The 144179-nt window shown below is 48.6% G+C and overlaps 1 protein-coding gene across 3 annotated transcripts; it reads right to left on the bottom strand.

Annotated features, from left to right (window-relative positions):
* Positions 1-62458: 62458 nt before the first annotated feature.
* Positions 62459-141816, bottom strand: TUBGCP3 (tubulin gamma complex component 3). Of its 3 annotated transcripts, none has more exons than XM_073212345.1 (22): positions 141605-141815; positions 134006-134113; positions 130701-130768; positions 123043-123120; positions 121973-122191; positions 121232-121400; positions 118867-119009; positions 118054-118179; positions 117072-117140; positions 116571-116703; positions 114815-114981; positions 92821-92931; positions 92399-92507; positions 88651-88840; positions 84821-84956; positions 84171-84239; positions 80429-80564; positions 73134-73222; positions 72869-73000; positions 68382-68522; positions 65649-65765; positions 62459-63530 (listed from the first exon to the last, which is right to left on the bottom strand). In XM_073212345.1, exons 1-22 carry the CDS (start codon positions 141678-141680, stop codon positions 63372-63374), a joined length of 2745 nt encoding a protein of 914 aa, XP_073068446.1. In that variant the 5' UTR covers positions 141681-141815; the 3' UTR covers positions 62459-63371. The 3 variants fall into 3 exon arrangements, with proteins under 3 accessions (XP_073068446.1, XP_073068447.1, XP_073068448.1); XM_073212346.1 differs by having other exon boundaries at positions 118891-119009; positions 141605-141814; XM_073212347.1 differs by lacking the exons at positions 62459-63530; positions 65649-65765; positions 80429-80564 and having other exon boundaries at positions 141605-141816.
* Positions 141817-144179: the final 2363 nt, after the last annotated feature.

Genomic DNA, 144179 nt, shown 5'->3' with positions numbered 1-144179 from the left:
CCACGTGACGGAGGAAGGCAGGATCCAGGGAGTGTCTGCGGCGCGTCACAGACGTGCCCCCTCCAGCAGGTGGGGGAGCGCTTTCAGCAGGGCTCCAAAGGGCTGCTGTGACCCCAGCCACGGCCTCCTCTGTGCAGCCCTTCAACGCGGCGATGAGAAGCACGCGCATGCTCTTGGACGCTCTAGCCTGGCAGCCTGAGGGGGGTGCAGTCGGGCAGCATCCCTGCAGGAACCGTGTGGCACACAGACCCCCAGGAGGCCCTCAGAGGTGGCCTGGCGATCTGCATGCACCTGTAGGGGTGGGTGATTTCCTGCACAGCAAACGAAGGGGCCTCTGGCTCTGGACAAGATGAAGTGGAGGCACATCTCCCTGTTCCTCCACTCGGTACAGCTACAGACCGTGTGCATCACACACGCAACACAGAGAGTCTGGGGCAGGTGGAGAGAAGAGACACGGGTTGTAGCCATCAAGACCTGGGGAATACTGTGGCATTTTCTCTGCCTTACAGACCCCGACAAAGGCCAGGAGAGGCCAGAAACCCAGAAACCCCAACAGGCACGGTAAAAAAATTCCCCAAGAAAATCTAGTTCTCTCTAGCCGAGGGATCGGGAAAGGGGCCGCTAGCAAGACAGGCAACTCTGAGAAGAGGACTACTTCCTCCACCCGGGCACTGCAGGGAGCCCTGTGCCTCTACCAGCATCAGTGAGGGCCAGGCGGGGAGCCTGGGCCCCCAGCCCCACCCTGCAGCAGTGAAGCTCCCCTGCCCCACCCCTGATGCCAACGGAGACCTCGTGAGTCACCCCAGGAGACGGCCTCCTTTTACTGGACCTCCACCCCAGTTAACAGCCCCCTGCTTCCCCTCCTCTGATGGCACAGGAGTTCCGCTGAAACAGAAGAGCCAGTGAGAACCAGTCTCGTAGCACACGGAGCACCCGAGGTGTCCAGGGCAAGAGGAAAATCACCCACCGCACCAAGGATCAGGAGAAGCGCACAGACGCCGACACTGGCGCGGCTCGGATGCTGGGCTGACAGGACTCCGGCACAGCCGTCCCGAAAGACGCTTCAGCGGGCGATCGTAGACATGCTTGAAAGAGACATAAAGACAGAAAGTATCAGCAAAGAAACAGAAGGCACAAAGAAGCAGATGGAAATTTTAGAACTAAAAAATACAATTACCGATCAAACACCCACGGGATGGGCTCAACAGCAGAAGGTAGAGGGCAGAGGAAAGAATCGGTGAACATGAACACAGAGCGGCAGGAGTCACCGAATCTGAGCGACAGAAAGTAGACCAAAAACAGAACGAACAGAGGCCCAACGGGACTCCAACAAAAATCTAATATTTGCACCTTTGGAGCCCCAGAAGAAAAGGAGGAGGACAAGGCTGAGTAGTACTTGAAGACACCATGGCTGAAATCTGGCAAATAGATGAACAAAACTTCAGAGTCAAGAGGCTAAGCAAAGCACGACTAGGATAAATACAAGTCCCCAGGATGTTCAAACTTCATAAAACTACACCCAAGGAAAAGGTCTGGAGGGCCGCCAGAGAGAAACGATGCATTTATGGGAGGAGAAAGAGCAAATGACAGCAAATTTCTCATCAAAAATTCTAGAGACCAGAAGGAAATGTCACAACACTTCTCAAGTGCTGAACGAAAAGAGCCATCAACCTAGAATTCCGCATCCAGGGAAAATTTCCTCAGGAATTAAGGGAAAATTGAGGCATCCTCAGATGAAGGAAATGAAGGAAACGCACCGCGATCAGCCCTGCCTGAAAGTGCGGGACGCAGGGCGTTCCCTGCGCAGACGAGAGGCGATCAGAGCTGGAGGGGCTCGTTAGCAAAAAAGGGGGAACAATGCAAAGAGCGAAAATAAGGGTAAATAGAGCAGCTTCCTCTTTCCTGAGCTTCCTGGATTCTGTCCGATGGTTGAGGCAAAAACTGCAACATTGTGGTGCCCAGTGTAGGTGGAGGAAATACTCAAAACAATGACTTTGTAAACAGGGGAGAATAAAGAGACTTAGTAAGTTTCTACACCGGTAAAATGTCAATGTCAAAACAAAATGATTTTTTAAAACAATTCAAGAATCGCAGGAAATGTCAACAGAGAAAACCACTGAGAATAAGGGCAGGAGCAGCAGGGTGGCCAGCCCGGAGGGGTCGGGGCAAGGCAGCCTGCAGACGGCTTGCAGAGGTGCATCAAGGAAAGCGCCGGCTTGTCCATTTTGGAGACTGAGACAGATGGAGCGATTTCAGCAGCCAGGACGCGGCCACGGGAGGACTCAAAGGCCAGCCCGCTACGTGCCCCCAGTTAGGCAGGTCTCTGCCACCCCTCTCGGCTGCCTTCGATTTGCTTCCTTGTCCCGAACGCTGAGGAAAGTCTGATAAGGTAAAGACGCTAATGCAATCAGTTACCATTTGCAAAGACCACAAGAGTAGCTATACCGATAAAGTACGACTGTTTTTAAGACTCAAGTCCACAGCCTCTTCCTCATGAGGCTCGGTGCAGACTGACCGCACCTAAGCATTCACACGCTTCCTCAGTCCCGGCGGGCGTGGAGCCGACTTCCATGCAGGGCACCCCCTGTTACTGGTGGTGGCTGGCTGTGCCCCTGAGAGCACAGGGCTTGTGGGACCTGGTGCAGCAGAGCAGCTCATAACCGGGAAGAGGTGGCCTGGGGCCCCTCCCACACAGATCCACCCAGGGACCCAATCACCCCACCTTAGGAGACCCAGGCCTCATGTGCTTGTACACAGCCTACTTGGAAGGGACAGACCCGGCCACTGCCTCCGGATGCTGACACCCTCCCACAGGCCCTTCTGCAGGGAACGCCTGGACGATGGCGTGTGCCTCAGTGGGAACATGGACAGGACAGAAAGGAAAGCAGGCCTCAAGGCTGCCCAAGCTGGCCTGTGCGCCAGGTGACCTGGGGCCAACCTCAGCTCTACGAGGCCACTCCGGCTCCTCCAGGGACAGAGCCCGCAATGGCCAGAACGGAGGCAACCCCACCACACCAGGGCTGGCCAGCCCCCTCTGAGGCCCCCAAGGAGGCCTCAGGGGCCGTGGACAGGATGTGCACGGCAGGACACATGACCCGGGCAGAGCACACCCAGGGGAGGCAGAGCTATGCGCTGTACGCCCATCCTTTTACACAAAGGGTCTACGATCTTGCCTATCACGAGCTCTCTGAACACAAGACAGCACCAACACACGGCAACGTGCTGGGCACGCCTGGAACACACCTGTCTTCCAGGCATGTGAGTCAACATGAGATCAATAGTGTGGCGCAACTATGCAAAAATGCACATGGGAACGGACCGCAAGGAGGGGTGCGAGGTGCGTCCATGTTGGGCTCTGGCCATGGGGACACGGCAATTTGTTTTCTCTCTCAATATTGATGGTATATTCCAAATGAGTATATGTCACTTGAGAATCTTGTGTTGCTTTTGCAATAGAAAAATATAATACATATTATTTTGAAAAGAATGGCTGCTTTTCTTTATCTGACCCAGAAGAGCTGATGAGCTCATATTTCGTTCCAGAGGTGCTCAAGGAGTTCTTGTTCACACCCAATGGAAAGGTTAGTGTCACTGGGGCCATTTGTGGAAGAAATCATGCTTTTGGTTCCAAGGAGAGCAGCCCAGGCATACAGATATTCTCACCTGGAGACTTACTCCCTGAGAGGTAAGTGCAATTAAAAATGTGTCTTTCTTTGTCAGAACCAAGGTGCTTGGACACGGTGCCTGAGAAGGAGCCTCCACGTGGCCTGAACGCAGGGCCTAGGGGTCAGTTGCTGGAGGGGCTTGTGCCTCGCTCCAGCCCTGCTGCCTACGGCCCCATCTCCCTCCCCCTGCCCTGGTCCTTACCTAAGCTCCAGAGGAGGCTCTGGCCCTCTGGGCTGTCCTGGGGACTCCCAGGCTGTCTGCCATGAGTGCAGGGGACCCCATGGTGACTCCTGAGAGGGGCTCCCACTCCCACCAGGGTCCCCCTGTCCTGCTCATGCACAAAACCTCCCAGGGTACCTAGGGAGAAAAATCAGTCACTAAATATGAAGTCTTCATCCCAAAGCCTCTGGCTGGCTACCCTCCTCTGAGATGCTGCCCTTCCAGTGGGTACCTCATCCAGTGCACCCAGGCGCCTTGCTTTCCCTGGAATGCCACCCCCCTTCTGGACTTCAGATTTCAAAATGGCACCACAGCCCTTCTGGTCACCAGCCCAGAATCCCTGGGGCCATGCCCACCCACCAGCACCCTCCCCTGAGCTGGTCAGCGTTTCAAGCTGCAGAGAGTTGGTTTCTAAGGCAGCTTTCCTTTCCTGAAACCACTTCCCTCTGATCCTGTGGCTTCCTCCCTGGCCCTCTCTCCTCGCTGGTCCACGCTGGCCCACAGGACTTGGAGCCACGGCCCTGACACTGGACGCAGGGACACAGTGCCTCATCGGTGACAGCCTGCCAACAAGCTGACTCCGAACTCTTTGGTGTCTGGGGCTGTTGAGCTCACCAGACACATGTCTATCCCAGCTGCTGGGCACTGAACATTCCCAGGAAGCTGGTCAGGCCCGGGCTCTGCTCCTCAGCCACCCAAGGTGCCCGAAGCTGGAGGACCAGACCTCAGGCCCACTTGCCTGAAGAGGGCTGTCCTCGGCCCCGCATCAGCCTCACGGGAGGAGGAAAAACGGGGAGAGAGTGGGGTCCACGTGCATCCTGTGCGCCCCGGAGAGCAGCTGCCAAGGTCGACGCTTAGCGAGGCCCTGAGACCCCCGGTGGATGGCCATCCCAAGGCTGCCCAAGCTGGCCTGTGCCCCAGGTGACCTCGGGGCCGACCTTAGCTCTACAGAGAGGCCCACGGCGGACGGCCATCCCAGCCTGAGGCCGGCTTCCTCTGCCAGGGCAAGCTCAAACCGTGGGCCAGTCACACATCCCTGCAGCTGTTTCTTTCCTGGTTTGTAAAGGTCTTTGCAGGACTTCTGCGGGAATCAGACATAAGACGGGAATGGACTGATAGGGTCTTGCTCTTCAACCATGTCAGCGAACGGTGACTGTCGGTGATACACCAGCTAGCTGAAGGGTCCACCACACAAGGGTCCTCTGCCGTTATCGACCCATGTGTGCACACGTGCGTGCATGGGGGGGGATACAAGTGAATAAATAAATGACCCATGATGGGTAATCATATGTGTCAACATGGCTGGGCTCAGGACACCCAGATTGTTGGTAGCACACAATTTCTGGGCGTGTCTGGGTGTTTCTGGGAGAAGCTACCATGTGAGCCTATGGACCAAATAGAGAGGACCCCTCCCCAACGCAGGAGACCATCTCCCCATCCTCCCAGGGCCTGAACGGGACGAGGCAGAGGAAGGGAGAATTCACGCTCTGCCTGAGCCGGGACATGTCTTCTGCCCCGTGACGTCGGTGCTCCCGGCTCCGGACCTGTGGTCACAGACTGGATCTCACACCGTTGGCTCCCTGCATTGAGTGCAGGGGCATGTGGCAAGCCTGTTCCAATGTCAGGTCACACGTGTTGCTGTCAGGCCTTTGGGTTTGGGCTAGAAACACACCACCAGCTCTGCTGGGCCTCCAGCCTGCAGAGGGCAGGTCATGGCCCTTCACCTCCATGACCCCGCCAGCTGGGTCCCCCCGACGGATCCCTTCCTTCGCATCTCCGTGCACCCTGTCGGTTCTCCCCTGGAGAACACTGGCCAGTGCAATCTCCATGCATGTGCTGAGACTCTGTCTATCATCTGTCTGTCTATCTATGTGCCTAACTGTCCAGATTCTCTTAGTCACTGAATTTGTACACAGGTGAGTGGAAGTAAGCTTTCCAAAGGATTCTTCCTCCCACATGATAGGGCATAGTTTTCCCCCTGCTAAATATGCATTTTCATTTTACATTTTACTACAAGTTTCTCTTGTTCAGGATTCAGGAAGAATGGCATGTCCACCCCAGAAAGCCACCTGCAAAATCCCTTTCGGATCCTCAGACTCCCAAACTTGAGTCAGGAAACAAGCTCGTGCACCCTCTTCTTACTTGCTTCTAGGGAGAGGATCCCCGAGTCGGGGTCTCGTTGAGGACCAGAGAGCTCCTCAGGAAGGACTCTGTCAGTTGCAGCCCCAGGCAAGGGAACAGACGAGGTGAAGGTGCCTCCTCAGCACATGTGAGGGAGGCACAGCTCACACCACTGCATGTATTTAGTTCTGACAGTGATTCGGCTCCCCAGGAACAAGCTGCTAATCTGAAGAGGGATTGGCCTGTGCTGACACCCACTATGGGCCAGAGAAGATTCCAGGGTATGTCACCAAAACAAGCTCCGGCAGGCGATCTGCTCACATTACAGGCTCCTGAAAGGTAACGAATCCATCTGTTACAGCATCACCGATGCATCTCTTGACAGGCTCTACACGGTGCCCTTGCCTGGTTAGGCACATAAGGAGCCAGGGCTGAAGCAGCTTCTTCCCACCGATGGGATCTTGGTGCCACTCTCTCGCCGGGACCTGCATTGAGTGCAGGGGCATGTGGCAAGCCTGTTCCAATGCCAGGTCACACATGTTGCCAGCAGGCACTGCAGCCTGGACTTGGGAGCTTTCCCCCATGAGCCCATCTTCTGGGGCTCCTGCACAAAAGGTGAGCTACTTGCAGAATCACATTTTGCATTAAATCGAGTGGCCCTCTCTCCAGCGGTTCTAGAACTTGCTAGAAGTGTTTGTTCCTGTCTGTTGGATTGCCCCAGCACTCCCAGGCTTGAGCTGACATGCTGAACACCTGGCATTTGGATAACGCAGGCTCACAAGCCACAGCCCTCCTGGGATCCTGTCGCCCGGGGTGTGCATCAGGAGGTGTGGAGGCACGGCAGGTGCTGGAACGCACCTCACAGACGCATAGGTGCAATGCCGTTCCGCACTCAACCATACAGCACGCGCCGAACAGCCATGATCATCCATATTCTCATATAGGATGGTGGAGTCTGCTCACCAAGAGGTCCGCAAGGTGACCAGACATTTTGGCAGAAGAACATGCAGCCAGGGAGGGGCATCCGCCTGGAATGCACTGAGCCTGGGTCCAATGTCCCCAGAGAGCCCTTGTGCACAGCAAGCCAGCAAGGCCAGCCCCACACACAGAAATATGGAAGTCTTGTTGTATCAGGAGGGCTTACCTTTAGGCCTCTCATCCAAGCACTTTGAAATGGGTTCAGGCAGACTGCCTGGTGGGTGGTGTCCCTCACCAGGCAGAAACGCCTCAGGGTGCCAGCTCATCCAGGCTGTGGCACGTGTGTGGCACCGCGGGTGACACATGGCCTCCCTGGGTCAGTCTGGGGGCTCCCACATGCCAGCAGCGCAGGCGCAGGGCAGACCTGGGCTCTGTGCTGGACACTCCCAGCCCTGGCAGGGCCGCCCTCCCCACACTAATCAAAGTCTGCAGAGAAACCACTCTGAACAGGGGCGGGGAGCTAGAGGCGATGCCCTGTGACTGACAGCAGTAAACAACACCGCCGGCACCGCATCCATGCGGCCTGGGATCAGAGGAGCATCGTTAGCGGGGGAGATGAATGGAACTTGAGATGACCTTGGCAAATTAGGCCTGTGTTAGCATGAAGCTTTGTCAGTAAGCAGGCTATAAATCACAGACACACTGTAACTCCATAAACTCTTCTAATGAATTGAATGACAGAGGTAATTTAATGCGGAACATGCCAGCTTAACCCTTTTAAGAAATTAGCCCCAGGTCTTTCCGATGCAACAAGCCAAATGCCTTTTCCAAGTTCGCGTTCAATATCTCCTGAGGAACATATGCAGCAAGAAAGAATAACTTCTTAAATGTTTCTGCTCATTAAAAGCAAACGTTCACAACCCTATGGGCAATTACATTATTTCATAGTTAATTCTTTTTTGAGTTTTTTTCCTGCGCATAATCTTCACTGTAGTCCTTTTTTCCCCTAAAACGATCACACTAAGTATGTGGAACGTAAGCCCCAGCATGCAGTGCATTTCGGGGTGATTATAGAACACATCGGGGAGTATTCGCGCCCGAGGCTGACGACGCAGACTTAACCAGAAAGGGAGGCAGTAATTCCATACAAATGCACTACCTGTGGTGTCTTGTTGCAATAATGAAGTGGAAGTTATAAATAAAAATAAGGTGCCAAGACCAGCCCCATGCATTTTCCAGCCATTACCGACGGAGATATGACACGGGTGACAGCTAAGCTGGGACTGTGAAGCTGTTTCAGAATTTGCTGTATATGTTAGCAAAAGTTGCATGTGGAAATAACTGACAAATCAATGCTGATCAAAGGACACTTTAAATTCAAATGGGAAAATTAAAGGTAATGTGTCATTATTTAAAATGTGTTGACATATAAAAAGCATTCTTCAGTTCTTATTCAAATAGAAGAAATACAAAACAGCGCAGTGGATATAATTATTGCACCTCAGGTCCTGCTCTGGTTCTTCATGTTACAAAACTAGGAATTTTTAAAATAAATTACCCCTACATAGGTGTATTTTTCTCTTACGGAATGCAATCATCTTTTCGTATAAGTGTTACAGGGAACTGTGTTCTCTTCTCCTGTCGTGGTGTGGGTGTCTCCGTAGCCATCTTTCTCTGCAAGCAGCCAGGGAGAGATTCCAACCAGACTTGCCACGCCTGCAGATTTTCACAATATGATTTTCTCTGACTCTAGAAGTTTCTATTGAACTAAACCATAGTATTTTTGCTGGCAGGGAAAACGAGTAACAATGATAATCATATTTAACATATTCCACTTATACCTTCAGTCTGATGATTTCCAGAAGCTTGAAGAAAAATGTCAGAATATCGTGTTTCAGTAACTTACAAAATGTGATCATTTCATCAAAGAATCTGAATAATTTACTTAAAAACTGTAATTTAGGAAAACAACCTATACACCTGTCATTTTTCATTGGGGCAGAAAACAGAAAATGCTAACACTTCAAGCCATGAATTCGACTTTTCTGGCAAAAAAGCACCTCCTCTGCGGCCTCGGTCCCCTGCCGACTGGCTCTGAGCGGAAGGAAGCACAGGACTGGCCCGTGTGCGAATGCAGGGAATGTGGGCCCTGCTCCTGGGCTGCTGGTCTCTTGGCACCCATCTCCTCTGCAGCTACAAGTGCCCAAAGGCAGCGGGGGCCTTGGGTGGCTTTCCAGGGCCCTGCTGGCACAGACGAGTGCAGCCATTGTGCCCAGGCATCGGGTGTCATCTCAGCCCACAGGCTCACCTGGTTCGGTCTGGGCTGCTGAGTGCTCCACAATCACAAATCCATACAAACACCCTGTTTCATCGCCTCTCTCAAAAGACCAGTCCTGACCACACAGCCTGAAGCTCCGTCTCCACGACTCCCTTGCGTGGCCGCACAGCGCCGTCTGCTCAGCCCGTCGGCAGCCGTTCCCTGCCTGTCCCCACCGACGGGCACCGAAACGAGAAGAGGAGCTCACCCCACCCCAGAATTCCAAGACATCTGGGGGCTAAGGAAATGTGACCAAAGTACGTCACCCCTGCTGCTCAGCTGGCCACTGGGCTGCAGGGCCGCTGCGCACTCGGCACTGTCGTCCCAGGACAGGCAGAGGGCTCGGAACACCGAAGGGCCACCTTCTCCAAGCCAGGGTGGCTCCGGGGCAGAGAGGCCTGCAGTATCACCCCACCCTCATGAAACTGACTGGCAACGGTGCCCGCTCACCTCTGTGGGCTCTACCAGAAGGTCAGACGCTGCCAGGTGGCCCTGAGGGCCTCAAGTCTGGAAAGCTTGGTGGCTCCGATTCCCAGGCTGCAGCGGCCAAGATGCTAACCAGGTGTGTGGGCTTGTGGGGGGCACCTCAAGCAGGCACCCTGAGATTCTGACAGCATCTGAGGGCGGCACCCTCGGCCCATGCGCATTTGTCTCCTGGCATTTATACGATGATGCCCACATCACGCGTTTGGTGTCATTAATGAGTAGAATATTCACTAAAGTTGAACAGAGTGGAATGTTCGCTTCTGGCTGCAGAGATCAAGAAAGTCTCCACAGAAGAGTACCCCTACCAGCCGGTCCTGTGGGCCAAGCGGAATGTGGGCGCTTTCTCACTGACACTTGCCCTAGTTTTGGTTTTGTCTTTCAAACGTCCTGAATTCAGGACAACACAAAACGAGCCCTCTGAGGCCCAAAGCCAGGACTGGGAAGGTGTGTTTATTCCAGCGGGTGAACCGTCTGTGCCGCCCTTGGTGCCTCCTGCCTCCTGGCCTCAGGAATCCCAGCACCCGCCCCTGGCGGTGCTTGCTGCCGGTGAGCCCCCACCCCTGGTCGTGGAGGAGGCCTGGGGCCCCCTTGTCTTGGGGGCTGGTGGGGTTGCCGTGCACTCAGCAAGGTCCCGTGGGGCTCCGGAGAGGGAGCCAGGCTCTCCCAGCAGGCTGCCCGCCTGTGCTTCCCACTGCCCCACATGCAAACTCCCCGCCTCTGGGCCGCAGCCCTGGCCCACGGGATGGGCACACTCAGCCACCCCCTGATGCTCACAGCCTAGAGGAGGGGCAACAGCTAGGCTCCCGCTCCGCAGCCGAGGGTCCGGGCAGCACCCATCTCCTCTGACAGCAAGGAGCTCAGAAGACTGCTTCCAGCACTTAGATTCTACAGTTAGAAACTGCCACCATCTCCAGCTGTCCCCCCAGCCCCATCCACCACACATGGGAGGTGGTACCTGCTACCCAGCTCGCTGGCAGTGGGCATTTCAGATCTGGGTGCGGAGGACCAGCGGCTGTGGGTGGCTGTGGGCGGCTGTGGGCGGCTGCACGTGGTTGCAGAGGTTTGCATGACTGTGTGGGTTGTGGGTCCCACCGTTCTTCTGGTGCAAACTGGGGTCCTCTGGCCCACCTCGGGCGGACGAGCCTCCATAGACACTGCCTCGCATCGGCCATGATGTTCATGCTGCGCCTCCATCCCAAACCGGGCACCCAGCCCCCCAGTGCTGCACTGCACGCCGCCCCGGCCTCCAAGGCATCTTCTCCACTTCACCTGAGCTGGGATGGCAGGAGGGGCCGGGCGCTCTCTGTCCCACCTCCCCCTCACTCTCCGCAGGCTTAGCTGGGGCTCCCTCCCTGCGTGGTGGTCTCAGTACAAGCATCTCCGAGTGACCAGGCGAGTGTGGCATGAATCTCGCGACCTTGCCGCAGACGTCGGGGGGCGTCGCGGTGGCCACAGTCTTTTGGCGGAAGAAGTCACAGGCCAGCCTGGATCCAGGTGCACTTGGGGAGGGAACGCTTGCTGCCAGCACTGTTGAGATGCCCCACCATCACTGTGAGGCAGCGGCACTGGGCACAAGGCAAGTTTGTGTCTCTTGGTAAAATTAAAACTTTAGCCGAGTCTGGACAGGAAGCTTGAGTTCGCTGAGCTGTGTTACATTTGCCTCTACTGAGGAGTCCCATGTCAGCAAAAGCAGTGACCAGTGAAGGCTCCGCTCAGAGGGAACATGTCCGCTGGTCGCAGAGGTGCTGTGCCCTCCTCTTTAACTCGAGCAAAGTCCGGGAGCTTCTGCCAACGGGCTCTTGCTAGAGATGGTTTCCTGTTGGATAATGCTGCCAACAGCCTAAGGAACACGAGATTGTAACGACAGGCCCAGAGCACTCGCCAGGGGCCAGCCCACGCGCGGTGCCCTCCGGCACCCTCCCTGTAGCCCCCACACCCTGGAGGCAGGTGCGCTGTGAGGCTGAGCCACGGCAGAGGGGCCAGGGCCAGAGCTCAGGTTCCACCCTCGGGCTGTGGCCTCCTGTCAGAGGCCTGGCCTGCACTGCACCAGCCTCCGAACCTCGGGGAGCAGCGGGAGGAGCCCCACAGGCCGCGCACTCGAGCAGCTGGCCTCTGTGTCCCTGACAGCACCACCTTCCCGCGCAGGAGGTGCTTTGAGTCACTCAGTCTCAAGGTGTCACTGCTCCAAGATTAGTCTTGGGACTATTTCCCAAAAGTACCGGGAAAGGAGTGCTGGTGAAGCTCTGGCTGCACAGGGACGCCGGGCCGAGGCCCCCAGGACGCGGGCGGAGCTTGGCCCTGCTGTCGCGCTCACTGTCATTCACACAGCGGGGGCGAAGCGGTTTGCGCCCACCAAATCCAAATCTGCTTCCTCTGTAAACACAAAATATTTGGGGTGTGGTTTTAGTGTAAACTGAATTTTCCAGTAATGCCACTGTTTTGTAAATCAAGGGAAGATGGCACTTTATTCACTCGGATGTGTATCAGCTGTTCCCCAGTTCAGACAGGACAACCCCGCGCGAGAAGGTGCTGGGGCGTCCGAGTGCCTGCCCAGGGCTCCTCGCCGTGTGTGCTCGTGAGCAGACGTACTTGCCAGCCCTTCTTCAAATCCCGAAGTGTCAACGGCAGAAAGGCTGAGTATCCCTGTGCTTCTCTTAGATTCAAACGGTGCATTTGAAGGAGGCACCCGTATGTAGCTACTACAGCAGAGGTTTACATTTTGAAACATATGCTGTTATAGATTGATTTCATTTTAGCACAGTTTATTTGGATTAAATTCATCCATTAAAGCAAAGCACGATACTGTTTTCCAGGTGTGTAGTCACTTTACGACGACTTTCATTCCAGGTAAAGAGAAATTACAACATGTTTGTTATAAAAAGTGGACGTTGGTTTTTGATAGGGTTGGAAATCGCAGCTCCAGAAAGCACCATCTGGCTTCGCAACACATTCGAATTACCAGCTAGCAGGCGCCACACATGCTTTCTAAGACAAATAGATAAATGACCCCTCTGAGAAAGCAGGAAGGCCATCCGCGGTTTGCCAACGCCGCAATGACACGCTGCTGGCCTGATAAAACCATCAAACTTCTGCATTCTGGCCCGACCACACAGGCAGGAAACAGCGAGAACCTGACTTTCAATACGAGATGCAGCATTTTCAGAACAAGTCGCCTCTGGAAGCCGCAAAGTGATCCAACCCCGTGGCTCTTGACCGTGCACCCGTGTGACCGCCAGCCACCGTGGAGGACGGCTCTGTACAGACGACCTGCTTTGTGAAAGGCAGCATCCATCTTGTTGCTTAACCCCCAAAACATTCCTTGTTTCCAGCCGAAGGATCACAAGAGTCATTTCAGGAGTTTTGTTCGTGCACCTCGAGGCCGCTTCACCAGGAAGCCCCCCACCTGAACTCTGCCGGACACTCACGGGGAGAGCGTGGGCCTCGCCCGGCCATCAGAGCCTCACGGGGCCATGTGGTGCCGCACAGGAGGGCATGTGAGAGCGCCGTCCACAGACAGGTCAGAGGGCAGGACGACAGAGAGGAGAGGGGGACGCGCAGCAGGCGGCAGGGGAAGAGACATTTCCAGTTAGAGCAGAGTGGGGTGGGTGTCGGGGTGGGTGGGCATTCACAGAACGCAGTCATTTGAGATGCCCTCTAGAGGTGGCCACTCCCATGCCAGCGGGAAGGGGCATAGGCTCAGCTGGGGGAACTGAGGCACAGAGCCACCCAGGACCTGAACCCTGCTCCTAACCATGGCAGCCCTCCCTCTCTGGCAGACGTGACACCCCGAGTGGCTGAGGAGAGGAGCAGGGTGCTGAGGGTCCAGGGCAGGAGGAGAGGCCAGGAGCCGTAGGAGAGTCACGCCCAGGCGCTGGGCCGCACGGTCAGGTTCGAGGCACTCTCAGAAGCTGCAGGAGCTTTTACTCTAAAGCACCTGATCAGGTGTGTCGCCCCAGGTGAGTCCGGTGCTGGGCGGTGTCATGGGACAGGTGCAGGTGGGAAGGCGGGGCAAGGGACATCCAGACCCTCATCACCGGCCCACAGCCTGCTGCTGCGAGCTGCAGGACCTGCGTCTCTCTCCACCTGCCGCCCACCACCGCCCCTTCCTGCACCTGGCTGCCCCCCTGCCGTCTCCTCCTCCCTGCGGCCCCCTCACCCAGGAAGGGGAGCCTGCAGGAGAGGCGGGTCCTCCGAGAGGGGAGCACCTGCCTCGTGGCTCAGGCACACAAGGAGCGGCCCCGGAGCCCCGTGGTGCCTCGGAGCGGGTGGGGTCCGCAGCCCGCGGCCCTGGGCACACGCACCCCGTGGGTCCTCCTGGGGTCCCTGCGTCCCCACATGAAATTTGCAGAGAAACATGCCTGAAAACACAGGACAAAATGTGGATGAGGTTTCACTGCCTTCAAAGTGAAATAAAACTGGAAAGCTTTCAAGTTAATAAACACCTTGTAAGATAAGTTCAGGCTTTCATTGATGTAGATATCTAAGGCAAGGTTTTCCTTCCTTTGGGGGCCAGCTACCCTCCAAGTACCTAAATGGGCCGTTTGCAAAGAAAGCCCCTGGCGTGGTGGGGGCGCGGGCCTCCCATCCCCCAGCGTCCTGTCTCCTGAGGAGGTAATAGGGCTTGTGCGGCGTCGCCACATCTGCAATCGCCTGGATTCCGCAGCTGTGGAAATGATGTCTTTTTTTTTAAGATCAAAATTAATTTTTAAAGTTGCACTCAATCATTTAAATGTAAATTTGAAGACCCACAAGCAGAACAATTGGTTGTCAGACTTGCGGCAGGAGGCCAGTGCGTGCAGTGGGCGCCCGAACCCCACCCTGTGGTGCATCCCTCCTCCCAGGTTGTGTGTGTGCTGCCCGGAGAGATTTAGGGGCTCATTTTCCTTCTCATGCCCCAAACATCACGTTCCGTACACCTCAGTCATGGCATCGGCCTGTGACCTGCTATGCTTTTGGCATAAATTTAATCTCAGAATAAAATCAGCCCTTGATGGCTCATCCCACGGAAGTCACACAGTGAAGTCACACGGCGTTCCCTCTCCTCTTTCTTGATCGTTTCTTCGCTGCAAAGCCGCGACTGAATGACCACGTCAGCCATCTCCGAGATTCAGAATTAAATGCACCTAGAGTCAATTGATAGAAAGGAAATCAAAACTGAAAGGCAGACTTATTTCTGCAGATCTCTGTGCAAAGCGACTTCGCACTGAACCCCTGAGCCACCCGGAGGCCACAGAACGTGAGAGCTGCAGGTGCACTGATGCGATGGGGCACCTTTTATGGGCAGACATTAGGGACGAGATGCATTGAAATGGAAGTATAAGTCCAGCCCGTTCACCTCCAAGAGCTACTAGACAACAAAGTCAGGAAGTCCTGAATTCTAAGTGTTCCACTTCAACTGAAAGAGATGCTGCCCTCCCAGGGGCCCCAACTGCCCGTCCTTGTTTGACTCAGATCACCATAGAAGGTCACGTTCCCGTGGATTTAAGTGCATCGCCCCCTCCATCAAACGTGGGGAGACGCAGGACGCCCCACCACACACTTAGAACTGAGCAGGGGCATCCTCAGCCCTTCCTCCCTCCCAGACAGCCACTCCACGAGCTGCGGGTCTTCCTGCAGCCCAGCGCATCAGGTAGGGGCCATTCAGCCACCCCACCTCTGTCCTACACCTTCAAGACTCGCCAACCCTTTTATTGCATTTGGGAAATCATTTTTGAATTAATGTGCTCTGGGGTATCAATGGGTGGTAAATTATGAACACGTTATCCCCTCCAAAAGTATTTAATTTTTAAGTGGTACCCCCAATAACACAACATATCAATCAAAGGAAAAAGTCTCTAATGGTAAAAACTTAGCCATCTGAGCCAATGAGACGACAATCTGTGCTGCTGAGGTTTCAGGGAGCTGCGTACTGTGTCGACATCTATGGTTGGTTCTGTGAACTGCAGACTCCCCGCTGAACTTCCAGTGGCCGCCTGCTGGTGCCCATCAAGGAGAGCAGAGCTGCTGTACGGACAGGAGTAAGTCGAAACATAACCATTTCACTGCCAGTCTTTCTTCTAGCTCCACGTGGGCTTCTGTTTATACTGTTACAGGGACGGCGAGGCAGAGGCTGTGGCGAGTGGGTGCTGGGATGTGGGATTTCAGCGTGGAGGGCAAAGTGGGACCAGCAATTATTTCAAGGCTGCGGCGTCATCTCGACAAAGTCAGCAAGTGAGAAATATGTTTGTCATTATTCATTTGCAAAATGTAACAGCTGTCGGCGTGGACTTTCTTCACCATCGGTCTCATCTATAGAACATGAGGATGACAGAAAGAAGTCTTTGCCCTTTTCTAAAAGTGACAAATTCTACCTTTTCTGACACCTCGGAGTTCTTGGATGCACTTGCCTAAATGAAGAACACAAGAGAACTTCTAGTGGAAAACACGGAAGAGTGGAGACAAGGCAAATGGGAAACTGGTGTTAAAAAGAAAAGAAAAATATGTGTGCGTGTGTGTATATACAATGTACATATGTACCCACACATACATAGTATTTATATATAACAAATAAACACGTGATGGGGTCTGCAAGTTGTGAAACAACCCCTGCTTCTGTTCTGGAAGCGATGCTCTTCCTGCGCACAAAGAGCGGCGACTTTGATATTTCTCCAGGAATGATGCCCCGTTAAAAATACATCCCATGTTAAGGTGAGGTTCTTCCCAAATAAATACAAAGTAAAATTTTACTGCCAGTTCACATGTTCAACCAAAAATTCCTTGAATGATTTGTGATCTAAGCAGGTGTCCATGTTCAGTGTCTTCATATCTGTATACGTTTTCCGGTACATTTGTTCTGATTTTTAAAGAACCTTGACTAATTCACTTGAGCACCAAGCTAATCCTACACCAGAGGGCTAAGTATAAAACAAGTGACACTCTCAAACAGGCGGCAAAAAACGAGCAGACCGGGGGTCATTAAGTGCTCGTTAGCTGCACATTGTCACATTAACTATGGGGTGTAGCGCCAATTTTCTCTTCCTTGTCATGAGCCACCACCATCCCCTTTGCAGAGCAGGCCTCTGGGTGACACGGCATACAAAGCACATGGGTTCAGCTCTGCTTATGTTTAGGCCTCTCTGAGCTGTATTTCTATGGCCACAGTTTCAGAAGTTCACCAAGAGGAAACTGTTCTTAATCACGGTGAGTAATTCAAATGGTCAACTGTCAGAGAAGAAATCTTTCCATGCATTTCCATATCCACAGCTCTTAGAGCCACGGTGTGAACGGAGAGGTTTTATTTCAAGTCATGATTTCAGAATCTTATAGATGGTCATGCAACCCAGACATTTAGGATTCTCAGTTTTAATTCTTTGTCCCAATAACTGTAGGACTGACAACTGTGAATTCACGAAGGTACCCCCAAAGAAAGCCAGAGGTACTGACTGAAATGTTGTTGGCTTTCGGTAGCGGCTGGGAGGCCCGGCAGCTGGTTTAGGCTCGGGCGCCAGCGGGTGCTGCTGGTAAGCAAGCGCCTCACTGTGCCTTCGCCCTGTTTCCCTGTTCCTCCCTCCAGCTAATAATGTGCTTTTTAAAAAAACAAAAACCTGCATTTAAGCTCGGCTAACGGAGTTTTACTCCACAGCAGTATGTGTTTCGGGGAGTAGCTCTAAATGACATTTCCCAGCACAGTTTTACTTGTAATGAGATTCCACCCCACACAAGAGTACATTTTGAATATTACTTTGAATTTTGTCAAACGTATTTCTTAAAGCAATACTGGATTCCTTATTTGAATTCAAGAGACTGCTATGAAACAGGACCTGAAAATATGGAATCCTCTCAGCAAACACATGTGCCGGATTTTCTGGAATAGTCTTTGATGTCTTGAGGAGCTCATAGCCTGGCATTGAAGCCAGACAGACAAAGCCGAGAGACCAGATTTTACTGTGTGCAGACATTTACAAGCAATCTGGTTTCCTGTAACAACAACTACCCTCCAAGAAAGCATACCCACGGGGAGACAGGGACGAGCCACGTGTGCACGCAGAGGTGCTCTAAGGCGTCTCCTCCCTCGGCAAACATTCCCTGCTGCTTGGCCAGAAGGGGTGGCATTTCCTCAGCACTGCACTTCTCTCTCCCACCCTCACAATCCCCAGGAGAGGGGCCCGTGGAACTGCGGAGCTGCTACAGCCCATGAGGTCAAGGGTGCTGTCCCCAAGGATTGTGCTCTGCACAGTGGTGGCCTCAGGCTGGTCTGTCCCTTGCCCCATGGACCCTTCCCGAGTAAGAACACCCATGCACACAGCCCCGTGGTGGCCTCCATCCTGGACACGGCACATGTCCCTTGCTGCCTTTCAAAGCATCAGCACAAGGCCCTACAGTTTATCTGTAAAGCACTAGACCTTGGTGATTCTGACACAGTTGATCGTTCCCAGCAACTCTATTTAAAGCTTTCTGAAGACAAAAGTAAGAAGACAATTACCCAGATTGCAGAGACCAGAGAAAGAGGAGCCAGAGAGACGACAACAATGTGCCATGAACAGCTCAGCAAATAACAGGGCCACGTCCCTGCTAATAGAGCGTTTAACACCTGAATACACTCGCACGCCTGATTAAACACTGACAACATACACCCATACAGGAAGATTATAAGTTGTAATATGTCTTTGCAAGCAGCAGCATATTAACCACTGTTTGTATACGTCTCCAATTACGTTCCTTTAATTCTTCCATTCAGAAAACAGTTTACATTATAATAGCCAGCATCACTTCTGTTTTTGAAACAATTGATTATATGTATATTGCCAAATTATGGGTCTACAGGATACTTTCATAAGTGAGAACAACTGTCAACGTGCCTTGAAAATGATGTTTAACTGGGGATTCTGGTGGTGCAGAGATGCACTGCCGACGAGACACAGCCGGACCTGGCTCACTATTCAAAGGCCTCCCAGTAGGTCAGAACGTCCCATTTTTCCCTCTCAAGTTTTCTGGGAGCAGATATTTGTTCCAGGAACTTGCACCTGGCCTCGGGGTTCCACGCCGCAGCCCTTCCGGGCTGTCACATGGCACCAAAGGTCCATAAATTGCCGACTCCGTGGGTTTATTCTGTGGCCAGAAGGGCCTTGACACATCTTCCCTTCCAGACCCCCATATCGTGCCAGCCCGCCTGCCCAGCACGCAGCTGGCAGAGGTCCGGAGGCACAATGCCCTTGGGGCGAGAGCAAGGTGGACAGTGAGACCCAAAGGACAGAAGACTGCTGTCTGCAGGATAGTGGTCCACCGGACATGGCCATAGCCTCAAGCCTGGATCATCCATGTGGGCCTGTATTAGGTTGTCCAGAGAAAGAGCCAACAGGTGGTGTGTGCGCGTGCGTGTGTGCGCGCGCGTGTGTGTGCGTGCGTGCGTGTGTCTGTGTGTGTGTGTGTGTGTGTGTGTGTGTGTGTGTGCGCGCACAGAGATTTATTTTAAGGTGCTGGCTCACATGATGATGGGACTGACCAGTCCAGAATCTGCAGGGCAGGCTACAGCCTGGGGAGCCCAGGGGAGCTCCAGTCTGAAGCCATCTGCGGCAGAAGCGCCTCTTGCCTGGGAGGCCCAGTCTTCTGTTCTGCTCAGAACTTCAGCTGGCTGCGTATAGCCCACCCATGCTACGGACAGCAACCTGCTTTACTCAATGCACACCGATTTAAACATAGATCTCATCAAAAACACCCTCAACAGAAACACCCAGAATAGCATGTGACACTTGAATAGCAGGGGTCCAGACCCCTGGTCTGTGTGGCACCAGACCACTGACTAACTCAGCGGGACATGGCACCTACCATGCCGTCTACAAAGGGAGCCGTGCCTTCTATGTCGAGTGGACACAGCAGATGTTTACAGTCTCCTCTGTGGCCACCCCTTGAGGTGTGCTGGCTTCCACGACATCATCTGTGAGAAAACCTAAAACGTCTGCAGCTGTCTCCACATCAGCAATAAAGAAGGAAAGGCGGACAGGTCCTTGGTGGGCCTCACAGGCCCTCGGGTCCTCACTTGGCTCCCAGGGCCACTTCCCGGGACCCCAGCCCGGGGGACCCAGCAGCCCCACTCAGGGCCCCAGGTGTGCAAGTCGGTCCTGGGATGGGACCCGGCCCAGGCGAGTTGCCAACGCACCTCCTTTGGTGCTGCCGGAGGAAATCCTGGAGCCTCTAAGGGAATGGACGCAGGTACCAGGGGACACACAGCCGCATACTGCCTCAAGGCGACAGTGCACAGTGGGGGGAGGTCAGGGCTGGGCTGGAAGGCGGCGTGGGGGGTGGGGTGGGGCCGGGCACTGGTGTCCAGCGTGGCTACGCAGTGAACCCCCCGCCTCCTCCCCTGCTCAGGGTTCCCTGGCTTCTGCCACCAGCACTTAGAGTCCTGATTGATCCCCTGCCTCTCAGGCCGCAGGGTCTGCAGTGCGGAGACACCACAACAGGCGACGGGGGCTGGGGGACCCCGGATCCCACACACTCAGGGAGACTGGCTCCTGTCCACCGTGAGGTCACAGACCCAGCCCTTCCACCGTGTCCTGGAGACCAGGGGAAGAAGTGGGGCCTTCAGGAGAAGGTACTCCTTCAGCTGGAGGGAACATGGCAGCAGGCCTGGCGGTGACCCTCCCTGTCCTGCTGCTGTCCTGCTGGCGAGAAGCTGACCTCCAGCCACTCGGCGGAACCCCAGGTACCGTACCCAGGGCCCGCGTGGCGGGTGGGCACATCACCTCCCTGCCCCCGAGCCAGGTGGGCCCTCCGCACCCCGCCTCCCCGAATCACGCTGTTTCCCGGGGGAACGAGTGAAAGACACGGACAGCGGCGCATCCCGGCCACCCAGACCTCACTCCCGCGGCCCCACGAAGGCCAAGGGCAGGGTTGGCTCCAGCAGCCCCGAGCGGGCCCCACGTGCCTTCGGCTCAGCCCTCGGGCTCTGGCCGCCCCGTGTGGGGATCGTGACAGTGGTGGGGTGGACTTCCCGGCGTGCGACCCGCTGGCAGGAGGTGAGGGCGGCAGAGAGGGGATGAGGCCTCCGGGGCGCCTTTCTGCCGGGAAGCCACATGCTCAGGCCACGTGCTGCCCGCCCCTGACCCTCCTCGGGGGTCACCAGCGCCAGAGGAAGGGGCCGCGATAGAGACCCCCGGCCCCGGCTCCCGAGGTTGGACGAGCAGGCCTGGAAGTGTACCCCAGGGGTTCATGCAGCTCCTTGAGAGCAGGACATGCGGGTGCTGGCCCCGAGGCCCCGGCTCCTAGGGTTCCCTGGGGGACGGTCCTGCCTGGCCTGGTCCAGGTGGGAAGGCGGGCGCCACCTGGGCCCGTCACGGTAAAGCCAACATTGCTTCCTTTTCCCCAGGAAACTTAGATGTGACGTGCTTGGCGGGGGTAGCGTCCCCGGGGTGCTGGGGTGGCGACGGCCTGGAGCAGGCGGGGGACGTGCGGTCACCCGGCTGCCTCCCGTCCCCCCAGCCGGCTCATCCCTGCTCGCGATCCAGCACCCCACACGCCTGGGCACGGCTCCCTTGGCCCGACTGCTTGCCGCGCCCCATGCAGCCCTGAGCGTGCCTCCCCCCACCAGCTCGGGTGCCCCGGCCCAGGCAGCCAAACCTCGTGACCGGCAGGGTCTTCCCCAGCAGGAAAGACCAGCCGAGGGCCAGTTTCTAACTTATTTTCTCAAAGTGAACATTGCGTGTTCTGTTTCTGGGGTCCACTGCCTTGGGGTCACTGTTGCCGTTGGCCCCGTGGACTGGCCTGACTCCCAGGGCACGGGAGCAGCAGCCGGGGCCTCATGATGGAGGGGGTCCAGCCCTGCTGCCCCCAGAGTCACCAGAGCACAGCCGCAGGACTCAGCTGGCGGCCTCTCCTGGGGGCCAGGACGCGCACTGTGCAAACGCGGAGACAGCGCCCATGGCTGGTCCCCGGGCGCCTGGACACCGACAGGCCGTCCGCGCAGGCGACCGCGGGCAGGCCGGGTGCAGGGCACGCACGGGACACGCACTTGGGAGCCAGCGGGCGTACAGAACATCGGTGCTTCCCGCACAGTTACCGGCTGACTGGCACGGTACTCCCATCGTGATTACGGGACAGACACGAAGCGAGGAGAATATTTTTAACAAAGTGCTTGCGCGGCACAGCTGCACCCATTCTTAATGACTCATTAATGTCTCATCCAAAGAGAAGCGCGCTTCGGCTTCATTTACGGAAGGTCAGCATCCTGGGATGCGACTGTCTTCACACGGACCTCAGCGTAGTTTCCCTGCATTGTTCTCCGCCGCGCGCACGCGGGCCCATTGCTATGCAGATTGTCCATCATTAAAGCTGTTTGAGAATCAGTGCATCGCTGGTGCGGTGCTGGGCCCCCAGGGCTGCAGGCGCTGGAGGCTCTGCTCTGGGAGGGGAAGGCGGCCCTGCCTGGGGGCCTCGCAGGCCACCTGGGGGCTGCAGGAGAGGCGGCCCCCAACCTCGCTGCAAGGCCGGGGCCTGGCCCCCCAGTGCTGAGGAAAAAGAGCTGGACGGCCCCTGGGGCGGGTGCTGCCCCAGGAATCCAGTGCTCAGGCCGCCCCCACCCCCCGCCTGGCCCGTTCGGGCAGGAAGGTGGGAGGGGGTGAGGCTGAAGCCCAGGGACCCCACGGGGCCTGCCATCCAGGCCCGCCAGCCCACCCGTGAGACTCCACATCTTCCCTGTGGACAGGGCCACCAGAGTCCCCCTGCCAATGGGGACAAGAAAGCGGGTGCCCGCCTCTGGGCCCTCCAGGTGGAGAGCCGTGGGGGGCCAGCGCTGCACACGTGCCCTTCCATGTCCCCCCACCACAGGCCCACTGTCAGCACGTTCAGAAAGGAGGTGTCACCGTGCTCTTTGCAAAAGGACACGTGTCCCTGTCCCTGTGCTGTGCTCAGAACACTGGGGGGGTCATCCGTGGAGCCAGGCCGTTTCCCAAGGGGCAGCGCCCACTGAGCACACCCCGCCAGTGTGGCACTCCGCCCTCCCAGCCCCCGGTCACCACCACAGGATGAGAGCCCAGGCCCAGGGACGCTGTGTGGGGCTCTGTCCCCTGGGGCAGACTGCTGGGGCCCCCGACTGAATCCATTTAGAGGGAAGGCGGTGCAGATTCATCAACATTGTTCCCTACGGGAGTTTTATTTCCTTCCAGGTCCAGCTACTCAAATGCCACTCAATGCAAAAAATCAACAGGAAATACGTGGAGAACATGGTGAGGACCAATGTCACATCCAAGATCTGGTCTGGGTGTGGAGCGGGTGGGTGACTGTCTGAAGGTGTTTCCCAAAAACCCGGTGCAAGTTGCACAGGGTGGTGGGAAGTGGTTTGGGTTGAGACCAGCACCATATTCCTATGGCCCAGGGATTTAGTGCCTACACCTAAGAGTCAATCTCCCAAGAAATTAAGAAAGATGGAGGATTTTAAGCATTACGCTCAGGGACTCGGAGGCTTCTTCTCCAAGTGAGTTCATGGAGCAACACCCACAGCACCAGGGCTGGTGGGAGGTGCCTGGCCTCCAGCCCAGAGGTCATGCAGAGAAACACGGTGCAAGCCATAGAAGTCATTTTAAATCTTCTAGTAGCCGTATGTTTTAAAAAAGAAATAGATGAAACTAATTCGATAACACTCTATTTAATGTTATTATTTCAACATGTAACCGATATAAAATTATTGAGATATTTTCATCTTTTTATTGCACTGAGTCTTCAAAATACAGTGTGTACTTGGCGTTCAGAGGACAGCCCGATGGGCTGGCCACGTTCCACCAGTGTCCACATGGCCACAGCTGCGCACCCACAAGTGGGCCAGCACTCCTTTTACATTTGGGGAGACTGAGGCCAAGAGACGTCCTCTGAGCAGAGAGCTAGGGCTCGAAGCTCGTGTCAGGACATCTCCACCCACTGCTGCCTGTTCATGGGGTCCGGGGTGGGGGCTGTGCGCTGGGGTGGGTCTCTGCGGGAGCCCCGGGGGAGTGCGGACCTGCTGCCCTGGGGGCTGAGACACTGGGTGGGAGATTTCTACTGGTGGTGCAGGTACCTGCACGTGGAGGGTGTGCCTTTCCAGGAGCGCCTCTGCCCAGAGGTTGGGCTTTGCTTCATTTCAAGTCTGGTGTAGGAGACGCCCCAGAAAATCCTTTCTGACTGCTGGATAGGGGGTGGGTGGGTAGGTAGAGGGTGGGTGGGCAGGGAGGCAGGTAGATGGATAGGTGGAAGAAAAGGTAGGTGGATGAGAGGATGGATAGATGTGCAGATAGGTGGGTATGTAGGTAGGTGGGTAGGTGGGTGGATGGGTGGGGTGGGCAAGTAGATGGGTGGGTGGGTGGGTGGGCAGGTAGGTTACATGGATGAAGCTCCTGCTCCCTCTGGGGCTGCCACCACCCCCTCACCTAAGCAATTCCTGTCTCAGAATCGAAAGACATGGTTCCAGTGTCCCAGAGGCCTTTGTCCCCCTGGACCAGCCCCTGTGGGGGCCCTGAGGGCTGAACCACTGCGCATGGTCACACGGGGAGAGGCCTGCCCCTCATACGTGATTTGCTCGGGACAGAGACCAGACACCCAGGCTGGGCCATCCTTCGCCCCCAACACCCAGACAGTTTCTGATACTCAGTAGGTGCTCAGTATATGCTTGATCACATGAATATCCACTCTTTTCTATGACCCAACATCTAACTAGACACCATGATTTCTAGGGACTTAAAGCTGGCTCTTCTGCACAATAGCTGCCCAGAGAAGCTCAGTCCCGGCGAGGTGGAGAGTGTGCCCGGCAGCCGCACCAGACAGCGCCCGGTGACCAGCTGTGCGAACAGACCTGGGGCGCCAGCAGCTCAGCCACGCAGGGCTGTGCTCCCCTGTCACTGGCAGCTCCATGAATCAGGCCATGCCCCTGAGGTCACCCCTTGAGCCTGTGGCCTGCAGTCAGAGAGGGTGTCCACAGCTCCGGACATCACAGACATTTCCAGGGCAGGATGAAGTGAGGTTGCAGGTCCAGACACCGATTTCTCTTGGATCAAGAGAAGGAAAACTCTCCCCAGCGCCGAGTGGACTGCTCACGCCCCTGGCTGCAGGGCCCAAGTGCCCACTGGGGCACACACGAGCCTGCCAAGCCCAGGTTCTGTGGGGGAAGGAGGGCCCAGGGCTGTGCAGTTGGAATGTCACAGAGCCGTGGGAGAGCATGTGCCCATGTGTGTTGGTGAAATCTTTGTTTCCAGTGACAGTTCAGGTGTCACGTACCAAATCCCACACGCTGGCACAAGGGTAACTGGCTGTCTCCTTTGCCTGGGGCTGCGTGGCTCCTAGACTTGGGACTTGGACACCAAACCAGGGAAGTCCAGGCAAGCCAGAGTGGCTTGGTCACCCTGCCGAGCGCTGGGCGGCACAGACCCAGCACCTGGACCCGCTGATCAGGGTGCCCACCGGGTTGCGGGGATGAGGGTGCGGTTCATTCATTGAGCCTCCACCATGGCCCTGGACTGTATTGATTGCTTTCCACATACACAGCTTTATTGGGACCACCGAAAAAGTCCAATGAGATAAACACAGACGCCATTGTACAGATGGCAGACTTGTCTGAGGTCACATTCCAGGAGAGCGGAGCCAGAATGTGGGTGCAGACTCCCCACGCCCCGAGAGTCCAGGACTCTGCCCAGAGCTTCCTAGGAGGGGCAGAGGGTGTGAAGGAAAAAAACAATGCCGCTCTGCAGGACTCAGGGACCAGCCGGGGGGTCTCAGAGGGGCCCTGGGATGGCGGGAAGGAGGAACTGTGCCCCCCCAGCCCCCCTCCAGGCCAGGTTTCCAGCCCGTCTCTGCAGGGACAATGCTGGCTGACCAGGTGTCTGGATGGTCTTGGGCTGTCAAAGATAACTTAGGGAGGCAGTGGTCTCCCCGCCCGGACGAGGGGCCTCAGGAAGCGGGTCCCACACCCGCGGGGCTGCCTGAGGCCTGTCCCCGGTTGCTGTGCCCACAGACGGCCTTTGGTCCGCGTAGAGCTAAGGGCCTCTATCCCTGCCGCTTCGCGGGCTCTCACCTGTGCTGTGCTCTTCCCAAGACAAAATTCTAGTTCATGAGATTCTGGATCCAGACGAGTCAGCAGAGGCTGAGACACAAGCGACAGCAGGAGCATCGGCAACAAAGCTTCTCAAGGAAAAAAGCAAGTATACTTCTTCTGAAGCCTGTGATGTCACGTACTCCTAGGGGTCTATGGGGGCGAATGCACAGTCCCGGCATGTTGCCCCCTTTAAGGCCAGGTGCTGCTGGGGCAAAAGCTGTTGCAGAATCGGTTGTCCCAAACCCTGTCTGTGACCTTCCCGAGACTGAAGAGGTCAAACCCAGGCGGGCAGAGATGACGTCCCTTTATTTTGGGGTGGCCTCTGGGGGATACATGCAAGTAAGGGCTTGTCCTCAGGATGCATGTGGGGTAAAGCCAGCACAGGAACTCGGGGCACATGAAAACAGGAACTTCCAGCTCCTTACTTGGGCCTCGGAGAGCAGGGCAGGGACCAAGACCCCCCTGGACAGGGGGTTAAACTAAGGTCTGGAAAAGGACCGCCCAAGGCCACATGGCCGGCAGTGAGCAAAACACACAGGCTGCTCTCGGGGTCGCTCCAGACGCACAGAGATCAATGCGACTGCGCGCTGAGAACCGGGACTGAATATTTCGCTGGCAGTGTGAGGTGGGGGGTCCCAGGTACCAGCAATACAGCAGTGCGTGAAAATGCACCCCCAGCAGAGCAGTTCAGCGTTGCCTCGGAATCTCGCCTCCGGATGTAAATTCTGATTCCTCCCCTTGGCGCCCCAGCACCTCCCGGGGACCAGACTGCTGGGTTCAGGGCGGCCACACGATGCCTGACTCTGTTTACATACTAGCTTCCAACATGTTTCCAGTAGAACTTGAAGACTATTAGCATTCCCGCCTGGTGTTTTAAAATCACTTAAGGTCAAAATGATCGTAAGAGTGTACATTAATGTTTTCTCCAAATTTTTCATTGTTCTTCCTCAAAGAAGCCCGAGTTAGAATGAATTATCAAACCGACACCAGTAAGAAGCACCATGGACGGGAACTCCATTCTGAGAATAAAGACCGACTTCCCTTTAATGGTAAATGCAACCTGGTAATCCCCCTGCCTGAGCTCAGGACGTAGCGGGAGGAAAGGTGGCCAGAGAGAAGCAGATGGAAGCAGCTCCTTTACGGAGGATAAGATGCATGGCTGGAGGCGTGGCTGTGTCACCGAGTTGGGCGGGTTTCCTGTCTCTCTTGGGGCCGAGGGACTGGCACCCCCCTGTCCCCGACACGGAGTCTGACCCTGGAAACCCAGGCCCTAGGGGAACAATGCTACCGGGGCGGCAGGCAGACAGGAGAGGAGGGCCTGCCTCACTGCCATGCCTCCCAAGCCTCCAGGGAAGCCGCTGCTCCCCCAGGGTGGGTGGGGAGAGCCCGGAGGGTCCCCAGGTGCCCCAGGAGTGGGGGAAAGTGCTGACAAGACCGCCAGTGGGCTGAGGCTCTGAGGTGGGGCCTGGCATCCCGTGGGGAAGCAGGTCTTGGCCTTACCCTGAAGCTTGCACCCGTGTGAGGGGTTCACGGGATGCCCACGTAACACCTCGGGTGGGCCCCGGCGGCAGAGCTAGGTCACAGCACGGGAGAGGAGCTACTCCCATACATGTTCCGGGCCCCACCCAGCATCTTGCCAACAGGGTCCTCCAGCCCCACTGTGTCCACTTGGCACCATGAGCTGGAAACGACCCGGCGTCGTGCACAAGCTCCTCCCGTGCTTTGCGGTTGGCACTCCATGGAGCCTGGGAACCGGTGCTCCCCGCTAGCCCCGCACAGCCGTGCACTGGCCCCAACCTCCCTCAGCTATAGGCCATGCATCAGCGAACAGCCTCTGCCCCCATATTTCCTTGCTGGAGATGTACCTCCAGGGTAAGTTCTTAGAAGCTGGGTGGCTGGGTCAGAACAGGAGGGCACAGATGATGCCTGACTCTAGCTACATAACCTCCCAAAACAGTTTCAAAGAAAACCTGAAACAATATCAGCATTTCAACTTAAACTTTTCAGACAAGGTATGGGCCAAAACGTTCCTAAGTGTGTAATCAGGAGATGCCCCATTTTTCCCAAGTTCCTTATCCAAGAACCCAGTATTGGTGAGAATTCCCAGGTCGGTGGTCCTGAGGGCTGTCACGAGTCCCAACTCTCTTCTGGTGGCCAGGACAAAAGTTTCGGTGGTGGTAAGTGTGACTTGGAAGTTACCTCCGCCTGGACGTGGTGGGGAGGCCGTGGGAGCGCCTGCGCGTGGCTATCCTCACGGCCGTGCCGACACTGCCGTCGTGCGATTCGATGGCCACCAGTCTGATGGAGCGGGAGGGGGGCAGGAGGGACTTCTGTGCTGTCAGCCCGCAATGCTCTGAGTGTGAGAACATCTCCTGTTTAAGGGCCATTCTTACATCACTTCCACGGATGTTCTATTCAGGTCATTTTCTTGTTTTCTACTAGATTTTTGGTCTCGTCCTCAACCACTAAGAGTTCTTTATATTTGAAGAATACTACACCTTTGTCTTGAGATACACGTGGCAAATATTTTTTTGAGTTTGTCAGTTGTCTTTTGACTATGCTTATGATTTTTCCATACAAAAAAGTTCTATTTTCAAAAAAAAAAAAAGCAGTTCCTGTTTGGTGATCTCCAATAAATTCTTCACAATGGTATAAAGAGCATATCAAAGTGTGGGCAAAGGGTTTGTTTGTGTTTATACAGAGGATCAAAGCCTAATTTGGCTACCCAGAAAACAAATTAAGATACGATATGAAGAAGAACTTCCAACATCAACATCCTCTGGAAGAGTCATTCCAGAAGATGATGATCAAAAAACTTGAACAAAGATCCTGGCACTGCTGCAGTTGTAGCTGCATTCATCCCACCGGTTCCTGGACTTGCCATTGGAATGAAGAAGGAGATATCTAAGCTGGCCTGTGCATACAGTAAAACAACAAATTTGACTGGATCTATACTGTTGGAACTCAACCAAGAATTAGGAGAAGTGCAAGTTGCAGTGCTCCAAAATCTTGTGACTATAGACTATCTACTGTTAAAAGAACATATGGGATGTGAACAGTTCCCAGGAATGTGTTGTTTTAATTTGTCTGATTTTTCTCAAAATATTCAAATTCAGTTAGACAATATCCATCATATCATTGATAAGTTTTCACAAATGCCTAGGGTGCCTAACTGGTTTTCTTGGTTTCACTGGATATGGCTGGTAATTGTAGGTCTGCTTTGGTTATGTAGCTGTATTCCTATTATGTTAATGTGTGCACGCAATTTAATTAGTAATTTAAAACCTATACACGCGTATGTTACACTACAAGAAGATATGTCAAAGAAATAATCAAACTTCCCATGTTTTCTTCCATCTGCTACTTCTATAGCTTCTTTTCTTCCTTCATGATCACAACCCCTAAGTAAAATTCATGCCTCATATCGAAATTACCGAGTATCGTAACTCTTGCAAGTGGTAAAGATACCTCAAGACAAATGCTGGGCATAGAAGCCACAGGCCATAAATCTGCAAAGAAGTAAAAAGCTAACCTTTTCAAACAATATTGCTTCTCTCTCACTTACCAACTTTACATTTCCCTGTATGGCCCCGGAAGATGACTGGTTAGCCAGAGACGGGTAAGATCCCTCAAGGGAGGAACAACCTAAGACAGGCACAGTCGCAGGGGGGCCATCAGGTGAGAAATTGGGGATCAACAGAGGTGAGGCTTAGAATCTCACCCCCCTTTTTTAAGAGAAATCTTCTGCATCCGTGGATGTTTTGTTGCCCTTGTCTAGCTTGGATTAATATTTAGACTAGAGGCACACACCTGATCATCTACATTTGCCCTCTTACAGCACTAAACTATATTTTCTACCTTTATCTTGCATCTACCTACCACTTCAGCATTTTATTTAAAATAATAATAATAATGATTATAATAAGGGAGAAAGGTGGGATTCACATATAAATCAAGTATAAAAATCAAATGAGGGGTGGGGCCAGGATGGCAGCATGAGTAGAGCAGTGGAAATCTCCTCCCCAAAACACATAGATCTATGAAAATATAACAAAGAAAACTCTTCCTAAAATAGAGACCAGAGGACACAGGACAACATCCAGACCACATCCACACCTGCAAGAACCCAGCGCCTTGCGAAGGGGGTAAGATACAAGCCCTGGCCCGGTGGGACCTGAGCGCCCCTCCCCCAGGCTCCCGGCAGGTGGAAAGAAACTGGAGCGGTTTTTTTTTTGGCGAGTGCTTTTTGGAAGCCTTAAAGGGACAGGGACCCCGGTGCTAGGGAGGCAGGGCAGCAGGACCGGTGAGCGGGTGCCTGGGACCAGCGCCTGAGGACAAAGAATAACACGCGTTTTTCCCGTTTTTTTTTTTTTTTTTGGCGAGTGCTTTTTGTAAGCCTTAAAGGGACGGGGACCCGGATGGCAGGGAGGCAGGGTGGTGGGACCATTGGGTGGGTGCCTGAGACCGGCGCCTGAAGACAGAGAAAATCACGCATTTTTCCCCTTTTTTTTTGTCTTTTTGGTGAGTGCTTTTTAGAAGCCTTAAAGGGACAGGGACCCCAATACCAGCGAAACAGGGCAGCAAGACTGGTGAGCGGGTGCCTGAGACTGGCGCCTGGGGACAAAGAAAATTGCGCATTTTTCCCAATACTACGGAGGCAGGGCAGCGGGACCAGTGGGCAGGGGCCTGGGGCCTGCGCCTGAGGACAAAGAATATTGCGCATTTCTCCCTTTTTTTTTCTTCTGGGCGAGTGCTTTTTGGAGGCCTTAGGGGGACAGGGACCCCAGTGCTAGGGAGGCAGGGCAGCAGGGCCGGTGAGCGGGTGCCTGGGACCGGTGCCTGGGGAAAGAGAGGATCACGCATTTTTTCCTTTTTTTTTGGCGAGTGCTTTTTGGAGGCCTTGGAGGGATGGGGACCCCAGTGCTAGGGAGGCAGGGAGGCAGGACCGGTGGGTGGGTGCCTGGGACCGGCGCCTGAGGACAAACAATATTGCGCGTTTTTCCCTTTTTTTTTTTTTTTTGGCAGGTGCTTTTTGGAAGCCTTGAAGGGACAGGGACCCCAGTGCTAGGGAGGCAGGGCAGCAGAACCGGTGAGCGGGTGCCTGGGACCGGCACCTGAGGACAAAGAAAATCACGCGTTTTTTCCTTTTTCCTCATTCGCTGTTGCTGTTGTTGTTTTGGTTTGGAGAGTGCTTTTTGGAAGTCTTAAAGGGGCAGGACAGGACACTTGGACCAGAGGCAGGGAATCTGGGGATCTCTGGGCACTCTAACCCCCTGGGCAACAGGGAGCACAGAGGCCCCTTATGGAGATAAATAGCCTCCCGGCCGCTCCCCATCCAAAGGGGCTCCACCATTTTAGAGGAGCAGCCCCAGCCAGGCCACACCCACAGCAACAGTGAAGATAAACTCCATAGCACACGGGCAGGTAGCAGAAGCCCTGTCTGCGCACAGCTGCCCAGCACAAGCCACTAGAGGTCGCTGTTCTCCCAGGAGAGGAAGGCCACAAACCAACAAGAAGGAAAGCTCTCCCAGCTGTCACTCGTACCAGCTCTGCAAACTATCTCTATCACCATGAAAAGGCAAAACTACAGGCAGACAAAGATCACAGAGACAACACCTGAGAAGGAGACAGACCTAACCAGTCCTCCTGAAAAAGAATTCAAAATAAAAATCATGAACATGCTGACAGAGATGCAGAGAAAAATGCAAGAGCAATGGGATGAGATGCAGAGAAAAATGCAAGAGCAGTGGGATGAAGTCCGGAGGGAGATCACAGATGTCAGGAAGGAGATCACAGAAGTGAAACAATCCCTGGAAGGATTTATAAGCAGAATGGATAAGATGCAAGAGGCCATTGAAGGAATAGAAGCCAGAGAACAGGAACGTATAGAAGCTGACAGAGAGAGAGATAAAAGGATCTCCAGGAATGAAACAACACTAAGAGAACTATGTGACCAAACCAAAAGGGATAATATTCGTATTATAGGGGTACCAGAAGAAGAAGAAAGAGGAAAAGGGATAGAAAGTCTCTTTGAAGAAATAATTGCTGAAAACTTCCCCAAACTGGGGGAGGAAATAATCGAACAGACGACGAAACTACACAGAACCCCCAACAGAAAGGATCCAAGGAGGACAACACCAAGACACATAATAATTAAAATGGCAAGGATCAAGGACAAGGAAAGAGTTTTAAAAGCAGCTAGAGAGAAAAAGGTCACCTATAAAGGAAAACCCATCAGGCTAACATCAGACTTCTCGACAGAAACCCTACAGGCCAGAAGAGAATGGCATGATATATTTAATGCAATGAAACAGCAGGGCCTTGAACCAAGGATACTGTATCCAGCACGACTATCATTTAAATATGATGGCGGGATTAAACAATTCCCAGACAAGCAAAAGCTGAGGGAATTTGCTTCCCACAAACCACCTCTACAGGGCATCCTACAGGGACTGCTCTAGATGGGAGCACCCCTAAAAAGAGCACAGAACAAAACACACAACATATGAAGAATGGAGGAGGAGGAATAAGAAGGGAGAGAAGAAAAGAATCTCCAGACAGTGTATATAACAGCTCAATAAGTGAGCTAAGTTAGGCAGTAAGATACTAAAGAAGCTAACCTTGAACCTTTGGTAACCACGAATCTAAAGCCTGCAATGGCAATAAGTACATATCTCTCAATAGTCACCCTAAATGTAAATGGACTTAATGCACCAATCAAAAGACACAGAGTAATAGAATGGATAAAAAAGCAAGACCCATCTATATGCTGCTTACAAGAAACTCACCTTAAACCCAAAGACATGCACAGACTAAAAGTCAAGGGATGGAAAAACATATTTCAGGCAAACAACAGAGAGAAGAAAGCAGGGGTTGCAGTACTAATATCAGACAAAATAGGCTTCAAAACAAAGAAAGTAACAAGAGATAAAGAAGGACACTACATAATGATAAAGGGCTCAGTCCAACAAGAGGATACAACCATTATAAATATATATGCACCCAACACAGGAGCACCAGCATATGTGAAACAAATACTAACAGAACTAAAGGGGGAAATAGACTGCAATGCATTCATTTTAGGAGACTTCAAAACACCACTCACCCCAAAGGGCAGAAAATAAGTAAGGACACACAGGCACTGAACAACACACTAGAACAGACGGACCTAATAGACATCTATAGAACTCTACACCCAAAAGCAACAGGATATACATTCTTCTCAAGTGCACATGGAACATTCTCCAGAATAGACCACATACTAGCCCACAAAAAGAGCCTCAGTAAATTTCAAAATATTGGAATTCTACCAACCAATTTTTCAGACCACAAAGGTATAAAACTAGAAATTAATTCTACAAAGAAAACAAAAGGGCTTACAAACACATGGAGGCTTAACAACATGCTACTAAATAATCAATGGATCAATGAACAAATCAAAATAGAGATCAAGGAATATATAGAAACAAATGACAACAACAACACTAAGCCCCAACTTCTGTGGGATGCAGTGAAAGCAGTCTTAAGAGGAAAGTATATAGCAATCCAGGCACACTTGAAGAAGGAAGAACAATCCCAAATGAATAGTCTAACACCACAATTATCGAAACTGGAAAAAGAAGAACAAATGAGGCCTAAAGTCAGCAGAAGGAGGGACATAATAAAGATCAGAGAAGAAACAAACAAAATTGAGAACTATAAAACAATAGCAAAAATCAACGAAACCAATAGCTGGTTCTTTGAGAAAATAAACAAAATAGATAAGCCTCTAGCTAAACTTATTAAGAGAAAAAGAGAATCAACACAAATCAACATAATCAGAAATGAGAATGGAAAAATCATGACAGACTCCACAGAAATACAAAGAATTATTAAAGACTACTATGAAAACCTATATGCCAACAAGCTGGAAAACCTAGAAGAAATGGACAACTTCCTAGAAAAATACAACCTCCCAAGACAGACCAAGGAAGAAACACAAAAGTTAAACAAACCAATTACGAGCAAAGAAATTGAAACGGTAATCAAAAAACTACCCAAGAACAAAACCCCGGGGCCGGACGGATTTACCTCGGAATTTTATCAGACACACAGAGAAGACATAATACCCATTCTCCTTAAAGTGTTCCAAAAAATAGAAGAAGAGGGAATACTCCCAAACTCATTCTATGAAGCCAACATCACCCTAATACCAAAACCAGGCAAAGACCTCACCAAAAAAGAAAATTACAGACCAATATCCCTGATGAATGTAGATGCAAAAATACTCAATAAAATATTAGCAAACAGAATTCAACAGTGTATCAAAAGGATCATACACCATGACCAAGTGGGATTCATCCCAGGGATGCAAGGATGGTACAACATTCAAAAATCCATCAACATCATCCACCACATCAACAAAAAGAAAGACAAAAACCACATGATCATCTCCATAGATGCTGAAAAAGCATTTGACAAAATTCAACATCCATTCATGATAAAAACTCTCAGCAAAATGGGAATAGAGGGCAAGTACCTCAACATAATAAAGGCCATATATGATAAACCCACAGCCAGCATTATACTGAACAGCGAGAAGCTGAAAGCATTTCCTCTGAGATCGGGAACCAGACAGGGATGCCCACTCTCCGCGCTGTTATTTAACATAGTACTGGAGGTCCTAGCCACGGCAATCAGACAAAACAAAGAAATACAAGGAATCCAGATTGGTAAAGAAGAAGTTAAACTGTCACTATTTGCAGTTGATATGATACTGTACATAAAAAACCCTAAAGACTCCACTCCAAAACTACTGGAACTGATATCGGAATACAGCAAAGTTGCAGGATACAAAATCAACACACAGAAATCTGTAGCTTTCCTATACACTAACAATGAACCAATAGGAAGAGAAATCAGGAAAACAATTCCACTCACCATTGCATCAAAAAGAATAAAATACCTAGGAATAAACCTAACCAAAGAAGTGAAAGACTTATACTCTGAAAACTACAAGTCACTCTTAAGAGAAATTAAAGGGGACACTAATAAATGGAAACTCATCCCATGCTCATGGCTGGGAAGAATTAATATCGTCAAAATGGCCATCCTACCCAAAGCAATATACAGATTTGATGCAATCCCTCTCAAATTACCAGCAACATTCTTCAATGAATTGGAACAAATGATTCAAAAATTCATATGGAAACACCAAAGACCCCGAATAGCCAAAGCAATCCTGAAAAAGAAGAATAAAGTAGGGGGGATCTCACTCCCCAACTTCAAGCTCTACTACAAAGCCATAGTAATCAAGACAATTTGGTACTGGCACAAGAACAGAGCCACAGACCAGTGGAACAGATTAGAGACCCCAGAAATTAACCCAAACATATATGGTCAATTAATATTTGATAAAGGAGCCATGGACATACAATGGCAAAATGACAGTCTCTTCAACAGATGGTGCTGGCAAAACTGGACAGCTACATGTAGGAGAATGAAACTGGACCATTGTCTAACCCCATATACAAAGGTAAACTCAAAATGGATCAAAGACCTGAATGTAAGTCATGAAACCATTAAACTCTTGGAAAAAAACATAGGCAAAAACCTCTTAGACATAAACATGAGTGACCTCTTCTTGAACATATCTCCCCGGGCAAGGAAAACAACAGCAAAAATGAGCAAGTGGGACTACATTAAGCTGAAAAGCTTCTGTACAGCAAAAGACACCATCAATAGAACAAAAAGGAACCCTACAGTATGCGAGAATATATTTGAAAATGACAGATCCGATAAAGGCTTGACGTCCAGAATATATAAAGAGCTCACACGCCTCAACAAACAAAAAACAAATAACCCAATTAAAAAATGGGCAGAGGAACTGAACAGACAGTTCTCCAAAAAAGAAATACAGATGGCCAAGAGACACATGAAAAGATGCTCCACATCGCTAATTATCAGAGAAATACAAATTAAAACTACAATGAGGTATCACCTCACATCAGTAAGGATGGCTGCCATCCAAAAGACAAACAACAACAAATGTTGGCGAGGCTGTGGAGAAAGGGGAACCCTCCTACACTGCTGGTGGGAATGTAAATTAGTTCAACCATTGTGGAAAGCAGTATGGAGGTGCATCAAAATGCTCAAAACAGACCTACCATTTGACCCAGGAATTCCACTCCTAGGAATTTACCCTAAGAACGCAGCAATCAAGTTTGAGAAAGACAGATGCACCCCTATGTTTATCGCAGCACTATTTACAATAGCCAAGAATTGGAAGCAACCTAAATGTCCATCGGTAGATGAATGGATAAAGAAGAGGTGGTACATATACACGATGGAATACTACTCAGCCATAAGAAGAAAACAAATCCTACCATTTGCAGCAACATGGATGGAGCTGGAGGGTATTATGCTCAGTGAAATAAGCCAAGTGGAGAAAGAGAAATACCAAATGATTTCACTCATCTGAGGAGTATAAGAACAAAGGAAAAACTGAAGGAACAAAACAGCAGCGGAATGACAGAACCCAAAAATGGACTAACAGGTACCAAAGGGAAAGGGACTGGGGAGGATGGGTGGGCAGGGAGGGATAAGGGGGGTAAGAAGAAGGGGGGTATTAAGATTAGCATGTATGGGGGGGAGGGAGAAAGGGGAGGGTGGGCTGCACAACACAGAGAGGACAAGTAGTGACTCTACAACATTTTGCTGAGCTGATGGACAGTGATGGTAATGTGGTTTTTAGGGGAGACCTGATATAGGGGAGAGCATAGTAAACATAGTATTCTTCATGTAAGTGTAGATTAAAGATAAAAAAAAAAAAAGAAAGAAAGAAAGAAAGAAAAGGGGGATTACTCCTTGATAGGATAAAACTATTGGTCAATCAAAGATCAACGCATGCTTTAAATATCCTTAATGTTGATCACTTAAAGGGTGTCAGATGATCAGCTATGGAGGTACTCTTTTCTGATAATATTCCTTTCTCTTAATAATAAAAAAAAAAAAGCAATTCCTGTGTGCTGACCTCCAATGAGTTCTGCACAGTGGTATAGAGGGCATGTCAAAGTGTGGGCAAAGGGTCTGTTTGTTTCTATGCAGAAGATCAAGGCCTAGCTTGGATACCCAGAAATGAACTAAGATACGATATGAGGAGGAGCTTCCGGCATCAGCACTCTCTGGGGGACTTGTGCCGGGGGATGATCATCAAAAAGCCTCCACAGGGATCCGGGCGATGCTGCAGTTGTGGCTGCATCCAGCCCACCGTCTCCTGGACTTGCCATTGGAATGAGGAGGGAGATGTCTAGGCTGGCATGTGCATACAGTGAGACAACGAATTTGACCGGATCTGCACTGTTGGAACTCAACCAGGAGTTGGGAGGGGTGCAAGTTGTAGCACTCCAAAATCTCATGACTATAGACTATCTACGGTTAAAAGAACATATGGGATGTGAACAGATCCCAGAAATGGGCTGCTTTAATTTGTCTGATTTCTCTCAGACTGTTCAAGTACAGTTGGACAATATCCATCATATCATAGACAAATTTTCACAAATGCCTAGGGTGCCTAAATGGTTTTCTTGGCTTCACTGGAGATGGATGGTAATTATAGATTTGCTTTGTTTATGTCACCATATTCCTATTATGTTAATATGTGTGCGCAAGTTAGTTAGTAGTTTAAAACCTATACATACTTAAGGTACTCTACAAGAAGATATGTCAAAGAAATAATCAATCCTCCCAAGTTTCCTTCATATGCTACATCTATAGCTTTTCTTCTTCCTTCCTAATTACAACCCTTAAAATAGAATTCGTGCCTCATATCGAATTTACCGAGCATCATAATTCCTCCAGGTGGTAAAGATACCTCGAGACAAGTGCTGGGCATAGAAGCCACAGGGCATAAATCTGCAAAGAAGTAAAAAGCTAACCTTTTCAAACAATATGGCTTCTCTCTCACTTACCACCTTTACATTTCCCTGTATGGCCCCGGAAGATGACTGGTTAGCCAGAGACGGGTAAGATTCCTCAAGGGAGGAGCAACCTAAGACAGGCACAGTCGCAGGGGGGCCATCAGGTGAGAAATTGAGGATCAACAGAGGTGAAGCTTAGAACCTCACCGCCCCTGTGTTGAGAGAAATCTTCTGCATCCGTGGATGTTTTATTGCCCTTGTCTAGCTTGGATTAACACTTAGTCTACAGGCACACACCTGATCATCTACATTTGCCCTCTTACAGCACTAAACTATGTTTTCTACCTTTATCTTGCATCTACCTACCACTTCAGCATATTAAAAATAACAATAATAATAATAATAAAGGGAGAAATGTGGGATCCACATATAAATCAAGTATAAAAATCAAACGAATATTCATATTTGACCTGATTGTTTATAGTTCGTAATGTGTGATCAAAACCGAAAGTTTCTGTGATGACTGCCCTTGTACTGTTCACCATGTAAGAACTTATTCACTATGTAAGAATTCGTTCACCATGTAAGAACTTGTTCGTTATGCTTCAGAAGATTGGAGACTGACGAGAATTAGGCTTGAGATGGATTAATGATTGTGCATTGAGCATTGACCCCCCTCTACAGAATTTTATTGTTGTTAACAACCATTTGATCAATAAATATGAGAGATGCCCTCTCAAAAAATAAAAATCAAATGAATAATCATAATTGACCTGATTGTGTATAGTTCATGATGCGTGATCAAAACCGAAAGTTTCTGTGAGGACTGCCCTTGCACTGTCCACTATGTAAGAACTTGTTCACCATGTAAAAACTTGTTCGTTGTGCTTCAGAAGATTGGAGACCGTTGAGAATTAGGCTTGGGGTTGATTAATGATTGTGCATTGAGTCCCCTATACAGAATTTTATTGTTGTTAACAACCATATGATCAATAAATATGAGAGATGCCCTCTCAAAAAAAAAGTTTGATTTTCATGTAGTTAGAATTATCCACCTTTAGTTGCCGTTAGCTTTTGAGACATTGTGACAAAGTCTTTCCCTGCCCTGTGGCCAAAAGAGATTGTCCCACTCCCTCTAGTAATGACATAGTGTTAACCCTACATCCCTTGTCTATTTGGAGTTATATCATTGGTTGTGGTGCGAGGTGTGTCTCTAATGTTATCTTTTAACGCACCACCCACTCATCCCAGCACCATGTATTAAAAAGTCCACCTTCACCCCATGCTCTGCAAGGCCATACTTTCTATATACTTAGTGCCCTACGCCCACCGTGTGTCTGCCTCTTAATGTGCCAGCCCCATGAGTCACTTAAAGTGTATGGCTTCTTGACTATTTTTGTACTTTTTTGCCAACATGTCTAATTTCTGTTTATAATGTGCATTTTTATTGGGATTGCATTACAGCTCTAAAATAATGTATGAGGTTGAGTCATTCTACCAAGAAGAGATGTTTTCCATGTGTTCAACTCTACCTTCCTGTCTTTCAGGAGAATCTTACGATTTTTCCTTGTTGCGGTTTTCATGATACATTTGTGCCCAAGTGTTCGGGCTGCTTTGCTGCCCGATGAGACAGATGAGATGGTCCCTACTACTGTGTGCTTCATGGGTTTTTTATGTACACGAATGCTTACTGGTTTCCATAGGCTAATTTTTATTCCACTACCTTATTGCATTCCTTTATTACTTGAATTTGTTTGATCATTGATTCTATAGGGTTTTCCAGATATACTTCATTCTCACCTACAAATAGAATTTTCTTCTTTACTAATGCATCTCACTGATTTATCTAATTGCATTGGCTAATATATCTAGATAATGTTTAACAGTAATACAGGTAATGGGCATCATTGCCTCATTCACGATCTTAGCAGAAATGCCCAGTGTTCACCCAATAATCAAGACTCAGGCTTTAGGACAAAGATATCCATACTTCAACATGTAGAGAATCCATCAGTTCCTTTATATTTTGTTAACATTTCTTCATCTTTGGAGATCATCATATATTTTTTTTGGATCTATTCATTTGGTGAATAATGTATAAATAGATTTCCTAATATTGAACCAACCTTTCATTCCTGGAATAAATCTCACTTGGTCATGTTGGTTATTTTCTAAAATGGCACTGAAATCTGTAGTCAATATTTTAGTCAGCATTTTTTACCCCAAAACGCAGGTGACATGGTGTACTTTTTTTGTACCATCTTTATCAGGTCAAAGCATCAATGTTATACTTGCTTTATAATAAATAATTAGAAACTTCTTTCCTTTTGATTCTCTTAGGAAATGTACAGAGCATTGGAACCATCTGCTTTCTCAGGTCCATTAGACATGCCTGTGGAATCACCTCAGTTCGGAGTTTTCTCTGGGGTGGTGCCTAAGGAACTCTGTCATTTCTTCTAGGGGGAGTGAGTCACTTAGGCAGGCTTTCTTAATCAGATACGGCCAGTTTAAGTGGTCTCTATTTCCCTAGAGAATTACCCATTTCTTATGTGTTCTCAAATGTATTTATATAGAGTTCATCTCATGATTTTAACAATATCATGTGATTTCATCACTATTTCCCCCTTGTCATTTCTTATTTTATAAATTTGTGCTTTTTTTAATCAGGTAAACTAGTAGTTTGTCTAGTATATTAATTTTTTCCAAAATCCAGTGTTTTGATGTATTAATTAACTCCACTGCATTTGTATTCCATACCCCACATCACTAATATTTCCTTATGCTTTCTTATGGCCCACATTTCTTGCCCATTTCCTAGTCTAGAACTGAGTAATTCTTTTATTTCACTTTTTAAATTTTATCGACATGTTTGGTGCTACGCTCCTTCAGATGCACCCTATAGATTCTCATGTGCAGGGGTCCAATTCTCAAATTTTCCAGAAATTTTGTAAAGTTAGTTACCTTCCTTTTTACCTGAAAGTCGTCTAATAAAATCCTTTCACAGGCAGAGAAAGACAAATACTGTATGATTTCACTTATTTGTAGAATATAAAAACAAAGCAAAACAGAAGGAACAAAACAGCATTAGACTCAGAGACACTGAGAAGTGACTAGTGGTTACCAAGCGGGGAAGTGGGCGGGGGCGATGGGGAGTGGGGCTGTTGACCCACTGTGATGTACATTTGATAATAAAAAAAATACTAATAATAAAGAAAAAAATGCTTTCAAAGTTCCAGGTGGTAGGGCTTCCTCTTTATTAATAATTTCTAGTTTTATTGTACTTGAGCAGAAACTATTGTTTTTAGTAATTCTACTCTGTGAAATTGATGTATGTTTTTGTGACTTAAGTGTAATCAATCTTTGTGAGTCCTCCATGAGCACCAGAGAGGAAGGGGCGGCTCTGCCGCCACGGTGTGAAGGGGTGGTGCATGTTCATGGCATCTGCTGGTTGAACATGCTGTTCATCTCCCCTCCTATTTTTTATCCCCTTCATCTTTTATTGAGAATGGTGTACAAAATTCCCCCATTACAAAAGTGTCTCTGTAGATGTATCCTTGCATTCCTGGAATTGTAGCTTTATAATTGTGACTCGAGTTATTGGGCGCATAGATTTTTCATGAGTACTACATATTCACTGTGAATTCCAGCATTTCAGTATTATAAAATGCTCACTTCAGTATTGAAAGAGCCCTTCTCTGTCATGTTTAATACTTTGGGGCTTGAATTTTACTTTCACTAATATAAGAATCATTCCTATCTGCTTTCTTATTGTTTCAAATTTCTTGATATATCTTCATCCGTTTCTTTACTTTTAATCATTACACACAGCATATGCTTCGCTCTCACTCTAAGGAGAACTGCAAAAAATATATACATAGTGGATGACTTACATTATTGATGTGACTGACATTTGCTGGAAAACCCTGAGAGTTTCAGGTTAACAGAGTTTGTTAAAAAAAAAAAAAAACTTCAAAAAGGGTTTAACGCAGGAGGAGTGGAGAAGCGCATGTGAGACGCCTCAGTGAACACATACCTGGTAACCGCGCGCGAGTCCAGACGAGGGCTCCCTGAACGAAGCAGCAATAGCGAAGCCACGTCTGCACGGCACACCACGAGCTCTGGCCTCCCCCTGACTTCAAACGGGCATTTCTGCGTGCTGGCAAGTGGTCGTCCGCAGGGTGGACCCCCCCACCGACCACCCAGTTCTGATTTGTGTTCAGTGTTCCCTCAACACCAAGACGCGCCGCCTCCTCACCAGGCACGGCCCCCGCCCTCCCCTGTGCAGCCCGGCGCTGTGGGTCTTGCAGCTCAGCCAGGGTAATGGAATCAGAGCAGGAAGGCTGCACAGACCCACCAGAACAAGCCAGCTTCCGAGAAGCGGTGCACACGGAGCCGGGGATGGCTAGTGACATGTGCGACAGGCTTAGCACTTTCAAACCAAAGGGACCTGCGGCATGAGGGCCAAAGCCTCCCCCACGGGTAGGAAGCAGGGGCCCGAGCCGCACGCAGACCTGTCCATTTTCAGGAAAAGCTAAATGCAAGTGTTACGGCAGCTCCCAATTTAACTTGGTTCCTAAAAATTAAGGGAAAGACCTAAGGCAGAGCTGGCAGGGCATTGGTTTCGGGATGGAATGCAACGTTCATGCTTCGTCTCAGCCCTGACCACACTGGCTGGCAAGAGCCCCTTTGCGTGGCCTCCCGAGGGGCCTTGTGTCCTCCATGCCGCCCAGCACTTTGCACAAGGCAGGTGTCTGCTGCCTCTGAAGGACCGAATGAGGAGCTTCCTGGGCGAGGGGACAAGAGACTCCGAGCCCAGCAGAGCAGAGGGCTGGCAAAGATGGGGGCTGCGTGCCGGGGGACGGCCGTGGGGACAGGAGGAGGGGTGGCCCCTGCCGTTCCAGCTGCACTCGGCCCAGCCACCGCCAGGGCGCCCAGCCTCGCCCGGTGCTCCCGCCTCTACCAGGAAGGAGGGGGCGCCAGAAAGCCCCTTGAAGAAAACGCAAGGAAATCCCCAGGTTCACTGAAGGATTTACATAGTTACAGAGGTGGGCCGGTGCCTTGGCCGTCGTCTCGACTAAGAAACGGAGCGAGACTTAGAGCCTAAGACGCTCTTTGACTTGAAAAGCTGTTTCTCCAACTAGGGAGCTTACTCCTCCTTCAGGAGGAACCAGAGAAGCTGTGGTCTGCAAACGTTTTCTAATCACGCCTCTTGGACTGAGGGTGGTCCATCCACTTTGCCCATGACCTCCGCGCACACGGGGGAAAGGCACGAAGCCAAACTGGATGCCCGTGGCCTTCACGGGGCTGCCGGTCCCTCAGGACAGGCACCAGGAAGCCCTAGTTTATGAAGTGCCCCTCGGGCCGGGAAGTCAGCGTCTGGCACAGTCACTGCTGACTGTTCGCTAAGTGCGTGATGCGTAAGGATGCCTCGCTGTCGATGGTGCATCGACATGAAGACGAATCAATCTTGAAGCTGGTGAAAACTGCTCCTATGGGACAGCAACTCAGTAGCCGGTGAGGAAGTCACCACCCCGGGGACCTGTGCACAGAACTGCCACATCTGAGTGGCCGTTGGCCCCACGGTAATCCTGTGTGAGGCCCATTTCACAGACAGGGGACTGAGGCAAGAGGCTGGAGGATGGGCCCTGGGGGTTCGCCCAGGACCTCGAGACCCCACTGCGGCTCACGCCCCCTCAGGGATGCCCAGAGAGCCCTGGGCCTCGGTCTCCCGAGGCCACTCCGGCAGGCACGACCAGCTCTGATGACTAGTTCCTGCTCTCTCCAACTCCGACGGCAGATCCCGCCCACGCTGTCAATGTGCAGGAAACGTGGCTCCGAAGAACAGTGAGGAGTTGTACTGTTCAAGCAAAATGACTTCTAAGAAGCCAGCAGCCAGCGCTTCTGCCTCCCTGTGGGACACCGGGGGGACTGAGCGCCCTGGGGCCCGCGGAGCTCGGCTTCCCGGACGAGCTGGCTGGCTGTGAGCGGCTCTATCGAGAACTTTGTGTCGACAGAGATTAAAGTGCCCCTCCCGTGCCCCACGAGGCCTCCACCCTGGCGCCCTCGCCCCACAGGAGGCTGCCTCGGTGTCCAGCTTGACTCACGGCGAAGTGGGCTTCTGTTTTTCGTTATCCAAGGCCCCCAAAGTCTGCCATGACTTGTCTAAACCAGGCTAGAAGTCAGCTCCGTGTTCTCTGTAGGCAGACGGTCACCTCAGGAGCAAGCCACCCTCTTCGTTTGGCCAGCTGTGCTTTGGGGCTTTGGGCACCTCAGAACTGGAAGGGGTGAGTGGGCTCTGCACCTGCCCGGGACCCGCGGACTCGGCTGAACCATCAGAAATCTCTGTGCACATCAGAAGTGGCCCGGGCCCCACGATTTCACTGGCCAGCCCATGGAGGCCCTGGGCCCTGCTGCCCAGGCTGGCTGTGTGCCTCCTGTGTGATTTCCACGACGTCTGAAAGTCCCCGCAGCCCGCAACACCGCTGCTGACATCCTGTGTCTGACCTTCGGCCTAACTTTGGGCTCCCTCACAATCTAAGTGTCCCAGGCACGTACATAGTTGTATGCTGCAGCCATTAACTTCCTATTCTCATTAGCTTAAAAAACAGATTTATTCCCTCCCCATGTCCCCTGTGCACCTGCCAGGTGCTGAGTGAACCAGGGTGCGCTCTTCCCAAGAACCCACAGGCCAGTGGAGACGCAGATCGGCCAAACGACCTGTCACTCACGTGTTCAACAGATATAAACGTGCGACATCAATGCTGCCTCCAGACTGCTGCAGGCGGTCGTACTGCAGTGCAGTTTGGGGAAAACGAAGTCGGGTGGGTCCCTTGATTCACCTTGCGGGGGGCTGTGGGGATGCCACTCCTGGTGCACCTGCTGCAGGCGATCTCGGGCTGGCATTGCTGCGCACAGCTCCTCCTGGGCCAGGCGAGCCCACTCTGCTGCCCTCCATGGCAACGGGGCCTGCGCAGAACTGGACAGAGGCCTGGGGCCTCTCCCTTCCCAGCTGCCCCCTTTTCCAGGAATGACGATTCATGAGGCCACTGTCACGCCCAGGTGACCGGGCCCTGAAGGCCCCCACACCACCCATCAGAACTGCCCCTACCTGGGCCGAGTCTCCCACAGGGGAGGCCCCCAGCCCCTCCTACCTGCAGAAGCTGGTCCACACATACCCCCACGGCTTCTGCCCTGGGCCCCACGCGTCTCCTCGGAACTTCCCGGAACAGCTCCGAGCCCCTTCTCCAGCCAGGTCTCCTCCCCTCTCCCGGCCTTCGAGGGGACTCCACAGTCACACTGACGGTCCTCACCAACAGCCCCGCCATCTACGTGCCGCCCGTCTGTCCACACACCCTAAGACTGCATTGCTTTGGGGACACACCGCTCTGTCTCCAGGGCGCTGCCCAGCTCGCCACATGCAGGGTGCCCCGACCAGCCACATCCCAGCCAGGACCCCTCACTGGCTCCTTCCAGCCCACTCAGCACGTCCCACTGCTGCCCACAGGCAGGGGCACAGCAGCCAGGCTCCCCCGGTCCCCGCTGCTCAGGACCCCCCAGGAGGGTGCAAAGGGCAGGCTCCTGGGAACAGGCAGAACACCAAGAATTTCTCAAGGAAATCTTTCTCCAAACAGAAAACTTCTCTCAGTCAGTGGAAGAGGCGGCGCAAAGCTCAGAAGAGGAGCAGCGGGGGTCAGCGTGGCCGCCAGCTCCGAGGCAGCCCCCCGAGGCAGGAAATCCAGACTGCGTGAGGACGTGTGCCCACCCCCCGCGGGAATAAAGAGCACATGCACACGCCCACTGTGAGCCATTCCTAGAAGGGGAGCTGCTTTACGGAATCCTGAGAGTTCATTCACTTAAACGCTAAGCTAGAAGGTATGGGTTTCTTTTCTTTTGTCTTTTTTAAAGGAAACAAGAAAAAAACTTCTGGAATGAGGGCAGACAGGGTCTGACAGGATGAGGTTTGAGGAAACATGACCTCAGAGCCCCTGGGACTCTGTCCTTGAAGAGCCCGAGCCTGGGAAAGCCTGAAGGCCTGCCCTCCGCCTCCCACCTCCAGAAGCACCCAGCCAGGCACATGCACACCTGTGCAGAGCACACACACATGCACACACAGACCTGTGCAGAACACACACACACACAGCTGTGCAAAACACACACACGCACACCTGTGCAGAACACACACACATGCACACACAGACCTGTGCAAAACACACACCTGTGCAGAACACACATGCACAGACATGTGCAACACACACATGCACACCTGTGCAAAACACACACACCTGTGCAGAACACGACGTGCACACACACACACCTGTGTTCCACAGTAAAGATCTAACCTCCTGCAAGCAGACACGCGTGTGATTACAGCCTTAGTACACATTATGGGTTGGAAAAAGTGTTTAAAAATACTTATGTACTCTGTGTGATTTCAGTCTGTGGAATTTATTGAGGCCTGCTTTGTGGCCACACATAGCAAGTTTTGGTGACAGTCCTGCTGGAACTTGGGAGGAGGGCGTCTTTTGCAGTTGTTGAGCGCAGTGTCTCACCAAGTCCACGTATGGTTTAAATGTTCTCCCGCTTGATTGATCTTTGTCTGGCCTGTCAGTCTCCAAGGCAGCCGCAGGAGAGTGAGGGGTTTGTTCTTTGGCAGTTCTGTCAGTTTTGCCTTATAAATTTCAAAGCTAAGTTGTTAAGTTCATAAAGACTAAATTGTTACACCTTTCCGGTGGACTGAAGCCTTTATTACTGTGAAATACTCCTCTCTACCAGTAGTATTTATTCTTGCCTTAAGAATACTTGGTCTGATCTGAATGTAACACACTAACTTTCTTCTGGTTAATGTTTGCATGTTATCATTTTCCATTTTGTAACTTTTGACTTTTCTGTGCATTATAATTACTGTAATATCTTTTTTATGCACTATACAGAAAGACATATTGTTTAAATTCAGCCTATCATTTGTTAATTAGATAACTTAATCCATTTACATTAAATGTAGTGATATAGCTGGGTTTATATCTACTTATTATTTGTTCTTTGTCTCACATGCAAAAATTTTCTCCTTCATCACCTTATTTGAATCAATCAAGTATTTTTTTCATTCCTTTTCTCTCATATGTTGTCAATTATACATTCTTTCAATAATACTTTAATGGCTTTGCACTTCCTGGGAAATACAAAGATAGAATACTTAACCCCATTTACTATGTTTGTATTGTTTTCATCACAAATTTTAATTTCACATACATTTTAAACACCACAAAACATTACAGTCATAGTTTCGCGCAGCTGATAGTCACTTAGAGTGACCCATGTGTTTACCCTTTCCTTTTATCTTCATTCCCATTGGGCGCCTTGATTCTCCAAGGGGAAGTCTTATTTCTTATGACTAAAGAGCTCCCTCTAGCATTTTAGTGTATGTCTAGAAGATATATATTATCATGTTTTTATTTGTCTGAAATATTTTTACCTTCACTTTTGAGGAATATTTTTATTACCTACAGAATCCTCGGTTAGCAGTTGCTCAGTTTTATAAATGAGTTGTCATTGTCTTCTGACTTCCATCGTTTCCATCAGTAAGTCTGCTGTCAGTGTTGTTCCGTTGACACTTAAGTGCCCTTTATTCCTCTGGGACTTTTAAGGATTTTTCTTTGCCTTTTGATCTCAGCAGGTTTACAGTGATGGACCTGGGTGTATTTTCATTGCATTTATTATGCTGGGGCTAGTAATGACCTTTGAACCTGTGCCTTTTGTGAGTTCTGGGAAGTTCTACGCTGTACCCTCAAACACTGATTCGTGTATTGATTGGTTTTCTCTCCTCCCCTCTCCAGTTGTATGTCAGACCTTTTTACTGTGTCACATATGTTTCTTAGAATTCTTTTTCTTTTCCATTCTTTCTTTCCTTCTGGTTTTATCCAGATATTTTCTAGGGCCTACTTTTTAGGGCTTACTCTCCAGCTGTGGCTAATCCTGTATTTTGCACTAAATTTCACTGTGTTCTTTAATCCCAGAATTGCCATTTGTTCTATTTTAATGATTCCACTTCTCTGTGAAGCTGTCTTGCCATCTGTTTTACTGAATTATACTAGTCATAATTATTTTTATCTGTATTCAATAACTCCAATATCTGGATTTCCTAGGAGTCTATTTTTACTGCCTGGACTCTTGGAATGACGCGGGGATGTGACGCCACAGGAGCCCCAGAGGCTGTTAGCTCTGGCATCCAGTGAGAGTCAGAACAGGCCATCCTGAGTTGCTCGGACACCAGGTTCCAGTCTCTGTGAGATCTGGTCTATTTCCAGGTCCTCTTATTCTTTATTTCTACAGGAGTTCCAACTTAAATCCAAGGGTACAGACAAGGGCCCTTGGATTTTGTTTCTATCTTTATACTCTGAGACTGCGTGAAAGCACCGGTCAGCTGCTTGGCTGTCGGCTGCCACCTTCTCTCGCCTTGTCTCAGCGCGCACGGCCACAGGCTTAGAGGATGCTGAGGGGACAAGCAAAGGAGAGGCGACACCCGTGACACCCCCCATGCCTTTGTGGGCCCCTCAAGTCCTGGCTGCTTCAGAAGCCCTGGACTTACATTTTTGTTTTTCTAGTCCTGGAAAATTACAGAGGCCCCTTAACATCTACGTTCTGCTAGGCTTCTCAGCCAATCTTTCTGTGACTACATAAGAATCAAGAAATACTCAAGGGGATGATGGGCTTATAACACAAAGCTCACATCAGCGAGTATTCTTTCTGTCTGGAATCTTGACCCCTCATCATCAGTAGCTTTCTGATGTACACAGTTGTATTTTAACCAGATTTTCTACTTGTTTTCAGTGGGATAATTGGTCTGCTATAAACTAGTTCACCACTTCCAGAAATGGACCTCTGAGAAACATTTCTCTATCCTGGTCAGTAAGAATTGATAAGGAAAGAAAAAAAGATCATAGGGAAAGATTTATAAGACTTATCTACTTTAATATTTAGAAAATTGTACAAATTAGGACTCTTTCTTGTAACTTGTGCTTCCTCTGATCTGAAAACAATGCTATGAACTAACAGGAGGGAATGTGTTATACCCCAGAATTCAGGGGGGGGTTTCCCTGACAATCATGCATCATCCGAGTCACCACAGACCAGCCCACCCGGAGACCCACCCTACACGGCTTCGTCCCTCGTGACTCTTAAAGTCGTGAGGCTGTTGGACTACGGTCCACATGTCAGCATCTGCTCAGGACATGCCCACGGAGGGAGGTAAGGCAGGCCGCTGTCTGCTACCCTGTGCACCAAGCTGAGTGTGAAGAAGGTGGGAAGGAGAGAGCGGAAGGAAAACATGAAGAATTAAAGACAACAATGAATATTTTAATTTGACATGCAAGAACATTTGTCATTTAACTAGCAACAACCCCTTGGAATTACGGAAGGCACTACAAGGAAGCCGGTAAGGTTTTCTTTCCTCCTCTGGAACAAATACAAGTGGTTCCCAAGTACATCTGATTAAAATGCAATGTCAAGTACTTTCACTCTTATTTTAGGTCTGTTTTCTACTAGTATGGGAATGGATTCTAAGTCAGCCCTTTATAAGGGTAACAAAACAGTTAAGAAACCCGAATTACAAAATGAACAATATGTAGTTTCCTGATAAGTAACTTAACCCATAAACATGGCAAAGAAAGCCCAAATAATGTACAGGTGTAATTATTTGTGATTTTAGTGCTAAGCCCTAATTCCTCCTCACTGGCAGAGCCCATAGCCAGCATACCCTCAATTCTTTCATTCTTCACACCCTCATTCCCCACATATGTACCAAGCAGTTTCTTTTTGCACAGCATCATGCCAAGGCCCTGTGGCCACTGGTCCTGCCCTGGTCCCAAGCCTGGTTCCTCCGGGCTCTCATCTCCCGGGCCTTCGTGTTTCCTGTTCCTGGTGGGGGTGCCTGGCCATTGACCGAGACCAGTGCTAATAAGCAATGCACAGACAACTCAGTCCCTCTGTTTGCAACAAAATAATGGCCAGTCCTTAAACAACACAGTTCAGGGTATGGCCAATCACTGCTCTCAATTTTGGTTTGAAGCTGGTGCTACCTAGTTCCATGCAGTGCTAGACTGGGGGATGCCGGGGCACAGAGCTGCAGCTCCCTGCAAGTGCGATGAAAGGCCACACCCTCCTTGCAGCCCCCTCTGCTCTCCCTGGCGCTCCTGCAACACTCTGCCATGTGCAAACATGTTTCCTTTGGGATTGTTTTGACCTACCACCCCTGTATGCCCAAGCGCAGAGGCTCTGGTTTTGCCTGTTTGCAGCAAAATCCTGCCTTCCTTACAGGCGTCAGAATGTAGCTGCTTAGCACTGTCTCTCCGACCAGTGGATCTCGAAACAAGGCCCCTGGATGAGCAGCACCCACATCTCCAGGGAGCCTATCAGAAGCAGCAAAGCTTGGGCCCCACCCAGCCACGCTACTCCCAGAGAGCCTGGCACCTGCACAAGTCAGGAGCCACTGCTTCAGGTCGTCCAACACCTGACACTTAACACCACGATGAAATGCTGACAGGCGGCCACACGTGGGCACATCTGTCAAGATCAATCCACGCCTCAGCTGATTATAAAGGAGATTCCCAACTGTGAAGTCGGCACCACAGGCCAATGGCTGGGCTTAGATGAGTAGATTCCCACCCCGCATCCTCCCAGAATCCCATTTCAGAGGCCAAGGGGCCCAGGTGTCCTCCTACCTACAGAGATATCGGTGAGAAACTTAAGAATCCAGATGAGCAGAAGGACACCATGAGAACGCAAGTACTGAGGTACCCGTTAGAGTCTAGACGGTCTGCGTGGATGTGGGTGGCTCTGGACAGCGTCTTGCTGTCTCTCGTCGTAGTTTAACTAAAAGCCATCAGCACACTTTTTATTCACAGACACACATGCTGTGCAGTGAAACCGCCCCAGGAGCTTCACCCACCCTTCAGAAAGAGGCTGGTGCGTGGATCCCACACAAGCAGCCACGGCTGCCTTTCTGGGCATGTCCACACCCCACACTGTGGCTTTTGCACAAGGAGGCAGGACTGAGTGCAGCACCACCTGGCCTCCCCCCAGCTGGTATTCACACCTCAGCTGATCCCAGCCTCCATGTGGCGAAGACGCACCGCTCACCAGCCCATGCTGGCCTGTGCCCACGGGACAGTCAAGTCCCCACACGTGACTTGGGCTCCAGAAGCTCCGCAGCAGCATGGGGCTGATGCCCAGTGCAAGCCTGCCCTCTGCTGGGAGTGTGTGCTGCACAGAACCGAGTCAGCCTCCGGGCATGGGTGGGAATCGAGGGCCTCTTTCCCGCTCAGTGACCCAGGAGGCCTTACATCCCCTCAGTCTCTCTGGGAAATGATCTGGTGGCTTCCCTGCCCTGGTGTGCACCTACCTCTCTCTGCCTCTGCCTTGGGGACTGACACAGCCCAGCAGCCCCATGGCCCACCCTTCCCACAAGCTGGCCAGATGCACACCCAAGGGAACATGTTCTCATGTACACAATGCTGCACATACAGAGACACATGTGTGTGCACACAGATGCCACACACGTGCATGTGCATATGAACACGTGTGCGCACGGGACCATCTGTCCTCACACCTCCCCCAGCACGCTCAGTGACTTGTGCTTGAGCTGCATGCACAGAAACTCAATGGTGTCCCCGCCATGGCACGTCTGGAACCTGGGCTCAGCTGCACCCCAGAGAGGCCAGCACTCAAGAGCCCCCACATGGCCACGTAGGCAGCCATCACACTGCTCTCCCAGGCATGTTCAGCCTGATCTCAAATCCGTGTCCTAGAGCAGTGTCAGCACGTTTTCGGTAAAGGGCCGGGTAGAAAATATTTTAGGCTTTGCAGGTCATAGGTCTCTGCTGCAACTCAGCTCTGAGACGGCTGTGCACAAGCAGCCGGAGACCATCCATAGCAATGGGTGTGGTCGCATCTCAGTAAAACTTTACTTGCAAAATAAAGGCAGTGTCGGCAGCACCGTCCCCTAGAATTTCTCAGTGGGCGGGGTGCTCTCCTCGGGAGCCACCAGGGCGGGACACCAGCCACTTAGAGCTCATGAGCGGAGCTGAAACGTGGCTGGCGTGGCTGAAGAGCTGAGTTTCGATGCACTTAATCTTGGTTCGTTCAAGGCTGGTGAGCAGTGTGGTCGCGGCTCCGACGCAGCCTGCGGGAGGCACTGAGGCCCGGGACAGGAGGGGCTGGCGCTCTCCCCCCTCCTCTCCACTCCCCGCGGGGCCAGCCTCCCACGTCACCAGCTCTCCTTGATGCCTCCTTTCAGGCCCAGACAGGGCTGCTCCTGTGACAGACTAAATCGCTGCACAATTTAATGTGAAAGAAAAATGCCATCTGAGTATTTAAGAGGCTGAAAGTGGTAAGCCCAGACACAGACACACTTTTTAAAAAATGCATTATTTTTTAAGCGGCCAAACAGGCTTGAAAAATATTTGTTAGAAATCGTGTTCGGGGTAAGATCTCACAGGGTGTTTTCGACTCAGCACGCACTTTGCAGCTCGGTTCTAAAGCCCTAATAACAGGGTGTGAAGGTGGCAGCCACCCGGCCCACAGATGCCCAGCAGCCGCACCCAGCGGGCCCCCGGCCAGCCCCACGGCCAGGGCCACGCGGCTGGAGGCCCCAACGCTGCCACCCGCCCCCGGGCCCTGGCAACAACACACACCCTGCCGACTCCAGGCTTTTCAATTCAAAATAGGACACGGTGGCTTAGTTTATAGGGGGTTTAAGGATTAATTTAGGCCACCAAGAAAAATGGAAATAACAAGTGTGAAAAAATAACTGTAATTAGTAAGAACAATTGACACACAGCCCACCCACCATTAAGGGCCATGTGCCAGGCAGTCCTAAAGGCCTCCGTGTGCATCACAGCATTACCCCGACAGACCACAGGACCCCCCGTCACCCACGCCACCCTGCTGTGGCCTGTGCAGAGCACACAGCACGACACTCCCACTGCCGTGTGAGTCAGGATTCCCCAGGAAAACAGCCGACAGGGATGTGTGTGAGGGACTCGTTTAAGGAACTGCCTCCCCTGATGGGAGGCCCGGCCACTCTGAATCTGCCGGAGACCTGGGAAGGCTGCTGGGGCCCCTCATTCGGGACACTGCTCTCCATAGGGGTCAGTGGGGCGGCACTGCCTGCCCGGACCAGGAGGGCGCCCTGCCTCACTGCACCCGGACTGGCTGCGGCTGAGGTTATTCTCATGGAAACATCCCCACCATCTGACCCAGCGTCTGGGTCCACCTAGCAGCTGACAGCATTGCCACGTGGCCCCTGGACACACAGGGCCTGAGGCCCACAGGCATGGGCGAGGCTGGGGCACGGGCAGGGCCTCAACCGCCGTACTGCCTCTCCATGGCTGCCCTGAGAACCGCCACCTTCGTGCCCTCCGGGGTGGGGAGGCGTCCCCCCAGCTCAGGCCTCGGCCAGAGAGGTCAGCGGGGGCCGTGGGCTCGCCCTCCCCAGCACCTCCCTCCCCCCGTCAGGAAAGACGGCCCGGCCGGATCCCAGGGAGCTCTGGGCCCCTCTGCAGACGGCCAGCCAGCTCAGCGCAGCTCAGCCCGCGGGCTCAGGGCCAGGCTGCCCCGGAGGCTGTGAGCAGAGGGCCAGGGCAGGGCTCAGAGGAAGGGTCTCGGGGGGCGGGGCTCCGCAGTGGCTGAGCCCCTAGGGCCAGAGTCAGACCAGGGTGTGGGGCCCTGCCCCTCCCAGGACAACTTGGGTGGTGACGCTGGAGAACCCCCACCTTCACTCCCTGCCCACTGTCCCTCACCTCAAATGGCATCAGAGAGAGGGGGGGCTGCTTGGCGGGGTCAGCCCTCTCCCTTACCTGCTGCCAGCCACTGTTTTTTCACGGGGCCCATGTTGGGGGCCCTCTGCCAGCCTTCTGCGGGGGGCTGTACACCACATCGGCACCCCCCACTCAGCCACACTGCCCCCTAAGGAGGCCCGAGGAGGCCCTGCTTCCCCGCCGGTGCAGCTGCTTCCGTCCCCTGGGCCCACAGCCCCACGAGGGGCAGGTCAGGGGCTGCAGGTGGGAGAGGAGGCCCCCAGGGCCCCAGCACCCGGCCCGCCTGTGGTACGGCTCTTCTCCCTTCAAGTGGATCTGAGGCCCAGGCACCCATCTGGGAGGAGGCCACTGCCTCACTGAGCCCCACTCACCGCTCAGCCTGGTGGTGGGCACACGCTCGGCCGGCCTATCTCCCCGCCATTGCTGCTGGCTCCCCAGTCACCTGCCTGCTACCCTGCCCATGCCAGGCAGCCACACACAGCCCGCCTGGGACAGGCCTGTGGGACCGGGCGAGATCACTGTACCTCTGGGCCACCCCAGGGCTGCACAAGGACACTGGTGCAGGGGGGTCAATCTCAGGTCCCCACAGAGGAACCGCTTGTCACAGCACCTAGGAGGGTGGGCTGGTTTTGATCAGCTCCTTGTCCCGGGCACTGAACACAGTGCGTTTCCACAACTTCTTGTTGGACTACATTGAACCAGATTCCAGTCCTTTGAGAGGCGTGGGGCCCAAGGAGACTGGTCACCGGGGCTGCTGCACACTGAGGGGGAGGGAGGGCAGGCGGCATGTGGCACGGGTGACCATGTGCAAGGAGGGACAGGCGGGCCATGAGGTCGGAGCAGAGACACCTGCACCCAGGGGCGGCCCCAGGTGCTCCCCAGGCCTCCCCTGGCCTCGTGCTGCTCTAATGACAGCCGAGGCATGTTCTGCGGCATGTTGATGCGCCCACTGAATGCTGCAGGAAGCAGGACAGAGCCAGAGTGGGCCCGAGCCAGCTTCACCTGGCCTCAGCTCATGTGACGCCCAGGGCCACACAGGTATTACGCTTGCAGAAGCAAGTGTCCCCATCCACAAGAGCGGCTGGACCCCAGGAGCCCCACCGCTATGCGGGGGCTGCCTAGCCTGCCTCACCCTGGGGTCTTGGGGAGCACCTGCGTGTGCAGGGAGGTGGTGCTCCTGGGCAGGCCCACAGGGCACCATGAGGGCTGTGTACACCCTGAATGCCGCAGGCTGCACAGACCCGTGGCAGCAGCGTTCCTCCTGGGCCGCAGGGGGCGGGCGGGCCGGCCGAGGTGCCTCAGGTCTGCACAGCAGCCAACCTGGTCTCACCCTCCCATCTGTCCCAGGGGGCACCCACTGAGCAACTGGCTTGAAGCCAAGCCAAGGGCACCCCGAAACACCGTGACCCTTGCCTCCTGGTGCTTAGGCCACTGTGCCCTCCCCTCGGGTTTCTGCTGGTAGCATAGGGCAAGGGGAGGGGGGCCCCCGCAGCACCAGGCTGCTAAGGGCCTCCGGCTCCACTGGGGCATCTTCTGCACACTTAGCTCGCCTGCTCTCACGGAGAAGCCAGCTGCAGGGCTGTGACCTTCCCTGGGCAGAGGCCACGGGGCAGGGACCTAGCACCAGCATGGGGGCGTGGGGGCCCTTCTCGAGCTGGCTTCCAGGTGACACCACTGTGTGGCCCCAGCCTGGACATCGTGCCCTGGCCATCCATCACCTTCCTGTCCCACAGTTATACTGGGCACCTTGCAGGTGGGCTGGGGTCTTGCTCACACCTGTCCCCACAAGCCCCAGAGTGGGACCAGTATTTGAGTATTTGAGTTATTCCATGTCTACAAACTTCAGGATTTTTCATATGTAAAATGAAAATTTGAAAACTTACAAATCATAACAATTCATAAAATTTGGAAAATTTCTAAGTTAAGCAATAGGTACTGTTGATTAAAGCTGCCTGGCTTCCCGCAGGACAGCATTTTCCGAGCTCCTTCAGGAAGGTGATCCCGGGGGGGGCGACCCATGCCGCTTCCTCCGCCCCCACAGGGTACTCGGGCAGTCCCGCTCCACCCGTCCTGGGCGCTCCGAGCCCGGCTCCCCGGGGAAGCCCTCTACTCCCTTTCATGGCCCACGGCGGCACCTGGTGCAGCTTGGCTTCTGAATAAAGAAAAAGGCATCCCTTTTACAGCCTCATTTCCCTTGCTAAGCCGTGCCTAGACAGGCACCAGGCTCTCGGTGGGCGTCGGTGAGGGTGGATAGCATGCACAGAGAGACATGTGGGCCGAAACCCTCCCCTGAAGGGAGGCATGAGAAACAAGACCTACAGGGAACCCTAAAAAGACGGCTCACCAACTTAGGAAACTTGAGTTACTGACCTGCTACGTCACTTCAGTTCTAGAACTCAGCAGTCAGGAACACGGGTCTTTAATGGCAGCAAACTTCACTAGCTCTGCACAGCAAAAGGTGGGCGGTGCTCAGAGGGCACCTGCCACAATACGACCGTCCAGAGGCGCATCCATCAGCTGTGAACTCGGGACACCTCCTTGCCCAGGGGCCACGTGTCCTGCTCTGCAGGAAGGTGGGAGGTGGGAATGGTTGCCCAGGCCTGTGACAGAAAGGTCCAGAAGGCCTGGGCTGGCAGGAGAGCTATTCCAACAGCCTGGAGAAGCCGGTGGAGGGCGGGCCCCACGTTCTCCCCAGTGGCTCAAGGCCACTGTGGGCCGGACCACACGGGTCCCCTACAGGAGCACCCTGCCAGATGGAAGCCGTGGAGGCCTGCAGGCAGCACAACAGGCTGGGGTCACACTGACGCGCAGAGAAGATAAGAGGAGCACGACTCACAGGGATGACGCTGCCGCGCCCAGAGCGCAGGCTGACCCCCAGCGGGCGGCCCGGCTGCCATGGTGTCAGAGTACGTCTCCCCTAGCGGGTCAACAGCCACCCACTGAACCCCCAGGGCCCCGCTGCCCTGCAGCCTAGACCACCGCCCAGACTTCCAAACGGCCTCAAGAAGGCCATGAGGAGCTAATGGCCGGCCACAATGTGGCCTTCTGGAAACGGGCCAGCACGGCGGGTCTCGGCCCAAGCAGGGGTGAGGCAGGCAGCAGCCCTGAGTGGCGGCACTGTGCTCGATGCTTGTGTGCTGGGATGGTGGCCCAGATGGCACCTCCCGACCCCCAGCAGGCACACTGGGGCGGATGGAAGGGCACTGTGCCCCGCGCCTCTTGGAACCCAGAGTCAACACCCCGGCTGGTCTGTGCACAGAAGGGACAGACTGGAGGGCCCCGGGTGCTCCGGCCCTGGCACCGCAACATGTCACCGCCACCATGGGAGCGGCATGGCTGCCTTCAAGGCGCCCTTCCCACCCCAAGGCGCCCAAACCCAAAGAGCCCGGGGAGGCAGGCCCTGCTGCCCCGTCCTCTGAGGCGGGGAGCTGTCGGGCCCTACCAGTGACGGAGGGACAGAGGCTCTTGGAGCAGGGTGGCCTGGACCACCAGCCTCTCCTCAGAGGCCCTACTGCCCCCAGGGCTCTGAGGTTCCGGAGGGACTGTGATATGAACGAAGCGTATCTCAGAGCAAAGAATATGGCCAAGGACTGAGAGGGTCACTGCATAGTGATAAAGGGGTCGGTTTATCCAGGAGATAGGATAACCCCGAACACCATCTACTAACAGAGCTGCAAAGTACTTTAAGCAAAACTGGAGAAAAGTGCAAGGAGAAATAGACAAATTCATAATTATAGTCAAAGATTTCAACAATCCTCTCTCAATAATTGATAGGAAAAGCAGACAAAAATTAGTAAGAATGTTTAAGGCTTACACAGCAGCCAACTTAATATACTTCACAGTACAGCACAATAGAACAAACATTCCTTCAATGGGCACCCAGAACATGTACCAACTTAAACCCTATTAGAGTCACAAAACAAACCTCAATAATTTGAATGGATTCACCTCATACCAAGTATTTTTTTCCTGATCACAGTGGGATTAAATGAGACATCAGTAACAGAAAGATGGGAAATCCGGAAAAATTTGGAAACCAAATTAACAAACTTCTAAATAATCCATAGGTCAAAGAATAAATCAAAAGGGAAGTAAGAAAGTATTTTGAAGTGAATAAAAATGAAAGACCATATTAAAATTTGTAGAATACAGCAGAAAGATCTTAAGTCGATTACCTCCTTCTAGCTCAAAAAAAAAGGAGAAACTCAGATTAAGCAGAAGAGATAATAAAGATCAGAGTAATCATATAACAGAAATCAATTAAACTATAAAGCAGAAAAACTGAGCAAATGACAAAAGCTGCTCATTTGAGGAGATAAATTGATTAATCTCTAGTCAGACCAATCAAGAAAAATATACATGATTTACCACTATCAGAAATATGAGGTGATATTACTTCCTACAGATATTAAAGAAAGAAAATACTACAAACAATACTATACTCATAATTCAACAGCTTAGATCAAACAGGCCATCCCCTGAAAGACAGAGACTACCAAACTCGCTCAAGGCCAAGTCAGGAGCAATTTAAGCAACGAAACCAGTAAAACAGGACCGGGCGATAACCTAAAGTATGAAATGAATGTCTGTGAGTCCGTACTGATATTGATGCTTCAATAAATAAAGAGACGGGGGAGAAGAGACACATTTCCCCTGGAGAATTCCAAACAGTGTATGTAGGTACGCCCTCAGCTCCCCGAGCCTCACCCCCACCCTGAGTGGTAGACCCAGCACCCGCAGTGAGGAGCGTGGTGCCAGCGTGCACCCCAGATCCTGCACGATCAGGCCCTCCTCCCGAACACACAAAACTCCAGTCCGCTCATGAGAACAATGTCAGACACATCTCAGTCGAGGGACACTGTATAAAATACCTGACCAGGACTCAAGACTGTCAATCAAGGCCATGAAACAAGTAGGCCTGAGAAGCCATCAAAGCCAGACGTTGATGACTAAATGTCACATGTCCTGGATGGACTCGTGAACAGGAAAAGCACCATCCAGCCGAAATACACAGGAGCCACATCTGTGACTTAAAATTTTCTAGCAGCCGTATTAAAAAGTAAAAAGAAACTGGTGGAATTAATTTTAATAATATATTTTACTTATGCAAACATACAAAATATCACCTCGACATGTAATTAGAATGAGAATATACTCAGCTATTTTACACTCTTTTATTTCATACTAAATATTTGGAGTTTGGGGTGTGTTTTATACTTTCAGCACATCTCAATTCAGACTAGGCCCATTTCAAGTGCTCGACAGCCATGTGTGATGGTCAGGAAGCTCCAGCTAAACCACCGTGACTTCCGTTGGCAAAGACCGAATCACCGCAATCACGGCGACGGCTCTGCGTGAGCTGCAGGCTGACACACAGGCGTGCTTCCTCTGCAAGACTCATTTTGTGGTTGAAACGATGACCCGACCCCAGAAGCACGGCCGTGGCTTTGCTGTGAATTCCCTGCACATACGGTTTGCCTGGAAATTTTTCCCTACCAACTTACCTTTGAGAGACTTTGTCCACACCATGTACGTAATAAAACTCACTAAGCTGCTAAGCACAGAACCCAGTAGATGGTCAATTAAAAAAAAAGACAAGCCACAAACTGGGGAAAAATATTTGCACATCACAATTATGATAAAAGACTTATATGCAGATACATGAAGAATTCTCAAGTCTCCGTAAGAAAACAAATAACCCAATAAAAACTGGGAAAACATTTAAACAGATGCTATTTCTTGGCATGTAAGTAAATGAAAACATGCTCAACATCATTAGGCATTAAGGAAATTAAAATTCAGCCCCCAGGAATGCCACTCCACACCTGCTGGAACGCCTACAAGCAGAAGGGTTGGGCACAGGGAGCGCTAACACCGACTGAGAGGCTGGACTCACACGGCTGCTGCAATGGGAAGCTTCAGCACATCCCCAAGAGCCAGACATGCACCTATCCCTCTGCTGGCCACCCAAGAGAAAGGAAGGCATTTACCAACCAAAATTGTCCACAACTGTTCACAGCAGCTTTACTTTTGACAGTCAAATGCTGAGAACAATGCAAGCAGCCATCAACAGGTAAACACATAACAAACACATAAACACATTGTCATCTAGCCATAGAAGAAGGAACTACTCAGAAAGAAAATGAAATGAACTCTTTATACAGGCCACACAATGGAATGAATGTGAAAATAATTGTGGTTAGTGAAGAGGCCAGACTCACACACACAACTGCATTTTCTGTAACTCTGTGTCCAACAGTTCTTGAAAACAGTGACTTATCTATGATAAAAGGATCAGCGGCCCGCAGGTCTGTGACTTCCAGGCTGCAGGCAGAGCAGGACCTGGCACGCCGTCTGCACTCCGCTTACACCCCGCCAAGCAGCTACTGCGCCTCTTTGCGTCTGTTGTGCTCATGGGTTCTGTGGTTCTTGAAGTACTAATTGATATGCTTGGAATTATGTGTAGATTTATATTGATTTATGGGGCCTACAAAAATTACAGACTGTCAGACATGTTGCAATTAGGTTCTGTCTGTTGTGTCTTAGCTATTTAACATTGCATTTTACTGTGTGAATTTTCCATGTAGTCAAATCTGTCATTATTTTATCATTTTTGCCCCTGATATCATGTTAAATGTTATAAACTCTGAGATTATATATAACTATAATGCTTTTATTCATACTATTTAAACTATTTAACTTATCTAAATTTCTTTTCTTGTATGGTATGAGTTAAAGCTCTTAATTTTTTCACAAATAATTTGCCCTAACCATGTACCCCAAAGCATGTGCTGAATAATCAGGCATTTTGTGTAACTCTGAAGTGAACCTTCACATACACTAAAGAGCCATAATACTGGCACTTTGGGACACAGTTCCATTCTGGTGATATTGCTTTCTATTCTTGTCATACTACTTTATAAACCGTAATGTTGTATTTTGATATATGGCTTGGCAAATTTCCCTGTATCTTTCTTCTATTCTTCTTTTTCAGATAGGAAACAAAGAAAGAAAAAAGCAAACTTTCTGGAAATTCTGGAATTGTAACTATATCCAGTGTCAAAAAAAAATAACAGAATCACGTTAGAATTTGTGACATGGAAAACACATTCTATGAAAACCTGACATATAATTTTTGACAAATAAACAGGACGATTCACTCAGAAATGCACTGAGAAAAGAAATTCTATAAGTATTCAATTTAGGAAACTAACAACAACAACAAAATAAGAGGAAGGTATTAAAAATAGAATAGTAATTTATAAATATTAAAAAACACATCTATAGAAAAATAATAAAACACTAAGAAAGGTAATTCTGAACTGTAATCACATAGGTAAATGTGACCAGGATGAAAAAGAAAGATACACCTAACAGTAGGAAGGAAAAGAATATATCTGAAATAGGAGTGTTTAAGGATGATAATATCATCCATGTAGACACATTAATGCCAAAAAATTTGAAAACCTAAATGAAAATGCATAATTTTCGAGGGAAGAAAAACGGCCTCAGAACGAGGCCATCTGGGTACAGTGATTGCAGGGCAAGTGGCGGGTTGTTCACGACGCACCCGCTAGAGGCGCTCACGGGCGCCCGGGCCACACTGCGCGGTCGCAGGAACAGCTGCTCCGGAGGCGCCGCAGCCGGTGGTGAGCCGACAAAAGCTGCCTCTGCGCACCCCCGGCCCCCAGAGGGCGCTCCTCGCAGGTGGCGCGGGCTCCCGGTGCGGGAGGGGGAGGGGGGGTCAGGTGCCCAGGAGCCGGGCAGGGGTTTCCCCACTCACGTGACCCCAGCATCCCCCACCACGGGCGCCCACGCCTGGACCGCAAGCAGGGCCCACTGCTCAGCCATGGATGGACACAACCGAGCTGCTTCTGGAAGCAGCCCTTGGGTGGACTTGGTGCTCGTGACTCAGCACGAGTGTGTCCGTGGCTGGGAAGCCACTCTTTCGCGGGAAGTGGGATTTTCCAGTTGGCTGTACAACGGGCCCAGGGGCGGCCTGTGACACAGCCTGGCTGGCCTTTTGGGCCAAGAGAGCAGAAGGCTTCCCTCCACTGGACAGAGCGCCAGGCCCTCTGCGCCAAGAGGTTACAAGACCTGTTCTCTGGATGACGTGCCCCCAACCCTGGCCATGCCGGGTGTCTGCCTCCAGAGGCCATCTGCCCCCTCTTCCATCCCCCTGCCCAGTGGGGGGATCCACTCCTCCAAGCCTTACTGACCCTGCTGGATGGGTGCCTGCTCAGCAGTGACCTGCCTGTCCCTAGACATCTCTAGTGGGTCTGAAGCCAAGTGCTGCCCAGGCCCCACCTGGGCTGCCCTGACCCTGGACAGCCTACAGCCCCACCCCCAGACCCACCTCTGAGGGTGATGCCTACACGCCTGCCCTGCCAGGGTGATTCCAGCTCCACAGTGCCTCAGGGGCAACTCCACAACCCACAGGCCAGCTCTTCACCCCACGGCTCCTAAGCACAAATGGGGCTTTAGTCCCCAACTCCAGGGTAGCATTTCACTGAGTGGATTATACTGAGGACTGATCTCTGCAGAAATGCTTCAAATAAAATAAAAGCAGACTCCAAGGTCTTTCTGGGAAATTTCTCTCGTAGATACACGTGATACACCATCATTTCTGGGGAGCTTTGCAGTAAAGGAACCAACTTCAAATTTCTGATTTTATGAATTTTCAAACTAAAGCTAAACTTACAGGTAAGAAGTTCTGACCTTCACCATGGACTCACTTGTGCATAGCCAGGACTCCAGATGCCCCTGGATCTGCAAGGCCTCTAGGAGTCCAACGTGGACAGCGGTAATGAATGCAGACGTCGCGCCGGCACGAGTGGGGTGCCCTTCGGGTCTGCGCTGAAAGTCGCACCCGGCCCGAGTTCCTGGTTCCACAGCTGCCATGGCCCACGGGCTGGGGCTCATGGAGCCCGGCCCCACGGACCTGGCCAGTGAGGTGAGCTCCACACAGACTCATCCAGACAGAACCAACACGTGTGAAAGATAATCGTTTAATTTCCTAAGATTTCACTTATACATCATAAAGGCAGATTTATGTGACTTGATATGACATTTTTACAAAAAACAGTTCCCCCAGCCTCTGGTCAGTAGTATATAAATATTTACAATGAAAAAATAGGCAAGGAAAAGAGAGCTCTGCATTATTCAAGTCAATTTCTTCCCAACGCTTATCAGAATTTTGAAAATAAAATACTCGGTAACACTCCGGGCCGCCGTACCCACACACTGCTCCAGCTAGCTCCAGAATCTAGGCTTGCGCGCGTTTCTGGCACACACCGCTCCTACTTCGTCCTACATTACTCTACAAGCTACCTGAAAGAGTAAATTAAATATAAAAATGTAAACTCTGAAGGGAGAGAAAAGAATTAGCATGTGTAAATGTACTAGATAGAAAGGTTCTTACAGAGGTTATTTTACACTAAAAAACAAAATAAAATGCTCTCTATAGTTTCTTGGTAGGGACATTTGGTTTCAATTTAATTTGATTATATTAACAAAAACTGCCTCTAAAGAGGATGTTAAAAAAATAGCAATGACATTACCATCTTAACTGATGAATATCCACTGCCCTAATTTTCTCTAAAAGAAAGTGAGTTTTTAAAAAGTGACAAATATAAATAATATCATGGAGAGCTTCAGAAGCCTCAACAAAGCATAGCATCTTTTAAATATGACTTTAAAAAATAAATCTGAACAGTGCAAACCAGCCTATTTAACTGAATGGTATTACAGACACATCCGACCCCAGTATGCGAAGCGTGGCCTCCGTGACGCCGTCAGGACACTGAAGCACTTGCAGGCAGGCGCCTGGGTGCCACAGCAGGCCGGGCGTCTGGGGAGCCACCTCGGGACCGCCGTCGTCGCCTCGCAGCCGCAGGACGGGCCGTTCACGTGTGGGAGCCACGCCGCCCTCTGCTGCCCAGGGACACTCGGAGCCGCGGCTCGCGGGCCTTATAGTGCTCGTTGAAGTCCAGCCTGAAGCTGAGAAACCGGAGGCTCTCGTCCGAACTGGTCGTCAGCAACACCAGAAACTGCTGCACAACCCCCTGCGAAGGGACGAAGGGGTGAGACCCTCATGGCGGGGCCACCCCACAGCGGCACCCGTCCCCTCACCTTCGGGCTTATCTCCGTCCACGCCAACGGCTGGGCCAGCCCTGCAGGCAGGTGGCCAGGGGCCAGGCGCAGCCCATGTGTGCCAGCTGAGGAGGCCAGGCGGGCAGAGACCCATCTCTACAAGCACGAATTAGCAGTCAACAAATTGTATGTAAAACAACTAACCAACATCTCTTCCCTTTTTGCCCTAAGTCCCACAAGAATAAGGAAAACAGCAAAGCAACTGACATTGTAACACCCTGTTCTCCTGTTCTCTTTAATTTCAACGTAACTAACTCGGTGTCAAGCACACCTTCCATCCTCTGCGTGAGCTGATACGTCGTCCTTAACCACAAAGCCCTGAAGGCGGAGCCTAACGACCCCCACATGTTCTGACCAGGACCTGCCCGGGGCCCCCAGGCCTCTGTGGGGTCAGGCTGCAGCGCAGCGTATCACCTCCTCCTCAAGGGGACTTGGTAAGGATGACGGCACAAGACCAGCATCCTCAAACCTCAACACAGCCGATGATGGCTGCCTCGCCCAGGCTTGCAGCCCAGTGGGCATGGCCCGTCCCTGCAGGCCCCTATTTGCAACTGCTCCAGGGAAGGGCTCGTCCCCACCTCTCACGCTGGGAGTTCTGAGCTGCAGGAAAGGCACTGAAATACCACACCCCCACCATGCCTCTCCAACTCTCTGCTTCTGGGCAGTTCCTGAAGAGTCGGGCGTGCAGACCAATCCATCACACGATGGATTACAGCAAGCGGGCCCTGCGTGCACCCAGCTATCGTCCTGTCCTTCTAGAGGACAGAAGACCCAGGACAGAGTCCCTAAGGATTCTACAGCCCAAAACACAGGCAGTGTCCCCTGACACATGACGTGTGACTCGTGCCCACACGCTGCGGCTCCGGGTTTGCTCACAGGCAGCAAACGATGCTGGGTGTCGACACCCTACCACATCAAGCACCAATACAAGGGGGACAGAAAAGGCCTCCTCTGTTAAGGAAAGAAACCTGAATGATGATGATTTAGAAAGATGAAGAGTGCAATTTGGGTAAAACTGGAGTTATACTGGTGAAGATTACTTTTTAAAAATGTACTGATTCTATCAGGCAAACGCGTGCCCACCACTGTCCCCTCAGAAACGAGCAGGTGGACACACTCTGAGGTGCACGTCACTCGCCTGCAGCCACACAACTACCTTAATGAACAGCACAGAACTACCCACTGGGTATCCATTTTAGGAAGTATGAATACATACTACGTATACGACAAGGGTTCAAGAAGACATTATCAAAACATGTATCCAAGAAAGGCATTTTTGCATAATGACATAAACCAGTCATTATGAAACGCTCTTTGAAACATTTATGAAACACTTTTCAACAAAAACAGTCCAATGTCAGAGTAAGACTACTTGCAAAGGGACAAATTTCCCCTTAGTTATGCTGAAGAAATATATGAGGAACACTGAGGACCCTGAGAAGCAAGCGGGATTCCTACTGAAGAGGGTGGCGACATTTCATGTCAACTTTGAATTGCATGGATACAAGGCACACAAAAACATGATTTTTAAAGAGTTGAGGGCCAGTGCTTCATTTGTCTAATGAGTTGCCAGCAACTGAATGAAAAAATCCTTCATAAAACTTTTTTGTCTGTATTTCCATCACAAAAATCACTGAGAAACAGAGAAAAAGAGCAAAGCACATGGACTGTGCCCATGAGCCACACAGATCTGCTCACCGAGCTTGGCCCCGGCGGCCTGCACACCGCTCCCCAGCGGGCTGCGGCACACTGTGGGCCCGGCTCTGGCTCACACAGATGCCTGAAGGTGCAGAGATGTACTCCAGCCATCCTAGAGCCCCCACACACCACCAACACAAGAGCCACCCCAGGCTGCCTCCCTGCCTGGCCACAAGCAGGCAGCCCCGCATCCCGGGAGGCCCTGGGCAGCGCTGCGAGCTCCTCACACACAAAGACGTGCTGCCCTGACTGCAGTGCCCGAGTACCCCGGCAGTACCGACAGCACAGCTCGCAGAGTGACAGTGGCAGCGCTCTGTCACTCTAATATGCACCTGGTAGAAGTGTGTCAATATTCGCAACTGTGAACACATTTTGGGTATGGATTCTTGAAATTCTTGAATCCTCTGGTTCTCCTCCTCTTCCTCAGCAGCTGTCACTCCCCACTGGCCCTGAAGAATTAGAAGGACCAAGTTAAACTGGAATCCGATGGAAGGAGCTGGGGCGGGACTGGGGCGGAACGGGGTGAGCCCCTCCTGCCCTTCTGCTCTAAGACCTGCTGTGGTGATTTACTGACACCAAAAGGTGCCCAGTTCACTTTTTTCAATTCCTAATGGGCCTGGGAAATATTTTACTTCAATCCACGGGCACGGAGACTCTCTCGCTGCTTTTAGCAACTAGCATTACATGTGCGACACGTACCAAGTGAGATAATTTGCCACAAGCTAAACAGCGGTGGTGCAAACAGACTTGTACAGGTGTCACTTATCTGCTTTTTAAATACAGACTGTGCCTCGAGGTGGGACCAGATAGTTCAAGGTACCAGCGCCCCCCGAGCCTCACGTCAGATCCTGACTTTATGGGGATGCTTGCTCTCCCCCGGAGTGTGGCGTGTTTCTGTGGTGGAGACGCCGATCTCTTACGTCCAGCACCTCTTACTGCCCCCAGCAGTGGCAAACCTGGCTGAAGACAGCCTCAGTCCACACTCCCAGGGGCCGTAGGGGATGAGCATCTGAATAATATTAACAGGTTTCCTAAACCCCTGCATTCCTGAAATAAACCCCCGTCTTAGTGTAAAATTCCTTTTCTGATTAATTTCCGGCCAATATTTTATGTAAGATTTTTTCTATCAATATTTACAACCCAGATTTGGTCTTTCTCTCTACGCTCCGGCATCAGCCTGGGAATGCTCTGCGCACAGAACCTGGAGGCTTCCTTTCCTGTGACCTGGAATGTGACAGAGCACGGAGATGGCTGCAGGCAGGTCAGGAGGCCCTCAGCCCTGCCCCGCCTGGTGCTTTCAGCGGCAGGGCAGCTCAAAAGCTTGATTTCTGGTTTGGCAGCTGCTCTGTTAGGAACGAGCTCTGTCTTCAGGGATCAGTTCCAGAGACCCAGACAACCCTTAGTTCCCTTCAGGTGCGAAGGCGTACTTCCACTGAGTCGGTGGCATGACCCTGGGGAGCAGCTGTTAGGGTGGCCATGCTCCTCTGTACCCATCCTGCTGCCACACAGCTGGGGGCAGCCCCAGGCCTCTGCTCTGAGACAGTGGGAGACAAGGGGGGGCTCCTGTTGGCTGGCCGATAACTACATTTGCTAACATTAGCAACCAAGACTTCCAACATGTGACATATAAAAAGAAAGAAAAGCCATTTAGTCCCAAATATGAACTGGGAATACCATTATAAATGGAGGGGTTTTGAGGAGAAAAGTGGAGTGAAAGCAGAGAACTATGCACAGAGCAGGAGGGGGAAGGCCCTCGGTGGCAGGTGAGAAGCACGGCCGAGCAGCCCCGCGCCCGGCAGCCAGAGCCCGCCTCCCGCCCAGCAGGCCCGCAGGAGGGGTGGGACCCCTGCGTGTTCCTGCATCATCTCTCTAAAACTCAGTGGACCGTGGCTCCAAATGACTGCTTCTTCTTTTCCTACTAAATTTAAATAATTTCTCATGTGTAGTTTCAGCTTTCAGATCTCCTACTGTCTCCCTAAACATATCTGAATAAAACACACTGAGTAAACCTTACAACACAGAATCTGCTCCACTTGGTGCTGAGAATCACTCAGCTTTGCACAACCAGCGCCCTGTCATCAGCAGAGTGTGAAAACCCTAGGTACTGATTTCTGTATGTTTCATACAGTTTGAGCAGCTTCTCTGGGCTGTGCGGGAAGTTTAATAAAATCAGAGCAGCGGTAGCACTTCCTGAACACTCACTAAATGCTAAATAACCGACAGACACCACCACTTACAAATAAGCGACTCCACGGGGTCCTACTTCTTACAAATGAGGAAACTACGTCTTAGAGAAGTTGAGTCCTGCAAAGGCACAAAGCCAGTGGGTAAGTCAGTCAGCGTGGCACCTCGGCAGGGGCCCAGGGGCTCTGCGTCACCGACCATGACGCTGCAGAATGACGGACAGCCGCCCTCGGCAACGTGAACAATACGGGCACCCCCCGCCCCCGTCTCCACAGTGTCGTGAAGGAACCACCTGTGCTCTCGGCAGCTGCGAGTTTTCCAAGCTACATGTGAGCCTCTAACACGAACTCTGAAGAACACTCAAAAGTAAAACTAATCAGATTATATTAACTGAAAAATATGTCACCACCTCCAGAACAAGCATCTTAAGAAAGTAAATGATGATACAGATTGTATCAAACACAAGGAACCCCCCAAATAGCCAAACTTGCTCAATAAAGCTTCGTCATTCAAGGGCGTGGAGGACAGAAAATGTTCTGGTAAGAAAACAAAATCTTTCACCAGCGCAGAGATCTGGTCCCCACACACAGGACGCGCCCACCAGCCCCAGGCAGCAACACGATGCAGAGGCTGGGCACCTCCGGGGACCGGCACCTCCACTTCCTCACACCTGGGACTCTCAGAAATTCTGCCCCGGTTAAGGCTCGATGACAGTGACGGCGACACGCCCTTCATCACGGCACTTCCTCAGGGTGCCAAGCACAGAAGTGCCGCAGTCTCCATGCGGGGCCCACTCCCGCAGGAAGCTCACCCGAACCGTGAGCACCGTGGCCCTGAGCTCGTCAGTGAAGCCCGCCGACCCACTGGCATGAAAGCCGTACCTCGACTTCGCGCTGCTGCTGCTTCTCCTCGAACCGCAGCCTCCTCTGCAGCTCCTCCAGGGCGGCTCTGCACACGGCGTCCTGGGCGCTCTGGAGCTCGATGACCTGATCGAACACGGCTCTCAGCTGGTTTAGGAGCACCTGAGGAGAGAAGGCCGCATTTCTCTTTACCGACGACCCTGACGCTCGGCACTGACTTGTGTAAATAAAATGCAGATCACGAGTAGAGACACTGTGAGAGGAGGCATCAAGTCCCATTCTCATGATCCTCTCCAGTCGGTTGGCTGAGCACGCGCGGCAATGCTGTCTCGGGCACCAGCTCCCCAAGCAGGCCAGCCCGACTGTCAGGACCGCCCGACACGCTCCAAGTACAGCCCAGATCTCAGAGCTAGTAGTAAAGAGCCAGGGCCGGAGCAGGGCCACCAAGGATGAGAAGGGGGTGGTGGAGCGCTTGGACACATTCAGTGACACTCACCAAAGCCAGAGGTGGGCAATGTGAGAGAGCAATGTCTTCATGAAATACAAAAAAATAAACTCAGCAAGGTTTTTAGAAAGCAGGTACAGTATTTTTTTTTTGGTATTATTAATCTACAATTACATGAAGAACAGTATGTTTACTAGACTCCCCCCAATTACCAAGTCCCCGCCCCACAAACCCCACTACAGTCACTTTTTCCCTGCCCTTATCCCTCCCTTCCCAGCCATCCTCCCCAGTCCCTTTCCCTTTGGTAACTGTTAGTCTATTCCTGGGTTCTTTGTTCTTATACTCCACATATGAGTGAAATCATTTGGTACTTGTCTCTCTCTGCCTGGCTTATTTCACTGAGCAGAATACCCTCTAGCTCCATCCATGTTGCTGCAAATGGTAGGATTTGTTTTCTTCTTATGGTTGAATAATATTCCATCAGGTATATGTACCACATCTTCTTTATCCATTCATCTACTGATGGACACTTAGGTTGCTTCCATTTCTTGGCTATTGTAAATAGTGCTGCGATAAACATAGGGGTGCATCCGTCTTTTTCAAACTGGGCTGCTGCATTCTTAGGGTAAATTCCTAGAAGTGGAATTCCTGGGTCAAATGCAGGTACCGTATTTTATACGAGGAATGAAAGTATGGTTTAACACTGGGAGCAAAACTCCCAGTGTTTGGAAACACAGTGCGTCTCCAGCTCACAGAGTGGGCACCACAGGGCTCTCCTCAGCGTGTGCCCACCCCACTGCAGCTATGCTGCTTCTCCTCATGTGGATGGGAAGCAGAAAGAAACAGGGCAAGATCACGAATGCCGACTGGTAGAAATACATCCATGCAAAATGCCACACAGACACTCACGGTCGGAGAGCAAGTGCAAGGAGCTGGGCCAGCGCTGCATCCAGGAGCGCCACAGCAGGGAGGGCCGCAGACCCTGTCCCCTGCCAATGGGACTCAAGCATATTAACAATGTGACCGGAGAAGAGACGTTATCAACAGTGCAAAAAAATGTATTGAACTGAACACCTGCTCGTGATTTATATAAGACATCTAAGCAAACAGGGAGCACTGGAACGTTCTCAACTTGCAAAGGTCCTACTGGCAAATGCCACAGTCAGTGGTGAACCAGTACCACCTCCTAGAGAATGGCTGAAAGACGAGGGGTCCCACCTCCACTCCCAGTCACTCTAGCGAACACCCCAAGGCAAGAAAAGACAGTGAAATGCACACCTTATCGAAAAAAACAAAACTGCTTTTCCTTGTGAAAAACAGCATCTAAGGGGATCTAGAAAATAACAAAATAAAGAATGGATGAAAGATCAAAGAAATTAACAGCACTCCTATAGACAAGTCATATGTAGTAAGAACAAAAGATGTGCAAGATGTTTATGGGAGAAAACAGTCTGGCTTTACGGAGAGGCCTAACAGAACCCTAGGCAACACAGGGGCCCCAGGGCCATAGTTACGGCTGGGGTGGGGATCTGGGGGCCCGCCGTGGCTGCTGAGACATGTCAGCGCCAGCGAAGACACTGGCAAGGACCCCCACGGCCTCTGACGGGCGCGCTCATCCTGCTGGGACATGCCCCTGTGAAGGGACGGTCATGCTGGGTTCCAGTGTCACTCCCGAGGTCACAGAGGCACCGCCAACAGCTGACCCACGTCGGGCTCTCCAGTCAAGCCAGCTGACTGGCTCTAAACAGCCTGACCCAGGAGAACTCAGACACCACAGCAGGACAGCCATGTTCCTTTCCAGGCGTGTGGGAGATGCCATCGGCACGACCCGAGTGGCCATGAGCCCGCCCTGCGCTGGAGACCTCAGGGGGCACCGTGCTCACCTTCACGCCGTCTGCCCTTTCACGGGGGCCCTCTCTGGATGGCCTGATTTTCTGCTTTCAATAAAGATTTATTTTCTCTCTTTCTCTGTTGTACTTAAATAAAAGTTTATTATTCCTGGCACAATTAATCTGAAGTGATTTGCGGTTTACTTCAAGTTCACAGTGCGTGGCAGGCTTCCGTCAGCAATGGGTCCAACTTGCAGAGCACCTTCCGTGGGGACCTCAGTTCTCAACTATTCACTGCATGATTCTTCATTTTTCTCAACAATGCACAAAAATCACAGAAATATACACACATCTGCCATGGCCATGCCACAACCCCAGCCTCAACACCATGTTTTCAATAGGCTTGTTTTCCTTACTAAGTGATGTGATAAAAATATTGTTTTAATCTGTTTTATATACTGGGTTACTTAAAAAGCCCTCCAGTGATAATCTCAAATGAACCGACTCATTAAAAGTGAAGCCATCAGCAAGGGTACCATTTCACAATGAGCCCAGCCCTTAGCACAGTGACTCAGTCGGCATCACATCCATTATCAGAGGGAAGATGTACTACAGGAAGCCGTCTTCTCCCTGGACTCAGCTCCTATCAGTCAGGAGGGTCCCGTACAGAGCCCTCACTGACATCTGTGGCCAAGATGCCTCTACTACCAGGTGCACAGGGGCTCCTTCACTGCCATGGTCAGCCCGCTCTCCGAGAGGGTACAGTCCTCAGCAGGGCACATCCTCTGAAATGCGTAACCTTGGTAAAACACACAAAGGATGGCTTCATCATTTCAGAACAGCAGCAACTAGCCCTCCTGTGTCGGGCACTGACACGGTTCACATCAATCCTGTAACTAGTTCCCGGAATGCACACAGAGTGACAAGGGTCACGCCACGTTAAAACGTGAGATCACTGGGCTCAACACTGTGAAATGGGCCAAGCCTCCGTCTGCAGGTTGCAGACCCCGTGCTGCCTGTCTGGGACACTCAGGACACGTGGCAGCAAGAGCCCTGAGGCCAGAGACAGGGTCCTGTGTGTCCCCGTCAGCTCAACCTGGTGCCTAAGCTCATCTACACCTAATGCACAATGAATGTGGGGATGCTGAGCAGCCCCCTGTGGCCTCAGCTTGACGAAGACGAAGCTCAGCACGTGGGTAGAGGTGAAAAGACTTGAGCTGTGCGCGCCTCACGTCAATTATGTCCAAAGCGCTTTCATTACTCGTGTGCCATTGCTCAATACATTTATAAAAATTCTCTATGGAAAAACTTTTGAGTTTTCTGACACATACAACTGATAATTCTTTAATAATGAAATATGGCATATCAAAATATCTGTTTTCTAGCCACGGCTGGCTAATCCAAGTATGCTCAGCATCACGACCAAGTGAAAGCCCCATTACAGCGGGGGGCCTGGGGAGGGCTCTGGGTGGAGCGCAGTTTGGTCAGAAACGCCTTCTGCCCTGCAAGCCTGAAATTCCTCAGAGGCCACATTTAATGTAAAGGTGTACTTGGAGTTCTGCCTCCTGCATCGCACTGCGCTTGCTTCTAGTGAAAGCAACGTTTCTTGTTTCCCCAAATTTTGAATAGAAGCAAAAGCCCTGCCACATGCAACACGCAGGGATGAAAGGACAGGGATGAAAGGAACGTCGGCCAAAGAGCGTGGGGCCCTGGGAGGCTGAGGGTCTGTCTGAGCCGACTGCCCGTTCTCTCACTCACGCAGCAGATGCTGACCGAATGCAGGCAAGAACTAGAAAAGGCCGTCATCCCTAGTTACAGAAATGAGCGTGTGGCCTGGAGGGCCGCTTCCCTCACGCGGTCCCCAACCTAGACAGGTACTGTTTGTTTTCCTCTTACCCGGCCTGGCTTGGTTTATCCTGTTTGGCTCGTATCTCTCCACAACACAAGACCAATGCTCACGATTAAGTTTTCTCTTTCAGACACAAGAGGGTGCTGCCATCACACCCAGGAAATGAGGGGCATTATCCATTTCAGAGCATTATCCATGTTCCTGACTCACCACTATTGTTCCAATCCTGTTCAGAAACAGCACACCTGCAACTTCAAACTATTGCAAAACAGGCTCCATCATGACACCTGGAGGCATCAGGCAATGCCTAAGAGCCTCCGTCTGACTAGAACCCAAGACAAGGGAGACTAGTGAGCATCACTTGTTTCTTGTTTCTAAGCCTTACTCGGGAGTCAGCATCCAGCAGGCACCGGGAGATGATGGTATCCAGGAACACCTCGTGCGCGGCAATGATGTGGTCCAAGTCTTGGGCCTGCTGCACTTTGTTCCAAAGCTCATCCCAAGAACATTCAAGCACCTGGGAAACAACAAGGGGAAACTTAGGGACACAGTCAAGCTCTTCCCAGGCCTGTGACTTTCACAAAACACACGACACAAAAGCATTAGACGTGACTTATCTAACCTAAAATCAGTGGGCGTTTGGAACACACCTCAAATGTGATGTAATACTGCATCTGATGAATGAAGTGGACCATCTCGGATGCCAGGATGTGGCAGTGGTGCAGCACCCCGGAGAACTCTGCAAGAGCCAAAGAGTTGCCATGAAACGCCCTGGAGACACACTCAGGACCACCACGCCCCCCGTTTACCTGTACCCCAGCTTTCAAAAAAAAAACAAGCCTCACCAGCTTTACCTCTTGACCCCATAAAGCAGGAAACAACCTTTCCATAATCAATCTGTGTTGTTCAAGCTAAACAAGGGTTTAGCTATGTAATCAAGTAGCAGAAGGACCTAACTAGGATGGCATAGAACAAAATAACTGTATTGAATATCAAGTGGAAAAATTTTATAATGCACTGTCTTGAACAAACATAAGCTCGGTTCCATGGCTTCTCTACACTTAGTCCGACTACTGTGCATGAAACACATGCTGTGCCCGAGCCAACTAGACACAACAGTGACACGTCCTTAAGAACCTGAGCATGAGCTTGTCACCTGGAGAAACAGGGACTCGGAGGGGAAGGGCCTGAGCCCAGACTCTGCTTCTGTTCTCACGAGATCACGAACCATCTAAGGCCTGAGGGTCACCAGGGAGGAGCCGTTCTCTGCTCGCTTTTAATTTTTTGTTCAAAGACTCCACCAGGGCTTTCCCATGAGGGCTCAAACAGAAACGGGGCCATCAGGGCAATGACTACAGGATTTTAGTAAGGTTCAGATCTGACATGTGTGATATAGCTCCAAATGCCTTTACTTAGCTACCTGGATACCCGAGAAATCACTCTTGTCCCTTCTTAACGGAATGAGGACGTGAAATATATAAATAGGCGTGAAAAAAGAAATGGTAGCAATACATACTTTTAAAATACTACTTTCTACCAGTTAAGGATTAACTGACACTGTGAGGACTGTGCTGGCCTGTTTGGCGTGTACTATTCAACCAGCAAAGAAAGAGCAGGGCCTACTCGCAGAACCAGCACCCACTCCAGACTACCCCATCTACAGCGTCAGGAATCCACATGCACAAGTGTGGCAAGTGCCGGTCTGCGTGACAAGCAGGTCACAAGCTTCACATCTCACTTGGGGGCCCAGAATGAAGGACGCACTTTCCCCCAGTAAAGGTATCAAAGGAAGTTAAGATTTCTAATCTAAGACTCAACAGCTATTTAACTAAAATTATTTTCAATGTAAGAAAGCATAGTAAAACGCTGTTTTCATGATCCCCACCCATGTCATGGTTTAACTAAGCCTCTAGGGGAAGTACGCCATCTATAACCAATCTGGGGCTCTGACCCGTAGCTGGAAGGACAGGACTGCCTCCCGCCCCCTGGAGCCGGGCAGTCTTACCCGTACAGCTGTCTGTGAGTATTCAAAGCATTCGACCCACATGCAGGTATGCATGGCACATCCAGTTCTCAAGGTCTCTCCTGACTGCGATCTACTTCTGGGCAGTGTGGCAATCACAGTCACATGGATAGTCTCGACACCACTGGCAGCTTTGTTTTTTAGCGTTCTTAATTCCACCACAGATGTGGCAGACTTTTTCCTCAGGAAACAAGCTGCTACGCCTTAGAAATCCCACAGGACGGGAATCAGCCTCGCATGACAGAGCGTGTCGCATGTACCCCCAGCACACTGTTTCCTGGAATGCTCAGCCGTGTGTGTGTTCCCCCCCACGCCCCACCATCCTTCCCAGCCTGGGGTGACCTCACAGCTCACACTCACCTGCCCTGACATGTCTCTTCCAGACAGAGTTTAATCACTGCCTACACTGTAGACACCAGCCCATACTCCCGATGGGGACCAAGGACAAGCCAGGCAGACGGCCCTGCGCACCAGGTCTGGGGCCCCCGTTTACCACAGAGGCACCCCAAGGCTGTGGCTCCTCCCCCATGGCAAGCTGCAAGTCCGTTCTCTACACCTAAGGGAAGAGCTCGATTCCATGGCAACTTAGGCTTCCATTGCTCCTCTCATTCCGCACTTCGCAGGGTCTCCTGCAGTCTTCCCGTTGGAGTCATGCCCACACCGACCCAGTAGTGCCCGCAGAAAGGGCTGGATTTTAGTGGCACGTCATACATCTTTGTTAACATTTTTACATTCCACTTTTGAGCTCCTTCACAAACCAATAATTTTTCTCTGACATTAAGACAGTCTGAGAACTACATAGTGATTAAATCATTAATTCTCTTATAATCTCTGATACTCCTCAGTGCACAATTTCTCCACTTCTGATCCATCTTCTGTCTTCCTTAATGTCACCCAATTTGCAAATAAAAGTGTAAGTGAATGACCACAAAACAGAAACGCCTACAGAAAGTCACCCTGTGATGTTGGTGCCAACCTAGAATTCATGGCGTGCAGGCTCAGCTGGTCCTCCATGCTGCCCGGAAATCCTCTCTCCCCCTTCCCCTAAACTGCTGTTTTCAGCGGTCACCATCCTCAAACCCTTGATCCACCACCTTTCGCCTTCTGTCCCCTCGTCCTGAAGAGGAGCAGCTGTCAGGCCCACTGGCCCAGCAGAGCTGTGAGGCTGCCGTGGCCACCGCCCCTTCCACCAGCGATCAGGACGCAGAAGGGCTGCCCCGCCTCCCTCTGCCAGAGCCAGGCACCCTTGCGGGCAGGGACAGGCTCAGCCTCCACCTGGGTGGCTGCCGCACCTGGGCCCCCACCTCCGGCAGTGCTGCCCCGGCAGCCTCGTCTCTCCCCCAGGAGGTCCGTCCTGCCCACTTCCCTCCGTCACCGTCTGTCCCTCTCCTCACTGTGTTTCCATGCAGCCTCGTTCAGTCCATGACTTCAAGGACCATCTAAAGCTACTAACAAACACCCCAAGTCTTTACTTCAGATCAATCTGACCGGATGCTCACGCAGACCCTAACAAACATCTCGAGTCACCGCACCTGGAGTGGAAGCACTGCCCCATGAGTTCCCCTCTGCCAGTGTAGGCCTGGCCAGTGGGGGGTGGGGGGACAACACCCACCCACCAGCTCAAGGCAGACACCCAGGATTCGCCCCCTGCCCACTCCCGATCTCCTACACCCAGCCACCGAATGCTGCCGGCCCACCTTTCTCCCCACACTGCCCGCTTGGCTGCTGCGTGCCCCCAGGCCAGGCCAGCCCTCCCATGTCACCACACCAACTGCTCTGCCGCCTTCTCTCAGTGATGCAGAGGGGTTCTCAGAACTCTCAGAAACCCAAGCGTGTCACTCCTAGTGTAAACCCTGCAGTGGCTCTCATGCCATCAAAGTCAAAATGCCTGACACAGGCCGTGAAGCCCTCATGACCTGGTCCCCACCTAGCCTGTGTCCCTTCTCCTTCACTCTCCCCTGGGGTCACAGCTTGTCTCTACATGCCTGCTGGGACAGCACCACCTCTGAGAGGCCTCTCTACCCTGCCGCACCTGCCAGGTGGCCCTTTCTGCACTCCTGGGGCACCTGGCTGTCCTGTACACAGCTTAGCACCATGCAGTCCGGGTTCCTGGTTGCATGCCCATCCTCTGAGCAGGCAGTGTACACCCTGCCCAAAGAACCTCGCTGCCGTCCGCCACTGGACACCAGAAACAAGCAGCAGGGTAGGCCCTCAACCGCTATTCACTAAATAAGCAATTCCGGTCCTCAGAATTAAAGGAGAGTCTGTGTTCATCTGTATCTGAACTATTTAAATTCACACGTTTTAAAACTATTTAAATTCACACCCAAGGCAAATTTAGCAACAATATTAAAATGTGTTCTTTCTTTTACAGTCTTAAAATGATACTAAATACTGTATATTCTTTCTAGAAAATTCACCCATTCTTGTGTCTGACATGAGTAGAGGAGGGCACCTTTAATGGCATCTTCCACGAGAGAGCCTCTGACAGCAGCGTGAGCCATGGCTCGTGCCATGAGGACACTGCCTGTGGAAAGGACCCTGATGGCATCGCCCACATAACCAAAGTCTGAAACACCTCCAAGGCCCCAGTGCCTCTCCCCCCTGGGGGGGGGAGCAGCCCAGCACTGCATATGGGAACATGCCTGGCTAAGGCTCTAAGGACTATCAACCCAATTCACAATTCATAAGCAGACTGAATTCACAGGTATATTTCGACCTTTCAGTTCCTAAACAATACAGTTCACACCTGAAACGCCCTGAACCTCTCCCCAGCACCTTAAAAATGCACGTGGAATGTGTCCTTGTGTCTTCATGACTGGCCCTAAGTGACTCTGTGACTCTAAGAACCCCAAGCTCAGCACTGTCTACTGGGGGCCGCTGAGCTTCAGGGCCGTGCCCCCCACCCCATGGCTGACTTAACAGTTCAGTTTCATATGCAAAATCAGGAAGACCATTCTTCCCGGCGGGTTATTTAGGAGACGTCAGATTCATCTGTGACCCTTTACTGCCCTCCAGGGATTGCTGGCAGAACTGCAAGTCTGACTTAAAGACTGGAATGGCCGCGCTGTAGAGGCACCTTCAGCCAGCGCGTCTACTCGTCCGGACACGACCATAAGCAGCGTTGAGTGCTGTTAAAAATTACAACACTTCTTTTTTTAAAAAATACCCTAAAACTGCTTCTCAATGTCAAAATCACCTCACTGGCCTGCGTTTGTAACTGATGTAACTGTACTTAAAAGTGCCTTTATCTTATTGCCATTCTATTTCTCAAGGCTGGAGAGTCAAAGGTCACTGGAAAGAAGCAGGACACCTACCACCTGTGCTGGGAACCTCGGATCCTGTGACTCTTGCACAGCGGAGCCCCCGCAAGGCGGTGCCAGCGGAGAACTCCGCACAGATCCCTCCCTGACCACCGCAAGTGAGCGCAAGAGTGAGCACGGCTGCCACCACACCCCAGGGGAGGGCACAGAGGCAGAAGGTCAGGGGTCATCCTGGGCCCAGATGGCACACACCAGCACCTGTGCTGACAGCTGACCACTCGGTTACAGGTCCCACAGAGAGAGCTCTCACGAATGCACAGTTAATGAGGATGACTTACCCAGACACGCAAAATGATACACCAAAAAAAGCGGTTAAAGAGAAAAATGTCTACTCGTCTTAAGTCACCATTTCACTAAGTCTAGGACACTGTCAATCGGTAGATGATGAATCATTAACCACGAAGAAAAACAGCTGCCAATTAAACTGGCAAAGAGGGCCCGACCACCCCTCCCACCCCCACTAGGTTCCCTTTATTTCTAACAAAGACCAACAAGGAGGTCACCTTAAACCACTCTCTGGGGAGGGGCGATCCCCATTCACTCCCTGCCCCCATAGGCAAAACCTGGAAAAGAACACAAGCTCCCTCTTGTATTTGTCTTGCATTTGTCTGTTTCATTTTGTTAAACTATTTGCTCCAAACAATTTACTTTGATGGATATTATTGAAATATCTCGGGTGGTAATTACTGGTACCGTACGTACGACTAAACCACGTATGCACACCAAGCGTAGATGAAGAGCTCCGAAGATCGTCTACACGGGCATTTCAGGGAACAGTCCACATTTCTGCCTCAGGTTTATAGCTGGCAGGACATTCCTGAATTTTCCATGTTGACGAAACTAAGTACTAGTAAATATAAACTAAAACTAAAACTTACACCTCCTAACCCAGCAATTCCATTTTCAATTCATCTATTCTAAAGAAATAATGAGAGGCATATAAGTATGTATTTACAAAAAGCTAATGGTATTATCTATATTAGTGTAAAAATAGTAAAAACAAACAAAAAAACCCTGTATGTCTGACCAAAGAGAAAAGATAAAATACATACGGATATTATGCTATTAAAAATATTTCAGAAGCTTTAATGGCAAGGGAAAAGAATCAGTGAGAGCTGAAACTAAGCTCCATAGAACAGGATCAAGTTATGTTAAAGTTATTAATTTTATAAAAGATGAAATATGTATTTTTCCCACACACAGAAAATTGATCAAATGTATTATCTTCAAGTAGAAACCAGACTCACTGCTGATTGTTCAATACAAGGGAAAAGCATACTCATATACACATTTTAAGCTGATACTTCTATCAGAAAAATGTATCACAACCAGCTAATGCTTAGAATTGTCACAGAGCTCAGACTTCCCAGGGCTAAAACAACAGTCACTGACTTCGGAAGGAAAGAGGGATACAAGGCCCAAGAACCTGCATTACACTGAATTGGTCTAAACCAGACAACAAGGAGGATGCTGGCCCAGGAAGTGATGGCGAAGAACCACCCCACTCCCAGGCAGCAAAAGGTCACAGGGGCAGGAGCAAGTGCCCACCAGCCCACAGAGAGGGGCCCTGTGACACAGCCGTGACGTGGCACAGAAGACGGTTCTCCCCTCAGCACTGTCCCCACACTGCCCAGGAGGTGACGCTGAAGGCAGGGTTTCCTGTCCACACCTCCACAGGACTCGGAGGGAAGAGCTCCACCTGGCTTCCTTCTGGGCTACTTGGGACGACCCCTACTATCAGTTCTCTGTAAAATGAGCCCAGAGCATCAGAGCATCCTGACCCACTGGACACTCCTACTGGGCACACAGAAAGCATGAGCGCCCAGGAGAGACTGCCAATCCCGTCAGCAGACAGCAGGTGCCCCCGAGCCCCGCCTCCCCGATGCCATTACGCTGCAGCCTCGGGAGCTGCTCAGGGCCCAGCCCGGACCTAGTGAACAAGCAGACACAAGCAGACACCATGCACCTTACTCCAAACAACCGCTTCTTTAATAATTACTTTCACCAATCAAAGCGCGGACAGTGTTAACAGCTTAGTACTTCCTTCAAGGCATAGTGAAACACTTCCTCAAAGGTTTTGACCTAATCAACTTCAAGATTTCAAAATTATTCATAATTGAAGTCATTCAATATTTATAACAATAAAATTAACTTGACTATCTGGCATGAGCTTTTAATTGTAATAACATGGTGAAATAATTCCATGTCCTGGTTTATGAACCAAACATTAAAGCAGTTTTCAGACTAATTAAAACACTAAGTGAATTTTAAATAAGCCAGTGATTTATTAAATGGCTTTCTTTCCCTAAAAATTAACTTTTTTAAAAAAATTAAAGTACATATATATGAATACTAGAATGAAAATCAAATGTGATTCTAAAAGAAACTTTGTGATCTAAAATACCTAAGAACTCAATTTTTTTCCTGATTTGCACTGAAGTCAAGATATGCAATATTATAAATGAGCCTTTAAACAAAAGCCAAATCCAAGAGCACAATAATGAATCACCTTTCAGCTCAATTACTTCAAGTCCACTTTCATTTTCGCTAGGCTGCGGGACGCTCGCTGCTCCGCGGGCAGCCCCCCGACGGGGATTACCTGGCATATTCCTCAGGAGCTTCGCATTGCACATGTGTCCCTTCCGAATGTCGGTAAGGATGTACTCCATCCGCTTAGCCCGCCAGAGGAAGTTAAACACTCGCAGGTAGTGGCTCATGCACTCCCGGGTGAACACCTGGAAAGAGCAGGGGACAGGCTGAGAGCGCTCCGCACCACCCTTGCCGTGTGTGACAAAGCCGGAGACATGTCTCAGGAGCGTGTAGAGCAACGGCGACGGTACGTCCAAGGACAGGGCCGCATGGCCACCACGCTGGCTGCTCACGTGCTACGTGGCTCACCGCGCACACGCACAGCACAGGGAGGTACATTTATACTGATTTTACAGATGGGGAAACAGGCTGAAGGCCACACAGCTATCAAGTGGTATGTTGGAATTTCTAATCTCTGCCTGGGCCTCATCTACAACTCCAAACACAGAACGGCTGGCTCCTCCCCAGCCACCCGAGGGAAAGGGGAGGGTGGAAAGCCCCTTGGAAGGTGGGCCTGGAAGACTCTCCAGTGGGAAGAGGCCTCCCGGCTACTAACACATACCTACGCCCCTGACAGCCATTTCACTGCAAACAGGCACTCGGGGAGGCTGAGCCCTGGAGGCAGAGAGGGGGCCAGGCCTTCCTCCCCAACCGCATCCCTCCCACAGTGGCCAGGTGCATCAAGTAAAGATGCTAGGCCTCAGAGAGAGCTGACTGCCGGATACACCATACACACCCTTCTAGCCTAAGGACGTCTCAGGAACACGGGAACGGGTCTCCTGCACGGCAGCCAGGCCCGCTTCTAACACAAACATGTGCGCAGCACCGGCACGGGCACGTTCCTTTCCTCCACAGTTCCAGTGTCCGGTGTGAACCTCACAGTACAGAGGGACGGCCGCAGACCCCAGAAAACCCCAATGCCCTCAGCTGCAGATCTAGGCTGGGCACCCAGGAGCACGGGCTCTGACCCGACAGCCAGCGTTTGGCCCTGCAACCCTGCCTCATCCGCACGCCTGGGCCTGTGCTCCTGTTACCCACACCGGTCCTGGGCCCTCATCTTGCTTTTCTCCCACCCAGATCCACCTGCCCCTCAAGAACAAAGGCTACACACCCTTCCCTGGTCTCACCGGTTGGCCTCCTCTTCAGACACAGGACACTGACTGAATGACTCCCCACATTTTCACGGCCCCACCTTGTCTTATTTTGCGTGTTCTCAGCACTGCTCACATGTCACAAGACTACCTGCACCATGAGCCTTTCTGCGCCATGAGCCCCTGACAGGTGCTTAGGGGTCTCTGAGGTGACGCTAAGCCAACTAAGAATGGTCTGGACATGACCCATTTTGCTGTGCTATCCACACTAGCACTCTTTGGTCACAGAAATAAGGGTGACCGGATTAGACAATTTTACGGATAAATTAAAGGAGTCTTTGCTATACTAATAATATCATAGAGGTGTCCTTTAAGTACCAAGCTCCCAGGGCACACTTACTGTAGCCTGACCTATAAAAACACAGTTTAATCACAATTCTTTTAGAAACAGTAACTGTTTAAAAGGAATACATTCACATCCCACTGCATTTATGGGGGGAACGCCCTCCACATTCTTGGTTTGCTATGTATATGGTCTTTCAGTTCACTGCTTACTGTAGAATAAGGTTCAGAAAAATACTCAACGAGCTTCTGATACTTCATCTAACACCCTGGAGATCAGTGACAGAAATAAATGAATTTTATTCTGTCCAGTATCAAAATGAGAAAATTAAAGATGACTTTGAATATCCTTCTTCACAGAATTAGTAATAAGCCAAAATTATATTGTGTTATATAAGATAAAATTATACAACTAAGATATGTACTCATTAAAATTAAATTCTATACAAAAATGGCAATCTCAATGAGAACAGAAGAGGAATAGAGATAATAAATTAAACTTAAAAGGGAAAAAAGCAGAAAATCCATTTCCTTCCGAAAATTTGGCTCTAAAGGTGTATTTTTAAATAAAATAGTCCTCTTTTTATCTTTCTAGTAACTTCTATATGCAACTGAATAAAATTTAATATATGATAGTTAAAAATTATTTCAATTCCTAGTACTAGTCTGGCTACCTACAGCTGTACAATATGGCTATGGATACACCACATTTGGCTGAAATTCCACCAACCCAGGACACAGGCTGACCTGAGGACCGGAACGGCCAGGAGCAGACATGCACGAGGCCGTCTCCCATGATGCCCTGGCAGACCCCGGCGTCAGCGAGGAGACCCTTTCCTCCTTCTCGATCCTGCCTCCTAGGCCGCTCCAGCAGCTCAAGGAGGCGGTATACAAACTGAGACCTATTAGCCACAGAGATCTAGCCTCCATTTATTTTTAAAACAAATATATGATATAAAATTCTTTTGACTCTACTAGAGCTTTTAAAAATGTAAACCTTTAAGAATATATTGCATGATTAGTCATTTAGGTACAAGGTATGCCATGTCTAACGTGACACCCTTAGTAAGGTCTGCAGCAGCACGGAAGTCATTGAGCAGTTGTATGCACAGACCATGTCAGTCTACCCACTCCCCAGGGCGCTTCCTCTCCGGGAGGTGGACCCAATTGCCCTTATATGGTGCCTTGGACACAGGAAAGAAGTCCTATGTGATGTACAGGGTGTGTGCGTGAGCAGTGGGTGACACAGAAGATTTTAACTTCAATGATCTGTTTAAATATCCTGTTTCGTACATGGTAACTATTTAAAACTGTTCAGGATATAAATCAAAGGAGAAAAAACTAATTGGAAGATGACAAAAAATTAGACAGTAGTTATGCATTTAAAATACAGTAGGTTTGCTATGGCCAAGCTTAAATCTCACACGGGGAACAATCACACCATCATGCTGTAGCTAGCACTTCACAACAGACACGCCAGAACCACATGTCCACGCAGAGCCACCACCCCGCATGGCTGGGCCGGGGGCCGGACCGCGGCCTTCACGAGACATTCCGGCAGGGATGCAGCCTTACAGGCAGAGGCAGGAGCAGCGGGGAGTCAAACTGCAAGAACCGCCACGGTGGAATTTCAGAGTCACACTACATTCTAACAAAATATTTTTTCCCAGTAATTAAAAGGGATGCATGTCCTTCAATATTTCAGACACAGAAATGACTGAAGTAAGTTCAAAGCAGCATCTTGGTCTAGGAGCATTTACTCAAATCTGCATAAGGAAACAGGAGTGCCCAGAGAGGGGCAGTCTGACTGCAGAAATATAAAGGACAACTCCACTGGCCAATCTTTACGCTCTGGTAACGGCTATAAGACACAGTTCTTCCCTTTCAACATGGTAAAAGCCCTGGGAACAATAGTACTGTTATTTTCTCATCAGCTTAAATGAATACTACATACTGAATTTCACTTAAGTAGTAGAAACACAACTCCCCTAAAATACATTTCATAGTTCTTTCAAATTATCCTAAATTAGTTGCTACATTCTAAGAATAAAGGAACAAAATGAATAATCCATCTATTAAGTACTTGCTGGAACCTATGATAGAACAAATGGTATTTTTAAGAATTCTTAAAATAATAGGGGATTTCAGCACTCATTAATGTGATTAATACACAGACACAATTCTGGCTTAAGTATTCACTCAATGGGTATATCCTAGATGTCAAGTGATCACTTGAATCAGAAGTTCTTAGGGAAAAAAGCTAACTCTAAAACAATGAAATGTTCAGTGATCTGAAAGGCCGTGAGAGTGGGATCTTACAGTTGCGATTGGTCCGTCGACATGGTAGTCCAGGCTGAAGACGTCCCAGCCGGTGTCGCCAGGAGAGACCTAGAAGCAAACACGAGCGCTGCGGGGCTGCACCGGCATGAGCTGACCGCCAGGCTGCCCGAGCCACAGCCCGCAGAGAGGCGGAAAAATAAACTCACTCAAGAGTCTGAGTGTTGTCTACATGAGAGCAAAAAACTGCATCTTTCCGTCCATATCCTCATCATTTAGACAATGATGGGCACGTAGTGAGCACCCTACAAATATTCTGGAATGAATGGCATTTGTTTTCATGAATATCAAAAAATCTCTTTAAAAATCATCACTTTTTAAATGACAAAAACCCACTGCATTGTATGTTCCAAATCCATGAAAGTCAATATTTTAGAAAAACCCAGCAGATCCTGCTAATGGTCCCTCGCCGTAACCAAGCCAGCAGTGCGCTGCCCACGGTGCTCACCCCCTGCGGACAATTGTCTTCCATCGACGGCACCTAAGCGCCTGCAACACGCGGGCAGCCAATGCACCAAGTGCTGTGTGCCCTCCGCCCGGCATCCCTGGGAGGCCCCGCTCCCTGGACCACCGCCCGGCAGGCGGCCCCCACCCCAGAGCAGCACGCCGCGGCACCAGGCCGGCCACACTACCTCCAGCAGCCGCACATCTAGCCTCTTGAGGATCTCAGGACTGTCGAACTGGGCGTTGGTGGCCCTGACAGCCGTTTCGAGAATTCCAGTCAAGTTGTGTTGATACAAAGTGGTAGCCGGACGGACAAGTTCTGGTCTAAATGGATTGTTTCAAAACAAAAGTGTTACTTGATTTCTTTTTCTTAATTTTTTATTAAGATATCATTGATATACACTCTTATGAAGGTTTCACATGAAAAAACAATGTGGTTCCTACATTCACCCATATTATCGTGTCCTCCCCATGCCCCATTGCAGGCACTGTCCATCAGTGTAGTGAGATGCCACAGAGTCCCTACTTGTCTTCTCTGAGCTACACTGTCTTCCCCGTGACCCCCCCACACCATGTGCACCAATCATGATACCCCTCAATCCCCTTCTCCCTCCCTCCCTACCCACCCTCCCCCACCCCTCCCCTTTGGTAACTGCTAGTCCCTTCTTGGACTCTATGAGTCTGCTATTTAGTTCCTTCAGTTTTGCTTCGTTGTTATACTCCACAAATGAGGGAAATCATTTGATACTTGTCTTTCTCCACCTGGCTTATTTCACTGAGCATAATTCCCTCTAGCTCCATCCATGTTGCTGCAAATGGTAGGATTTGTTTCTTTCTTATGGCTGAATAATATTCCATTGTGTAGAATCACAGAACCCAAGAATGGACCAATAGTTACCAAACGGAAAGGGACTGGGGAGGGTGGGTGGGAAGGGAGGGATAAGGGCAGGGGAAAAAGGGGACATTATGATTAGCATGTATAGTGTGTGTGGGGCATGGGGAGGGCTGTGCAACACAGAGAAGACAAGTAGTGACTCTACAGCATCTTACTACGCTGATGAACAGTGACTGCGAAGGGGTATGTGGGGGGGACTTGGTGAAGGGGGGAGCCTAGTATACATAATGTTCTTCATGTAATTGTAGATTAATGATACCAAAATAAAAAAATAAAAATAATAAAAATAAAAAAAATATTCCATTGTGTACATGTACCACATCTTCTTTATCCATTCATCTACTGATGGACACTCTGGTTGCTTCCATGTCTTGGCTATTGTAAATAGTGCTGCGATAAACAAGGGGTGCAAATGTCTTTTTGAATCTAAGAAGTTGTTTTCTTAGGGTAAATTTCTAGGAGTGGAGTTCCCAGGCCAAATGGTGTTTCTATTTTTAGTTCTTTGAGGAACCTCCATTTTTGCTTTCCACAACGGTTGAACTATCTTACATTCCCACCAGCAGTGTAGGAGGGTTTCCCTTTCTCTGCATTCTCACCAGCATTTGTTGTTCTTAGTCTTTTCTATGTTGGCCATCCTAACTGGTGTGGGGTGGTATCTCATTGTGGTGTTAATTTGCATTTCCCTAATAATCAGTGACGTGGACCATCTTCTCATGTGCCTGTAGACCATCTGAACAACTTCTTTGGAGAAGTGTCCGTTCAGATCCTCCGCCCATTTTTTAATAGGGTTATTTGTTTTTTGGGTGTTGAGGCGTGTGAGTTCTTTATATATTTTGGATGTTAACCCCTAGTGTTACTTGATTTCTTAATGAGCTTTGAAAAACCTTAGAACTATAAAGAGAGTTCAAATCACAAAAACTAAAACAGAACCAGGGCAACATGGTAACAAACATTTCACACAATTAACTGTAAACAGGATTTCACCAAGTATTTTAGGGACCAAAACATTTCTTTAAAATCTCAAAAAATTCTGATTCAGTTTTAAGTTGAATACTGAAATGTGCCATCCATGTTAACAAAAAAAGTCTTAACCTTAAGTCCGGTCTAGAGCTGCACAAGCTTCTGTGACCCCTACACAGTCCAGCGGGAGGAGGGTCGCCATCAACTTCAAACAACTGGACACGCAGACGTCATGACTCTAAAGGCTAAAATCTACTGCGATACCATGAACGTTTCAGGACTACTAACATCTACATTTCTTGACAGGAAGCTCACAACTCTGCGGCCAGGGGCTCACCAAGCCAAGGACACAGCAGCACAGGGTCAGTGGGAAGGGCGGGCCGCGAGCACAGACGGGCACTGGCACCCAGTCACAGGGCAAGTCCCTCTTAGGATGCGGCGTGCGGCGTGCTGAGCAGAGGACCTGGGCAATGTACGCGGAGCCCTCAGGACAGTAAATCCTACGAGTTCTCATCCCAAGGAAAACATTTTTCCTGTTTTTCCTCCATTTTCTTTTTATCCTATCTCCATGAGAAGAGGGCTGTTAGCTGGACCTACTGTGGGAATCATCACATAACACATGTGGACCAAATCACCATGCTGTCTGCCTCAAACTGACAGTGATGTGTATCGATTATCACTCCATAAAACTGGAAAAAATACAGCCCAAACACCCAGGTGTGCACGTTCCCCTGCCAGCCACAGGCCTCGGGGGCAGTGAACACATCAGGCAGACAGTGAAAAGGCACCACATGGCCAGCCCCACTCCTGTAAATACAAGGCAGGCCAGGGGTCAGCGGTGCCCCTTCTAAAACTAGAAATTCAAGACATGCCTTAGGGAAGGGATACACTTTTCACTTCACATCAAGAATGAGACTCTCAATAGTGCAGCCAGCATAAGGCACATGCGCGAGGCCGGCTACGTGGCGTGACTGACGGCACCGAACGGCCCCCACCTCTGCTTTGCCTTCAAGCTGCCAGCGCGGCGCTCACCTCCGCCTGTGCCTACCCTGTAGCCTGCTCAGCCCGGCCGGACGTGCCTCGGTTCAGCCCTATGGCACTTCAAGAGCATCCCTGGCAGACCCTGACCTCACAGCCATTACGTACCCACAGCGACCCCTTCTTTACTTGAGAGGTAGAATGGCTACTGAAGTATAACCACGAGGCACTTATGCTTAGCGGACAATCGGCTCTTCCGCAGCTAACTGACAACAGTCACCCACAGGCACACAGAAATGCAGCTACTGCTATGTGCGCCTCCCAAAAATGAGACTGTTTTTCTTACTGAAGACTGACCTGTGGTTGCCAAGGGACCATGGCACCTGTGTCCCCAGTCTGTGGTGCCCCCGCCAGCCAAGCCGGGGAGAGATGCCTGTCCTGCCCTGCCCCAGGCCTACTGACCACACTGCGGGTGGGCCCAGAGCGACCTCAGAGCCCTCCAGGGAATCCCATGCACACTGGAGCCTGGGCACAGACAACGGCTCGTATGGCAGAAAGGCGTGTACAAGCTCCAGGGCCCAACTGGGAATGAAAAAAACAATCTCCTCTCACGTGCCTGAGTGCAGGCCGTCATGTCCGTGCCCTGGTCCCCTCGGTGCCCTCACTGGCCAGGGTTGTCTGGGACCCGGCCAGCATCGTCTAGAGCCTGGAGCATGGCCGACTCTGGCACAGAGCTCTCACGTCCATGGACGGAGGGAGGTCACACATGAAGCTAGTAGGGAAGACGCCATGAGAAATGCCAAAGAGCAAAACAAAAGCCCAAGAGCCCAATCCATGAGTTCGTTTGCTCATTTACAAGAGACGACGTAAACTAAACTAGCGGGCAGAAGTGCGGTTTTAAAGTACACGTTCCACTTTTCAGACTACGTCCCAACTGAGGCCAAGCGTCCCCGCTCTGCAGACTGTCACTGCCCGCAAGGCGCACGAGCTTCTGTGAATAAGGCAGGAACAAGCCAGAGGAAAGGGACAGTGCATGACAATGGGACAGTTTCTTTTCAGATTTTATCCTACAGTATGTTCTGTAAGAATTCTGCCAATGCCATTTACTCTTTTCAACAAAAATTGTTAAGGCTCTTCCTCATGTTGAAATCTACTATAATTTATAAAAACCTAAGACTTTCTTACTTGAGCAAATCCATTAAGTGCCTTATAAAGTCTCCTTGACCGAGAAGCAAGTACCGCCGCATAGCCTGCATGTGGTCCAGCAAGCTGTACTTCTTATTGAGGACATCCAACAGGTATTTGCTGGTCTCAAAATAAGCCGCGTCGATCTTCCCGTGAAAGGCGTTTTCCAGATCTGTGAATAAATCTGCAGCTGTAAAGAACAAAAGGGAGAGACACATACACACGACCTGTACTTTAAGATCACAGAAACTCCAGGCTCAGCACACACAGCCACGCTGCAGGCTGGACTCAGGGTGGCGAACAGAGCTCCTGTGCCCTGAAACCACGACACTCACGCCAGTGGGGCCTGCAGCAGACCCCGCACGCAGCGCACAGGAAGCCCGCGCGGCACCGGCCACCATCCCATGGATTAAAGGTCAGACTGTCTTCTACAACCTAACTTGTACTCGAAATCTAAGATACTTTGGGAAAAAGTGCAGACAGCACAGGGCAGCTCAGTGTTGAACTGCCTGCACGTGCCTACAAACATTCTAGAAACTAGTCTCAAGAACACAGCAGAGGCACAGCCTGAGCTTTGTAAATTGTTACAGCTGGTGTAAAGGTCGGGTTCTGGTACCAGGCAGCCATAGCAGAGCACCAGAGAGTGAACTCTAGGGAAAGACTGGGAGATCCCCAGGGAACGTGTAACAAGGCGGACTGTCACCGACAGAGAGACCTAACGAGGCAGGGACATTTCTAAAGAAAGGCACATCCACAGCTTTCTGTTTAACAGCGACAGCATGTGCAGGGTTTATACGTAACAGAACCTCTTAGTGCTGATTCACACTGTACAACCCAGATGTTTAAAAACTGTATCTAAATACTTGACTTTATTTAAAGCCCGTAACAACACCTGAGCTAGAAAAGAATCCAAAGTGGAGGAAGAAGCTCAGCCTGGCGGGGGCAGGGTGCTTGTTCAGGCGGGGCAGGAGAAGAGGCGAGGTCAAGTCCAGGGGCGCCTCTCCCACCGGCCCGGCCACGCAGGCGAAGACACCAGGACGACTGTGCGGGGGTGTGGTCTGCCCTGGGGAGTGACAGTCCCATTAGGCCTATTCTAGCGCCTCTGCTACTCCACGTCCCCAGTGATATGGGGACAAGGTGCCCACGGCGGGGAAGCACACAGCGCTTTCCGTAGGTGGAGACGCCGATGCCCCCTGAACCCAGGGACGCTCCCCAGCGGGCTGCGCCATTGCCACACTGCGGGGCAAGCGGGGTGTGGGGGCAGGTGTTCATTTCTGCTGATGTGTATGGTTTGAAAAATCTAAGTATTTTCCCCAGAAACATTTTTACTAGGGAATTTTCGTTCCCAAGAGGAGGCTTAACAGTAGCCAACCTGGCCGATGGGGCCCATCAGAAGACCCACGCTCCACACCCTCCTCGGACGCTGTTCCCCAGGCGTCTAGGCGAACCTTATGCTCCCAGTTTAAAAACACACTCTTCAGTCATGCTTTTAAATCTCAAACCTTTTACACATGTAAGAAATACAAGTCTGACTGTCTCCACTGCTTCTAGAGTCACCAGCAGTCTTTCCGGGCTTATGTCTTCTCTCCTCCCAGCTCTACACTGTCCATTCAAGAGTGAAACCCCTGTTCTGCCCCACAGACGGGCGGCAGCAGTGGGAAGGAGGGGCAGTGGGAAGGACGGGCAGTGGGAAGGATGGCCAGCGGCCGGCACCGCAGCCAAGCAGCAGCCGTGGTGACTGGCGGCCGCAGCATCTTGAGAGGGCCTCCGTCCCCCGGGGCCCAACTGCACCTGGGTCTCCCCCTCAGTGATGGCGTCCCACTGCTCAGCCTCTCGAGTTGGCTTCTGCTCAAGGCACTAGGAAAAGGCCAAAATCTATCAGCACAACTCTTCCCTGGCTCCTCTTCCTTCTTCTACCTTGTAAACATAGGTTATTTCCCCAAAATCTATGCTTGGGTCACATCTCTCTTAATTCTAGCAGCTAACCCTTGAGGGTCTATGGATCCCTAAAAACGTATGCAAAACTGTGTGTGCTAAATGCCCTTGGGGCACAGAGAAGGGGAGGCATGGGACCCCAACAGCTGCGCTACTGTCCTGCACAGAGCCTGTCCTTCGCCAGTGTGGTGACACAGGCGCTTCTCAAACCCCTACAGCTGGTCCTGACCCTGACCTGGACTTCAGTACAGCATTCCCAATACATTCTGGAAACCTCCGCTAGAGTCCTCTCAGATACTGAAAATCAACCCGGGCAAAGAGTGCTGGGACAGATGCTCACTTCACCAATCCTCAGGAAATGCAAATCAAACCACAGTGAGACACCACCTCACACCTGTGAGAATGGCCAGGAACATAAGTGTTGTTGATGAAGTAGGGAAAGGGAGCCCTCCTGCACCACTGGTGGGCATGTGAACTGTATGACCACTATGGAAAGCATATGGAGGTTCCACAACAAATTAAAAATATAAATACCATTTGATCCAGCTATTCCACTTCTGGGTATTTATACAAAGAACACAGAAACACTATTTCGAAAAGATACCTGCACCCCTATGTCCACTGCAGCGTAGTTTACAATAGCCAAGATATGGAGCAACTGAAGTGCCCAGCACACTAGTGGGTGAAGGCCTGGCGTGTGGACAGCGGGGTACTATTGAGCCTCGGCAAGAGGGGGGCTCTGCCATCTACAACATGGGTCATCCGAAGGACACGGGGCCGAGTGAGTAAGCCAGCCAGAGAAACACAGGGAGCACGCAGTCTCAGTAGGCAAGGAGTCCGAATGAGTCAAACTCACAGAAACAGATGGTAGGACAGCGGCCGCAGGGCTGTGGGGGAGGAAGGGGAGGGGAAGGCGCTCGGGGAGAGGGCTGCTCGGGCAGGCGGCTGAGCCCCGGGGGTCTGCCACGCGGCATCCGGCCTACAGCTCGCCACACTGCACAGCCAACCTACGACCCTTTACACGTCCGTTTCATTTATCACTTTCCACCTTTCATTATTCACTATTTCACTGCATTGTACATTTGCTCTCTGTCCCTAGATTATAAGCTCAGGGAAGGCACAGTAACAGTGAATCCACATTATCTCCCCTATTGCTAACACGAAGTCCTACGCAAAGTAAACTTGACTGACTCAAGATGACAATATAAACAACAAATACAGCCAAGACTGGAAAGCTATACACACATATGTCAGCCACACACAAAACACCAGGTAACACTGGGACGGGGGGCCCCAGTGGGAAGGAGGGCAGTGAAGGAGGGAACCTGAGCGCCTCCTGCAGGCAGCAGCTGGACAGAGCAGCAGAAGCAGGGACTCCCCACTGGTCTCTGCACAAGCCTGTGAGTTCTAGTAGGGCTGCCATCAACAACGTTTTATTTCCTATTTTTTCTTATTTTGGACACTGTATTATAAAAAAAAGCAATACACATTGCTAAAAAGCATAAAGTAGCCACACCTATTCCAATACTTATTGCTTAAATCTGTATAAAAAGGGGACTCAAAATTTACATAGTAATAGATATTTTATATATATTATATTGTATTCAGGTATTGTGGATGATAATCCAGAAAATCTGCCAGTCTTGTTGAACAAAAATACACTACAATCTGCATCAATACCCCCACCATCACTGTCACCACCCCATCACTGCCTCCACGCCCACCATCCCCGCCACCATGCCCACTTTCACTGTCACCATCCCTGCCACCGCCCGCACCATGCCCATCACCACGCCCACCATGCCCATCGTACCATCTTGGGGAGATTCTGCAGACTTGGTCACAGCGATCATTTTTGTAGTGGGTGTCTGATCATGACAAACTTGATGCAAGAAATTTATTGATTTTCCTATCAAAAGGACCTACAAAAGGAAAATACCCTAGAGTTACCTTTATGTAAAATTTAAATGATCAATCGTCCAACTACTACAAATATTCATAAGCAACAAACTATTATTTAAAAACTAAATAAAAAGAACATCTGGGATAATGTCAAATGAATTCTAGGAACTGTAAAGATATTAAGAAGCACATATTAATATGGTGATGTATTTAATTAATATATACTTCACCTCAAGAATGTAAGTCCTAAAATGCTACAAAATTTTGTTTAACATGGGATCCAGGTTGACACAGTGTTAAAACAACAAAATCACAAACATCTCTTTAGCCCACCTTCCTAGATTGATCCATCGTGATGAACGAAGGAATCATTGATTTCCGTAAAGTGTATTTGTCATGCCACAGTCGATCTGTTTTGACTGTTGGATCTGACGCTACAAAAAACTGAAAGCAAAGAGGCATTCAAACATTAAAAAGTGGTATGTGTAGCAAAGTATCAGCTGACATCATCTTCAAAAAGTTAATCTAGAAAGCAAAGTTCTCCAGATATAGGGAGACTTAACCACTTATACAATAAAACTACTTTTAAAAAGCATTTTAGATACATGGAATGTATCTAAATGGAATCACGTATTTCCCAGACTTTTAAAACCAAAGTATAATGAAAACAAGTTAAGCTTTTTTGCCAACATTTGCGACCTCCATTATGAGTATCAACCACAGCTTGTGCTGTGTGACGCTGAGGCCCTACATGTGAGGGCTGCCTAATCCATACCGAGCTCTCCCCACCGTAGTGAACACACAGACTCCTAAGGCTGCTCGCACAGCCAACCCATGCTCGCTGTGCAGTCCTTCTGTCCTCCTGCCACACGCTTGGCTGTCTCCTGCTTGGGTGAGGCCTTGGTAGGCTCTCCTGCAGAGCCCCGTCGGGAAAACAGAGGTGTCTAGAGTAATGTACTCAGCTCACACCGCTGGTTACAGGCAGACCTCGATGTACGAACGGCCAGCTAGCCCGCCAAGTGGCAGTGAAAAGACCTGAGGACCCCCCGTGCAGATGCTTCCTCTGTGTCCACTGTGCTGCTCACCCCCGACCCCACCAACCAGCCTGATCACTGACTGGCATCAGCAGAAACCTGAACTGCTATTGTTTCTGGTTCATCTGCTACTGCAATAAGGCCGTTCTCATTTTTCACTCATGTGTCCCAAGAGACTTGTGTTTACTTCTACAAACTTACTTTCTAATAGCAGAACTGCTGAGTCAAAGCAATTTTCAATTCTTATAAACAATGCCAGATTTCCTTTCTGAGTAGCGGTGTGACCGACACTCCGCCAGCAGGATGCTGCGTATTCCGCATCCCTGCTCACTTCAGATCATGCCGACAGGGAGACATCAAAGTTGCCGGGATTGTTACCTTACTGGCGACGCAGGAAGTTGGGCCTGTTTTCATGATGCTGCCATTTGCTTTTCTTCCGTGAATTCTTTCCATACCCTCAGCCCATCTTTCTACTGATTTTGTCATTTTTCTTATCAATAAATTCTTTGTTACACTAGGGATGGTGACCATTTGTGAATCGTTAAGTACACAAATTTAATTTTCCCAAGTTAATCACTTGCACTGCTTACAGTATATTCCATGTTCGTTTCTGTTTTTGCAATGTAGGTAAATGTCTTCCTTCATGGATTCTGAGTTTCCTGTCTTCTCAAGATCTTCCCATTCCGACATTACAGAAATACTCTCCATAATTTTCTTTTAGTATTTCTGTTGTGTTATTTTTGTTAGCTCTTCCAACCCACCAGAATTCATCCTGGGTACAGTATGATGTAAGGGCATCTATGTTTCCTTCTGAACAGCACTTGCTCTTCATTGGCCAGCCCAGCACCTCTGATGTAACACACCATCCTCTCCTCTGAACTATGATGCCGCATCAGAAACTATCATTACAATCACTCACATCAATAGATTAAAAGTGGAAAAACTGGACTCTATTAGGAGACACTGAGGAGGTACTCACTGACAATGTGTCTACCACCCCCCAAGGTGACTAGTCGATGTCTCCTTGTTCCGTCACAAACACGGATATAAAAACACCTGGCAGGTTACTGTCCTGGGGGTCCCACGTTTCCCAGCCTGGGATGACGGAAGCCTCATCCCCACTGACTCCTGAGCCGTCAGATTTCACCTGAGTTGTCGTCTTTGCTTCTGGTACAGAAGCAGCTCCGGGGTCAACCCGCTCATGTGTCCCCCAGACCTTGACCTGCCACCTCTCCAAGCACCCTAATTCCTTTTCGGGAGAAATGGCATTTAGTCCACAACCTCACTGCCTGGCAGTGTTTTATGTTCGAAGCTGGATGGTCTGAGCCTCAGCACTGACTGTGTAGAACGTGGCAGCTTGGTTCCCCCGCTGAACTGTAAAATCCACTTAAGCCATAATATACCTTAAGTGCCTTTTTAGGTGACTGATAGATGAACAACACACAACCCTAGAAAGGTATGTCCACAAATACAAAATGGATTTAAATAATTTGTTGAATATTTTTAGCAATATAAAATTAATGGTTTCCTAGCAAAATGTGAAATTAACCAAGGAGAGAGAGAGAAAGAGACAAAGTGAGGGGCCAGGGACAGAAGGATGGAGAGAAAAAGATGAGACTCTAAAAAAAAAGCAGTATCTTTAGAAAAAACTGGAAATGTAAAATTCTATCACTAAGGCAGAAGACCCATTTAATTTTAAAAAAAGATTATCAATATTATGTTATTGAGTATTCTAGACTACAGAAAAATGTATAAACTGCCTCAGTTCATTTTATCACTCTAGCGTAACCCTAGCAAAACTTGGTAAAAACAATACCCAAATGGAAACTATAGGCCAGTTTCTTTTGTGAATATAGATGAAGAAATTCTGCAGAAAAATTAAGAATAAATATTATCTTTGCATTACTGGAATAAAATATTTTTGGTCAAGATATACTAACAAAACTGCTGAATCTAGGGAGGGAGCCAAGATGGCGGCGTGAGTAGAGCAGTGGAAATCTCCTCCCAAAAACACATAGAGCTATGAAAATATAACAAAGAAAAATCTTCCTAAAATAGAGACCACAGGACACGGGACAACATCCAGACCACATCCACACCTGCAAGAACCCAGTGCCTTGTGAAGGGGGTAAGATACAAGCCCCAGCCCGGCGGGACCCGAGCGCCCCTCCCCCCGGCTCCCGGCGGGTGGAGAGAAACTGGAGCAGTTTTTATTTTTGGCGAGCGCTTTTTGGAAGCCTTAGAGGGACGGGCCCCCGTTGCTCGGGAGGCAGGGTGGCGGGACCGGTGAGGAGGTGCCTGGGAACGGCGCCGGAGGACAAAGAATATCCCGCGTTTCTCCCTGCGAGACCTGGGGGCGGGTGCCTGAGACCAGTGCCTGAGGACGGAGGAGGTCGCGCGTTTTTCCCCTTTTTTTTTTTTTTTCTCTTTTTGGCAAGCGCTTTTTGGAAGCCTTGAAGGGACGGGGACCCCAGTGCTAGGGAGGCACGGTGGCGGGACTGGTGATCGGGTGGCTGGGACCGGCGCCTGAGGACAAAGAATATCCCCCGTTTTTCCCTGCGGGACCGGTGGGCGGGTGCCTGAGACCGGCACTTGAGGACAGAGGAAATCGCGCGTTTTTCCCCTTTTTTTTTTCTCTTTTCTGCGAGTGCTTTTTGGAAGCCTAAAAGGGACAGGGACCCCGGTGCTAGGGAGGCAGGGCGGCGGGACTGGTGAGCGGGTGCCTGGGACCGGCACCTGAGGACAAAGAATATCCCGCATTTTTCCCTGTGGGACCGGTGGGTGGGTGCCTGAGACCAGCACCTGAGGACGGAAGAAATCGCGCGTTTTTCCCCTTTTTTTTCTCTCTTTTTGCCAAGTGCTTTTTGGAAGCCTTGAAGGGACAGGGACCCCGGTGCTAGGGAGGCAGGGCGGCAGGACTGGTGAGCGGGTGCGTGGGACCAGTGCCTGAGGACCAAGAATATTGAGCGTTCCTTCCCTGCGGGACCGGTGGGTGGGTGCTTTTTGGAAGCCTTGAAAGGACAGGGACCCTGGTGCTAGGGAGACAGGGCAGCAGGACCAGTGCGCGGGTGCCTGGGACCGGCACCTGAGGAAAAAAAAAAAAAAAAATCGCGTGTTTTTTCTTTTTTTTTTCCTTTCTGTTCCCTCTCTCATTGTTGCTGTTGTTGTTTTGGTTTGGAGAGTGCTTTTTGGAAATCTTAAAGGGGCAGGACAGGTCACTTAGACCAGAAGCAGGGAATCTGGGGATCTCTGGGCACTCTAACCCCCTGGGCAGCAGGGAGCACAGAGGCCCCTTACGGAGATAAATAGTCTCCTGGCTGCTCCCCCTCTAACGGGGCTCCACCATTTTGGAGGAACAGCCCCAGCCAGGCCAAGCCCACAGCAACAGTGGAGATAAACCCCAAAGCAACTGGGCAGGAAGCAGAAGCCCTGTCTGCGCACAGCTGCCCAGCACAAGCCACTAGAGGTCGCTATTCTCCCAGGAAAAGGCTACAAACCAACAAGAAGGGAAGCTCTTCCAGCGGTCACTTGTACCAGCTCTGCAGACTATCTCTATCACCATGAAAAGGCAAAACTACAGGCAGACAAAGATCACAGAGACAACACCTGAGAAGGAGACAGACCTAACTAGTCCTCCTGAAAAAGAATTCAAAATAAAAATCATGAACATGCTGACAGAGATGCAGAAAAAAATGCAAGAGCAATGGGATGAGATGCAGAGAAAAATGCAAGAGCAGTGGGATGAGATGCAGAGAAAAATGCAAGAGCAGTGGGATGAAGTCCGGAAGGAGATCACAGATGTCAGGAAAGAGATCACAGAAGTGAAACAATCCCTGGAAGGATTTATAAGCAGAATGGATAAGATGCAAGAGGCCATTGAAGGAATAGAAGCCAGAGAACAGGAACGTATAGAAGCTGACATAGAGAGAGATAAAAGGATCTCCAGGAATGAAACAACACTAAGAGAAATATGTGACCAATACAAAAGGAAAAACATTCGTATTATAGGGATACCAGAAGAGGAAGAAAGAGGAAAAGGGATAGAAAGTGTCTTTGAAGAAATAATTGCTGAAAACTTCCCCAAACTGGGGGAGGAAATAATCGAACAGACCATGGAATTATACAGAACCCCCAACAGAAAGGATCCAAGGAGGACAACACCAAGACACATAATAATTAAAATGGCAAGAATCAAGGACAAGGAAAGAGTTTTAAAGGCAGCTAGAGAGAAAAAGGTCACCTATAAAGGAAAACCAATCAGGCTAACATCAGACTTCTCAACAGAAACCCTACAGGCCAGAAGAGAATGGCATGATATACTTAATGCAATGAAACAGAAGGGCCTTGAACCAAGGATACTGTATCCAGCACGACTATCATTTAAATATGATGGTGGGATCAAACAATTCCCAGATAAGCAAAAGCTGAGGGAATTTGCTTCCCACAAACCACCTCTACAGGGCATCCTACAGGGACTGCTCTAGATGGGAGCACCCCTAAAAAGAGCACAGAACAAAACACACAACATATGAAGAAGGGAGGAGGAGGAATAAGAAGGGAGAGAAGAAAAGACTCTCCAGACAGTGTATACAACAGCTCAATAAGCGAGCTAAGTTAGGCAGTAAGATACTAAAGAAGCTAACCTTGAACCTTTGGTAACCACGAATCTAAAGCCTGCAATGGCAATAAGTACATATCTTTCAATAGTCACCCTAAATGTAAATGGACTTAATGCACCAATCAAAAGACATAGAGTAATAGAATGGATAAAAAAGCAAGACCCATCTATATGCTGCTTACAAGAAACTCACCTTAAACCCAAAGATAAGCATAGACTAAAAGTCAAGGGATGGAAAAACATATTTCAGGCAAACAACAGTGAGAAGAAAGCAGGGGTTGCAGTACTAATATCAGACAAAATAGACTTCAAAACAAAGAAAGTAACAAGAGATAAAGAAGGCCACTACATAATGATAAAGGGCTTAGTCCAACAAGAGGATATAACCATTCTAAATATATATGCACCCAATACAGGAGCACCAGCATATGTGAAGCAAATACTAACAGAACTAAAGAGGGAAATAGACTGCAATGCATTCATTGTAGGAGACTTCAACACACCACTCACCCCAAAGGATAGATCCACCGGGCAGAAAATAAGTAAAGACACACAGGCACTGAACAACACACTAGAACAGATGGACCTAATAGACATCTATAGAACTTTACATCCAAAAGCAACAGGATATACATTCTTCTCAAGTGCACATGGAACATTCTCCAGAATAGACCACATACTAGCTCACAAAAAGAGCCTCAGTAAATTCCACAATATTGAAATTCTACCAACCAATTTTTCAGACCACAAAGGTATGAAAGTAGAAATAAATTCTACAAAGAAAACAAAAAGGCTCACAAACACATGGAGGCTTAACAACATGCTACTAAATAATCAATGGATCAATGAACAAATCAAAATAGAGATCAAGGAATATATAGAAACAAATGACAACAACAACACTAAGCCCCAACTTCTGTGGGATGCAGCGAAAGCAGTCTTAAGAGGAAAGTATATAGCAATCCAGGCACACTTGAAGAAGGAAGAACAATCCCAAATGAATAGTCTAACATCACAATTATTAAAACTGGAAAAAGAAGAACAAATGAGGCCTAAAGTCAGCAGAAGGAGGGACATAATAAAGATCAGAGAAGAAATAAACAAAATTGAGAAGAATAAAACAATAGCAAAAATCAACGAAACCAAGAGCTGGTTCTTTGAGAAAATAAACAAAATAGATAAGCCTCTAGCCCAACTTATTAAGAGAAAAAGAGAGTCAACACAAATCAACATAATCAGAAATGAGAATGGAAAAATCACAACAGACTCCACAGAAATACAAAGAATTATTAAAGACTACTATGAAAACCTATATGCCAACAAGCTGGAAAACCTAGAAGAAATGGACAACTTCCTAGAAAAATACAACCTCCCAAGACTGACCAAGGAAGAAACACAAAAGTTAAACAAACCAATTACAAGCAAAGAAATTGAAACAGTAATCAAAAAACTACCCAAGAACAAAACCCCGGGGCCGGACGGATTTACCTCGGAATTTTATCAGACACACAGAGAAGACATAATACCCATTCTCCTTAAAGTGTTCCACAAAATAGAAGAAGAGGGAATACTCCCAAACTCATTCTATGAAGCCAACATCACCCTAATACCAAAACCAGGAAAAGACCCCACCAAAAAAGAAAATTACAGACCAATATCCCTGATGAACGTAGATGCAAAAATACTCAATAAAATATTAGCAAACAGAATTCAACAGTATATCAAAAGGATCATACACCATGACCAAGTGGGGTTCATCCCAGGGATGCAAGGATGGTACAACATTCGAAAATCCATCAACATCATCCACCACATCAACAAAAAGAAAGACAAAAACCACATGATCATCTCCATAGATGCTGAAAAAGCATTTGACAAAATTCAACATCCATTCATGATAAAAACTCTCAGCAAAATGGGAATAGAGGGCAAGTACCTCAACATAATAAAGGCCATATATGATAAACCCACAGCCAGCATTATACTGAACAGCGAGAAGCTGAAAGCATTTCCACTGAGATCGGGAACCAGACAGGGATGCCCACTCTCCCCACTGTTATTTAACATAGTACTGGAGGTCCTAGCCACAGCAATCAGACAAAACAAAGAAATACAAGGAATCCAGATTGGTAAAGAAGAAGTTAAACTGTCACTATTTGCAGATGATATGATACTGTACATAAAAAACCCTAAAGACTCCACTCCAAAACTACTAGAACTGATATCGGAATACAGCAAAGTTGCAGGATACAAAATCAACACACAGAAATCTGTAGCTTTCCTATACACTAACAACGAATCAATAGAAAGAGAAATCAGGAAAACAATTCCATTCACCATTGCATCAAAAAGAATAAAATACCTAGGAATAAACCTAACCAAGGAAGTGAAAGACTTATACTCTGAAAACTACAAGTCACTCTTAAGAGAAATTAAAGGGGACACTAATAAATGGAAACTCATCCCATGCTCATGGCTAGGAAGAATTAATATCGTCAAAATGGCCATCCTGCCGAAAGCAATATACAAATTTGATGCAATCCCTCTCAAATTACCAGCAACATTCTTCAATGAATTGGAACAAATAATTCAAAAATTCATATGGAAACACCAAAGACCCCGAATAGCCAAAGCAATCCTGAAAAAGAAGAATAAAGTAGGGGGGATCTCACTCCCCAACTTCAAGCTCTACTACAAAGCCATAGTAATCAAGACAATTTGGTACTGGCACAAGAACAGAGCCACAGACCAGTGGAACAGATTAGAGACCCCAGAAATTAACCCAAACATATATGGTCAATTAATATTTGATAAAGGAGCCATGGACATACAATGGCAAAATGACAGTCTCTTCAACAGATGGTGCTGGCAAAACTGGACAGCTACATGTAGGAGAATGAAACTGGACCATTGTCTAACCCCATATACAAAGGTAAACTCAAAATGGATCAAAGACCTGAATGTAAGTCACGAAACCATTAAACTCTTGGAAAAAAACATAGGCAAAAACCTCTTAGACATAAACATGAGTGATCTCTTCTTGAACATATCTCCCCGGGCAAGGAAAACAACAGCAAAAATGAGCAAGTGGGACTACATTAAGCTGAAAAGCTTCTGTACAGCGAAAGACACCATCAATAGAACAAAAAGGAACCCTACAGTATGGGAGAATATATTTGAAAATGACAGATCTGATAAAGGCTTGACGTCCAGAATATATAAAGAGCTCACACGCCTCAACAAACAAAAAACAAATAACCCAATTAAAAAATGGGCAGAGGAACTGAACAGAAAGTTCTCCAAAAAAGAAATACAGATGGCCAAGAGACACATGAAAAGATGCTCCACATCGCTAATTATCAGAGAAATGCAAATTAAAACTACAATGAGGTATCACCTCACACCAGTAAGGATAGCTGCCATCCAAAAGACAAACAACAACAAATGTTGGCGAGGCTGTGGAGAAAGGGGAACCCTCCTACACTGCTGGTGGGAATGTAAATTAGTTCAACCATTGTGGAAAGCAGTATGGAGGTGCATCAAAATGCTCAAAACAGACCTACCATTTGACCCAGGAATTCCACTCCTAGGAATTTACCCTAAGAACGCAGCAATCAAGTTTGAGAAAGACAGATGCACTCCTATGTTTATCGCAGCACTATTTACAATAGCCAAGAATTGGAAGCAACCTAAATGTCCATCTGTAGATGAATGGATAAAGAAGATGTGGTACATATACACAATGGAATACTACTCAGCCATAAGAAGTGGAAAAATCCAACCATTTGCAGCAACATGGATGGAGCTGGAGAGTATTATGCTCAGTGAAATAAGCCAAGCGGAGAAAAAGAAATACCAAATGATTTCACTCATCTGAGGAGTATAGGAACAAAGGAAAAACTGAAGGAACAAAACAGCAGCAGAATTACAGAACCCAAAAATGGACTAACAGGTACCAAAGGGAAAGGAACTGGGGAGGATGGGTGGGCAGGGAGGGATAAGGGGGGGGAAGAAGAAGGGGGGTATTAAGATTAGCATGCATGGGGGGGAGGGAGAAAGGGGAGGGTGGGCTGAACAACACAGAGAGGACAAGTAGTGACTCTACAACATTTTGCTAAGCTGATGGACAGTAACCGTAATGTGGTTGTTAGGGGGGACCTGATATAGGGGAGAGCATAGTAAACATAGTATTCTTCAGGTAAGTGTAGATTAAAAATTTAAAAAAAAAAAAAAAAAAAAAAAGAAAGAAAGAAAGAAAAGGGGGATTACTCCTTAACAGGATAAAACTATTGGTAAATCAAAGATCAACGCATGCTTTAAATATCCTTAATGTTGATCACTTAAAGGGTGTCAGATGATCAGCTATGGAGGTACTCTTTTCTGATAATATTCCTTTCTCTTAATTAAAAAAAAAAAAAAAAAGCAGTTACTGTGTGCTGACCTCCAATGAGTTCTGCACAGTGGTATAGAGGGCATGTCAAAGTGTGGGCAAAGGGTCTGTTTGTCTCTACGCAGAAGATCAAGGCCTAGCTTGGATACCCAGAAAATGAACTAAGATACGATATGAGGAGGAGCTTCCGGCATCAGCACTCTCTGGAGGACTCGTGCCGGGGGATGATCATCAAAAAGCCTCCACAGGGATCCGGACGATGCTGCGGTTGTGGCTGCATCCAGCCCACCGTCTCCTGGACTTGCCATAAGAAGGAGGAGGGAGATGTCTAGGCTGGCATGTGCATACAGTGAGACAACGAATTTGACCGGATCTGTACTGTTGGAACTCAACCAGGAGTTGGGAGGGGTGCAAGTTGTAGCACTCCAAAATCTCATGACTATAGACTATCTATGGTTAAAAGAACATATGGGATGTGAACAGATCCCAGAAATGGGCTGCTTTAATTTGTCTGATGGTTCAAGTACAGTTGGAAAATATCCATCATATCATAGATAAATTTTCACAAATGCCTAGGGTGCCTAAATGGTTTTCTTGGCTTCACTGGAGATGGCTGGTAATTATAGATTTGCTTTGTTTATGTCACCGTATTCCTATTATGTCAATATGTGTGTGCAAATTAGTTAGTAGTTTAAAACCTATACATACTTAAGGTACTATACAAGAAGATATGTCAAAGAAATAATCAATCCTCCCAAGTTTCCTTCATATGCTACATCTATAGCTTTTCTTCTTCCTTCCTAATTACAAACTTTAAATAGAATTCGTGCCTCATATCGAATTTACCGAGTATCATAATTCCTCCAGGTGGTAAAGATACCTCGAGACAAGTGCTGGGCATAGAAGCCACAGGGCATAAATCTGCAAAGAAGTAAAAAGCTAACCTTTGCAAACAATATGGCTTCTCTCTCACTTACCAACTTTACATTTCCCTGTATGGCCCCGGAAGATGACTGGTTAGCCAGAGACGGGTAAGATTCCTCAAGGGAGGAACAACCTAAGACAGGCACAGTCGCAGGGGGGCCATCAGGTGAGAATTTGGGGGTCAACAGAGGTGAGGCTCAGAACCTCACCCCCCCTGCTTTGAGAGAAATCTTCTGCATCCGTGGATGTCTTGCTGCCCTTGTCTAGCCTGGATTAATACTTAGTCCATAGGCACACACCTGATCATCTGATCATCTACATTTGCCTTCTTACAGCACTAAACTATGTTTTCTACCTTTATCTTGCATCTACCTACCACTTCAGCATTTTATTAAAAATAAAAATAATAATAATAATAGGAGAAATGTGGGATCAACATATAAATCAAGTACAAAAATCAAATGAATATTCATATTTGACCTGATGGTTTATAGGTCATATTGCATGATCAAAACCGAAAGTTTCTGTGATGACTGCCCTTGTACTGTTCACCATGTAAGAATTTATTCACTCTGTAAGAATTCGTTCACCATGTAAGAACTTGTTCGTTATGCTTCAGAAGATTGGAGACTGACGAGAATTAGGCTTGAGATGGATTAATGATTGTACATTGAGCATTGACCCCCCTATACTGAATTTTATTGTTGTTAACAACCATTTGATCAATAAATATGAGAGATGCCCTCTCAAAAAAAAAAAAAAAAAAAAAAAAAAAACTGCTGAATCTAAAAACAAAGGGAATCTATAATGACTCATAAAATATTATGTAGTCATTACAAAGTTCACTCATAACTATCACGAACCCTTCTGAAAATCTGATGAAAAGTAGAGATTTTCTTCCCAAGCAAAAAATGCATATATCCATAAGATGCACAGTTTTGGGTACTATTCAGGAGTTTGAGCTCATATTTTGTTAAGAAGACCCGTACAGAATAATATTTAATGACATGAAATTATTTTCATTAAGTAAAAAGGTAAAAATAAAGGTTACAAAATACTATGCATGATATGATACATGCAGAAATATACAATATACTACAAAAAGATATACAAAAATATTAACAGGTTATCTGTTCAGGATAAGATAGATTACTAGTATTTTAATTTTCACCTCTGTGCTTTTAATTTTTTTAATTGCAGAAATATTTTTGAATCAGAATACTGTTCAAAAGAATCAAGTAATTTAAGCTGATGTGTGAACATATAGTACCAGTAAGAATTTTTTTTAGTAACATCATTTTCACAAGGCAATCAACTAAGAACGATTTTTTTCTTCTATTCACAGAAATGTACTCCCAAGGGTAAATATTTAAAGAAACAAATTTTTTAATGTCAAGGTCCTATTATTTGGTCCTTGTAGGCCAGGACTCTACCATTTATGGTATCAATTACATACAGTCGATCTCCCATATAAGCAGACATATGAAAAGCCAACATATTTATGACCATGAGGATGAGACTGTTAGTTGTTTTCAACTCAAGTTTCTTACCTTTAGGTACCAATTTAATTACTAAAGCATTTATTGATCTTCAGTTTTTAGATTTGTTTTTCCTTATATTCCATCTCCAAGTTTAAACTTTTAACAATGGTGCTTTAAGGAATCAACGGCACTACAGTGATGAGACTCTATCATCACTTTACATTACAATTAAATTACCCAACAGAAATTAATGCTGTGAGCATTAATGAGTGTTCTGAAAGGTTACTCACCACCATGCTATGACTATTCCTTTAGCTTGCCATTCAACACATTAGCTTAAATGCATATAAATTGTATTCACCTGTTATTCAGAAGAGCTAGTTTCTACAGACAACGTATGAATTTATCCCAACAGTGGTGTGCAGCCAGATTTTTATCAGCATGAATCAGAGAGTTTAATTTAAAACACAGAAGCCCTCAGACAATTCAGTCTTCTTCAGACGCTACAAAAGCATCAGTTCCTCTGAGGGCAGAGAGGCGTGCAACCCCTCTCCTAGCAAATGTCTGGCTGCAAACACTGAGAGGAACGGTACGTCTTGGAGCCTAGTTAATCCTGTGAAAAATACAGTTACAGAGGGAAAAAATCAAGGTCAGGATATAAAGGCAATGCAGCTTTATTTCACTGATGCATCTTCCACTCAAGTTTCTTTAGTTTTCACCATTATGTCAAACACAGAAAGAATTGAGGGGAAAAAAATAAAACATAATAGTCCCCTGATTTCTCATTAACTGCTGGACAAATGCCAAGGCCTCCCCACTAAAAACAGAAATGAAGCAGGAAATTTTCTTAGTTTCTAAGAACCCAATCCACTAACACAGACCACAAAACACCCCAATTTCAACCTGCCAATAGGAAGGCAACTACCAGGAGACCCCGCCTCCCAACACACCTGGAGAAAGGTGCCTCTTGGGGTGGCGGCGGGGTAGTTAACAGTATTTTGGGGGTGGGCATAAAAGTGCCAAGGTGGTAAGATACATCACACGGCAAACTTCTAAACTCAATCATCCTTCACAAAAGTGTAAAAGGAACAAATAACAAGAGGGTGGACTGGACCCACAGAGATATTCCAAAAAGCCGCCCCTGCATTATACAGCCAGTTCCCGAGTCTCCCGACCAGGAGGTAGATTTTTAGGGTGTTGTTAGAGCGTTTCCGCAAATGTGAAGCGAAAGGAAGTGTTACCGGCAGGCTCTAGAACAGGGTCCTTGGGCCTCGTCCTCGCGTATATAAAGAATTTAGCACCCGGACTTAGGAGGCGGCGGGCAGGCCGTGCGCTTTATCCGAGAGGTGAAGAAACAGACACCTTGACAGGCCAGGGTGGGCCGCTCAGGCGAGAGTGAGCCCTGAGAAGAATCCGGGTGGCTCCCCGTACAGGGAGCGAAATGCTTCTTAGTTACCAGGTTGCCTCACGAGGGAGGTTTTCAACGAGCACATGTGCGGCTGATCACGTGCATGCACGTGCAGGCAGCGTCATCTTGGGCAGCTTTAGTGTGTGAAATCTCCACCCGGGGGAATGTTGGTGTAATGAGGAAAAGGCACCTATCGGACACCAACACCAAACTTTCCTTATGCGCAGGTCACGAGTTGTTTGTGTCCTGGTCCACTGATTATCTGACCAAAGGGTCTCTAAGCCCGGGACATGGGGCTATACAACTTGTTGAAACAATAGGTAGACGTGGACAACAGGACATATTGGGGCCTTACAGAGCCAGGTGGACACCAGGCAGTTGGGAGCCTCACACACGCAGTGAGCCTGAGGGGCTGTCCGCAGAGACAGAGCTGCCCGCAGTCAGTGGGCTCCCGCAGTCAGTGGACTCCCGGCGCAGGGGAGGTGCACAGGGCCGGCCTGGGGAGAGGCCACAGCCCCGGCATGGGCAGGCGGGGTGAGAGAGGGTGGGCCCCACGCCTGACCAGCATTCCACCAACTGCCAGCAAGGCAGCTGGAGCTGGATGTTCACGTCTGTCCCTGTGTTGACTACAGAAAACGAGTCCCCATCCTGCCATGTCAGGACCAGTTCACGACTCTTCCTGGGGCTACAGAAGCCCAATCAAAGAAAAGCTGTAAGCTTTGTTCTAACTGGGGGTTTACCCTGGAGTCTGCAGGCACAGAATTCAGAGGGACCTTGGGAGGGAAAGTAATTAAATATTCGCACTGTCCTCTGTGTGAAATTAGTGTTTCCTTCTATGACAAGTGCAAATCACAAACCACAGTACTTGTGACTCTGTCACCAGTACAGTCATATAATCATACCACATGTTACATTGGGGCACTTACCTTGAAATAGCCACAAGTCCTTATTTATTGCATTAATAAAAATGCACATCAACTACTACAGCACCAATTTGATGTCGAGTTTGGGCAGCCCTGGACAGAGCGAGGCTGAGCGGAGGTCCGTACTGCTGAGCCTCGCAGTGTCTGTGGTCTTCAAAGGAGCTGGGTGGGTGTCCGCGGGGAGGTTAGGTACGCAGAGCTGCTGCGCAAGGAGGAGACTCTCTGAATCCGTCCCCCAACCTGTAAGGCACACCCTGCGGATGTCCCGCTCGAGTCTGGGCAGTGCAGGGGAGCAGGGGGTGGGCACCGCAGAAGTCCTCGGGCTCCACTGCACAGCAGACACCATGGTGCTCGGGAAATCCTTGTCCATGTTAACATTCCCTACAAGGTTCCCAAGTGCACTAAGGGACTTGCCGATCAAGAACCACTGGGCTCTACACAGGCCTAGTAAGCCCGCGACGAACAGCAAGGACCTCCTTAAACCAGCGTCAGGCAGAAGCAGGAATCTGCAAAGGATCCAGCAGAAGCTGGCACCCTTCACTCAACAGGAAAGTCACCGTGATAACCACTTTAAACTGTAAAATCCTGTGGTTTCTGTATTATTCATAACATGGCTGTGCAGCCCTCGCCAACTACTATGTAATTCGGGAGCACGGTGTCTCACCCGGAGAAGCTCCCTGCCACCGAGCAGTGCGATCTCCCCTAACGCCCTCTGCCCCGACTCGACAATACGGACCTGCCTTCTGTCTCTTTGCGCCTGCCTGTTCTACACGTTCCACGTAGACAGAATCATAGAACACGTGACTTCGTGTCTGGCTTATTAAACCTGTCTTATGTTTTCAAGATTCATCCATGTTTTCGCCTGTGTTGGAATCCCACTCCTTTTTATGGCTGAATACTATCCCACCGTGTGGATATCTGGCCCTTGGCTCATCCGCCCGTCAGCTGATGGACGGTGGCACTGTTTCCACTTTTCCACTATTATGACTATGAATGTTACTGTGAATGTTCAAACACAAGTTTTTATAGGAACATTTGTTTTCATTTCTCTTCGGTACATACCTATAACTGCTGGACCTTTGTTTAGCTTTTTGAGGAACTGCCAAACTATTTCTTCAATGGCTACACTGTTCTACATTCCCACCAGCAATGTACGAGGGTTCCGATTTTCTCCAAATCCTTGCCAACCCTTGTTATGTTCCGGTTTGTTTTCATAGTACCATCCCAGTGAGTGTGATGTGGTATCTAACTGTGGTCTTGATTTGCATTTCCCTGATGACTAAAAATAAGAACCTTTTCCCGTGCTTACTAGCCATTTGATATTTTCTTTGGAAAAATGTATACTCAAGTACTTTGCCTATTTTTTAATTATATTTCTGTTGTTTAGTTGTTTATATAATCTGGACACTAGATCCTTCCCACATCTATGACTTGCAAATACTTTCTGCCATTCTGTGGGTTGTCTATTTACTTTCTCAATGGTGTACCCTGATGTGCCTAAGTTTTTAATTTTGACAAAATCCAATTTATTTACTTGTGTTGCTCTTGCTCATGGTATGGTTATGTGTCTACGAAACCACTGCCTAATCCAGTCACAAAGATTTACACCTATGTTTACTTCAAAGAGTTCCATAGCTTAGGTATGTGATCTATATTTTGTGTTGAGGTCCAAATTCATTCTTTTGCATGTAGATATCCAGTTGTCCCAGTTCCACCTGTTGAAAACACCATTCTTTCTCCACTAAGTGGTCTTGAGACCCTTGCTGAAAATCAACTGAACAAAAATGAATGGGTTTACCGTTGGACTCTCGATTCTGCACTGTTGATCCACAGGTCTTTACCTATACCAGCACCACAGTTTTAAGATGGCAGTGTTCCCCCAAATGTTGCCAATGGTAAGATTTGTTTTGATTTTCTATGTCTTCATGAGTCACTTTTAATATTTGTGTTTCTAGGAACTCTCAGGTTTTACTGAGAAATGTCTTCTTTTCTCCACATTTTTGAAGTAGAGTTTTTGCAAGAATGCAGATTTCCCGAATGATAGCTTTTTCTTTCAGCATTTTGAATACTTCACCCTACTGCCTTTGGTCTCCATGGTTTCTGATGAGAAATCAGCTTGAGGGGCCCTACTAGTCGCGGATCTTCTCTCTCTCCAGCTTCATTATAACGGGACCCGCAGTGGGTCTCTGGGTCTGCGGAGCTCCCAATGCACAGGTGGGGGCTTCGCAGCAGATCCGAGTGGCACAGGCCTCCGGGGCTCTTTGTTTCTCAGGGCGGATGATCTCACGCGTTCTATCTTCAAGTCACTTGTTATCTTCTTCCTACTAAAATCTGCTATTGAATCCCACTAGTGATTTCTTTTCATTTTAGTTACTGTACTTTTCAACTCCAAAATTTCTATTTGGTTCTTTTTTATAGTTTCTGTTTATTCATATTTTGTGCTTTGATTATATTAAATAGCATCTCCTTATGCAAATACCTAATAAGCTACTATTAAGTGAATGAATATAAAGCTCATGAATAGCTATTTCCAGTTAACTATACACTTGAAGAAATACAAGTTTACAAGTTAAAACTTATTACAAAGATGGAGGAAACGGAACAGATAAAAAAATCCCAGATTTTAATTATACAGGACCAAACATACAATGCACCTGCCTAAATTACCAAGTTCTTATGGTAAATATATTATTTAGAATAGATTAAAGAGAAACTTCCCAGAATTAATCAAAGATTTAAATGAATATTTATAAATATAGGGTTCAACAGAAAAGTCAAAGAACAGCACAAAGAACAGCAAAGTAAGAGAGAGGCTGCAAACACTGTAGGGACAGACACCTTAGGGTCACTGGATATTCAAACTGTATCCAGTGTTCTTATACTAATCCACAGCAGGTAATGTACTCACTACGTGCCTAGCCCAATCCTCAGTACACCAAATCCCACACGACAAGCACTACCATCACGCAGAAATGAACAATGTGGAAGGTAAGGTTAAGGGAGGCTAAATCATTCATACAGGACATGGAGCCATCAGAAAGCGAGAGCCAGAGTCAGACTCAAGTCACGTGAGTCCAGAGCCCGAACCCACCAGCTCTGCCCGGAGCAGAGGAGCCGGAGCAAGGCACACCCCCGGGCGCAGCGGCCCCGCACACGGCAGCCTGCGGCAGAGAACAGGACACACCTAAGTCGGGAAGGATGGATTCAGCTCTACCGACCAAGATGCGTTTCTGAGGAACCCCACAAGCAATCAGTGAAGCAGACAAAAATATCTAGGACAGAAAGGACTACTTGAGCGAAATTAAAAATTTACGTATCTTGAACTTCCTAAAGCCCTACCTAAACTCAGACCCTAAGTGTGAGTATCAGAAAACACAGCACCTCAAAAGAACAATAAATTTATTTTAATAAAATGTCAGCATTCAGGTAATCTACACAAAGGGTATCTAGAAAAGTTCTTCTAATTTTTTAGACATTTGGTATTATATAAGAAGAAAAACACTTAAGATAAATAACTTTACCAATGAGGCAAGATTCCAGGTTAGTTTGTTAAGTGGTCATCTGAGCCACTAGTCCCACTATTACAGTCGACAGACATGGACACTCATTTCCTATTTTATCTTCAAATAAATAAAACCTGAAAGCTTGCCTTATGCATGTTCTATGCAACAAGAATTCTTCAAAAAGAGTATCCCAAATTTAAGCTGCAGTTGCCTTAGAGTTTGCTTTTGTCACTCCTCAATGTTCAAAAAGAGTGAAGATAAAAGTCTAGGGGAAAATCAATTTTGAAATTTATAACCTAACTTTCTCTGTATTTTCCATCAACCTTGCAGTCCATAATTACTATTCAACAAAATGAATATATAAGACTGAATACTACACAAGGCAGATAACCATAGAACTGGTGGCACTTGTAAGGCCTGTTTTAAAAACACAGGTGTGCGGTGTGTATAATATATTAATGGTATAATTAAGGAGTACTTTTAAAACCTGATTACTAGAAAATGCAAACTAAATTATTCTCAAGAAAAAAGATAAAAGTATACTAAACTTAAAAAAGATAATTAGCTAGTTTGCAATTTAATTTGTGTTTTAATTGTTACTATGTACCCCAGAAGAGCCCAGACAACAATTCCTTCCACAACCTCTCAGGAAAGTCAGGTTCAAATCAACTAATCAGCATATATTAAAAAAGCTAATAACCCAAATTCATACTATAATTGACATACTAATTACTGTGTGGAGGAGATGGTGAAATACAGATTTTTTTTTTTTACTAAATAGAAAGTTACGATGTTCCATCTTTTTATAATCCTAATTTTTAAAGGTTGCCTTAAAAGATTTTAATTCTGTAATGTACAGTTTTAATGGGCAATCAGTTGGCCTCAACTGAAAATAGTATTATGCAGAGCTCTTTATTTCTGCTTTTACAAGTTGGTCAAGCCATTACTCATAAATATCCACAGCTAAGAATGGCTCATCATGTGCAGATTATAAAAAGAACTCATACCGTGAAAATAACGTTTATTTTTTCATTTTCTTAACCACATGATCACCCTACATTGTCTAAAGCTCATAAATGACAAATTACTAAAACTCAGGTAACTTTTCTTACTGTGGTAACAGAAGATTTAATAAACATTGTAAATAATCAATTACACATGTCTTTAATCAGCTTCCAAAATCCACCCCATCCTGTAATTCCAGAATAGACTTCCAACACATGAACAAGTCTCTTTCTATCAAAGGAGAAGCATTTGAAGTTTATCACAAAAGTGATGACACATAAAAACTAAGTGGTACTCGAATTAAAGTCTCCATTTAATTTTCAACCATCAAGTCTGACTGAAATAAACAACTTTACGGCCTGTTCTAGAAATACTTTACTACCTAAAACTAAAGAGTCATGTTCAACTAGGATGAACGCAGGTATGCCTCCCAATAGGTGGCATGTAAATGTGTATTATACAAAATCTGTGGCTCCAATTAGGTAAAATTTAAAAACAGAACTGTAGTGTTAGAAGTGGAGACAGTGTTTACCTTCAGGAATAAGGAAGGGGACAGTGACTAGGTGGGGAAGCCCAGGTGCACAATGGGGGTGCCTGATAAGGTGCCATCCTGACCCGTATGGCAACTCATTTTTAAGGAGGCATCAAGTGTCGCACTTAACAATCCACATGATTTTCCCCACGCAGCACCTAGTAGGGGCCCATACCTGAGCCTGGTAAGGACCAGTGCCAGTTAAACACAGTCCAGATAACCGATGCAAACCTGGGGCAAAGCGAAACAAAAAACCTCGGTAGTGAAGCCCATTTTTACAAGCTGTATTTAAAAAATTAAAGATAATAAAATCACACAGATCTAAACAAAAGCTATAGAGATTAAGTATATGGTGGGGCAGAACCTAGGGGAGGTGCAAAACTCCTCATCTTAACAGCACGAGCGGATTAAAGAAACTTGTTTATTCTTGAATTCAACATTTAGTAAAACAGAGGTTCAAGAAAGTTTGGAAAACTTAAAGGTGACCATTTATTAAATGAAAACAGCCTTCGGTTTGTATATTTTAAAAAACTCATGAAGCAAAAGGAACACAGGAAGCATAAAAACACTTCATCTGTAAATTCCATGTGCAAGCCCTATAAATTCAAAAAAAGAACTTTGGGCAGAACTAGCAAGCTGGTTCTGAATTCACATCCAGGTAGAAATGTGCAAAAACAACAAAGAAAATTGTGAAAAGACCAAACTGCTTCTACAGGTATCAAACCATAAAGCCATGGTTATTTAGATCGGCCTGACACACAGTAAGCAAAAAAATTAAAACCAGAAAAAACACCAGAGTTCAGGAACAGACTCAGGCAGATGGGAATTTAGTACATGATGGAATATGACAAAACCAGTATTTGGGGAGTACCAGCCAAGGCCATGACCCTGTGTACTACTCTTACAAATAATACAAAAATAAACAGTGAAGAGAAAAACAATTAAAAGAAAAAAGTGGAACTACAGACAGAAGATACCAAATATATAAAACCACCCCATGACTCAATTCTGAAGACAGACAGATCCACAGGAAAAATGGACAAAGAATATGAACAGCAAGTAGAAGAAAGGAAAATAAGCAATGAGCATGAAAAGCTGGCCAATCTCACTGGTAACCAGCGGATGCAATGCGACCACCACAGGCCGGGCCACATCTCTGCGTGAGATGAGGCGTCTGCCCTGAAGCCGGGTAGGACGCAGTGCTGACAGGCAGAGGCAGACCCGTCCGAGAAAGCTGGCCATGGGTACAAAGGCGGGATTCGAATGGAAGTGCGCGACCCCACAACCGGCAACCCCACCCCCTAGACTTAACAGAGTCATAAATACGCACAGGGAGTCACATAAAAGGATGTGCATTTTAATAACGTTCGTAAGATTTAAAACTACAAAAAACAATCTCTGTCAACAGGAGAGTTGCTAAACACAAGTGGCATGTCACACGGGGAAGCAACATGAGGTGAGAAAGCCCAGGCACACATGGTCACGAGGGCTCCGAGACACACAGAGGTCTGTGCAACACATATGCACACAGAGACACCACTTATGTGTTTCAAAAGTGCCCACAGCACTACCTCATGGGTGGTCAGTTTTGCTGTCCTGTGTGTTTTAAAAACCGCTATGTACAGCTGAGCTATTGGGAACAATCTGAGTTAACACAGATTTCACAACTGCTTATTCGAGCAATGTCACCCATGAGAAAAGAGGCTGACCACAGGAACCCAGCCACAGGGGGCCCACACTTGGCACACACATACATCCCCCACTCCCAGCCCTTGCACCCCCCGTGTGAGCCCGCAGCTGCACCTCCACTGCCAGGCAGGTAAGCCTCCTCTGCCACGCCCACAAGCCTACCTCAGGGCTTTTTCAAGGAACGCGCCCTATCAGTGCTGGGACTTCATACTTCCTAACCACCTCGTGGGTGGTGAACACTTACAACAGCCTCTTTTATTACTGTCACCAGCACTGCTTTTGGAGTGTGAGGCCCTCAGTCTACTCCTGGTCAGAAGTCCTATGGCTTCTACCGTGTGACTTTGCACAGCACAGTGCTTTTAAGAACACATGTTGCATCACAGCAAAACTAAATGTATTTCAATAGGTACATACCACATACGCAAATACCTTATTTCATTAAATCACTAGCACTGTCATTAATCAAAGTGAGTCTCATTTATAACCATAACCACTCACAGCAACACAACACGCTGTACTGTACTGAGGAAAACCACACAAAACAGGGAACGAGTCCTAGTTTTGCCATCAGCTTGCCAGGGAACCTGGACCTGACTTTGCTGAGCCGTCCTCCATAGAAACTGACCCAGCGATTCCCAACTGACCATGCCCCCTGCTGCCCTGCAAGACACCTGTTCAAAGCTGCACAGACGAGGCACCACGTTCAGGTGAAACACAGGGGCCTGACTGTGAGGAGAAGGCAGCTGCCCCGGCAAACAGAGGAGGAGTGGCGGCCCACGCCCCCCAAAGCCGAGCCCGGGGGCTGAGCGGCCTTCCCTACCTCGTGGTGGGCGTCCTCGAGCTCCCCGTCGTATATCCAGCGGTAGAGGAAGCTCAGGACAGGGTGTGACACGAGGCTGAGAATGTGCTTCACCAGGGACCTCACGTACGGGTCTCCAGTTTTCGTGTAGGCATGGACAGCAGAGGCCAGCTCACCTCCTTTCCTTCCTGCAGGGAACACACGAAAACACCCAAATTCATACTCACAGAACCAGGAACTGAACACTACCCCAAAGGGTCCGGTCTTTGAGACAAAGTGTCCCTCTCCCTAGTACTATTCTGGACCTAGAAGCAGCCGTCACCATGTCACAGCACAGGACCAAGACACCAAGAGCCCGGCCAGGCTTCCTGTGAGCCCCAGCACCCCTCGTCCCCTCACGCCCACTAGAGCGTTTTCAGAAGCAAAGAACTTGACCTACCATACAATCCAGAACATGACTTCCCACCTTTTTTTGAATGATACACATTAAGATTCACACTTTATACTTCAAACAAGTATACATATACAAAACATAAGGTTTATGAAGCAATTAACTTCTAACATTTTTTATTTCTTTCCCTTTTTTTATTTTAGGTAATATGCTAGTCTCGACTCACTAAAGCTGATTTCATACATAGCTCAGTGTACAGCACTGGGAGCGGCAAAAACCGAGTCCAAACTGCAGGCATAGCAAGAGTTTCTTATGTTAGAATTCAGGGCTGTATTACATCTGCTGTAGGACTTTAAGGGAAGACTGACACGATCTGGTTTTAGTTAGAGTTTTCTCGCGTGTAGGCACAAAAATGGAGTGGGTGAGACAGAAGTCAGCCGGTGGGCAAACTATCCCCACCCCGCGTAAGTACAGAACAGAGATTAAAGCATCCAGGGAGGGGCAGAGATCTGAGACACAGTGAGAGCAGGAGGCACCAGGACCTCAGTGGGCACCTGGACCCTGAAAGAGATGGGCGGCTGGAGGCTGAGAGAGGAAGAGGCCAGCAGGACTCCAACTGTGGGGGGGGGGGGGTGCCTGGAGAAAAAGGGGAGGTTTACTCATTGTGCTCGGCTTCCTTCCCTTTTTGAGGGGAAGTGCCAGGGAGTGAGGGAGGCAGGCCACAGAGGGATGGTGCATTTGGGTCTAGATGTGAAGTTCTGATCCTCATAACCATCCCCTAGCAGGATGGCCACAAACACTGGGCCATAACTATGGGGTGGACTTGACTTCCCACACCTCCTTTAGGCCTAGCCATCCTGCCACATGTACACTACTGTGTCCCATAGGCACAGATGAGAAAGAGGTTCTTGGCCAAAATAGCCCAAAGTGAGAAAAAATGTTCGTAAGAAAACTAGAAATAGACTTGAGAGCCCAGGAGAGGTTAAGCCAGACATGCAAACAGGGAACTCTAACGTACAGCTGGTCGACCCAGACACAGACCACAACCTTGCAGGGAGCAAAACTCTAGGAAGGCCGCTCAGTATATACAATACCGCTAAGGGGTTGCAGCGCGGAGGACTCCAAAGGAGCAGAGATCTTAAAAAAACTGGATGCCTTCCTCCTTTCCTCCTCCATTGCAATGAAATCCTGAGCTTCCACAAGTACAAATACGGGACCACGCTGGCAAGTGGTTATTTTCCCCTCTAAGTTCTTAACTATTAATTTGAATTTAATCAGCATACATACGGCTATCAAGGATACAAAAAAGCAGGCCTGAAAATAAACCTTAAAGACGTTCCTAAAACCTGCTTTGAGATGAAGCAGATCCATGGGAGGCAAAAGCACCTTGGCAGTGGTCCACCAGGGCGGCCAGGGTCTTCAGTCTTATCTTGGGGTCATACGTCCAAACCAGGAGGCGCCGGAGCGTTAAGCTGCTCTCCAGGCCCAAATTCACACCCTGATCGTCCTCCAACTGGAGCTGTAAGACAGTAAAGGTAAGATGTGTTAGCACAGGTCCCTGCGGGTGTCAGTCACTTCTCAGCCCACGTAGTGACTGTGGGGAAGGGATTGCTCTCTTGAAAACGACAGAGTTCCTCTGGAGAACAATCGTCCCACCACGCTACAAGTTACCTGTTTAAATGGTAGACAGGGACCTGAAAATTACCAATTGGCTCTAGAACACGCTGATACATTACAGATATGCCAACCTTACAAACAGTATCATCAAACAGATTTTCATCTCTTAGAGGGAATCTATGAAGTACCGTATGAACTCAATTCTATGTATCTGCAATTTTCTAATACTTCAAATCATGAAGAAATTAAAGTAAAAACAAGGTTATTTACCTGGGAATGTAAAACAGAGAGTAGCCGGTAGTATTCTTTGAGTTCCTGGTGCAAGGCAGCACAAAAGCTCTGTGTAGACAGGAGTAGGGGTGGTTAGGGTCCAACAATGCCAGGCGACTCACCGAGCTGCCCACGGGCTGTAGGACAGCCAGGGTGTCCTGCATGATTTCACTTCTGCTTCTGTCAGTGGTCTTCTGGCTAAACCACTACAATGTGTGTGTTTACAAACTGTTAGGAATGTACTGTCCTTTAGCATGAACTTCACAGAAGAGAGATGAAGAAAACAGTATGTTTTTCATACAGTTAAATGTGTATTCACTTTGGACAACGATCCTTTAAGATTACATCCTTTCTAAATGTTTATAGTTCAATTACAATTTTACTGTTTTTAACTGGAAAAACTTAAAAATTGGCAACTCTACACCAATTCCCCACGTTTTGTGGTTTGTACTGCTCATTTTTCCCACCCGTGTTTATTACAAACCTCTTTGTACCACTCCAGTGCCCAATACTGACAAATCAGGGGCTTCAAGAAAGACCTTTCCATAGTACTGTGACAAGAACCTTCTGGAATGGACTCTGGTGTAAACCCAGGGATACTCAGTGGAAGCTGTGGTTTCCAAGAGAGCCTACGACAGGTGGACCCGGCAAAGGGTGAGACTTGTCTTCCATCACCACACCAGGCTCCACATCTGCCCACGTAGATCAAAGCACGACAGCTGCTCCTCCTCCGTAGGTTTGGGGTCACTGTGCTCACACGCTCTTTGCTCTTAACAGTAGCGTGTAAACTGGACTCTGTCATCTCTGTCAACACCCATGGTGCTTCCGTTTCCAGTGGACTGGGACTGACACAGTGTCTGTTCTCAGAACCTCCTTACTTATCAGCCCTCTTAAGAATCACCTTTATAATAGGATTTTAAACAGACTGTGCATTTCCCAAAGCAAACAGCACCCCAAACATTCCCAGGAATAACAAACATACCTGACCTACAAGTCCAAATGAACGGTCTAGACTCCTCTGGTCAGTGTATTTTCTGATTTTATTATGTAACCATCCCAACTCAGCAAGTCTGACTGTCGTATCCCTCAAAGATTTATTTAAGTTTGCCTAAAAAGTAAATATATCAAGAGTTTAAAATTAAAGATACTACAATTTTAATTATTATTTTTCTCAACCATTTGCACTTCTAATATTGTCATTCTTAGGCCGCGACACATGGAACTTAGAAGTAACAGACACACCACCCTTGGAGGGGAACAATGAGGTGCTGGGAAATAAAGGCACCAGGTGCCCGGGAAGAACACCTCCACGGAGGCGGGGCTTGGTGGCCTCTCCCAAGGTGTGAGTGGCCAGGTCCCCAGTGTGGCAGGGGGAGCCTGTGACAGTAGTCCCCTCCTGGGGCAGTCATGGACAGGACGTCAACAAGGGTCTGCAGGGAGGCAGCCATGGAGTCTGGAGGCAAAGCAAGCAGAGGTGCCGTGTCTGGAGTCCCGAGTCAGGGACAAAGATGCCCAGCGGGCACCTGTCGCTCAGTCCCGGGGCATCACCTCCACAGGAGGTGGAGACCGGCTGACGGGGAGGCCGCATCAGTGAAAACAAGAGGGCGGAGACCCGGCAGGGACAGAGCACGCATAACGGTGGCAACGGCCCCACCACAAGCCTGCACGTGCCACAAGCCACGCGGGGAGCCCCAGCCAGGGGCTCACAGTGAGCCTGGTGAGCGCCTGGTCACCCCGACACCTCAGAGATCAGCAGCTCCTATGTGGCCTCAGAGGCACTCCCCTCTGTGAACACCTGAGGTGGGTCCAGCTGCTGTACCTTCCCCTCCACTTTGTAACAGTTCTCCGTGGGGCTCATCTTGATGTTCCTGCCGTCTATGCCCTGGAAGACGTACAGAATGTCTCTGACGAGGGCTGCCTCAGTGACTTCCACAGCGCCTGTACAGTGGTTTTTGTAGGACAGTAATTACTCAACAGCACATTTTAAGATGCAAGAAATTTTATGATGCAATTAGTTTTAGATTATATGTTTACAATCAGATTAAAATTTAAAAACTAAACAAATGAGCTTAGGATGAAAAATAGTATGAAGTTCTAAGAAGCAAGAATTTTCTGAAAAAGATATGGCGATCATGTAATCTTCTACCCAAAAAAGTCTTTTAAAGACAAAGCACCATGCAGACCCAACAGGTAACTAAAGCGCATCCCAAATCAACCTCAAAGGGACAGATGATCATCTCACAGGCAGGGTTTGGACAAATCAGCTGCACAGCAGGTGTCCAAACCTGGGTCCATCCTCAACACCACCTGAACACAAGCTAATACAGCAGCAAAGTTTTTAAAAATCTCTAATAAACCTTGGGAACAACTAGGTCAGAATTTAGGGGTTACCCAAAATATGACGAGGAGGCAATGCCCAGAAATCCAAGGTATCAGTGGGGGGAGAAACAGTCAGAGCGCACATCAGGGTCCACACCCCGGGCCAGGCAGCAGAGCGCACCGTCCGAGGTCTGCACAGCCAGGCCAGCATAATCAGCAGGTGAGGACAGGGTTATATTTCAGTTGCAGGGTAATACTCCAAATACCAATTCCATCAATTTGCCGATAGTATTGTCCAAACTTTACCTATTATCAATATTGACATTTTGTCCACGTTTCCACCAGTTACCAAGAAGAGATGTTGAAATATCCAAGTATAATTGTGGGTTTGTCTGTTTTCTTTCCAGTTCTGTCCGTTTTTCTTTGTGCATGTGAAGTGTCGATTTACAGGTCAGTTTACACTGAGGAGCAGTGAATTTTTCTGAAGAACAGGCCCTTTCTGGGCTACGACATGTCCCTCTGTCCTTGGCTACACTACTGCCACCACCTCCTCTGGTATTATTACAGCCACCCATCTTTCTTAGGGTTACTGTTTTCAAGATGTATTTCTTCCATCCATTTACTTTCAACCAATTTCCTCCCTACACCTAAAATGTGTCTCTTTTGAGCAGTACATTATTGTCTAACTTAGCATTTTTCTAAGTCTGTCTTGCAAAGTGCCTAATCTAGTTAAATTTAATGTAATTACCAGGAAGTTTAGGTTGGAAGGCACCTTACTGCAGTCTGTTTTCTATTTATCTCACTGTTTTTCTTCTTTATACTTCTGCTCTTCTGGATCCATCAAGTCAATTTTTAAATCTTTTTATCATTTTCCCCACCTCACATGCTAAATTTTTAAATTTTTTAAATGTTTAATTGCAGTGAAGTTGGCCTATATTAGTTTCAGGTGTACAACGTAATGAAGACAATCACACACGTCACCAGTGCTCACCAGGACATGAGCAGCCGCCATCGGTCAGCACAGTCAGCCCAGTGTCACTGACATTTCAGGGTCTGACCTCCGACACCGGCAGGTCAGGGACCAGGAGCCACAGTACCAAAGGAGAGCAGCCGGGAGCAGCCGACTCCACCCGGAGGCAGCTCCGGGGCCCGAGAGGCGGACAGAGCGGGGACTGCAGCTGCCCGGGGCGGGTGGAGCCCCGCCCACCCGGACGCCCTCACCCTCTCTGGGGCGCGCCCCGTCCACACAAGGACAAATGACGGCTCCCCTCATCGCTTCAGAACCAGCAGACTATGAACCAACAATGAAGCCCATTCTTCCGCTTTCAGGATGCTCATGCTGCAAACACTGCTGGGCGTGGTCTCATAAAAGAAACGTGAGCCGACCACCAATCAAATGCTCTGGGCACTGGGCTAGTCACTGGCACAGTCAGCCAGAGGACATCAGAAGCGCCACCCCCCTCGCGGACCTCAGACCTGCAGGGGAAGAAGAACCTGTACCGGGGCCTGAGCTGCCCAGATGCGCCTCCCCGACAAGGCGGAGGAACACAGAGAAGGGGAGCACCACAGGGCTTGAAGAGGAGAGAGCCGGCGCAGGAGAGTGCCCGGACAAGGGCCTGGACAGCGGGCAGCGCTGGGGGCACAAGGTCAGGCCGACGAGGGTGACAAGGCCAGGAGGCCAGCGCGCGCATCCCAGGCCACAGAGGGCTCTGCGCCTCATCCTGAAAAAGGAAGGTGCTCACAGCTTGTAGGTGAGGAGTCCTGACCAGTATTCTAAAAGTTAAGGGCAACAATTTCTAAATGTTCCTAGAAAAGCTGCTTTAAAACATATCCTTACTCACCACCTGCGTCCCCTTCTCTCCTTGGCCTTGTCACACTGCGAGCCACAGGGTTGGGGACGCCTTTTGAGGTAGTGCTTTGTAAAGAAGGCTGGTTTGCAGTTAAAGTCCATGCAAGGCGCGACCCCAGCTGCTGCCGAAGAGCATCTCCAACTCCTGGAGCCTGGTGAGACTGTCTGAAAGAAGGAAGGGGATTCACACCTCCACATGGGGCACAGCCACTCACTCGAGACAAAACAAGGGCATTTTTCTTATGTACTACATGGAATTTTAATGCTATACATCTGCACCCTACCCAAATATTTCAGCAATGAGGCAGTTGCATGTTATTCTACTTATTTTTAATAATTCCATGAAAAGAAGAGCACACATCCATGAAGAGGACAATGTTCACCGACAGACAAACATCAGAGCACAATGGAGAGGAACCGGGCACCTCCGAGGGGTGGCTCCCCGGTCACACTTAGGACAGGGTCCTGTGCTAACAGGCATTTGCAGTAATAAGTTAGGAATTGGCCAGAAACCTTTCCCATCATCTCCAATTAGAAGTGGAAAGATTTCCTGTCTGAAATGGAGTTTTAGGAAGAGTAAAATCCTAAGATAAAGCATATCAGACACGGTGCCTGGCATATTCCTGGTATACACGAGACTCTAAGGATAGCGGCAATGAACACAGAATGCCTGATGAAAAGCCCGAGGCATTTTCCCTGTCCCTCCGAAAGCAATCCACCCACAGAAGCTGACTTGCCCCGGAAGGAGAGACTGAGGCGTCGGGGTCGGGCCGTTCAGCGTGCACACGCCTATACTGCTCACGCCGCTGCTCCCCAGAGCGGAGTTCTGTGCCAACTGCGCGCTGCGCTCCTGGTAGTTCAGCGGCAGGGTCTGAGGCCGGGCGTAGTAGTAGGGGGTTGAGTGAGCATCTCTTGGTAAAGCTTGAGCAAATAACGCGGCATAACTGGAAACCTGAAAACAAATAAAAATGCACCAGGAACACAAACACATAAGATCATGAGACACTTTTCTCAAATTAACAAAAATAATTTACATTTAGATTTTACCTCATTTCTGCAACTGGGTTTTGCATTTATTAAACAATAAACCAGTTGTTATATCTTTGAAAAATGTCAGACCTAATAGGTTCCGGAAGTTTCCTGAATCCCAAACCTCCTACAGTCTGCTAACTAAACACTGTGTTCCCAAGCAGACTGAAACTCAAATAATTACTCAAACACTGTTCAAAGTCTGACATTATTCTACAGTGAAAGAATGTTTGTTGGCGAGCCTTCTGTGACAAACAGCTCTTTCCACCCACACTCCTCCACTTTCTAATTCCTGTGGGACCTTTCACTACCCCAGACTCGAGGGGTCTCTCTCCGACACTGGGCAGTTAAAACTTAAGACTGAATAACAAGGTTTCACTGGTGTAACAGCGACTGAAGGTCAGAATGATGTCTGAAAACACAAGGAAGCTGAAAGGCCTTGCAGCTTGAAGACTCACAGCTGTGCTGATAACAGCACTTTGACATAGTAAAACTGAGAACTGAGAGCTTATGTTTTATTTAATCAGTTATGTTTGAATAAGGTGATTCTGAAAATATCTTAAGGAATGCACACTGACTAAAAAACACCCTTAAAAAAAGAAAATCTCTTGACCTTCCATGACTGCCCAGAAAATTAAACAAACTGTTTTTGCTCTTCTCGTATTATATTCTTAAGCCAGAAGCCAAATCCTATCAGAATCTGGTATAACTCTCCCAATGAAAGATGCTTCGAGTTCTTTAAAGGCTCTGAGCTGCTAAGATCAAGCCTCTCACCTTGTGTGGCTGCTTGCGTGGATCTTCGCTAAGGCTTAGCAAGAGGTAGAGAATTGACCATTTATTTTTCAAAACTCCCTGTTTAAAAGAAAACATTAGAAGGACAGTTTTGTACTACTCCCCAGTTTTATCTTCCTCTCTCATAAATTATCCTGATTTCCAAAATAAAAATGCATTTTAAAATTCCCATTACAGCAAATCTAAGTATGTCCATTGTTCAGGCATGCAAACAGTGCTATCCATGTGAGGCTGATTTGTTCTCAAGAGGTCAATACACTGGGAACCTTTAATCTCCTGAAACCTAACTCCTAAGTCCTTAAATGGAACATGTTTCTTATATCACCCTATTCCTGAGTAATAGTATTTCTCCCTTGAAATAACTCTTAGAATAATCAACTTCCCTAACATAATGACTGTAAGAAAATTGACATCATAAAATGTGTGAATGTTTTCCCCCTTTATCACAGTCCCATTTAGCCATTAGAGTATCATTTAAAAAGAAAATTTCTGAAGGGTAAGACTCAGCATCATGCATACCTAAACTCAAGGTTCTTAAAGCACCTCACTGTCAAGATAACTAAGCCCAAGGTTATCATACTTTATCAATTTCCAATTGTCTATCACTCCACCCTTATTCACAACCATTACCAGCAGCCCACACTCAATACATTTTATCCCAAATTTATACCACTCTCCTCTATTCATATAGCCTTAACTTTTGCATGAACAGGTTAGGATATAGAAATACTTTTATTTATGAATTATGGAATGGTGACATTATATAATATATTCCTTGAAAGTTTCTTTAAAGAACAAGCTCATCCCAGGTATTTAAATCATGGTCTAACTTACAACACTGGTTCAAGGAGAATTTCTCAGAAACAACAAACACACCAGCCCCAGCCCTGACGGAGTCTTCAGCCCAGTGGGAGACAGATGGGTAGGCACACCTGGTCAAGATCAACGTTCCTGCAGACACAGGAGGCTCACTGCAGTCACCGGGCTCACAAAGGGCCCCGGAGGAGCGATCTCTCAGAAGGACCGCTGATGGAAAGGCAGGGCCAGGAGCGGGCACTGCCTTTGCGGGGAATGGAGACAGAGAAGGTGACCGGTGCTGGGCGTGAGAATGGAAACTGAAAATGGGATGAGGGACTGGCTCAGAAGAGGCTTTGTATGTTCTGCCAAGCAAGCTGGATCCTAAGCTAAAGACAACAGGAAGGCTTGAAGGGCCCCACGTAGGGGAGTAATCAGATCCGCTCACTAATGATCCCACAGAGGATGGACGGGGGCAGACAAATAAGACACACAGGGCCTTGTTAGAAAAATGCTGTCTCTGGAGGAGAAATGACCAGGAGTCAAGCTGGGCTCAGTGACCGGGCATCTGCTCAGGCAGCCTTTGGGTCCAGTTCTCTAAAAGCAGGCATCCGGGCTTCTGGGGCCAAGCTGCTCCCCCACGCCCAGGACCAAAGAGCCAGGCCTCATCGCCTGCCCCTAACCATCAGTTCTGTTTACCAGACCCCCTTTCCTCTAAGTGTTAGAGGAACAGTAAACAGCACCCACAAGGTAGAGGAGGCCTGTGGGCTGAGTACCCTACACACCACGCCAGGACACAGGCTTCAGTCTCTGCTCCGTAAGTGAAAGGCACAAGGGCAAAACCTCAATCACTTAAGTCACAGGGCCACGGTGTGGGGTTCAAACTGCAGTCCACCTGCCGCCAGAAAGGACAGACAGACGGTCCACCAACGTGAGGGCACCCTGACAAGAGCGCTCAGTGAGACTCGGGGACAGACTGGATCTGGGCAGAGAGGCAGCAGGCAGACACCTGGGGGCCCCGTTTTTTGTAGAAGGTGAGGGTGTTAACCACTCATCAAAGGTGAAAAAGAAAAGCAGGCTGCTGGGAGCAAATGGACGCCTGGAGCATGAAAAGGGCCACTGACTCCGTCTCCCCGAGGGGAGGAAGCTGCAAGTCCCTGTGGAGGCCTCGTGAGTAGCATCTAGGGACAGGCAGCCCGCAGGCACCCGGAGACAGCAGTCCACCCTGAGCAGCGAGAGTCCAGGGTCAGACCCTCAGCCTTTGTTTTAGAAAAATAAAGATGCACGTGGGAGGAAAGAGTTTAAAGTTCCAAAGACAAACAACATTGTGGACACAAAAACAATCAGCAAATGGGGTACTTAAAGGAGAGGCAGCAATTTTTTCCTAAGAAGAGGCATCCAACACCCAGGGTCAGTCTGCTGAAGCGCCTGAGGGCGGGTGGGCGAAGTGCCCGTGAACAGGAGCACGCGGGGGTGCAGCTCTCCACCCGACCGCATGGGGCAGGAACGGGACACCAGAGCAGGGCGAGCAGCAGGGAGAGAGAAACTGGCCGCACGGCTCAGCCAACGCCACACTGCTGCCTGGCAGCGGCAGGGAGTAACAGCTTGGCCTCATTCTCCCCCCACACGCCAGGCAGTGAGGAACCCAAAGCCAGACAGCAAGGGAGCTGGGGCTACAGCCCACACCTGTCAGCCCCCAGGCACAGAGCAGGCAGGACAGGGTGGCACTAGCTCTGAGGGGCAGACACCAGAGCCAGCTCTCTCGACACCAGACATCTCACAGGATTCTGGGCCGCTTCACACTCTGTCACCTTAGGTTCCGAAAACAGGACCTTAATTCAGACAAAAGCTTTAAACAGTGCGCACAAACTGGATTTCCAGCATCAAAGCACATGTTAGGGCACCGCAGGATCCAGAGGGGCAGCGGGGCAGGGGCTCCGTAAAGAGCTTGTGACCAGGGTGGCTCCCTCCAGAGCCACACGCCACCCGCCAGGTCACCTCCTGGATGGAGCTGTCACCGCCAGCACCCCAGGACTCCCTCACACCACTTGTCCCACCTCCACGGCCCATCCTCCTCTCCAGCAGCCACATGCCCAACTCCAACCCAGGAAGGCCACAGCACCTGCCAGACGTCTCCACACCACACTCAGACCTCCCCCTCCGCCCCCTTCGGCCTGCCTAGACATGTTACGGCAGATGGTCAACCCCACCTGCAGCCTTTGCTGGCCAGGACACGCGGAGTGCACAAGGCAGCCAGGGGCTCCCCACGAGAGGACGGACAGAAACGTCAGCTACCTCTGCAGTTCTGAGGAACTAGGATTTCCACAAAGAAGATGGAGTGGCTGCTGATTTGCATACATTTTTCTGCCTCGTTTCACCACTAGTGTCATGCTTTGTTTCCTAATATTTTTCATCCTGTTTCAGCCACACAACTAGCCCAGTGGTTTCTGGGACTAGCCTTAGAAAGGTGGCTACTATTTGAAACAATGATGTTTAGAAATAAGTATTCAGTGTTCCAAACAAAATTTTGGAAAATAACCATTTTAAATTAGAAACCTCCTAGATATATTTTAGCTCATGACCAGCATTAACAGACACAACAGTTTTTATTGCTAAAATCCCCCTTTTAGGGTCTCAATAAGGCAAAGTATCTTGGGAATGTGAGATCCAATAAGCAGATCTTGGTGATTTTCAATGTAGAGATGACATTTTTAAAAACAGAGAAAGACTTGAGAAAAGCAAATAATACCATTTAAAACGATTTGCCTGGAAATAATTGTACAAAAAAAGATCCTTGTATCCTAACTTTGTAAATATTATCAAAGATGGAAAAGCATCTTTAAACAGTGAATCCAAGTAAATCAAATTGAATAACAAATCAAAATGGCCAGCAACTAAGATTAAGCTTATTTCTAAAGGTACAACAAAGAAGAAGATTCAAAAACATTACGGGTCTACCAGGAATTCCACTTCTGGGAATTTACCCTGAGGATGCAGCACTCCAGTTTGAAAGAGACGGATGCACCCCTATGTTTATCGCAGCACTATTTACAATAGCCAAGAAATGGAAGCAACCTAAGTGTCCATCAGTAGATGAATGGATAAAGAAGATGTGGTACATATATACAATGGAATATTATTCAGCCATAAGAAGAAAACAAATCCTACCATTTGCAACCACATGGATGGAGCTAGAGGGTATTATGCTCAGTGAAATAAGTAAGCCAGGCGGAGAAAGACAAGTACCAAATGATTTCACTCATCTGTGGAGTATAAGAGCAAAAGAAAAACTGAAGGAATAAAACAGCAGCAGAATCACAGAACCCAAGAATGGACTAACAGTTACCAAAGGGAAAGGGACTGGGGAGGATAGGTGGGTAGGGAGGGATAAGGGGGGGGAAGAAGAAAGGGGGTATTATGATTAGCATGTATAATGTGGGGGGTGGGAGAAAGGGGAGGGCTGTACAACACAGAGAAGACAAGTAGTGATTCTACAGCATTTTGCTTTGCTGATGGACAAGTGACTGTAATGGGGTTTGTGGTGGGGACTTGGTATAGGGGAGAGCCTAGTAAACATAATATTCTTCATGTAATTGTAGATTAATGATAACCAAAAAAAAAAAAAAAAGAGAAAGAAAAGGGGGATTACTCCCTGATAGGATAAAACTAACTACAAATTAACGAGTAATGCATGCTTTACATATCCTTAATTTTGATCTTTTAAAGGGTGTCAGATGATCAGCTATGGAAGTACATTTTTCTGATAATATTCCTTTATCTTAAAAAAAAAAAGCAGTTCCTGTGTGGTGATCTCCAATAGGTTCTTCACAATGATATAAAGGTCATATCAAAGTGTGGGAAAAGGGTTTGTTTGTGTTTATACAGAAGATCAAAGCCTAATTTGGCTACACAGAAAACGAATTAAGATACGGTATGAAGAACTTCCAACATCAACATCCTCTGGAAGAGTCATTCCAGAAGATGATCACCAAAAAACCTCAACGAAGATCCTGGCACTGCTGCAGTTGTAGCTGCATTCATCCCACCAGTTCCTGGACTTGCCATTGGAATGAAGAAGGAGATATCTAAGCTGGCCTGTGCATACAGTAAAATAACAAATTTGACTGGATCTATACTGTTGGAACTCAACCAAGAATTAGGAGAAGTGCAAGTTGTAGCACTCCAAAATCTTACAACTACAGACTATCTACTGTTAAAAGAACATATGGGATGTGAACAGTTCCCAGAAATGGGTTGCTTTAATTTGTCTGATTTCTCTCAGACTCTTCAAGTACAGTTGAACAATATCCATCATATCATAGACAAATTTTCACAAATGCCTAGGGTGCCGAACTGGTTTTCTTGGCTTCACTGGAGATGGCTGGTAATTATAGATTTGCTTTGGTTATGTAACTGTATTCCTATTATGTTAATGTGTGTGCGCAATTAAATTAGTAGTTTAAAACCTATACATGCTGAAGTTACTCTACAAGAAGATATGTCAAAGAAATAATCAATCCTCCCATGTTTTCTTCCATTTGCTACCTCTATAGCTTTTCTTCTTCCTTCCTAATTACAACCCTTAAATAGAATTCGTGCCTCATATCGAATTTACCGAGTATCGTAAATCCTCCAAGTGGTAAAGATACCTCAAGACAAATGCTGGGCATAGAAGCCACAGGGCATAAATCTGCAAAGAAGTAAAAAGCTAACCTTTTCAAACAATATGGCTTCTCTCTCACTTACCAACTTTACATTTCCCTGTATGGCCCCGGAAGATGACTGGTTAGCCAGAGACGGGTAAGATTCCTCAAGGGAGGAACAACCTAAGACAGGCACAGTCGCAGGGGGGCCATCAGGTGAGAAATTGGGGAACAACAGAGGTGAGGCTTAGAACCTCACCCCCCCTGTTTTGAGAGAAATCTTCTGCATCCATGGATGTTTTGCTGCCCTTGTCTAGCTTGGATTAGCATATAGTCTACAGGCACACACCTGATCATCTACAATTGCTCTCTTACAACACTAAACTATGTTTTCTACCTTTATCTTGCATCTACCTACCACTTCAGCATTTTATTAAAAAATAATAATAATAATAATAAAGGGAGAAATGTGGGATTCACATATAAATCAAGTATAAAAATCAAATGAATATTCATATTTGACCTGATTGTTTATAGTTCATAATGAGTGATCAAAACCGAAAGTTTCTGTGACGACTGCCCTTGTACTGTTCACCATGTAAGAACTTATTCACTATGTAAGAACTTGTTCACCATGTAAGAACTTGTTCATTATGCTTCAAAAGATTGGAAACTGACGAGAATTAGGCTGGGGGTGGATTAATGATTGTGCATTGAGCACTGACTCCCCTATACAGAATGTTACTGTTGTTAACAACCATTTGATCAATAAATGAGAGATGCCTTCTCAAAAAAAAAAAATAATAATAATAATAATAATAAGGGAGAAATGTGGGATTCACATATAAATCAAGTATAAAAATCAAACGAATAATCATATCTGACCTGATTGTTTATAGTTCATGATGTGTGATCAAAACCGAAAGTTTCTGTGATGACTGCCCTTGCACTGTTCACCATGTAAGAGCTTATTCACTATGTAAGAACTTGTTCACCATGTAAGAACTTGTTCGTTATGATTCAGAAGATTGGAGACTGTTGAGAATTAGGCTTGGGGTTGATTAATGACTGTGCATTGAGTCCCCTATACAGAATTTTATTGTTGTTTGACCAATAAATATGAGAGATGCCCTCACAAAAAAAAAAACAAAAAAAAGAAGAAAACAAATCCTACAATTTGCAACAACATGGATGGAGCTAGAGGGTATTATGCTCAGCGAAATAAGCCAGGCAGAGAAAGACAAATACCAAATGATTTCACTCATCTGTGGAGTATAAGAAAAGAAAAACTGAAGGAACAAAACAGCAGCAGAATCACAGAACCCAAGAATGGACTAACAGTTACCAAAGGGAAAGAGACTGGGGAGAATGGGAGGGTAGGGAGGGATAAGGGCGGGGAAGAAGAAAGGGGTATAACGATTAGCATGTATAATGTGGGGGGTGGGGGGCACCGGGAGGGCTGTACAACACAGAGAAGACAAGTAGTGATTCTACAACATCTTACTATGCTGATGGACAGTGACTGTAATGGGGTTTGTGGGCAGGGGGGGGCTTGCGGTAGGGGAAAGCCTAGTAAACATAATGTTCTTCATGTAATTGTAAATTAATGGTAACAAAATAAAAATAAAAATAAATAAGTAAGTAAATAAATAAATAAATAAAAAGCATTACGGGTCTAATTACTAGCAACATCAGGCATGACTTGGGGACTTTTACATTGTCCCACTAAAAGCACCAAACTTCTCCAAAGTCCACTTTCTTCTGCGTAAGAGGGAGAGTCCCTCTGCAGCCAGACCAGAGCACTCACCCCACGATTCAGTGAGGGGAGCACAGGCCAGCTTTGAAGCTGCCACCGCAAGGCAGAGACCACGAAGTGCTCAACAAGGTAGGCCTTCCCTGCTGCACACGGACACGCCAAGGCGTCCGCACCCAGCTTCCTCAGGGCGGGACTAGGCTTCGGGAATACAAACTTACTGTAAACATGAGGTCTGGCTACTTCCCCAACGTGGCTTCAGTGATCTTTATAAGCAATTTTGCATTAAAGCCAGCTACACCCTACTTCTGATACTGAAAATCTTTAAAAAAGTTAACACTATCTGCAATTAAGAGCCATTACCCAACATAGAAAAGTCTTATGTGAGATAAAAAACTGCTCCTACGAGCATATCTCCCTGGCAGCCTCACCAATAATGGGCATGTTACCTGTGAATGAAGTTTTCTGTGAAGTTCTGAAAACAACGCAGCATCTGCTTCTCTTCTTTGTCGTGTAACTGAAAAGCCAGAGAAGGAAAAAGCCTGTGAAGCGCCCTGTGTGACACCAGTTCCCCCGCAGCACCACCACCAAGGCCTGAGCTCAAAAGCCAGAGAAACTGCACCCGCGGTATCTCAGCTCCACACGTCTGTCACTTCACCTGACATTGGTAAAACAGCGACAGTAAGAGGCCAGAACCAGAGAGTTTATGTGAACATTAGCTACAGTAATAGATATGATAGGTCTTCTAGATTCTATCTACAAATATGAATGCACAAAAGTATCTGCTTAACCGCAAAAAAAAAATACGAATGCACAGTCTAGTGAGACAAACAAGCGCCAGTGTGGATAATAACGCTGGCATGGAGGGAGGGATGAAAGGAGGGGATTTCTCTGGAATCCTAAATTCACAGGGCAACTACAAAAGGCATGCCATCCATGTTACTCTGACTTAAAACCTAAAAATTTTAAGCATTTCTATTAACATATGCAGCAATGTTTCCTCTTGTTGTAGCATAAAATGTAATTGTTATTTACAGTTTCAAAATAAAACTCAAAATAGCGCATTAGCCCACATCCACCCACAAACTCCTTCAATGACTAGAAGTTTTTAGATGTCCGCAGCTACGCTCTTAAGTTCCCGGAAGGCACAGTGACAGCCCAGAGCTGATGCTCTTTGCCCCACAAAGGAACGCACTACCCAGGAGATCTGGGCCCCGACAGAGGAGGCCCTGCTCAGTAGCACTGCACACTGCACACTGCACACTGCACACGCCACCCGAGCACAGGCGCCTCTCCAAGGACTCCCGCTACACCCAGGAGAACAGGCGCCAGCTTACAGCTTTAGTGTCGCCAAGGAATCTCTGTGCTTCTTTATCCCAGTTCAGAACTGCTCTCTTAAAATCCCATCAGTCAAGCTCGCTTAGCTTTACATGTTCAAATTTGTTTGTAGAAAGACAATGACTGACTTGCTGGCCTACCCTTCCCACATTCCCCAGCTGGGAGAGGGTGGGCCCTTTCCTAGTACCAGGTCCTGATGGTATAAGTCACAAACCAGAGGCTGCATCATCCTATCACATCTGTACCTTCAAGTCTTCCAAAGAAAGGTAAACCTAGCTTTAAAGTGCATTATGCATTCAACTAAACTAAGCAATTAAAATTTAATATAACCTACTATATTTTAAAACTTACATAAAAATATTCCAAAAACCACCATTAAATTAAGCAATTGATGTTCTTTCTGTAGAACAGACTGATACTAACTCATAAAACAGAATAATACAAATTAAAATGAACAGAATATTAAAAAAATGACATTTTACCTAATTGCTAAACACAGCAAACAAATCTTGAGTTACAATGTACCCCACTCACCCACGTGAAAAATTTAGAAATAGGTGTTAAATTTTGTTTTATGAGTTTTGCAATTTGTCTCAATATAAACATGCTGGCATTTTATGTTTGAAACCAGCCATGAAGAGGGAAGAGTAACTTTTCAGTGTTACTGGAGACAGCAGACCTACCGTGACCCAACTAACCTATCAAAACCTGTGATCAAATGTCAAAAACGAGAAGATGTAAAAACTCTATCTAAGAATCAATGAAATATGACAGCTCAATGGCGACCATACACGGGCATCAGCGGTGCTCTACCAACGGCACCTGGGCCACTCTGGAGCTGGGTACCCTGGGAGGGTGCTCACGGGTGCCTGGAGAAGCTACGGACACCTGGTGGTCACTGGCCAAGGACACAGCCTCAGTACACAGCCCGTCTTCTTTCAAAAACACAGAAAATACACACAAAAAATGTACACACTTAGTTTCCTTCCTAAAAAAAAGGAATTCCAAGACTTCTTTGCAATACCACTTGAACAATGTAGCTGCCGGTTCTTTAGCTCTGAGTTTAGACCAGCTTTATTTTTAGCTATGACATACATGTGTACTATGTCACCAGGAGGCCTTGTAAACAGAATGGTTTATCAATATAGTACCTAATGGTTGGGATTCTCATTAATAATCTAAAATGTAAAATAATCCAAACTCTACATGTAAAAATAATCTAAAATGTCATAGTTATCAGGATTCAGGAAGAAAGTATGGTATTTCATGTTCAATTTTATAGACAAGAAAGAAAAGTAAGTTTTTAGAGGTTAAAAACAGGATAAATACCCTGTTTTTACCCCTTTATTTGAAATACTTACATGTAAATAATGTCAAAACCAGAGTCATCTCAGCAGACGGCCCCTGCAGACTTGGGGTGTGCATGAGGCCCTAGGCATGCGGAGCTAATGCAAACCAGGGGCGGGCACCGCTGCTCATAAGCTACAGCCTCCACTGCCACTGGCCACCCCCCGACCCAGCTCAGCTCAGCTCCCCAGGGATGAAACGACATCCACACAGCCCACTCACTGGCTAAATGCAGCTAATAATGCAACAGCCAGGGTGGCAAACCGCACCATAAAGACAGATCTTGGGAAAGGTGTCCCCGTGGTTTGCCTACACACTCAGAAATAGGGCCAAAGCCCCCTTCACGTGGGCATGTTAGCAGCTAGGCCCCAGGGATGGAGACACTGCCCTCCATGACAAGGCTGCTTTGCCAGCAGCCAGGCTGAACATGCACGGCCCAGAAAGCTGTAAGCAGCAGGGGCCCGGCCACAAGAGAAAACAACTGCCAACCGGGACAAGAGGGAGTCTCACCTACTCTTGGGGTGCAAAGGGTCAGCAGAGCCCCACCTTATACAGAGAACACATTAGTGACCAGGTGCTAATACATGGGAAGCCTTTTCTCCAAGGCAACAATGTTAAGAAAGCTTTCAGTGACATCTCAGAACGGAAAGGTTCGAGTAATAAGTCCTAAAGTACTACAAGCTTATATGCTGACAAGAAATAGAAGCAGACCTTCAATCCCCAAGAGCTGTTTGCTGCCAAGACAGAGCTGTTACCTGCTCAAAAGGTGCCTATACTCAGTGCTCCAAGTCACAAGGCAAACAGCAAGCTATATTAAGCCTTCTTAATTTCCTCACACTTAAACCAAATCGTGTTGCTATAAGAGTATTTAAAACAATCCTCTTTAGTATGTTCTAATGAAAGGCAAGTGAGTTGTCCTTTTAATACTGTATTTATATATAGGTAACAGTAACTAATTAAAAAGCGTGTGGGAACTACATATATACATGTGTATATACATTATATGTATTCTTAAGCTTTGAAACATTTAAGAATCCAACACATGATAACATTTCAGAAAAATACATACGCTCTTTCTTGATCTTTTCGGCTACCAGAAATTCGTCTCTCTCAACAGTCGGGGCAAAGTTGCTGCCGATGACCCGCACAGCATACTGGAACTGCTGGGCAGCGTCGGCTGAAAGGCAAGGGAAGACACGCGGGTCACTGCCCGGCAGGCGAAGTTCCCATCACCCGAAGCTCCCAGGGGGAGACAGCTGGACTAGGTCCCGACACCTGTCCCCCACCTTCCCCAGGCTCTACCCGAGAGGACGGAAAGCCATGAAGAAATCAAAACACACGAGTGGGTGTGTGCAACAGCAGTTCTAGGAAAGAAGGGGAGACAGCAACAGGCCAGGATGTCTGAAAAATCCTAGCAGTCGGAAAACCAATGGGACTGACAGTCCTCAAAGGAGAGCCAGGAGCAGCCCCAGCCCAGAACCTGGCGTGGGGGGAGGAGGCAGGCTCAGGCGAGCCTCTGAGCATCTCACCACGCACGGATTGCGACCTCCTGGAGCTTTAGTATTTCTACAGCTCCGTTCTAAAGCTTTAGTCTTAAAGGTAAGAATAAAGCAACATACTGTAAAAAAAATAGTTTTTCTGGTAAAGTAAAAAAATCTTAGCTTATATACATGATACATAAAAATTAGCTCAAACAATAAAATACAAGCATACAATACTCTCAGGGGCAAAAAAAAAAAAACAATCCTTGTGACTTTGGGTTAGGATTGTCCTTATATAAATTATACCAAAATTATCACTGATTAAAAAACATCTGATAAAACAGACTTTATCCAAGACTAACAACTTTTGCCCAGGAAAGAGCACTATTAAGAGAATGAAAATAATGAGAAAATATTTGCAAAACACATAACCAACAAAGGATTGGAACCCAGATATATATAAAGAACTCTCAAAACTCAAAAGGGCGGGGGCAGGGGGCAGAACAGTCCAATAAAAATGTAAGCAGAAGTTTTGAACAGTCGATTCAGGAAAAGAGAATGGCAAACAAATGAAAACATGCTCAACTTCATCAGTGAAATGCAGTACATTGTTCACCTGCTGGAACAGCTGAAACAGTTTACCAGCACCAAGTGGTGGTGAAGACGCAGAACCTTAGGCTGTCCCACGCTGGCTGGCAAGAGGGAAGCCGGTATACAGCCACGGCTCCCACCAGCTGCCCCCGCTGCTCCCCACCCACAGCCAGGCCCGCTGCACACCAGCCCCGCTGTGGCCTGGCCATCCCTTAAGCACATTATACTCACTTCCAGTCAGAGCCTTGACCCACTCTTTCACATCTCCCCAGAGCTATTCACTCGGTTCTCTACGACATGTCACCCCCTTGGAGAGGCTTCCTAGCTCAGGCAGACACAAACACAGATACGCACACATGCACATACATGGTGTTTCTTAAACACCACTGGGTCAACAGAGAAATGTGTCCAATACTTGGTGAGGCACAACTAAAGTGTTTCGCGGAGTCACAGGATTACAAGTAGTTTTAATTTTCTTCCCTACATTTTTCCATACTTTTACAAATTTTATACACAAAATATATATTAATTTTATAAATATTAAAAGTATCATTGAAAATCACTCATTTTAAAGGGTTGCTTGTATAATCATTCTAGGCAAAAACTGTTTTAGATTACCACTTCAATTTCTATGCTTGTTAACCAAATTTCCAATCTTTCTTACTGATTGTAAAATATTTGAAAAACCCATCTGCTCTTTTTAAACCGAATCTACATAACCTATGTTTCAAAAGCAGACGCATAGAATCCAGACTATTAAATTAACAGTAGTAATCACTTTGTTTAGTAAAAATTAAATCATCAAAAAAAATCATTAAAAACTAAAATGCAAAATATCAATGTCAAATACACATTTCCAGTCTACTCCCAAAATATTGTAGATTTTAAAGTATATCTAAACTCAATCAGTAACTTAATAAGTATTGTCTTGTCAATGGGTTTCAGTCCCAGGCAAGTTCACTATGGATTCAGTGTGACCAAAGAAATGACAGTAGAATGTTCATGGGGTGAAAGGGTTATACCCAACTTTATTTCCACTGTGGTAGGTTAATCGCTAGAATCCCGTCCACTCAGAGCGAGTCTGCAGGCAGCAAGCGGGTCTCCACCTCTGGGCCCCTCTGCCCGCACAGCTGCCCTCTGGGCCTCTGTCCTCGGCGCTGCCACCATTCCAGCCTCTGCTCTGCTCTGCTCTCCTGCAGCCTTGCAGCCCTGCCACCGTGTCGCCCAGAGCACTGTGCAGGGCTCTCTATATAGAGTCAGTAACAACGTAGTGCCCACACGTGGTGGTGGGCTAGCCAGTCAGGGCCAGCGGAGAATCCTGGCCACAGGAACCTTCACTTTATCCACACTCCACCCCTCCAGGATTCTCTCCTCTCAATCTATGTGCCCTCAGTCCTCTGCAATGGTCCCTGTGTGAAAAAGCTGGAGCATTGTAACCAAATTCCATAATAACAGAGGCTACAACAATACACAAATAACAAAAATTACAACAGATTATAATAATCCTCAGGCCTGAGGAGATCCATTGCCAAGTGGTCATCCTGGCTGCATTCAAACCAGTTCTACTCAAAGGAGTTAACCAAGGACCACGGGCGGGCCTGACAGTACCCACCTTCTCCAGCCTCTCCGGCAGGAGGTCCTGCAGACACACAGGCCGACCTTGTGGCTTTGTCTCTGCCTCTGCTTCGTCCTCAGCGGCCGGAACCGCTGCTCCGGTCAGTCACTGCCACAGCTCCAGTCCAGTTTCTCTCTGTTTCTCCTGCCTTTTCAAACCAACCCACACCTGGGGCCATGCGACCTTCACGGGGCCCTTTAAACTCTTCCTTTGAGAAGCAGACCGTGTTCCCTCTGTGCCTGAGCCTGAGGATAGGAGCGTGGAGCGCCCCACAGCCTGGGGAGGGGGCTGCACCTCTCCTGAAAGGACCCGCGGCTGCCGAGTGCTTCGGGCTCTCCACCAGCTTCCAGCCAGGTGGGGTCTCCACCAAGGAGGGGCCGATGCCTCCAGCACTGGCAGGGCCTCCACCCCCACCTGTTCGTCGAACCCCCGCTCCTCCATTTCCAGGGCTGACGGCTCCACTACATCCTTCACCTGCCCCACGGCACCTGGCAGCCTGCACGCCCACACTGCTGCTTCTCGGGCCGCCCCTTCACAGGCTGCTGCTCCTTCTCACGCGGCTTCCTCTCGGGCCGCAGCACTTCGTAGTGACGTCATTTCAGTCAGCTTCCTCTTGGGGTGGATCCCAGTCCTCCACCCCTTCCCAGTACATGTCCACAGGGGACACGTGAATGCCTCCCCGTCCACAGGTGCAGCTGCTGAAACACCCCTCCCCGGAGGGCAGCCTGTTCTTTTCCCTTGGTCACCAGTGAACCCTGGTGACTTCACCAATTGTCTTGCCAATGAGTTTCAGCCCAGGGCAAGTTCACTATGGATTCAGTGTGACCAAAGAAATGACACTAGAACGTTCTTGGGGTGAAAGGGTTATACCCATCTTTATTTCCACAGTTAACAGGTCAATCACTAAAATCCTGTTCTCTCAGAGCGGGTGATTGGACTGTGGTAAGACTCCAAAGATACTACCCCAGACACCAAGCAGGACATGTGACAGGTGAAGGACAGCCACTCTGAGAAGTCACCCCCCACCTCAGGGGGGAGCCTGTCACATGCCGAGCACAGAAACAGGCAGGAAGGACACACACATGGGTTCACAGGGCTACTCTGCACACTGTCCCTCCAAGGAGGACAGTGCCACTGGATTCTAAACTCCAAACCATAAGCGCCAAAGTCATTCCAGCAGGAGTCCCAGGTGAGGAAGTCCAGGCTGCAGCTCTCTGATGATCTGGCTCAATCCAGGACTAAAAAGTCATTTTCAGTCTCTGACCACAAAGTACCAAAATGTCTCCTGGGTGTCAGGAGCCTGGACGGGGTAGCACTCCTCAGCCAGCCTCTGAACGACGCTCCGAGACCGTGTGACGGGTCCTGAAGTGCAGGCATCGCGCTGCTGACACGAACCTCCATGCCAGCAGGTGAGGCCGAGGCAAAGCCCCTCCCACAGGCAGGGCTCTGCCTTCCCCGCCTGGACTCGGCACACAGGAAGGAAGCTGGCAGATGCTGCCTGGGAGAGCAGGGATGAATCCACTCAGGATGACAGGCTCCAGCCTCGGAGACCTGAGTTCCAGTCCTGACCCTGCAATTTACTAGCAGGGTGACCGTGAGCAAGCTACTTAATCTCTCCAAGTCTGTTTCCTCACCTACAAAATGAAGTTAATAATAATCATTCCAACCTCCTACCATCATTTGAGACTTAAATACACAATCTCAGCAGCATAAGCCCAGTAGCTGGCACAGAGAAAGCTCTCCCTAAATGTGAGCTGCTTTCATTAATATGAACCTGAAAGCATCGTTCAAACACGTGCAATGTCTACTACGGCCATTAAAGCACCAGTTAAGTACCCACAGTTTCATACTTTCAACAAGATAATCTGGTCTGCACCCTGTACACTACAGATAGGGAACAAACTGTCTCTTCAACAGACGAGATCAGACTTGTTTTCCAGGAAGGACCCTGGCTGCAGAGAAGAGGACCTGAGCGTGGCAGAGCTGCAGGCGGTCTCCGGGGAGCACTTGGATGTGGGCCCAAGGGTTCTGAACGAGACACTGCCTTGTTTCCCAGAAGGGCTACACGCACACGCAAGTAAATGATAACTGAACTCAAAGCTGCACAAAAAAACAAGCACAGCTTAAGTGAAAACAAAACCCTACAATTTCATGCTTTCTAGGGATTCAGTGACAGGAGACACTGAACAGTTTGGTAAGACACAGATCCCTGCCTTCCTGCACTTCCTCTAGGTTGGCTTATAAGCACCACGATGCTGCTTCTCCAAAGGACAGGACAGCAGGTCGGCGAGATCCTGGGGAGGAACGGCTGTGCCACAAGTGCTCTGTGGCTCATGGAAACCAGCCAGCTCCCCACTCCAATGACTTTGTGCTTCATGTTTCAGACGCTAAGCTCTAGCACAGACCTACAGGGTCAGGTCTGTGGAGATGGGGCCCCCAATATTAACTCTGAGTATTACATTTAGAGGTTTCAAAATGAGAAAGGCCAACATTAGATTCAGTAAGTCCTCCTCTCTCAGCTACTGCTAGCAACCCCTCCCCACAAGAACCAGTGGCTATAAGTTTCTCGTAATCACTGGCCATTCTGGTGCACAGCTCTAGGTGAAAAGCAGTGCTCACAATAAAAACAAAATAAAAAACATTACTCTAGATTTGTGTTTCTCAAACTTTTTGGTCCCAGGGTCCCTTTACACTCTTAAGATTGAGGATCCCTAAAAAGTTCTGTTTCTTTATGTGGCTTATATCTATCAATATTTATTGTATTAGAAATTTAAACCAAAATCATTTAAAAATATTAATTCATTTAAAAATAACAATAAACCCATTAAATGCAACTTTCCAATGAAGCCTAAAACTTTGAAATTTCAATATACTTCTTAAAAGACTTTTAGTGACCATGTACATTTGACATAAGTTTTAAAATTTATTTACTGATTTTCCCAAGCATGTAATCAAGGGAAGAAGACAATACTTCGTTTGGAACTTCACCCAGAGCTCTCCACCACTTTGGAATATCCTGCACTAAGGGCACCGCCACCTGTGGTCCATGACTCACCAGGACAAGCCCCCTTGCCTGCCGCGGTGGCTCAGGTGTGCTCACTGTGGCGTCACATACCAGGACCATCATCGCCACTACGTAGTGCACTGCAGCCATACCTAGGCATTTATGTTGAAATATTTATCCAATAAGACTCCTTTATTTCTTCTTTGTCAGTCAGAAAAAGGATTACAAAGTGTGAGAGGGAATGCTGCCTCTGACGGAGCTGAAACAATGTGACATCAAGCACACAGTTTGCAAAGACAGAAATAATAAGTATTATATCCAAAGATACAGTAAGTAAAAATGTGCTCCAGGAGAGGGCAAGGATATGGAGAATCTCCGTCACTGGCAGTATGTGTTCCAAGCCTTCACAGGTTTCATGCATACCTAGTAATGACAAGAATTTCCCGTGGCAAACCTGCTCCTTTGCTCATGAAGGTGAACAACCTGAACAAGGCCTTACACGCCTACACATCCCGCAGTCAGCAGCAGCGACTTTGGCAAGATGCACAGAGTAAGCCATTCGGCATTCCTACCTGTCCAGAGCAGAGCAAAGACAGCATCATCTGTAATGGGGTTTACCAGAAATTTTATTCAGAGAGGATCCTCTCAGGACCTCACAGAGAGCCTATGTACTCTTATTTTAGACACCAGTCTAAATAGAGAGAGAGAAGCATGCAGAACTTTGCTGAAGAGAAGTGTCTCAACCTTCTGGAAGGGGTGAAACTAAGTCAACAAGAAGGAGCCTCCAACTTTTTAAACAACTTTAATGGAGAAACATGATGCTCCCTCACAATGAACTGCCTTCAAAGTCCAGCTGTGACAATGGGAAGGGATGGATGTGTGGTTTATCCCTGGAGAAAAAGGAACGACAACCGGTACACAGAAAACACTGGCGCTCAGTGAGTCTTAGCTCTCTGGTTTCCGCTATGATTGGGAAGATCAAGTCGGACAGGGGACTCAGTGCTGGAGACACACGGACAGGAGAGCTGGAGACAGAACCAGGGGACGCAGGCCAAGCTGGAAGCCCCTGCAGACCTCCGCACTGGCTCCCCGCAGGACCGTCCCAGAGTGGGGCAGGTCCTCCCTCCACTCAGGGCTCCGTTTGAGCACATAGTCAGAGGCTTCCCCTCACCTCTTCCCTACCCTGTTTTTCATCACAACATGTCACAAATTAACTTAATACGTTTACCTATTTTATTACATGTCCTGCAGCAGCATGGCAGATCTCAAGAGGAATGGTTTCTGTGTCGACAGCACCGAGCCTGGTGCCTACGGCTGGGAGACCCCACAGGTATCTCAGAAGAATAAATGACAGAGTGAGACTTCACAAAATGTAGCGAGAACTATGTGAAGCAGGTGTCACCTGACCGATAAAAACAACTCATCTTTGCCCGTAAGGTATCACAGAACAAATAAATCATATTCACTAGTTGCCATGAACCATAAAAAATCAAAATTCTGTCCAATACTTTAAATGTAATTTTGTTTAAAGTCTTCCCGCAAAATCCGCATGAGGTCTTTTACACATTACGAAGGGATGTGACCCGGTTGCTCCGATTACCTAGGAAACTCCTACGCGGCGCATCCCCAATTCCGCCCCCTTCACGCCAAAACGATCCCCAGGGGACGCCTGCTGCGGCGCCGCTCCCGCACCGCGGCCGCGGAGCGACCCCGCACACCGCCGAGGGCTGCTTTCGGCTGCGGTGCTCGCTCTGCCGACGCCCCAGGGGCCCTTCCAGCAGAAAACCACGGCGGGGGACGGCGGAGGCACCCCGCCGCGCCCCACGCGCGCCTCCTCCCCGAGGGAACCGGGAGACGCGCTCGCCCCCGCCCGGCGGACTGCAGCCCCCGCGCCCGAGGCCGCAGCTCCCCGCAGGCCGCCGCCCTGACCGGCCTCCGGGCCGCGCCTCGGCCCCCACGCCCGCCCGGCGCCGCTACCTTCGCTCCTGCCCAGGATCCGGCAGCACAGGCTCTGCAGCAGGACGTTAGGCGATTTGTGGTCCGGGGTCGCCATCCTCGCCCGGACGCCCCACGCGGGCCCCGCGGGCTCCCGGCGCAAGGATGGGCTACGGCCCCGAAGGCACCGCCGGCGCCGCCAGCGCCGAGGCCGCCATCTTAACGGAAGCTGCCGAAAGCGCGGGCCGCTCCCACAATGCCCCTCTTCTTCCGGCGCTCGGGGCTGCGGGTGCGCCGGCCTGAGGGTTCCCCAGTCCCTTCGCGTGTTTCCCCCAACCCCCGATGCCGGGCCAGGAAAGTTCCGGCGCAAGAGCCCCAGCCGCTCGCTGCAGCTGGGGCTCCCCGGGCTCAGTCCCCGGCACAGCTCAGCGTGCTCGTCTCAGTCCTCACCACCTGCCTCGGCCACCCATGTAATGAGTGCCCTGTATTCACTCCCCAGTGTTGGAGCTACTGGTCCCTACAGACTAGTCCCTACTCCACAGTCCCTGCTAATAGGACTGACCCCAGGGAAGAGATCCTCGGATGGCCTTCCAGGATTGGGTTGCTGGCATGTTTGAGCTCAAATATGTTGGGTCTTTTTGAACGTGGAACCCATGGCATGTTGAGGCACCAAGGGGTCTCTCGGGTGTGGTTGCTTGGGACAAAGCGCTGGCTGACTAATCAAGCGTCTGGGCAAAAGGACTACAAAGACTATAGGGTGGAATGGGCTACTGGAGTGTGTTTGGGAAGCTTGGGTCTTTACATTTCTAGCTTAAGGTATATGGAACCAGCAAGCTCCTTAAGCAGCCTTAAAAGAAATGTCTTATTCTTGGAACTTCAAAGCAGTCACAACTAAGGACCAGACCCCAAACCTAACTGTTCAAGTTGTAAATTATGATGCAGGTTGCACACAGTCCTGTGAGGTCTCTTACAGTAAGGGTGGGTCATTGATTGAGAAGTGGGACCCTGAGACTTCTTCGTATGGAAACATTTGGATAAAACGTGAAATCCCAAGTCACCTAAACCTTAAACACAGCACAACTCTTCCCTTCACTGTATGCCGCTGGCCTTGCCCTGACTTCCTGAAGCAGTCAGAATGGCTATTTTCATTAGCAAATTAGAATTCCAAAGGATTTACATAATCCAAATGAAGGAGTGAGAGAGTGACAGAGAAACAAAAACAAAAGGACAACAGGAAACAAGCTGCTAAGTGGTTAAATCCAACCACGCCTATAACTGCAGCCAATGTTAAAGGATGAAATGCTCCAATTAGAAGGCAAACATTGGCAGGAGTAAAAAAAAAAAGTGGGCCCTATGTACAGGTTATATGTATGATGTATTTTAATATGAAGACACAAATAGATTGAAAGTAAATGCATGAATAAAGAAACACCATGAAAATAATGAGTGTAATAAGGCCAGAGTCACTATATTAATACTAGATAAAACAGGCTTCAAGGCAAGAAGAGTTACCAGAGATAAAGGACATTTCATCTAATAAAAAAAGTTCAATTCACTAGGAAGGCATAATTATAAATGTGTGCCTAATAATATGAAGCCACTTTCAGAGGTGGTAGGTAAGAATGTAAGCAAATAATTTCCACAAAAAAAGTATAAAATTGGATGTGTACACACACACACATGTGCACAGAATCCAAAGATGTTATGACATACTATCTAAAATATCTAGTTTCTTACAAAAAAGCACACAACTTCCCCAGAAACAGGAAAGTGTGACCCAAGAGGAATAGGCCCAGAAATCAGATCTAGAAAAAAAAAGACTTGGAAGCAGCTATTGGAAATATGTTCAAAGGGTGAAAAAAAAGCAAATATTGCAAAGATCACAGCAGGAAAAACAAGGGAAATTAAAAGCAATCTACATATAAAAATGAAAACACAAGATATTGAAATCTGTGGGCAGCAACCAGAGCAGTGCACAGAGGGCAATTCATGGTATTAAAGTAAATGTGTATATTAGAAAAGAAGAAAGGTCTCAAGACAATGGCCTCTGTCGCTAATGTAAGCTTAGGAAATGAAGAGCAAACAAAGCCCAGGGTAAGCAGAAAAAATAAATAAGATCAAAAGGAATCAGTGAACTAGGGGAAATTTCTGAGAAAATAAGTTAAATCAAAGGTGGTTGGTTGAGAACATATATTATGTATACCACTTGCCTGACTGATCAGAAGAAAAAAGAAAAGGTGAAATTACCAAAAACCTTGATGAGAAAGGTGATATCACCACAGGGTCTCAAATACTGGAAGGAAAAAAAATGAATATTATGGTCAAAATTATGCCAATAAATTTGGCAACTTAGATTAAATGTAACAATTCCTTGAAAAACATAAAGTACTGAAGTTAGCTTAAGAAATAACTTGGTGATAGATAGTAACTACACTAGTGGGGGTGAGGATTTAATAACATGAGTAACTGTTGAACCGCTGTGTTGTACCCTTAAAATCAATATAAGAAGTATTGACTGGAACTCATGACTCAGTTGTATACAAATTCCACATGCAAAAGAATATTCAGAAAAAAATGTCCTATCAATAATTGGAGCCAGAGGACTGAAGTGAGAATG

Source organism: Manis javanica, chromosome 9, assembly GCF_040802235.1.
Source record: "Manis javanica isolate MJ-LG chromosome 9, MJ_LKY, whole genome shotgun sequence".
Classification (NCBI taxonomy): Eukaryota; Metazoa; Chordata; class Mammalia; order Pholidota; family Manidae; genus Manis; species Manis javanica.
This window is presented reverse-complemented; position numbering and strand designations above follow the sequence as displayed.

Excerpts from the sequence above, each read along its gene's own strand:
- TUBGCP3 (XM_073212345.1), bottom strand. The coding sequence starts at position 141,680 with ATGGCGACCCCGGACCACAAATCGCCTAACGTCCTGCTGCAGAGCCTG. Across the intron at positions 116,704-117,071 it reads TCTCTGTTTTACATTCCCAG|CTCCAGTTGGAGGACGATCA; the intron begins GTAAATAACCTT and ends ACTGTCTTACAG. Across the intron at positions 92,932-114,814 it reads TCGAGGACGCCCACCACGAG|TTTTTTGTAGCGTCAGATCC; the intron begins GTAGGGAAGGCC and ends CTTTGCTTTCAG.